Source organism: Ranitomeya imitator, chromosome 9 (genome assembly GCF_032444005.1).
Source record: "Ranitomeya imitator isolate aRanImi1 chromosome 9, aRanImi1.pri, whole genome shotgun sequence".
NCBI classification, from domain to species: domain Eukaryota; kingdom Metazoa; phylum Chordata; class Amphibia; order Anura; family Dendrobatidae; genus Ranitomeya; species Ranitomeya imitator.
Genome location: NC_091290.1, coordinates 41,739,181 through 41,866,758, shown reverse-complemented (window position 1 = coordinate 41,866,758; position 127,578 = coordinate 41,739,181). Strand labels below are relative to the sequence as shown.

The following is a 127,578-nucleotide window of genomic DNA, read 5'->3' as shown; positions in this document are numbered from 1 at the left end:
TATCAGTATTTGGTCAGTATTTTACATCAGGATTTGTAGCCAAAACCAGGAGTGGGTGATAAATACAGAAGTGATGCATATGTTTCTATTATACTTTTCCTCTATTTGTTCCTCTCCTGGTTTTGGCTTACAGATACTGATGAAAAATCCTGACCAAATACTGCTAGTGTGACGGCAGCCTTATTGATGGTTGCCATGGTAAATCAGAGCCAAGTATTGACTTAACCAAAGGGTCTGTCTACTCGGGTGGCCTCGGTGCAGGTCTTAGCAACAGTTTAGTGATAAAATGTTTTCTTTCCGGTCATTCTACGTTGCGTTAATTCCTGAAAAGCACCTAAAGGGTCAATAAACTACCCACCAGCAGTTTTGAATATGTTGAGTGGCGCCCACTTTGTGTTTTTTTTTTTTCCAATAAACAGGTCCCCTAAAGTCACTTCCAAACTGAATAGGTCCCTAAACAAGGCTGGAGTTGGTTTCTTATTCGTCAGTTTCTTATTCGGCAATTTTTTCTTTTCTGATTTTTATAGGTTTAACAACAAGCAGAGCCCACGTAATATATAGCACAGCGAGGTAGTATATAACACAGCCCATGTAGTATATAACACAGGCCACGTAGTATATAGCACAGCAATGTAGAATATTGCATTGCCACGCAGTATACAGTGCCTACAAGTAGTATTCAACCCCTTGCAGATTTAGCAGGTTTAATAAGATGCAAATAAGTTAGAGCCTTCAAACTTCAAACAAGAGCAGGATTTATTAACAGATGCATAAATCTTACAAACCAAAAAGTTTTGTTGCTCAGTTAAATTTTTATAAATTTTAAACATACAAGTGTGGGTCAATTATTATTCAACCCCTAGGTTTAATATTTTGTGGAATAACCTTTGTTTGCAATTACAGCTAATAATCGTCTTTTATAAGACCTGATCAGGCCGGCACAGGTCTCTGGAGTTATCTTGGCCCACTCCTCCATGCAGATCTTCTCCAAGTTATCTAGGTTCTTTGGGTGTCTCATGTGGACTTTAATCTTGAGCTCCTTCCACAAGTTTTCAAAAAAAAAAATAAACAAAGAAATAACATTCTTTTTTGCTGCAGTGCATTTCACACTTCCAGGCTGATCTACAGTCCAAATGTCACAATGCCAAGTTAATTCCAAATGTGTAAACCTGCTAAATCTGCAGGGGGTTGAATACTACTTGTAGGCACTGTATAACACAGCCACGTAGTATATAGCACAGCCCACGTAGTATATAGCACAGTGAGATAGTATATAACACAGGCCATGTAGTATCTAACACAGCCACATAGTATATTGCAGCCACATAGTATATAGCACAGCCCACCAGTGGCGTAGGAAGGGGGGGGCGGTCCGCCCCGGGCGGCACAATGCTGGGGGCGGCCGGCGCTGCAGGAGAAGAAGATGGAAAAAAAAAAAAAAAAAGACGCCCCTTTAAATCTTCGGGCGGCGCCGTCCGCCGCCACGACCAGGGCCAGCTCCCCCCACCCCCGGGTCCCGCCCCCGCCCCCGCCCCCCGCTCTATACTCACCTCTCCTGGTTCCTGCGGCGCCGGCAGCTGCAGCGTCCTCTGACTCTGCGACGTCTCAGAGCAGAGGGCGCGATGACGTCACTACTGTGCGCGCCGCTCTGCCTCTCTGTCCTGAGCGTCGCAGAGCCGGAGAGACGCTGACTGCACCGGACCTACGCTGGGAACGGGAGAGGTGAGGATTTTACTTTTTTTTTTTTTTTCTTTATGTCTGACTGTCTGGGGCTGGGGCAATGCTGGACACACTGGGGCAATACTGGAGACCATGGGGCAGATTGCTGGACACACTGGGGCAGTACTGGAGACCATGGGGCAGAATGCTGGACACACTGGGGCAATACAGGAGACCTTGGGGCAGATTGCTGGACACACTGGGGCAATACAGGAGACCATGGGGCAGATTGCTGGACACACTGGGGCAATACAGGAGACTATGGGGCAGATTGCTGGTCACACTGGGGCAATACTGGAGACCATGGGGCAGAATGCTGGACACACTGGGGCAATACTGGAGACCATGGGGCAGAATGCTGGACACACTGGGGCAATACTGGAGACCATGGGGCAGAATGCTGGACACACTGGGGCAATACTGGAGACCATGGGGCAGAATGCTGGACATACTGGGGCAATACTGGAGACCATGGGGCAGATTGCTGGACACACCGGGGCAATACTGGAGACCATGGGGCAGAATGCTGGACACACTGGGGCAATACAGGAGACCATGGGGCAGATTGCTGGACACACTGGGGCAATACTGGAGACCATGGGGCAGAATGCTGGACACACTGGGGCAGTACAGGAGACTATGGGGCAGAATGCTGGACACACTGAATACTGGAGACCATGGGGCAGATTTCAGGACACATTGAGGCAATGCTGGAGACCCTGGGGCAGACTTCTGGACATACTGGGGCAATACTGGAGACCATGGGGCAGATTGCTGGACACACCGGGGCAATACTGGAGACCATGGGGCAGAATGCTGGACACACTGGGGCAATACAGGAGACCATGGGGCAGATTGCTGGACACACTGGGGCAATACTGGAGACCCTGGGGCAGATTGCTGGACACACTGGGGCAATACTGGAGACCCTGGGGCAGATTTCTGGACATACTGGGGCAATACTGGAGACCATGGGGCAGATTGCTGGACACACCGGGGCAATACTGGAGACCATGGGGCAGAATGCTGGACACACTGGGGCAATACAGGAGACCATGGGGCAGATTGCTGGACACACTGGGGCAATACTGGAGACCCTGGGGCAGATTGCTGGACACACTGGGGCAATACTGGAGACCCTGGGGCAGATTTCTGGACACATTGAGGCAATGCTGGAGACCCTGGGGCAGACTTCTGGACACACTGGGGCAATGCTGGACACTGGGGCAGATTGCTGGACACACTGGGGGTAATATACTGGACACACTGGGGCAATGCTGGACACTGGGGGTAATATGCTGGACACACTGGGGCAGACTGCTGGACACACTGGGGAAAGGCTGGACACTGGGGCAGATTGCTGGACACACTGAGGGCAGATTGCTGGACACACTGGGGGTAATATGCTGACATACTGGGGCAGATTGCTGGACACACTGGGGGTAATATGCTGGACACACTGGGGCAGACTGCTGGACAACATGGGGGTAATATGCTGGACACACTGGGGGCAGGACTTGAGGCATGGGCAGAATGTAGATACGGGGCATGATTGGAGACACGGGGCAGGATTGGATCATGGGGCAGGACGGATACGATGGAGGCTGGTGGGGCAGGATGGGGAGATCATATGGGGTAGAATGGATACTCATGAGGGCAGGATACGACAACATATGGCTGGAGCCAGGAATGAGATAAACGGGGCCAGGGTGGGGAATATTATTACCATAGGGGATAATTAAGGGATATTATTACTGCAGTGATGTATTTATTTTATTTTTTGAGTATACTGTTTTAAATGGGGGGGCGGTCCTGTTACTGTGCAGAGTGACACTATATCACCTTTTTTTCTTCATGTGGTGTAATGTAGAAGTTGTGAAAAATTAAGTAATGTGTTCTGCAAGCGGAGCTCGAGATAACTGTGTTATTTCCTGCAGAAACGAGTCCTGGCTGGAAGGAATGATGGCGGTCTGTGCTGGATGAAAGATGAAGGACTTCACCTAGAGACGTCACTGGTGAGTCAGTGTTACCTATACACTGACACTATACACTGTATACTATATAGAGGTCCTGTGTATAATGTCACCAGTGATCTCTGTATTACCTCTACACAGACACTGCATACTAAGTACAGATCTCCTGTGAATACTGGTGCGGTGGTATTTGTCCCTTGTATGTAGTATTATTCGGTCACTATGTGGCCTGGTCATGGTGTGGTGGTATTAAGTCACAGGTGTGGCATGTGGGGGTGACACCATTAGGCCCAGTTTAAGTTCTACAAAACAGGAAAACCATTTTTGGTAACCTTTGTGTGTATTGAGCCGGGGGGGGGGGGGGGGGGCGCCAAACTTGGGATCAGCCCCGGGCGGCAAAAGCTCTAGCTACGCCTCTGCAGCCCACATAGTATATAGCACAGTGACATAGTATATAACACAGCCCACGCAGTAGATAACAGCCCACGCAGTATATAACACAGCCGACGTAGTTTATAGCACAGCCCACGTAGTATATCACACAGCCCACGTAGTATATAGCAACGTGGGCACCGTATCCCTGTTAAAAAAAACAATGAAAATAAAAAATAGTTATATAGTCACCTTCCGTCAGCCCCCGGATCCAGCCGAGGTCTTTAGCGATGCTCGTCGTGACACTCCGTTCCCAGTAATGCCTTGCGGCAATAACACATGATCATGTAGCGGTCTCACGAGACCGCCACGTGATCTCGGGTCGTTGCCTCAATGCATTCTTGGGACCGGAGCATCGCGAGGAGCGGGAAAGGCTGGCACGGACGGCGGAAGGTGAGAATATAAAGTTTTGTTTTTTTATTATTTTTAACATATGTTTTTACTATTGATGCTGCATAGGCAGCATCAATAGTAAAAAGTGAAGTGGTAAATCCCACCCAAATATCGCTGATTGGTCGCGGCCAGCCGGGCGCAACCAATCTGCGACCCGGGATTTCCATTACGGAAGTTACAGACAAAGAGACGGAAGTACCCCTTAGACTAATATATATATATATATATATATATATATATATATATATATATATATATATATATATATATATATAGATGTATCACAGATGAAGACCAGAGTAAAACCACTGCAGTTTGCGGTAAATCAACTGCACAGTTCTCAGCAACACGGCTCACTACTGCCCCCCATTCACTACATGTAATGGCACCCTTACATCAATTTCAGTCACAAGTTCTAATAAATTAGTCCAGCTGCAGACTGTAAAGAGTAGTGAGAGGTACACGCTACTCTAGTATTAGGACACCCCTCTTAAAGGGAATCTGTCACCTCAAATTGTCGGGATATGTAAATGCCTTTTTTCCGGTTCGATGGAGGGTGTTTCGTCTTCATATCTCCACCCCATCCGTCCCTGTTGTCTGCACTATGTTCGAGAATTAGAGCACTTGTCCTCCATAGTTCGTGTGTGCGCAGTGCAATCTTCCCTCGCACACGCGCAGTATGCTTTGCCCAACTGCGGGCAAAGTCGAAAAGCATTACTGCGCATGCACCCGCGCTGCCCAGGAAGTATTTTGCTGTGTTCTGGGACATTCAGACCCTCTCAGACCATGGAAAGTTACAGAGCGGATGTGCAATACCCAGCTGCGGATAGCCGGGTATTGCAACCACTTGATCCTTATGGCCCCCAACATAATTTGTCAGGGGAAATTCGGGAAGAGTAAATAAAAAAAAAGTCTTTTTCAGCTCACATGTCCACTCTGTGCATGGCTGCCATCCAGGGCCGGACTGGGACTAAAATTCAGCCCCGGCATTTGAAGGTACACAGGCCCACTTGTCACATGGTGACTGTAGAATATCTTTGTACACTTGTAGGTTACAAGAAGTGAGGGGAGTGTAACACAACTACAGTCATGGCCAAAAGTATTGACACCCCTGCAATTCTGTCAGATAATACTCAGTTTCTTCCTGAAAATGATTGCAATCACAAATTCTTTGGTATTATCTTAATTTAATTTGTCTTAAATGAAAAAAACAAAATAAAATGAAGCAAAAAGCAAAACATTGATCATTTCACACAAAACTCCCAAAATGGGCCAGACAAAAGTATTAGCACCCTCAGCCTAATACTTGGTTGCACAACCTTTAGCCAAAATAACTGTGACCAACCGCTTCCGGTAACCATCAATGAGTTTCTTACAATGCTCTGCTGGAATTTTAGACCATTCTTCTTTGGCAAACTGCTCCAGGTCCCAGATATTTGAAGGGTGCCTTCTCCAAACTGCCATTTTTAGATCTCTCCACAGGTGTTCGATGGGATTCAGGTCTGGACTCATTGCTGGCCACCTTAGAAGTCTCCAGTGCTTTCTCTCAAACCATTTTCTAGTGCTTTTTGAAGTGTGTTTTGGGTCATTGTCCTGCTGGAAGACCTATGACCTTTGAGGGAGACCCAGCTTTCTCACACTGGGCCCTACATTATGCTGCAAAATTTGTTGGTAGTCTTCAGACTTCATAATGCCATGCACACGGTCAAGCAGTCCAGTGCCAGAGGCAGCAAAGCAACCCCAAAACATCAGGGAACCTCCGCCATGTTTTACTGTAGGGACCGTGTTCTTTTCTTTGAATGCCTCTTTTTTTCTGTAAACTCTATGTTGATGCCTTTGCCCAAAAAGCTCCACTTTTGTCTCATCTGACCAGAGAACATTCTTCCAAAATGTTTTAGGCTTTTTCAGGTAAGTTTTGGCAAACTTCAGCCTGGCTTTTTTATGTCTCGGGGTAAGAAGTGGGGTCTTCCTGTGTCTCCTACCATACAGTCCCTTTTCATTCAGACGCCGACGGATAGTACGGGTTGACACTGTTGTACCCTCGGACTGCAGGGCAGCTTGAACTTGTTTGGATGTTAGTCGAGGTTCTTTATCCAACATCCGCACAATCTTGCGTTGAAATCTCTTGTCAATTTTTCTTTTCCGTCCACATCTAGGGAGGTTAGCCACAGTGACATGGGCTTTAAACTTCTTGATGACACTGCGCACGGTAGACACAGAAACATTCAGGTCTTTGGAGATGGACTAGTAGCCTTGAGATTGCTCATGCTTCCTCACAATTTGGTTTCTCCAGTCCTCAGACAGTTCTTCGGTCTTCTTTCTTTTCTCCATGCTCAATGTGGTACACACAAGGACACAGGACAGAGGTTGAGTCAACTTTAATCCATGTCAACTTGCTGCAAGTGTGATTTAGTTATTGCCAACACCTGTTAGGTGCCACAGGTAAGTTACAGGTGCTGTTAATTACACAAACTAGAGAAGCATCACATGATTTTTCGAACAGTGCCAATACTTTTGTCCACCCCCTTTTTTATGTTTGGTGTGGAATTATATCCAATTTGGCTTTAAGACAATTCTTTTTGTGTTTTTTCATTTAAGACAAATTAAATGAAGATAATAATACCAAATAATTTGTGTTTGCAATCATTTTCAGGAAGAAAATGAGTATTATCTGACAGAATTGCAGGCGTGTCAATACTTTTGGCCATGACTGTATATAACATATAATCACAGCTGTATCCAGCATTACAGCTCGGTCCTATTTATTGAGTTGCAGTAGCAAGAAAAGCCGCTACTTTACCTACATAACTGGATCTCGTAGATAATGAAGGGATTGTGGAACCTCATTCTGATGCTCCATACACTTTGCCTACAGCCACTTTTGGTTCCGCTGGGCAGCACGAGACCCGGTGACTCTGACGAACGGTGACATCAGTAACAGCAATGTAATGCAGCCAGGCCCCATAGAATGTAATGCAGCCAGCCCCCATAGAATGTAATGCAGCCAGCCCCCATAGAATGTAATGCAGCCAGCCCCCATAGACTGTAATAAAGCCCCCCAATAGAATGTAATACAGCAATGTAATGCAGCCAGCCCCCATAGAATGTAACGTAGCCAGCCCCCATAAAATGTTATGCAGCCAGCCCCCATAGAATGTAATGCAGCCAGCCCCCATAGAATGTAATGCAGCCAGCCCCCATAGACTGTAATAAAGCCTCCCAATAGAATGTAATACAGCAATGTAATGCAGCCAGCCCCCATAGAATGTAATGTAGCCAGCCCCATAGAATGTAATGCAGCCAGCCCCATAGAATGTAATGCAGCCAGCCTCCATAGAATGTAATAAAGCCCCCCCATAGAATGTAATACAGCAATGTAATGCAGCCAGCCCCCATAAAATGTAATGCAGCCAGCCCCATAGAATGTAATGCAGCCAGCCCCATAGAATGTAATGCAGCCAGCCCCCATAGAATATAATGCAGCCAGCCCCCATAGAATGTAATGCAGCCAGCCCCCATAAACTGTAATAAACCCCTCCCAATAGAATGTAATACAGCAATGTAATGCAGCCAACCCACATAGAATGTAATGCAGCCAGCCCCATAGAATGTAATGCAGCCAGCCCCCATAGAATGTAATAAAGCCCCCCATAGAATGTAATAGTGCAATGTAATGCAGCCAGCCTCCATAGAATGTAATGCAGCCAGCCCCCAAAGAACGTAATGCAGCCAGCCCCCATAGAATGTAATGCAGCCAGTCCCATAGAATGTAATGCAGCCAGCCCCATAGAATGTAATGCAGCCAGCCCCCATATAATGTAATAAATCCCCCCCATAGAATGTAATACAGCATAGCCCCCATAGAATGTAATACAGCCCCCATCCCCCAATTGCCCCACAATCCAGTTATCACTCACTGATATATTAAAAAAAAACAACACTCTCCTCACCTTTCCTCGTGCCCCGCGCTGCTCCCGGCTCCGGTCTCAGCAGCTGCTGTCTGCCCGACCACACAGCAGGTGCGTGATGATATGACTTCATCATGCATCCGCAGTGTCAGCGCGAGGCAGAGCAGGGAATGATGGGAGAGGGAGCGACAGCGGACGCTCTCTCCTCCATCATTGCATTCAACTGTGCTGGCGTCATAGACGCCGTTATAGTTGAATGCGGGGCGGGATGGGGCAGGCGATCGGGGGGGTGAGTCGGTGCTGGCGGGAGGAGTCAGCCTTGGTGCCGCTGATAGCGGCAGCAGCCCACTCCTGGCACCGGCCCCTCTGGCATTTGCCAGAAGTGCCCTATGGCCAGTCCGGCCCTGCTGCCATCCCAGGAAAATCCAAGTAGTAAAAAATCCAGTACCAAGAGGTTGCACTCCAATAAGCTTTTTTCCAAAATCTTCATATAAAAGCATAGATAACCGACAATAGAAAAAAATGGCAGAAATAGCAGGAGTCCCAGACGCCGCTTTACGCGTTTCAGGGCCAAATATGCCTCTTAGTCATAATTAACTGCTGGATTTTTTAGTATTGTTGAAAGTTGGGAAGACGAAGTACGCAATAGATGGTTGGCAGATCCTGTTAAAATTGCCAGGTTAGGACAACTTTTATCTAATGTGTATGGGGCCTTTATCTGAAATCAATAATTACGGGTGGTGTCCATATATTTTCTGTCATACAGTGTAAAGGCATTGAGACAAACAAATAAGATGATGGTAAATGTATATATTGCCTTTAAAGGGAACCTGTCAACTGATCCATGTTGTCCAATTCATGGCCAGCATGTAATGCAGCCTGGCTGCACAATATTAGCCAGGTGCTGTATATTATTCTCTGAAACGCTCCGGCGTTAAACAGAAAATATGCTTTAAAAGTTCAAGCCGAGGACTATAGGGAGACCAAACACCACTCTGGGTGATTGACAGGTCTCTCCTAATGTACACACATAGTAAAGAGCTGCCAATAACCCCTAACAGCGCTGGGAATAGCCGGCCAAAGTTCTCATCTTCAAGAATGGTCCCCACTGGAGAGTTCCAGAGGAAAACATAGCGGCTGCAGACGTGTTCAGATTCATGCTGCCAAAACTGCGGGCAGCATGAATCAGCTGACAGGTTCCCTTTTATATGTATGTACATTCCTTCACCGGCACTTTTATTCTATAGCAACACAACATACTTCTAGATTTGCTACAATAATAGAATTATTCTTACCGTTAATTCGGTTTCTAGGAACCTTCCACGACGGCATACGGAGGTTGCCTCTTTGCCCTAATGGGGAACAGGAAATGGAGAGGTTAAAAGGCCCTCCCACCTCCCTCTCACCAGTGACTTATAACTGAAAACCATAGCACCGGTTTACCTTAAATCCCAGATTTTAATCCAGGAGTATATAGGGAGGGAACTAGCGCCGTCGTGGAAGGTTCCTAGAAACCGAATTAACGGTAAGAATAATTCTTTTTTCTCTAGTCACCTTCCACGACGGCATACGGAGGAATACCAACTAATATTGGCGCTAGGGAGGGACAACAGCCTGGAGAACTTTCCGGCCGAAGACTAAATCCTTGTTGGACATTACGTCTAGTCTGTAATGTCTGGAGAAAGTATGCAACGAAGACCACGTGGCTGCCCTGCAGATTTGCTCTGTTGATGCACCTGCTCTTTCTGCCCAAGAGACTGAGGTTGATCTAGTCGAATGAGCCTTGATTCCTACTGGAGGAGTTTTATCTTGAGCGAGATATGCTTCTGCTATTGCTTTCTTTATCCAGTTGGCAATAGTGCTTTTTGCTACTTTCTTTCCTTTATTTTGTCCTGATGGATGGACAAACAGATTCTGATCAATTCTGTACGAGCTGGTCTGCTCTAGGTAAAATAATACAATGCGTCTGACATCCAGAGTATGAAATTTTTCTTCTTTTGGATTTGTTGGATTCTGGCAAAAAGAAGGTAAAATGATTTCCTGAGAGCGGTGGAAATCTGATACGACCTTTGGAAGAAAGGAGGGGTCAAGGCGCAGTATTATAGAGTCATCACGGATAGACAAGTATGGTTCTCTCATTGAGAGAGCCTGTAATTCTCCTACCCTCCTTGCTGAGGTAATGGCCACTAGAAAAATTGTTTTATAAATCAGATTTTTCTGCGAGCAGGAGGATAATGGTTCAAAGGGTGCACCTGTAAGTCCTTGTAATACCAGGTTCAGGTCCCATAAAGGTACTGTTATTTGTTTTTTAGGATTCATCCTAGAGGCTGATATCATGAACCTCTTAATCCAGCGATGATTTGCCAGATCTTGGTCAAATATTGAACTGAGTGCGGAAACTTGGACTTTTAGGGTACTCGGCCTGAGGCCTATTTCTAGGCCTTTTTGCAAAAAATCTAGAATTTGCGACAGATTTGGATTAAGAGGATCTGGTACTTCGGGAAGACAAAAGGATGAGAATTTCTTCCAGATTTTATTATATATAGCAATGGTCACCGGTTTCCTTGATTTTTGAAGTGTGGAAACCACTGCTTCTGATAGTCCTTTGGCTCTCAACACCTGGGCTTCAGTAGCCATGCCGCCAGATTCCATTTGTGGACATCTAGGAGATGTATTGGTCCTTGAGAGAGAAGGTTTTCTTCCATCGGAAACTGGAATGGCCCATCCACCTGTAATTCCACAATCAGGTTGTACCAACTCCTCTTTGGCCACAAAGGAGCTACCAATATAGTTGGTGTACGTTCTTCCCGAACCTTCTGCAAGACCTTTGCCAATATCGGAATTGGTGGAAACGCATATGCCAGTCGAAAATTCCATTCCTGGGCCAATGCATCCACTCCTCTGGAGCCGTCTCTGGGGTTTAGGGAGAAGAATGCTTCGACTTTCGCATTTTGCCGAGATGCAAAAAGGTCGATTTCTGGAAGACCCCATTTGTCCACCAGCATTTCGAAACTTTGGTTGCTCAAACCCCATTCCCCAGGGTGTATGTCCTGATGGCTTAGATAATCCGCCTGAGTGTTGGATGAGCCTTTCAGGTGAATTGCTGTCAGGGATAACAGATGTCTTTCTGCCCAGGAACATATTCTGGCAGATATGTTCTTCAGGTTGTTGTTTTTTGAACTGCCCTGATGTCTGATGTGAGCCACCGTGGTCACATTGTCTGAATATATTCGGACATGATGTCCCTTGATAAGATGACCCCCCATCAGGAGGGCTTCCTCTACAGCTTTTAGCTCTCTGTAGTTGGATGATTTTCTGCTCGTCGATTGATCCCAGAGCCCTTGGAGAGGTGTGTGATTTATCATGGCCCCCCAGCCTCTTTTGCTGGCATCTGTTGTGACCGTAGTCAGAGGAATCTGAGACCAACTGACTCCTTTTTGTAAATTTTTCGGAGTCATCCACCATGCCAGAGAGGCCTTGACATAGCCCGGTGTGTACAGTCTCCTGTTCAAAGAACTGGGCTGACCATTCCAATTCTGTAAGATATGTGCCTGAAGAATCCTGGAATGGACTTGGGCCCAGGGTACCGATTGGATGCAAGCTGTCATCGATCCTAGTAGAGACATGCCTTCTCTGATTGTAGGAGATCTGGTGTCTCTGAACATCTTGACTTTTGATAGTAGAGTCAGACGATGTTCCAATGGGAGGAAGGACATTTGTCTTGCAGAGTCCAGAAGAACTCCCAGGAATTTTCTGCATTTGGAGGGTCGTAGGTGAGATTTCTCTACATTCGGCACCCATCCCAGAGATGTCAGAATATCGAGGGTCTTTGATACATGAGACTCCAGAGATTGTTTGGTGGGAGCCACTAATAAAAGGTCGTCTAGGTATGGCACTATACAGACGCCTTGCCTCCGGATGAAGGAGACTACTTCCCCCATTATTTTGGAAAAAACTCTTGGAGCAGAGGAGATCCCAAACGGAAGGACGTTGAACTGATAGTGTTCTATCAGACGTCCCTTCTGCACTGCAAACTTGAGATATTGGCGATGCCTCTGATGAATGGGGATGTGAAAGTAAGCATCTTTCAAATCGATAGTGGCCATGTAGGAGTGCGGGCTTATCAAGGGAATCGCATTTTTCACTGATTCCATCTTGAATTTTCGGTATTTGACATGCCGGTTGAGGCCCTTCAGATTTATAATAATACGGGACTCGCCCGATGGTTTGGGAACCAGAAATAGACGAGAGTAGTGTCCCCGATCCCTCTCTGATTTCGGAACCTGGGATATCACATTTGACATCTTCAGGGTCCTGAGACCCGACTCTAGAGTGGACTGGTCTTTCATGGAGGGAAGGGAGGTGATTTTTAGACCCCGTGGGGGAGAGGAGATGAGTTCTATTAGAAGACCCTCTTCGATGACTTTGAGGACCCAGGAGCAATTGGTAATTTTTTGCCACTGGGGAATAAAATCTGAGAGTCTCCCCCCCACCGGGTCGAAGTCACCGCTTCTCTTGTTGAGACTGCTGCTGCTGTTGCTGAGGGATAAGGATGTTTCTCCCGCCTCCCTTCGGGTAACTCCATCTCCCAGACTTGCCTTTCCCTCTCTGAGAGGTTTGGCCCTGAAAGGGACGAAAAAACTTCTTTTTGGGAGTTTTTTGCTCTGGGAGGGCTTTCTTTTTATCGGTTGCCTTCTCCAAGATGTCATCCAGGGAAGGTCCGAAGACATAATTACCTTTAAATGGTATGGCGCATAATTTGGCCTTGGAGGTGATATCACCAGACCACATTTTTAACCAAAGCGCCCTTCTAGCCGAATTGGTCTGTACTAATGACCTGGCAGCAATTCTGATGGTTTCCATAGAAGAGTCTGCTAGGAAACCCGTGGCTCTAAGGAGACTGGGTAGTGATTCCAGTAATTCAGCCCTAGATGTACCTTGGGATATATGTGATTCTAGTTCACCTAACCAACGAAAAAGTGCTCTAGCCACGCAGGTTGAAGCAATGTTGGCTTTGAGGGCTACCGAGGAGGTTTCCCACGATTTTTTTAACAGACTTTCAATTTTTCTGTCCATCGGGTCTTTCAATTGAGACGAGTCTTCAAATGGAAGAGCCGTTCTTTTAGCTACTCTTGCCACCTATGAATCAACTTTCGGAACATCCTATTTAGTCAGATCTCCTTCTAAGGGGAATCTATGCTTCATCTCAGATGGAGTACTGAGACGTTTTTCAGGAAGTTCCCACTCCTGATCGATCATATCAGATATATTTGAGTGGATCGGGAACCCCACCCGTTTACCCTTGGATATACCGCCAAACATCTGGTCCTGTATGGACTGTGGTTCTGGCTCTTCCTCCAGCCCCATAGTACTGCGTACAGCAGCTACTAAATCCTCAACCCATTCTGAAGAGAAAAGGTATTTCCGAACTTCAGAGGTTATAGGGGACGTAGGTTCCTCCCGTCTACCCGAGGATGAGGCATAGGAGAGGTCTGATTCGGATTCAGAATCCTCCTCCTGGATTTTTCTTTTTTTAGCTGGGGAGGGTGGCTGTGGGGGTGGGGGGGTAAAGGCCGCTAGGGAGGATTGCACCTCTTGTTTGACCAAGGAGCGTATTTCTTCTAATAAAGAAGGTTGCTCTGCCCTGACAATCTTGTCAGTACAGGTCTTGCAGAGTTTTTTCTCCCAAGTTGGTGGCAGCTTAACGTTACAGATGGCACACTTCTTTTTTGTAGTAGTTTTGGGGGTAGACTTTTCTCCCTGCAATGAGAGGGGAGAGAGAGTCATGCTAATAGTAATATCCCCAAAATACCATCTAAGGACCCCTTGTCCCTGCGACACTTACTGTGGCAGGGGCAGCGCTGGGCTCTGCAAGTGCAGGGCAGGTACTGCTCTCCATGATAGGATAGTCTTACCTGCGACGTCTTCTGGCAGGTTTTATGCTCTAAGGCATGTCCCAGACCCCAGCGATTGGAATTCCTCCTCCCCTCCATGGCCCAGGGTGGAGGACGCCGTCCTGCACGAGATGCCGCCGGCGGAAGTGCCTCTAGGCGCCCAGAGAAGACCGGAAGTGACGCGCGCGATCACTTCCGGGTCGCCAGCAGCATGTGGAGGAGAGGACACCGGAGAGCTCCAGGAGGACTCCGGATAGGAACACTAGCCTGCTTTGCCCTCACGGGGGCGCGGGAAGGCTAGGACCAGGTCCCGAGGACACCGCAGCGCGGCGCGACGGGAGCAGCATAAGCAGGAAGGGGAGGTAAGAAACGACCCCATGCTGCCCGGTTATAATTTTTAGGCAGAGCCTGCATAGCAGTAGTTACCGGCCACCACTGCATACGAAGTAAACCTCTCCTGTCCCATGGGGAACAGGAAAGACACTGGTGAGAGGGAGGTGGGAGGGCCTTTTAACCTCTCCATTTCCTGTTCCCCATTAGGGCAAAGAGGCAACCTCCGTATGCCATCGTGGAAGGTGACTAGAGAAAAATTGATTACTTTTATGGATACGTTTAAGCACATAATATAGTAATCAGTGATAAGAACTGGCTTTTCTGTGATTCATGTCCAGATTCGCCATTATCACACTATTGACATTGAATTTGAATCGATTCAATAACAGACACTAGGAAAGTTGAACAGGAAGCATCACCGGTTATCACGATCTCAAGTCTAACCTAAGTAATGACCGCTAATAACAGATGGACTGGTTTACCTTGCTAGACATTGGATTGTGTAAGTAATAAAAGATAAGAGAGTGATTAAAAAATACATCAACATGTAATTCACCATGAAGTGGTCATTCATTCAAAGTTATAGACCATAAACCTGACTCTACATTGTCAGAATAGAATAAAGTGCGTAATTATTAACAGAGACCTATCTGTAACTATGCAATAAATATCGAACAGCAGTCATTTCACTGCACACATTCAGCAATCCATACCTTCCTGAGTGGTTCTGACCGGTGTGCTGAAATGTCAAGAAGGACACCATTGGCAAAAACAAGAGTTATATTAATCAATACTGTATAATTCTTAGACATTGCAAACACAGACTAGACATTCGTAAAGGGTTTGTCCACTATTGAACATCCCTTGCTCAATCACTTCAGTGCATGATAGAAAATAAAAACAGATACTCACTTCCTGCAGTGGCGCCATTGCATTGTTCTGGCCACCGTTTTACCCAGCATGTGAGATGTCATTTTTGAGTCGTGTGACCACTGCAGCCTTTACTATTTCATCAGAGTAGACATCCACTATTCTGGAATATTGATAGGTGCACTGGATCAGCGACCACTGATTAGTTACATCTCCTGGCTGCTTGCACATTGTGTTTTATAGTGTTAGATCATACTGCAGTCATGGGTTTACCACCACAGAGAGGGGCTAGAAAACCGCAGTGTCTGATTTCATGCACTCCTTCACTGATTAGAAGCATGTCGCCATCATATTAAACAGTGCAGGTTTCTGATAGTAGTGCAGGAGTTACTCTGTTCAGTTGAGTGCTCCTGAAGCTGTCCTGCTTTCATGGTGTCAGCTGTTAAGTATTGGCCGCTCCCCTCTGCTATATATTGTCACGTCTGGCAATCAGTCATTGACAGTGTTAGTTTCATGCTGCCTGGTTCTGGAGTTGAAGGTGTTTGTTCTTTGAGGAGGCATTTGGAGTTTTGTTCAGAAGACTGTTGCTTGGTGATTTGTCTATATGTATATCCTCATCCTCTCCTATTTGGTTTTTCATTCCTTTACTTCCCGGTGTTCCACCGCGTTGTTTGTGATTGCATATTTGTATGATTGGTATTTTCATTTATCCCTGTTCGTCTTCCCTTGTTAGTCTGGTTTGTGTATTCTTATGCACTACAACTCCCCACTTCCCTGGGTGGCAGAGGGGACAGATAAGGGCTGACTTAGAAGCTTTGCAAGGCACTTGGCCACTGTGTCTTCACCATCAGAGTTAAGCTGGGCAGCATGAATAGCTAGGGCGCTCCTAGCATAAGGGATAAGGAAGGCGCTCCTAACCCCGGAATATCCTGCAGCAGTGCCCTGACATTAATACTGCCCCAAACCATTTTTTAGATCCATCATGGATACAGTGACTGCTCTGTCAGGGCAACTGCAGCAACTCAGTCTGGAGGTGGCAGACCTAATCACTGTTGTTTTGCAGCACCCAAACACATTTGGCTTAGAGACCGCGACTCCCAGGCAACCTCTGGTGGAGCCTGAGATCGCTATACCTGACATGTTCTCTGTGGGGCAAGACAAATTTGTTGTTTTCATGGATGCCTGTAAGCTTTACTTTAAATTATGTCCTCACTCCTCAGAAACTGAGGAGTAACGGCTGGGGATCGTAATTTCTTTCAGGGTGATCTCCAAGCCTCGGCATTTTTTTCCCCTGGCAGACTCTCAGTCGCTTTGGAGGGTTGAATAATTTTTTTCAGGTGCTGGATCATATATACATCTGCCTGGCTGAATCTATGTCAGTTTCAGCAAGGAGACCGATCAGAAAAGAGTATTGCTCTGAGTTTTGGAGGTGGTCCATAGATACTAAGTGGAATGACCCAATGCTCTGCAGCTAGTTCAGTCAAGGGGTATTTGTAAGGGCAAAGGATGCCTTTTCTCTCTATAAGACTCCACTTTCCCTTGAGGCGGCCATGTCTCTGGCTATCCTCCAATTGTGGGGTGTCCGGGGTCAAGGGAACCTAGGTGGGAGTCAACTGAGGAACCCATGCAGTTGGGTGGAGTGACATTCTTTTGGTCCAACTGTAGTTTGGCGTAAAGGGGGAATGTGTGTTTTTCTGTGGTGGAAAGTATCATTTTGCGGGTAAACTAAGGAGCCTGGGTGTGCATATTTCCTCTGTGGGTAGGTTCCAATTTTTTTTTTTACCAGCTGAGATCCATCTATGCAAAAATAAGGTGGTTATTTAAGCCTTTTTGGACAGTGGGGAAGGGGTTTAATTTGATCATCGCTAGGTTCGTCCAGGTCCAGGGCTTCAAACTATATAAACTGTCTAGACTAATACCCATAGTTGCCATTGACTCTGGACCCTTAAGCCAGGGATATTTTATTCAGATTGTTTGAGTGTTACATCTAAAGGTAGAATCCATGCATTCAGAATTTATTGACTGTTATGTGCTAGAGGGCTTGCCCTTTCCTGTTGTTCTTGGACTACCTTGGTTTAGGCTGCAAAATCCTGTGGTAGACTGGCAGACTCAAGAGGTGGTAAAGTGGAGTGAGTATTGCCAAAGACACTGTTTGGACACCTGAGGCCACGCTGCCAAAGAGCAGGCTAAATAATATCTCTGGTTCAGAGAGGCAGGCCATGAAGGACTATATCGCTGGAAGTCTGGCAGCAGGGTTTTTCTTTGTAAAGAAAAAAGATGGGGGTTACGCCCCTGCCTAGATTTTCGTGAACTTAATCGGATCACGGTCCGGGATTCATATCCTCTCGCTCTCATCCCGGACCTCTTCAACAAGATCATAGGAGCAAAATGGTTTTTTGAAACTGGATCTCAAGGGGGCATATAATATCATTCGAACTAAGGAGGGGGATGAGTGGAAGACAGCCTTCAATACACCTGAGGGACACTATGAAAACCTTGTGATGCCATTTGGGTTGACTAATTCTCCTGCCATCATTCAACACTTTGTAAATGACATTTTAGTCACCTGGCAGATAGATTTGTGATCTATCTTGATGACATACTGATTTATTCGCCTGACCTCGAGTCACATCAGGTACATGTCAGGCAGGTCTTACAGATACTTAGAGATAATTAATTATTTGTCAAACTAGAGAAATGTATATTCACGGTTCACGAGATGCCTTACTCTGTGTTATTTCTTACCGTTCATTGATCCCTATAAGATTGTGGCCATCATCAATCCTGTAGCATTTTGCCTTGCTTTGCCACCTACTTTTAGGATTCATCATGTGTTTCACTGATCTTTACTCAAAAAATATGTTGCGTCCTCTGAACCATCACCACCACCTCCATCCCTGCTCATTGTTGATTGGAATTTCAGATAGTGTAACAAATGGAAATGGAGGCACAGAAGTTGAAGTTCACATTCGTTTTTATTAGGATTTAACGTGGAACCTCAGGACCACGGTCCGGGGGCTCCGAAAGGGGCGTGACTACGTGAGCCCCAGACACCCGTGGTAAGTCCCCTTGAACAGGGTCAGAATGGAATGCCTGGGGGACACAGGTGCTACCTCCAGTTAGACCCAGAACTCGTAGCAGCGGTCCCAGCAGGACAAATGGACAAACAGGGTTAGCGGGAGACGTGGAGCTAACCAGGTGATACAGGGTAGACGAGTAGAAGCAGGTTTCAGTGGTACTGGCGTTGTCCGGAGATGAGGATGGCAGATTGGCAGTACAAGATGGATCTGGCGTAGACAGAGTGAACGTCGTCCAAAATAGCCGGGTAACCGGTAGTTGATGATCTGTGGAGACAGAGAGTATAAGCAGAGCACTGGTAGAGAACTTCAGAAACAGAAGCACATGCTGACAGGAACCGGAAGAAGCAACAGTGGATACTTGTTGCTCCGGCGCCCTCCCTGTGGTGGAGGAGCTAGAAATAGCAATGAACAACACGCCATTGGCCAGAAGCATCTTTTTAAAAAATGCACCCTGTCTCTTTAAGAGATCGGGAGTGAGCGCACGTGTGACCTAAGCATTCTGCCTGAGAACCTGCTGGCAGCATGCCAGGAAGCAGGAGAGGAGGGAGAGGCAGAGGCTGCATCCTGACAGCGTAGAGCCAGCACAGAGCGGGAATCCCGACGGGGACCCCGCAAAGGTACAGAAACCGAACCGGGTGTAACAGATAGCTAAGATCGTTGATTCTCGCTTGGTTTGTTGGTCTCTTCAGTATCTGGTACAATGGAACGGCTATGGTCCTGAAGAGAGAATGTGACGTTCATGTGGTCAGGTTGATTCGGTCTTTTCACGCAGCACACCCTCATAGACCCGTCTCTCAGGGATTGCCAGTGTTAATTTCATACTGCGTGGTTCTGGAGTTGGAGGTGTTGGTTGTTTTTTTGCCCACTCAAGTTTTATCTTTCTATTTCCACTAGACAACAATGGTTTCTAAGCCCACTTGTCTCTAAGTGCCCACTAAGGAATGAGTTGTTGTTTGGTGCTTAGGCCAAAAATTCAGCTGCAATTTGCTTATTCACTGCTCATTCATTAAAGAAAAAAACAACAAAAAAAGGGTTTTGTACCTCACCCCCTAGGCTGTCCCAACTTCTCCTTCATCTTCTATTTCAGCTCCTTTTTACAACATCCTAGGTTGTGGCACCTTAACTTAGTGTGACAAACAATACCCATACAGTGACATTATCACTTGATGTCTGATTTTGAGATTTTAGGGTACACCCTCTATAATGTCGCCACTTTTTGGCTTTGTTATTACATATAGCAACTTGATGCTAATTGTTATCCCTCTATACTTATGTTCTGGAGTTGTATATTTATATCTTTCATTATTGAGTTGGCCTCTGGGTGAGTGGGGTTCCTTGCGCCCTCCCATAATTTTATTGTGATTTTATTGCTTTTGATATACTTAAAGGTTAGCATTATTATGATTTTGTGTTTTTCTACTTCTATTGTTTTTGGATTGATGAACCAATTAAAAGTCCGCCCCTGAGTACCTACCGAGTTCCTACAGACTGATAGAGGATGCCATGTGCTGATGTACGGGCACCATTCACAAGGCTTTCTTCAGTAAGCGGGGTCTTATCTAACACTGCTTGTCTTGATCTTTAGGGCACTGTCATCAATCTTTCTTTTAAGAGATCCACTCAGTCTGGTTAAATAATAATCTTTTATATCAAAGGTAGATAATCTTGTATCAGCTTGTGAAGTAAACTCTGATTTGCAGAAAATGTACGGCCAGCTTAATAAGTAGTTATAAAACTCAGTGCTATGAAACAGAATAAGACACATCATTAGCACGTGTTGCACTTTATGACCTCCTTCACACATTACCTGATTCGGAATGGCAATATATTATAAAAATGAATATTACCCTACAATAAATGCTGCGATAAATGCATTTAGTTCGTTTTACCAAAGGACAAAGGACACATTTTGGTGATTATGACTTTAAAAAAAAAAAGTTGTAGAGCTATAAACTGATAATATGTTACTTGCACTGTTATATATGGTGGAAGAACATCTTATGCTGTTATCTGAAGCCAAATCTCAACCAAGGTCATAATAAGATAATAGTTTTATAAAAAGTTCAGCGCAAGAACAGTTTTTCTTCTTTTGGTTGTCTCGGATTAGCGAGGAACGATGAATTTATGGAAAATAGTTGGGGGCATTTTTGGGGGAGTTTTGATATTGGCTATTGGATTACTTATTGGACACTTTGGCATCTCAAAGACCTCCACACCATCATGGGTTAAAGATCTTTCGAAAGATGTCGATGAAGATTTCATTCGAGAGTTCATGAAAGAAGTAGACAGCCAAAACATCAGGGAAAATCTGAGGTGAGAATTTTTTTTGTTTTGTAACGAAATGAACAGTAATCAATCAATACATGTATCAATAATATCTCTAATGTCTGATGGGGACAGGCACACTATTTATTACATTAATCTGAATAATAACTGGTCATTGTTCAGTAGCAGAGTTAGCTTCTGATTGATCAAAAAATTATCAGAATTGCTCAAAAATTATCCATTGTGGTTCGTAATGATCCATCTAATTATGACAAATAAGAATTTCTAAATAATTTGAAAATTAATGAGTAAAGTATATAAACAATGTAAAACTTGTATCATCATTTTCTTAAAAGATGCTTTTAATTGCAGTTTATCATCAAGGCTCTTGGTTTGTCTCGTTATTTGCCCACATAATGTGGATGAAACAGATTAACACTAATACATGAGGGCAATTTTCTGTCAATATCAGAAATTAGATTTTAAGGAACTTACACCGACTAGCCTCTATTCTATCAGCCTTTCATCATTGCTTTCCTCTTCTAGAGGCATATATAATGACCAGCAAATGCCACAATTAGATTTAGATACATCCGATAAAAACGAAGGCTAAGGGGTGATCTTATTACAATGTAAAGTGCAAAGACCTTTCTAATGATCTTTTTACTCATAGACCTGAGACAGCGACAAGGGGGCATCCTCTACGTCTGGAGGAAAGAAGGTTTAACCCCTTAATGACCGCCGATACGCCTTTTAACGGCGGCAGTTAATGAAGGGCGCTGTGGAAAAAGTGAATAGCGCCCCCCCAGAGTCGGATTTTCTCTGGGTTCTCGGTTGCCGAGGGTAGCCAAGACCCCAGAGAACACGATTCGGGGGGTTTTTACTGAACCTCGGGTTGCGACCGCCGGTAATTAACCGTTTACCGGCAGCCACAAAAAAACCATGCGATTTCCCATTTAATTTCTCTGTCCTCCGATGTGATCGCACATCAGAGGACAGAGAAATGGGGTCCCCGATACTCACCCGTCTCCCCCGATGCTCCTCTTGGCTCCCGATGTTCGCCGCCATCTTTTTGCACCCGGCAGATCTTGGCACCCGGCAGATCTTTGGGTCCTCGGCTGCTGGGGGTAGCAGAGACCCAAAAGAACATGATCGGGGTCGATTTTTATTGACCCCTGTTTTGCGATTGCCGGTAATTAACCGTTTACGGCGAACGCAAAAAAAAAAAAAGCTGCGTGTCATTCTCTGTCCTCTGATGTGATCGCACATCAGAGGACAGAGAAATAGGGGGATTCGGGGACCCTATCATACTTACCGGTGTCCCTGGTTCCTCCTCCGTCCCCTCCTGGCCACCGGCTTCTTCCTCCGGGAAGAAAATGGCGAGAGCATGCGCAGTGTGCCCGCCGTGATGTGCCGGCTGGCAGAGGAAGATTCTTCCTCTTGTTTTATTTTGGTCACTGTGAGATCCTATCACAGTGATTAAAATAAAAAAAATAGTAAATTACCCCCCACCCCTTTATCACCCCCTTAAGTAGGAAAAGATGATAAAATAAAAACAAGTATGTATTTCTGTTTTCCAATTAGGGTTAGGGCTAGGGTTGGTGTTAAAGTTAGGGTTGGGGCTAAAGTTAGGGTTAGGGTTGGGGCTAAAGTTAGGGTTAGAGTTGGGATTAGGGTTAGGGTTGGTATTAGGGTTAAGGTTGGCATTAGGGTTATGTTTGGGATTAGTGTTATGATGCGGTGGTCTAGGAGCAACATGGAACGAGCTCTGAAGGAAGTGGTAACTGTACTGACCGCAGTCCCTAAGCTCAACACAACACTAGAAGTAGCCGTGGAATGCTCCTAACTCTCCCTAGGCATCTTGTCACAGCCTAAGAGCTAACTACCCCTAAAGAAAGAAGCAGGAACGCTATCTTGCCTCAGAGAAAATCCCCAAAGGATAGATTAGCCCCTCACAAATAATGACTGTGAGTGGAGAGGGAAAAGACATACACAGAATGAAACCAGGATGAGCACAGGAGGCCAGTCTAGCTAAATAGATAGGACAGGATGGAATACTGTGCGGTCAGTATAAAACACTACAAAAATTCACGCAGAGTTTACAAAAAAAATCTCCACACCTGACTAAAGGTGTGGAGGGTAAATCTGCTTCCCAGAGCTTCCAGCAAGACAGAAATAATAATAACTGATAAGCTGGACAAACATAGAAAGCACAGAATGGATAAGTCCACAATCTATGGACAGAAAAGAGCAAGCAAAAACTTAGCTTTGCTGAACTGGTCAGGATAACAGGGAAATCCAAAGAGATGTGAATCCAACCAGGAACCATTTACAAGTGGCACTGGCTGAAGGAACAGCCAGGCCTAAATAGCCGAGCAGAAGAGATAAGTGGAGGCAGCTGATGACAGTTAACTCCAAGGAGAAGCCATACCACTTGAAACCACAAGAGGGAGCCCAAGAGCAGAACTCACAAAAGTGCCACTTACAACCACCGGAGGGAGCCCAAGAGCGGAATTCACAACAGATTAGGGTTAGGTTTGGGATTAGGGTCAAGGTTGGGGTTAGGGTTGAGATTATGATTAGGGGTGTGTTGGGCTTAGGAATTTGATTAGGGTTAGGGTTGGGATTAGGGTTAGGGGTGTTTTGGCGTTAGGGTTGTGATTAGGGTTATGCCATAGGGTTATGCCATAGGGTTAGGGGTGTTTTGGTGCTAGGGTTGTGATTAGGGTTATGCCATAGGGTTAGGGGTGTTTTGGGGTTAGGGTTTTGATTAGGGTTATGGATTGGGTTGGGATTAGCGTTAGGGGTGTGTTGGGGTTATGGTTGGAGTTAGAATTGGGGGGTTTCCACTGTTTAGGTACATCAGGGGGTCTCCAAACGCGACAGCCAATTTTGCGTTCAAGAAGTCAGTTGGTGCTCCCTCCCTTCTGAGCTCTGCCGTGTGCCCAAACAGTGGTTTACCCCCACATATGGGGTATCAGCGTACTCAGGACTGATTGGACAACAACTTTCCTGTTACCCATGCGAAAATAAAAAAAATTGTGGGCTAAAAAATTATTTTTGTGGGGAAAAAATGATTTTTTATTTTCATGGCTCTGCGTCAAACTTCTGTGAAGCACTTGGGCGTTCGAAATGCTCACCACATATCTAGATAAGTTCCTTGTGGGGTCTAGTTTCCAAAATAGGTCACTTGTGGGGGGTTTCTACTGTTTAGGTACATCAGGGGCTCTGAAAATGCAACATGACACCTGCAGACCATTCCATCAAAGTCTGCATTTTAAAACGTCACTACTTCCCGTCCGAGCCCTGATGTGTGCCCAAACAGTGGTCCCCCCCACATATGGGGGAAATCAGTGTACTCAGGACAAATTGGACAACAAATTTTGGGGTCCAATTTCTCCTGTTACCCTTGGGAAAATAAAAAATTGAGGGATAAAAAAATCATTTTTATGGAAAATTTTTTTATATATATATATACTGTATGTGTGTATATATATATATATATATATATATACATATATATATATATATAATTTTTTTTTTTTTTCAAGACTGCATTATAAACTTCTGTGAAGCACTTTGGGAGTTCAAAGTGCTCACCACACATCTAGATAAGTTCCTAAGGGGGTTTAGTTTCCAAAATGGGGTCACTTGTGGGGGTTTCTACTGTTTAGGTACATCAGGGGCTCGGCAAACACAATGTGACACCCACAGACCATTCCATCAAAGTCTGCATTCCAAAACGGCGCGCCTTCCCTTACGAGCTCTGCCATGCGCCCAAACAGTGGTCCCCCCACATATGAGGTATCAGCGTACTCAGGATAAATTGCACAGTAAATTTTGGGGTCCAATTCTCCTGTTACCAGAGGCGTATCTAGGGCTTCTGGCACCCAGGGCATATGCGATTTTCACACTTAGTCATGTACCTTCAAGCTCCTCTCCCTAATGCTCTCAATGTTCAGTGAAAAACGGAGAAGCAGAAGAGAAGCTCGTTGTCACAGGACCGTAAGTATGAAAGTCGCATATGAGAGAAGTGTCCATGTGATGACTACTGGAACCTGCAGAGCTGAATCCTGACATCGCAGGCTTCTGAATTCTCACAACTAATGTGCTGCACATTTTTAGGATTCTCCCTTGCCTGTGGACAGTCATGTCAGCACAAGTATGTGATTTGTATACTTCTGGCCACATTCCGACTAGACGTGTCTGACCTCGCTCAGTTAATTTTCATTGAGTGAGGCCACACACGTCTAGTCAGCATGTGACCGCATGTATGTAAATCGCCAGCATGAGAGAATTCTGACAGTGTGCAGTGCGCACTGTGAGAACTCAGAAGTCTGCCCTCGTTCCCCAATACTGTTTCCTCATACATGCCAACCCATTCCCCTGTACTGTTTCCTCATATATGCCCCCCATCTCCCCCTTTGCTCTTCATTTTGTGTCCTTAAAATACTGTTTCCTCATACATGCCAACCCATTCCCCTGTACTGTTTCCTCATATATGTCCCCCATTCCCCACACAGCTCCACATCATTCCCCCCATTCCCCACACAGCATCTCATCATCTCCCCATTCCCCACATAGCGTCTCATCATCTCCCCATTCCCCACATAGCGTCTCATCATCTCCCAATTCCCCACACAGCGTCTCATCAGCCCCCATTCCCCACACAGCGTCTCATCAGCCCCTATTCCCCAGACAGCTCCTCATCATTCCCCTATTCCCCAGACAACTCCTCATCATCCCCCTATTCCCCACACAGGGTCTCATCATCCCCCTATTCCCCACACAGCATCTCATCATCTCCCCATTCCCCACATAGCGTCTCATCATCCCCCTATTCCCCACACAGGGTCTCATCATCCCCCTATTCCCCACACAGCATCTCATCATCTCCCCTATTCCCCACATAGCGTCTCATCATCTCCTCATTCCCCACACAGCATCTCATCATCTCCCCTATTCCCCACATAGCGTCTCATCATCTCCTCATTCCCCACACAGCATCTCATCATCTCCCAATTCCCCACACACAGCGTCTCATCAGCCCCCATTCCCCACACAGCATCTCATCATCTCCCCTATTCCCCACATAGCGTCTCATCATCTCCTCATTCCCCACACAGCATCTCATCATCTCCCCTATTCCCCACATAGCGTCTCATCATCTCCTCATTCCCCACACAGCATCTCATCATCTCCCAATTCCCCACACACAGCGTCTCATCAGCCCCCATTCCCCACACAGCGTCTCATCATCCCCCTATTCCCCACACAGGGTCTCATCATCCCCCTATTCCCCACATAGCGTCTCATCATCTCCCCATTCCCCACACAGCGTCTCATCAGCCCCCATTCCCCACACAGCGTCTCATCATCCCCCTATTCCCCACACAGGGTCTCATCATCCCCCTATTCCCCACATAGCGTCTCATCATCTCCCCATTCCCCACACAGCGTCTCATCATCCCCCATTTCCCACACAGCGTCTCATCAGCCCCCATTCCCCAGACAGCTCCTCATCATTCCCCCATTCCCCACACAGCATCTCATCAGCCCCTATTCCCCACACAGCGTCTCATCAGCCCCTATTCCCCACACAGCGTCTCATCAGCCCCTATTCCCCACACAGCGTCTCATCAGCCCCTATTCCCCACACAGCTCCTCATCATCCCCCATTCCCCACACAGCGTCTCATCAGCCCCTATTCCCCACATAGCGTCTCATCAGCCCCCATTCCCCACACAGTGTCTCATCAGCCCCCATTCCCCACACAACGTCTCATCAGCCCCCATTCCCCACACAGCGTCTCATCAGCCCCTATTCCCCACACAGCGTCTCATCAGCCCCCATTCCCCACACAGCGTCTCATCAGCCCCCATTCCCCACACAGCTCCTCATCATTCCCCCATTCCCCACACAGCTCCTCATCATCCCCCTATTCCCCACACAGGGTCTCATCATCCCCCTATTCCCCACACAGCATCTCATCATCTCCCCATTCCCCACATAGCGTCTCATCATCTCCTCATTCCCCACACAGCATCTCATCATCTCCCAATTCCCCACACACAGCGTCTCATCAGCCCCCATTCCCCACACAGCGTCTCATCATCCCCCTATTCCCCACACAGGGTCTCATCATCTCCCCATTCCCCACACAGCGTCTCATCAGCCCCCATTCCCCAGACAGCTCCTCATCATTCCCCCATTCCCCACACAGCATCTCATCAGCCCCTATTCCCCACACAGCGTCTCATCAGCCCCTATTCCCCACACAGGGTCTCATCAGCCCCTATTCCCCATACAGCGTCTCATCAGCCCCTATTCCCCACACAGCTCCTCATCATCCCCCATTCTCCACACAGCGTCTCATCAGCCCCCATTCCCCACACAGCTCCTCATCATCCCCCATTTCCCACACAGCGTCTCATCAGCCCCCATTCCCCAGACAGCTCCTCATCATTCCCCACACAGCATCTCATCAGCCCCTATTCCCCACACAGCGTCTCATCAGCCCCTATTCCCCACACAGCGTCTCATCAGCCCCTATTCCCCACACAGCTCCTCATCATCCCCCATTCCCCACACAGCGTCTCATCAGCCCCTATTCCCCACACAGCGTCTCATCAGCCCCTATTCCCCACACAGCTCCTCATCATCCCCCATTCCCCACACAGCGTCTCATCAGCCCCTATTCCCCACACAGCGTCTCATCAGCCCCCATTCCCCACACAGTGTCTCATCAGCCCCCATTCCCCACACAGCGTCTCATCAGCCCCCATTCCCCACACAGCGTCTCATCAGCCCCTATTCCCCACACAGCTCCTCATCATCCCCCATTCCCCACACAGCGTCTCATCAGCCCCTATTCCCCACACAGCATCTCATCATCTCCCCATTCCCCACACAGCGTCTCATCAGCCCCTATTCCCCACACAGCGTCTCATCAGCCCCCATTCCCCACACAGCGTCTCATCAGCCCCCTATTCCCCACACAGCTCCTCATCATCCCCCATTCCCCACACAGCGTCTCATCAGCCCCTATTCCCCACACAGCGTCTCATCATCTCCCCATTCCCCACACAGTGTCTCATCAGCCCCTATTCCCCACACAGCGTCTCATCAGCCCCTATTCCCCACACAGCTCCTCATCAGCCCCCATTCCCCACACAGCGTCTCATCAGCCCCTATTCCCCACACAGCGTCTCATCAGCCCCCATTCCCCACACAGCGTCTCATCAGCCCCCATTCCCCACACAGTGTCTCATCAGCCCCCATTCCCCACACAGCGTCTCATCATCTCCCCATTCCCCACACAGTGTCTCATCAGCCCCTATTCCCCACACAGTGTCTCATCAGCCCCTATTCCCCACACAGTGTCTCATCATCTCCCCATTCCCCACACAGAGTCTCATCAGCCCCCATTCCCCACACAGCGTCTCATCAGCCCCCATTCCCCACACAGTGTCTCATCATCTCCCCATTCCCCACACAGCGTCTCATCAGCCCCTATTCCCCACACAGCGTCTCATCAGCCCCTATTCCCCACACAGTGTCTCATCATCTCCCCATTCCCCACACAGCGTCTCATCAGCCCCTATTCCCCACACAGCGTCTCATCAGCCCCCATTCCCCACACAGCGTCTCATCAGCCCCCTATTCCCCACACAGCTCCTCATCATCCCCCATTCCCCACACAGCGTCTCATCAGCCCCTATTCCCCACACAGCGTCTCATCATCTCCCCATTCCCCACACAGTGTCTCATCAGCCCCTATTCCCCACACAGCGTCTCATCAGCCCCTATTCCCCACACAGCTCCTCATCAGCCCCCATTCCCCACACAGCGTCTCATCAGCCCCTATTCCCCACACAGCGTCTCATCAGCCCCCATTCCCCACACAGCGTCTCATCAGCCCCCATTCCCCACACAGCGTCTCATCAGCCCCCATTCCCCACACAGCGTCTCATCAGCCCCTATTCCCCACACAGTGTCTCATCAGCCCCTATTCCCCACACAGTGTCTCATCAGTTCCCATTCCCCACACAGCGTCTCATCAGCCCCCATTCCCCACACAGCGTCTCATCAGCCCCTATTCCAAATGCGTCCTCATTCCCTTGTACCCTGGGTCCACCATGATGCAGCTCCTCTCCTCACATGGCTCCATGCTGCAGCCCCTTGGTCCTCTCTTCGCACGGCTCCATGCTGCAGCTCCTCATTTCCGGATTCTCTTCTCCACCAGCAGCTTCCTGCAATCGACTCCTCCCCCTCAAGAAATCAACTCCAGTTTAGACGCTGCCCTGCAGTCAGATCTTCAATTGTACTCGTGTCTAAGATACGAGTACAATTGAATACTGGGAGCCGGCACGCTGCAGCTTCTCTGTGCCGGCTGTCAGCTTGACAGTCGGCACAGAGAACAGCTGACTCCCAGTCCGGGGGACGGCAGAATGCAGCTGCTGGGGGAGACACTACGGACCGCCACGTTAGGTGGCCCGACTGCGCCCCCCTGCCAGCTGCGCCCGGGGCAAATGCCCCGGCTGCCCCCCCCTAGATACGCCACTGCCTGTTACCCTTGTGAAAGTAACAAATCTGGGGGTGAAAAGATCATTTTTGTGGAAAATATGTTTTTTTTATTTTTTTATTTTCATGGCTCTACATTATAAACTTCTGTGAAGCAGTTGGGAGTTCATAGTGCTCACCACACATCTAGATAAGCTCTTTGGAGGGTCTAGTTTCCAAAATGGGGTCACTTGTGGGGGGTTTCTACTGTTTAGGTACATCAGGAGCTCTGCAAATGCAACGTGACGCCTACAGACCATTCCATTAAAGTCTGCATTTTAAAACGTCACTACTTCCCTTCCGAGCCCCGATGTGTGCCCAAACAGTGGTCCCCCCACATATGGTGTATCAGCGTACTCAGGACAAACGGGACAACAAATTTTGGGGTCCAATTTCTCCTGTTACCCTTGAGAAAATAACAAATTGTGAGCTAAAAATAATTTTTGAGGAAAAAAAAGGATTTTTTATTTTCACGGCTCTACATTATAAATTTCTGTGAAGCACTTGGGGGTTCAAAGTGCTCACCACACATCTAGATAATTTCCTTAAGGGGTCTAATTTCCAAAATGGTGTCACTTGTTGGGGGTTTCCACTGTTTAGTCACATCAGGGGCTCTCTAAACGTGACATGGCGTCTGATGTTGTGAATTCTGTGGCAGAGCTCCCTCCTGTGGTCACAAGTGGTACTTCGGCTGATTCTCTCTATGAGCTTCCGTTGGTGGAGGAGAGTGGTACCGCGGCTTCTGAGTTTCCTTCCTCAGGTGATGTGGTGAAGTCGTTAGGTGCTGCTCTATTTAACTCCACCTAGTGCTTTCATCCTGGCCTCCAGTCAATGTTCTAGTATTGGACCTGTTTCCTCCTGGATCGTTCCTGTGGCCTGCTGCTCTGCATAGCTAAGTTCATCTTGCTATTTGTTTGCTGTTTTTTTCTGTCCAGCTTGTCTATTTGTTTTTTTCTGCTTGCTGGAAGCTCTGGGACGCAGAGGGTGTACCTCCGTGCCGTTAGTTCGGTACGGAGGGTCTTTTTGCCCCCTTTGCGTGGTTTTTGTAGGGTTTTGTGTTGACCGCAAAGTTACCTTTCCTATCCTCGCTCTGTTCAGAAAGTTGGGCCTCACTTTGCTAAATCTATTTAATCTCTACATTTGTCTTTTCATCTTAACTCACAGTCATTATATGTGGGGGCTGCCTTTTCCTTTGGGGAATTTCTCTGAGGCAAGGTAGGCTTATTTTCTATCTTCAGGCTAGCTAGTTTCTCAGGCTGTGCCGAGTTGCATAGGGAGCGTTAGGCGCAATCCACGGCTGCCTTTAGTGTGGTTGGAGAGGATTAAGGATTGCGGTCAGCAGAGTTCCCACGTCTCAGAGCTCGTTCTTGTTTTTTGGATTATTGCCAGGTCACTGTATGTGCGCTGACCTCTATGTCCATTGTGGTACTGAATTACCTTTCATAACAGTACTGGAGGCCCCAAAAGTACTAATGATTCTCAGTAGAGGGAAAAAAGAAGTTCTGAGACCATTTTTTTTTCTTTGCACTGTGTTTTGCCTTTTTTTTCCCCTAGACATTTGGGTGGTTCAGGACACAGGTGTAGCAATGGACATTAAAGGTCTGTCTTCATGTGTGGATCAGCTCACGGCAAGAGTACAAAGTATTCAAGACTTTGTGGTTCAGAATTCTATGTTAGGACCGAGAATTCTTATTCCTGATTTGTTTTTTGGAGATAGAACTAAATTTCTGAGTTTCAAAAATAATTGTAAACTATTTCTGGCTTTGAAACCTCGCTCCTCTGGTGACCCAGTTCAACAAGTTAGGATCGTTATTTATTTTTTGCGTGGCGACCCTCAGGACTGGGCATTTTCTCTTGCGTCAGGAGATCCTGCATTAAGTAATATCGATGCATTTTTCCTGGCGCTCGGATTGCTGTACGATGAGCCTAATTCTGTGGATCAGGCAGAGAAGAATTTGCTGGCTCTGTGTCAGGGTCAGGATGAAATAGAGGTATATTGTCAGAAATTTAGAAAGTGGTCCGTACTCACTCAGTGGAATGAAGGTGCGCTCGCAGCTATTTTCAGAAAAGGTCTCTCTGAAGCCCTTAAGGATGTCATGGTGGGATTTCCTATGCCTGCTGGTCTGAATGAGTCTATGTCTTTGGCCATTCAGATCGGTCGACGCTTGCGCGAGCATAAATCTGTGCACCATTTGGCGGTATTACCTGAGCTTAAACCTGAGCCTATGCAGTGCGATAGGACTTTGACCAGAGTTGAACGGCAAGAACACAGACGTCTGAATGGGCTGTGTTTCTACTGTTGTGATTCCACTCATGCTATCTCTGATTGTCCTAAGCGCACTAAGCGGTTCGCTAGGTCTGCCACCATTGGTACGGTACAGTCAAAATTTCTTCTGTCTGTTACCTTGATCTGCTCTTTGTCATCATATTCTGTCATGGCATTTGTGGACTCAGGCACTGCTCTGAATTTGATGGACTTGGAGTATGCTAGGCGTTGTGGGTTTTTCTTGGAGCCCTTGCAGTGTCCTATTCCATTGAGAGGAATTGATGCTACGCCTTTGGCCAAGAATAAGCCTCAGTACTGGACCCAGCTGACCATGTGCATGGCTCCTGCACATCAGGAGGTTATTCGCTTTCTGGTGTTGCATAATCTGCATGATGTGGTCGTGTTGGGGTTGCCATGGCTACAAGTCCATAATCCAGTATTAGATTGGAAATCCATGTCTGTGTCCAGCTGTGGTGATGTCCCATTTCTGACTATTTCGTCATCCACCCCTTCTGAGGTTCCTGAGTTCTTGTCTGATTACCGGGATTTATTTGATGAGCCCAAGTCCGATACCCTACCTCCGTATAGGGATTGTGATTGTGCTATCGATTTGATTCCTGGTAGTAAATTCCCAAAAGGTCGACTGTTTAATTTATCTGTGCCTGAGCACGCCGCTATGCGGAGTTATGTGAAGGAGTCTTTAGAGAAGGGGCATATTCGCCCGTCATCGTCGCCATTAGGAGCAGGGTTCTTTTTTGTAGCCAAGAAGGATGGTTCACTGAGACCTTGTATAGATTACCGCCTTCTAAATAAGATCACGGTTAAATTTCAGTACCCCTTGCCATTGTTATCTGATTTGTTTGCTCGGATTAAGGGGGCTAGTTGGTTCACCAAGATAGATCTTCGTGGTGCGTATAATCTTGTGCGTATTAAGCGAGGCGATGAGTGGAAAACTGCATTTAATACGCCCGAGGGCCATTTTGAGTATCTAGTAATGCCGTTCGGACTTGCCAATGCTCCATCAGTGTTTCAGTCCTTTATGCATGACATCTTCCGAGAGTACCTGGATAAATTCCTGATTGTGTACTTAGATGACATTTTGATCTTCTCGGATGATTGGGAGTCTCATGTGAAGCAGGTCAGAACGGTGTTTCAGGTCCTGCGTGCTAATTCTTTGTTTGTGAAGGGATCAAAGTGTCTCTTTGGTGTTCAGAAGGTTTCATTTTTGGGGTTCATCTTTTCCCCTTCTACTATCGAGATGGACCCTGTTAAGGTCCAAGCCATCCATAATTGGACTCAGCCGACATCTCTGAAAAGTCTGCAAAAGTTCCTGGGCTTTGCTAATTTTTATCGTCGCTTCATCTGCAATTTTTCTAGTATTGCTAAACCATTGACCGATTTGACCAAGAAAGGTGCTGATGTGGTCAATTGGTCTTCTGCTGCTGTGGAAGCTTTTCAAGAGTTGAAGTATCGTTTTTCTTCTGCCCCTGTGTTGTGTCAACCAGATGTTTCGCTTCCGTTCCAGGTCGAGGTTGATGCTTCTGAGATTGGAGCAGGGGCTGTTTTGTCGCAGAGAAGTTCTGATTGCTCGGTGATGAAACCATGCGCCTTCTTTTCCAGGAAGTTTTCGCCTGCTGAGCGAAATTATGATGTGGGCAATCGAGAGTTGCTGGCCATGAAGTGGGCATTCGAGGAGTGGCGTCATTGGCTTGAAGGAGCTAAGCATCGCGTGGTGGTCTTGACTGATCATAAGAACTTGACTTATCTCGAGTCTGCCAAGCGGTTGAATCCTAGACAGGCTCGCTGGTCGCTGTTTTTCTCCCGTTTTGACTTTGTGGTTTCGTACCTTCCGGGCTCTAAAAATGTGAAGGCGGATGCCCTGTCTAGAAGTTTTGTGCCCGACTCTCCGGGTGTATCTGAGCCGGTGGGTATCCTCAAAGAGGGAGTAATTGTGTCTGCCATCTCCCCTGATTTGCGGCGGGTGCTGCAAAAATTTCAGGCTAATAAACCTGATCGTTGCCCAGCGGAGAAACAGTTTGTCCCTGATAGGTGGACGAATAAAGTTATCTCTGAGGTTCATTGTTCGGTGTTGGCTGGTCATCCTGGAATCTTTGGTACCAGAGAGTTAGTGGCTAGATCCTTTTGGTGGCCATCTCTGTCGCGGGATGTGCGTACTTTTGTGCAGTCCTGTGGGATTTGTGCTCGGGCTATGCCCTGCTGTTCTCGTGCCAGTGGGTTGCTTTTGCCCTTGCCGGTCCCGAGGAGGCCTTGGACGCATGTCTCTATGGATTTTATTTCAAATCTTCCCGTCTCTCAAAAGATGTCAGTCATTTGGGTGGTCTGTGATCGCTTCTCTAAGATGGTCCATTTGGCACCCTTGTCTAAATTGCCTTCCTCCTCTGATTTGGTGCCATTGTTTTTCCAGCATGTGGTTCGTTTACATGGCATTCCAGAGAATATCGTTTCTGTCAGAGGTTTCCAGTTTGTTTCGAGGTTTTGGCGAGCCTTTTGTGGTAGGATGGGCATTGACTTGTCTTTTTCCTCGGCTTTCCATCCTCAGACTAATGGCCAGACCGAACGAACCAATCAGACCTTGGAAACATATCTGAGATGCTTTGTTTCTGCTGATCAGGATGACTGGGTGTCCTTTTTGCCTTTGGCTGAGTTCGCCCTTAATAATCGGGCCAGCTCGGCTACCTTGGTTTCACTGTTTTTCTGCAACTCTGGGTTCCATCCTCGTTTCTCTTCAGGGCAGGTTGAGTCTTCGGACTGTCCTGGTGTGGATACTGGGGTGGACAGGTTGCAGCAGATTTGGACTCATGTAGTGGACAATTTGACTTTGTCCCAGGAGAAGGCTCAACGTTTCGCTAATCGCAGACGCTGTGTGGGTCCCCGACTTCGGGTTGGGGACTTGGTTTGGTTATCTTCTCGTCATATTCCTATGAAGGTTTCCTCTCCTAAAGTTAAACCTCGTTTTATTGGTCCGTATAGGATTTCTGAGGTTCTTAATCCTGTGTCTTTTCGTCTGACCCTTCCAGATTCTTTTTCCATACATAACGTATTCCATAGGTCATTGTTGCGGAGATACGTGGCACCTATGGTTCCATCTGTTGATCCTCCTGCCCCGGTTTTGGTGGAGGGGGAGTTGGAGTATATTGTGGAGAAGATTTTGGATTCTCGTGTTTCAAGGCGGAAACTCCAGTATCTGGTTAAGTGGAAGGGTTATGCTCAGGAAGATAATTCCTGGGTCTTTGCCTCTGATGTCCATGCTCCCGATCTTGTTCGTGCCTTTCATATGGCTCATCCTGGTCGTCCTGGGAGCTCTGGTGAGGGTTCGGTGACCCCTCCTCAAGGGGGGGTACTGTTGTGAATTCTGTGGCAGAGCTCCCTCCTGTGGTCACAAGTGGTACTTCGGCTGGTTCTCTCTGTGAGCTTCCGTTGGTGGAGGAAAGTGGTACTGCGGCTTCTGAGTTTCCTTCCTCAGGTGATGTGGTGAAGTCGTTAGGTGCTGCTCTATTTAACTCCACCTAGTGCTTTGATCCTGGCCTCCAGTCAATGTTCTAGTATTGGACCTGTTTCCTCCTGGATCGTTCCTGTGGCCTGCTGCTCTGCATAGCTAAGTTCCTCTTGCTATTTGTTTGCTGTTTTTTTCTGTCCAGCTTGTCTATTTGTTTTTTCTGCTTGCTGGAAGCTCTGGGACGCAGAGGGTGTACCTCCGTGCCGTTAGTTCGGTACGGAGGGTCTTTTTGCCCCCTTTGCGTGGTTTTTGTAGGGTTTTGTGTTGACCGCAAAGTTAACTTTCCTATTCTCGCTCTGTTCAGAAAGTTGGGCCTCACTTTGCTAAATCTATTTCATCTCTACGTTTGTCTTTTCATCTTAACTCACAGTCATTATATGTGGGGGCTGCCTTTTCCTTTGGGGTATTTCTCTGAGGCAAGGTAGGCTTATTTTCTATCTTCATGCTAGCTAGTTTCTCAGGCTTTGCCGAGTTGCATAGGGAGCGTTAGGCGCAATCCACGGCTGCCTTTAGTGTGGTTGGAGAGGATTAGGGATTGCGGTCAACAGAGTTCCCAAGTCTCAGAGCTCGTTCTTGTTTTTTGGGTTATTGCCAGGTCACTGTATGTGCGCTGACCTCTATGTCCATTGTGGTACTGAATTACCTTTCATAACAGTCTGATCTCAATTCCAGCCAATTCTGCATTGAAAAAGTCAAACCGAACTCCTTCTTTTCCAAGCTCTGCCGTGCGCCCAAACAGCAGTTTACCCCCACATATGGGGTATCCACGTACTCAGGAGAAATTGCACAACAACTTTCATGGTCTAATTTCTCCTGTTACCCTTGTGAAAATAAAAATTTGGGGGCAAATATATCATTTTTGTAGAAAAAATGTGATTTTTTATTTTCACGGCTCTATGTTATAAACTTCTGTGAAGCACCTGGGGGTTTAAAGTGCTCACCACACATATAGACAAGTTCCTTAAAGGGTCTAGTTTCCAAAATGGTGTCACTTGTGGGGGTTTTCCACTGTTTAGGCACATCAGGGGCTCTCCAAACGCGACATGGCGTCCGATCTCAATTCCAGCCAATTCTGCATTGAAAAAGTCAAACAGTGCTCCTTCTCTTCCAAGCCCTGCGGTGCGCCCAAACAGTGGTTTACCCCCACATATGGGGTATTGGCGTATTCAGGAGAAATTGCACAACAAATTTTGTGGTTCATTTTCTCTTTTTACCCTTGTGAAAATAAAAAAATTGTTTCTGAAGTAAAATGTTTGCAAACAAAAGAAATGTTTATTTTTTCCTTCCACATTGTTTCAGTGGCTGTGAAGCACGTCAAGGGTTAATAAACTTCTTGAATGTGGTTTTGAGCACCTTGAGGGGTGTAGTTTTTAGAATGGTGTCAAGTTTGGGTATTTTCTGTCATGTACTCCCCTCAAAGTGACTTTAAATGTGAGATGGTCCCTAAAAAAAATGGTTTTGTAAATTTTGTTGTAAAAATGAGAAATCGCTGGTCAATTTTTAACCCTTATAACGTCCTAACAAAAAAAAAAATTTGTTTCCAAAATTGTGCTGATGTAAAGTAGACATGTGGGAAATGTTATTTATTAACTATTTTGTGTGACATATCTCTGATTTAAGGGCATAAAAATTCAAAGTTTGAAAATTGCAAAATTTTAAACTGTTCGCCATATTTCCCTTTTTTCATAAATAATCGCAAGTAATATCGAAGAAATGTTACCACTATCATGAAGTACAATATGTCACGAAAAAACAAACTCAGAATCAGCGGGATCCGTTAAAGCGTTCCAGAGTTATAACGTCATAAAGGGACAGTGGTCAGAATTGTAAAAATTGGCCCGGTCAAGTACCAAATTGGCTCTGTCACTAAGGGGTTAAGCATAATAACAGATGCGGATTCTTTACTGTAAGAGCAGTGAGACTATGGAACTCTCTGCCGTATGATGTTGTAATGAGTGATTCCCTACTAAAATTTAAGAGGGGACTGGATGCCTTTCTGGAAAAGTATAATGTTACAGGGTATATACACTAGATTCCTTGATAGGGCGTTGATCCAGGGAACTAGTCTGATTGCCGTATGTGGAGTCGGGAAGGAATTTTTTTCCCCAAAGTGGAGCTTACTCTTTGCCACATAGGATTTTTTTGCCTTTTTCTGGATCAGTGCTCCCCAAGTTCGGTCCTCAAGAGCCACCAACAGGTCATGTTTTCAGGATTTCCTTAGTACTGCCCACGTGATGGAATTATTCCATCATCTAGACAGGCAATAATTCCATCACCTGGGCCATACTAAGGAAATCCTGAAAACACGACCTGTTGGTGCCTCTTGAGGACTGAACTTGGGGAACACTGCTCTGGATCAACATGTTAGGGCATGTTAGGTTAGGCTATGGGTTGAACTAGATGGACTTAAAGTCTTCCTTCAACCTTTAAAACCATGTTACTATGTAATATTTTAAACATTATAATAAAACCACCAAAATGAGAAAAAAAACTTATAATACTTAAGTGTCATAAACAGCAGAGGTTTATTAATTCATTGTTTAAAAAATTAACATAAAAAGGTTAAAAGAGACTACGCACATACAAAGGGCATTGTTTGTCTAGTCTTTGGTGGTTTTGCCTGTTTTTTTCTTTGCCCCTTGTTCTTTTACTTTGCCCCCTTTTTTAAGCAATTTGATATATGTTTGCCTGCTTTTATTTTATATAGCAGAGTTTGGGATTTCAAGATGTTTTCAGCTGATTCATTAATTGCAACTTTAGAAGTTGAAAAAGTTTTGCACCAACGTGTTCCAGTTCCCCTTAGAATGGTTTTATGTACATCTGTCATTTTTGTTACCGTATTTGTTTGCTAAATTTTTAACAGAATATGATACCTTAGGGTAAATATTAGGTTAAAGACAAAACATTTTTATTTTGCACAAAATTCATGAACAATGTGCGCCATTTTGAAGAATTTGGTTTAAAAAAAAAATTCAACAAATGCAAAAAAAACCAAAAAAAACCTGCAAATGATGAATTGGGTAAAAAGAGTCTACCCATATGAAGCAGAATGGAGTGAATAGTACATAAACAGTTTACACAAAAGAAACTCCTGGCCATCGACAAAGTGCAAAAGTAGTTAATAATCATTAGGGCGTAAGTCAGAAGGATCATGGAATAATGAGATGGCGTAGAAGTGATGCAAACAGTGCTCAGTGTCAAAGAGCACCAAATGCCACGTGACCCAACACCCCAGGTGAATTATTACACGTGACATGCTAGTTGAGTTTGGATGGTCTCTCGGTGTTTGTGGCTCTTACTCTCTAAGCATTACTGGTATTACTCATGTAGTATTTTTCCAATTGTTGGTCTATCGAGAGCATTTTTCGCATGTAATTCTGTACTGTTCTCATCAGATTTCTCACCGTCTCCCATAATTTTGTGTCTTTTTCATTTGTCAATTTTTTAACGATGAATTAATAAACCTTTGAATTCTGACAAGATTTCTCATAGATAGCACTTGCACCTACAATAGTCTGTAGAGGTAGTTCACATGTCCGATTTATTTTTCCTCTGATCGAGTGGTATGCACGTAAGTATGGAGACAAGTCCAATATTGATCCAAGTGTTGGATCAAATTCACCAATGTAAGACTAAGTGTCCGTGAAAAAATTGGACAGCAGTCAGATTCCATCATCTTTGTGCGGCCCGTTTTTTTACGGACTGTTTGATATGAGACTGTTTGAAAACTTCCATCAGTTTTTTTTTTCCTTCTGAGCATAACTAATGTAAAAGATAGACAACCGATGAAGCATAAATGGCCTCTGAACAACATTTATAACACATTTATACTTTGTTAAACTTCAGACACTGTAAAATTTTGGTTGAATATTAAGCCAGACGTACTAGATGATATCTACTGTGGGTAATAATTACTTTTCATGGTCAATTTTATTATAATTTTTGACAGTTCAGTGTAGGATTTCATGCTAAAATTCTACGTCCTTTTGCTTCAAGCTGATAATAGATAGATGGTATTTATCAACAGAAATATGTTTGGCTAGCAGGTAAAAGGGTATTAGAGATTTGTGGCAAATACACAGGCTGTGCCATAAATGTCTGATAGATGGAGGTATCACTTCTAGGACCTCACCTGTCTCTAGAACAGGGGATTCACCACCAGGAGAGGTGGCCGATGATTGCTGCACCTAGGTAGAGCATGAATGGTGTGGGAGTCACAAAAACAGCCAAGCATACATTGTGTGCAGAATTATTAGGCAAGTTGTATTTTAGAGGATTATTTTTATTATTGATCAACAACTATGTTCTCAATCAACCCAAAAGACTCCTAAATATCAAAGCTTAATATTTTTGGAAGTTGGAGTGTTTTTTTTTTTTTAGATTTGGCTATCTTAGGAGGATATCCGTTTGTGCAGGAAACTATTACTGTGCAGAATTATTAGGCAACTTATTAAAAACCAAATATATTCCCATCTCACTTGTTTATTTTCACCAGGTAAACCAATATAACTGCACAAAATTTAGAAATAAACATTTCTGTCATGCAAAAACAAAACCCTAAAAAATTAGTGACCTATATAGCCACCTTTCTTTATGATGACACTCAGCAGCCTTCCATCCATAGATTCTGTCAGTTGCTTGATCTGTTTACGATCAACATTGCGTGCAGCAGCCACCACAGCCTCCAGACACTGTTCCGAGAGGTGGACTATTTTCCCTCCCTGTAGATCTCACATTTTATGAGGGACCACAGGTTCTCTATGGGATTCAGATCAGGTGAACAAGGGGGCCATGTCATAATTTTTTCTTCTTTGAGACCTTTACTGGCCAGCCACGCTGTGGAGTAGTTGGAGGCATGTGATGGAGCATTGTCCGGCATGAAAATCATGTTTTTATTGAACGATACCGACTTCTTCCTGTACCACTGCTTGAAGAAGTTGTCTTCCAGAAACTGGCAGTAGGTCTGGGAGTTGAGCTTCACTCCATCCTCAACCCGAAAAGGTGCCACAAGTTCATCTTGTCACGGTGCCTGGATATCTATGCTGCAGGGGAAGCTGCACACAGCAGTTGAGCAAAATGCCAAGTTACTAACCTGAACCCACAGGACCTTTGACATGAAACAGAGTGTACAGGTAACGAACAGGACCTAGACCATGTGACAGAGTGGGAGGAGGAAAAGGGGGCGGAGCCAGATGCCAGGGAAACAGAGAAGGGACAAGCACTAAAGAATTATCAAACAAGCAGAAGTCATAGCCAGGAGATAACGAGGTACCAAAAAACAGAGAGACAGAGGATTGTCAGAAGCAAAGCCAGAGTTCAGTAGCCAGGAACACAAACAGGGTAAAGCACAGAAAGCAAGACAACGCTATGCAAACCAGGCACACAATCCAGGAGTCACGCATACAGACAGAAACAGAATCTATAGCTGACAGAGAAACCAGGCTAGGAGCGAGTATAAATACCCCTCCCAATATAGAAAAGAGGCTAGCAAAAATTAACCCTGACAGGACATTAACCATGTCCTGACCATGACAGTACCCCCCCTTAACGGGGGGCCACTGGACCCCCAGGCTTCTCAGGGTATCTTACATGAAAAGCCCGCACCAGTCGATCAGCATGCACAGAACTGGCCAGAACCCATGACCTATCCTCAATAGAAAACCCCTTCCAATGTACAAGGTACTGAAGCCTACGACGCACCCACCGTGAATCAATTATGCGCCCTACCTCGTACTCCAGCTGACCCTCTACCAATACTGGCGGAACAAATGAAGAATCTTCTCTAACCGTCCCCACAGGTTTTAATAGGGACCTGTGGAAGACATTAGAAATTTTGAAAGAGGTGGGCAACTGTAACCTATAGGCCACCGGGTTGATCACCTCAATAATCTTGTATGGACCTATAAACCTGGGGCCCAACTTCATGGAGGGAATCTTAAGTTTGATGTTACGAGTAGACAACCATACCTTCTCCCCCACCGTCAGTGTAGAAGCTGACCCCCTCCTCCTGTCTGCAAAATGTTTGTACCTCTTTTGGGCTTTGGAGATGTTCGCCTGAACCTCCCTCCAAAGGGTTCTTAACTGTTGCACCAGACCCTCAGCACCAGGGCAACCAGAATCCATGCTGGAAAATTCTCCAAACTGTGGAACAAATCCACAATTGACTTCAAAGGGAGATTTGCCAGTAGACTGATTAATACGACAATTGAACGCAAACTCAGCCATGGGTAAAACCTCACACCAGTCCTCCTGTCTGGAAGAGGCCAGGCATCTCAAAATCTGTTCCAACGACTGGTTGGTGCGTTCAGTCTGTCCGTTGGATTCCGGGTGATAAGCAGAGGAAAATGACAACGTAACCCCCAACTTCTTACAAAAAGCTCTCCAAAACCTGGCCACAAACTGCACACCCCTGTCAGACACCACATTCACAGGGACCCCATGCAACCGAACTATATGCTGAACAAACAAGCGAGCCAAGGTTTCAGCAGAAGGCAACGCAGGTAGCGGCACAAAATGGGCTTGCTTTGAAAACCTATCAACCACAACCCAAACTACAGAGTTGCCCTTGGAAGACGGAAGATTAGTGATAAAATCCATGGAGAGGTGTGTCCAGGGTTTATCCGGAATTGGCAAAGGTACCAATTCCCCGGCCGGCCGGACCAGAGAGCTCTTAGAACGAGCACACACCCCACAAGAATTCACAAACTTTTTGATATCCGAACCCATAGAAGGCCACCAAAAGTTCCTAGCTACTGCCCCCCGAGTAGCTGCAGTCCCAGGGTGTGCACTCAACACAGAATCATGAAATTCTTGCAGAAGTGTGAAACGGAAGTGATCGGGTACAAACAGTTTACCTTGGGGTTTATTCCTGGGAGCTTGTGCTTGCGCATTCAAAATCTCCCTCTGTAACTCAGATGAGACTTCAGCCACAACCACTCCAGGTTGAAGAATGGAGGAAGGAGGTTCTGGAGAGGACACAGAATCAAAACTACGGGATAAGGCATCCGCCTTCACATTTTTAGACCCTGGTCGAAATGTAATGGTAAAATGAAACCGAGAAAAAAAAAGTGCCCACCGAGCCTGTCTGGGGGTTAATCTCTTAGCGGACTCGATATAGGCCAAATTTTTATGATCAGTGATGACCGTAACGGGAAAAACAGCCCCCTCCAGAAAATGCCTCCATTCTTCGAAGGCCAATTTAATTGCCAACAATTCTCTGTTGCCGACATCATAATTTCTCTCGGCCGAAGAGAATTTTTTAGAGAAAAAGGCACAGGGTTTAAGGTTAGTAAGGGTGGACGGACCCTGAGACAACACTGCCCCCACCCCCACCTCCGAGGCGTCAACCTCCACGATAAAAGGTTTCGATGGATCGGGTTGTATCAACACGGGTGCTGAAGTGAAACATTTCTTCAGTGTCAGAAAGGAATTTTTTGCGGCCATGGACCAATTTTTTACATCCGCCCCTTTGAGTGCGAGGTCCGTCAAGGGTTTCACTACCTGCGAAAACCCTTTAATGAACTTCCTATAATAATTAGCGAAGCCCAGAAATCGTTGCAACCCCTTCAGGTCCTGAGGTTGCACCCAATCAGAAATGGCCTGAACCTTCCCAGGATCCATGCGGAATCCCTCCCCAGATACAATTAACCCCAGAAAAGACAGTTCTTGCAAAAAGAACGAGCACTTCTCCAGCTTAGCATATAAATGGTTCTCCCTGAGTCTTACAAGAACCGAGTGAAGATGGTGTAAGTGTGACTGACTGTCCTCTGAGTATATCAAGATGTCATCCAGGTAAATGACAACATAACGCCCAATCAGGTCAGAAAACACAACATTAATAAAACTCTGGAAAACAGCAGGAGCGTTGGTGAGACCGAAGGGCATGACCAAATTTTCAAACAAGCCCTCGGTCGTCAGAAATGCTGTTTTCCATTCATCCCCCTCTCGGATCCTTATCAGATTATAAGCCCCTCGTAAGTCAAGCTTGGAAAACCACTTGGCCCCAGTGAGTTGATTACATAAATCAGGAATCAGAGGAAGAGGATACGTGTTTTTAACAGTAATCTTATTTAGTTCTCGAAAGTCGAGGCACGGTCGCAAACCACCATCTTTTTTCTTGACAAAGAAAAACCCCGCAGCAACGGGTGAGACAGAGGGCCGAATATGCCCCTTGCGGAGACTCTCTGTGATGTACTCTTTCATAGATTGGCGCTCAGGCCCAGACAAATTGTACAGACGAGCCTTGGGTAATTTGGCTCCCGGGATCAAATCAATTGCACAATCACCGGGTCGATGTGGTGGAAGCGCCTCAGCCTCACTTTCGGAAAACACGTCTTCGAAGTCCTTCAGGTACTCCGGAATACCCTCCAGACCGACAGACGACACAGATACAGACTTAATAGGGTTAACAAGAGGTCCCAGGTTACAACACGGACCATTACCCTTACATCTCCATTGAGTGATTTCCCCTGACACCCAATCAATGACAGGATTGTGGCGTTGCAGCCAAGGCATACCCAGTACCAGTCCTGCAGGTAGATTATTCATTACAAAGCAACTTAATTTTTCCACATGAGTGGAACCCACCTTCAGAGAAAAAACATCAGTCCCGAAACAAATTCCATCCCGGGTAAGAGGGGATGAATCAACAGCCACAACTTTAACAGGGTTTTTCAGCCTGACTGTCCCTATCTTATGACGAGTCACAACTTGGGCATCAATCAAATTAATAGAAGAGCCACAGTCAAAAAAGGCGGTGGTCACCACGGGACCGCCAGCAAGTTCCAATTCCACTTGAAGCAATATTTTGGCAAGTGAAAAAACATGTACCTGGGAGTCTGGACAACCTCCTCGATTGTTGCCCAGACTCAGTCGTTTCTCAGACGGTTTCACAGAAGAAGGGCAGAGTGGACAGTTGCTTTTCCAATGTCCAGAGGCTCCACAGTAAAAGCACAATTGATTGTCTCTCCGGCGCCTCCTTTCTTTCTCCATAACCGAAACTGACCCAATCTCCATGGGTTCAGATACAGGAGCAGCGTCACGCAATTTGGAAAACAAGGAAGTCTCTTGCTGCATCACTCCTCGAGCACGGAGTCTCCGGTCCATTCGAACTGCCTGTGTCATGGCATCCTCCAGGGTATTAGGAGGAGGATGAAGTGCCAGAGCGTCCTTCAGATGGTCTGACAGACCCATGCGGAACAACCCCCTCAGGGCTGCATCATTCCAAGAAATTTCAGCTGCCCAGCGCCTAAACTCTGAGCAGAACCATTCAGCAGAGTGCTTCCCTTGTGTCAAACTCATCACCATTTCCTCCGCCAGATGTACTCTATCTGGTTCATCATAAATGAGCCCTAGGGACTCAAAAAACAGGTTCACAGACATGCGTTCAGGAGCAGAGGGAGAGAGGGAGAAGGCCCATGCTTGAGGGGACCCCCTTAATAAAGACATAACTACCCCCACCCTCTGTCTTTCATTTCCCGAGGCCCGGGGACGCAACTCAAAAAACAACCTGCATCCCTCCCTAAAGACCCTGAATAACTTTTTATCCCCAGAAAAAGAATCGGGTAACTTTACAGGTGGTTCGGGGTCCACCAGGGATACATCAGTGGTGCCCCCCTCCCGGGACCGCAAGGAAGCAGACATCTGTAAAGCACCTGCCACATCTCTCTGCACCTGCTGGTGCGAGTGGACCAGGGCTTGCTGTTCCACAGACAGCTTCTGCAACAACTGGGAGAGCTCATTAATCTGCCCCGTGAGAACCTGTACAGGATCCATGGCATACCAAGAACCCCCCACCAGGGAAAAAGACTGTAAGGTCAGCTATAATGTCATGGTGCCTGGATATCTATGCTGCAAGGGAAGCTGCACACAGCAGTTGAGCAAAATGCCAAGTTACTAACCTGAACCCATAGGACCTTTGACATGAAACAGAGTGTACAGGTAACGAACAGGACCTAGACCATGTGACAGAGTGGGAGGAGGAAAAGGGGGTGGAGCCAGATGCCAGGGAAACAGAGAAGGGACAAGCACTAAAGAATTATCAAACAAGCAGAAGTCATAGCCAGGAGATAACGAGGTACCAAAACAGAGAGACAGAGGATTGTCAGAAGCAAAGCCAGAGTTCAGTAGCCAGGAACACAAACAGGGTAAAGCACAGAAAGCAAGACAACGCTATGCAAACCAGGCACACAATCCAGGAGTCACGCATACAGACAGAAACAGAATCTATAGCTGACAGAGAAACCAGGCTAGGAGCGAGTATAAATACCCCTCCCAATATAGAAAAGAGGCTAGCAAAAATTAACCCTGACAGGACATTAACCATGTCCTGACCATGACACATCTTTGATGATCCCAGCCCATACCAGTACCCCACCTCCACCTTGCTGGCATCTGAGTCGGAGTGGAGCTCTCTGCCCTTTACTGGTCCAGCCTCTGGCCCATCCATCTGGCCCATCAAGAGTCACTCTCATTTCATCAGTCCATAAAACCTTTGAAAAGTCAGTCTTAAGATATTTCTTGTCCCAGTCTTGACGTTTTATCTTATGTTTTTTGTTCAAAGGTGGCCGTTTTTCAGCCTTCCTTACCTTGGCCATGTCCCTGAGTATCGCACACCTTGTGCTTTTTGTTACTCCAGTAAAGTTGCAGCTCTGAAATTTGGCAAAACTGGTGGCAAATGGCATCTTGGCAGCTTCACGCTTGATTTTCCTCAATTCATGGGCAGTTATTTTGCGCCTTTTTTGCCCAACATGCTACTTGCGACCCTGTTGGCTATTTGCCATAAAACGCTTGATTGTTTGGTGATCACGCTTCAAAAGTTTGGCAATTTCAAGACTGCTGCATCCCTCTGCAAGACATCTCACAATTTTGGAATTTTCAGAGCCCGTCAAATCTCTCTTCTGACCCATTTTGCCAAAGGAAAGGAAGTTGCCTAATAGTTAAGTACACCTTATATAGGGTTTTGATGTCATTAGACAACACCCCTCCTCATTAGAGAGATGCATATCACCTGATTTACTTAATTGGTAGTTGGCTCTCAAGCCTGAACAGCTTGGAGTAGAACAACATGTATAAAAAGCATCATGTGATCAAAATACAACTTGCCTAATAATTCTGCACACAGTGTATTTGTATCTCTAATTCCACCTCTCTGCTCTCTCCACCTAGTTGCGATGGCCAGAGACCGCTGCACCATGTAGGACAGGGGGGTCAAGAGAACCTCATTCTGGAGGAAGGGTTGGTTCCCGGAGATTATGTAATTCCCACATCTATTATACAATTTTGGCATATCCTGTATATATTGTATGCCACAAATGTCTAAAATGGGAATGCCACTTTGAGCATGACGGTGACGTCACCGCTGTGCTCTGCTTTACGGCCGACGCTGACAGTCAGTGCAGGGAAGCTGACGCCGGGGGACGTGACAGACATCGGAATGTGAGTATGTACTGGTTTTTTTTTTAACTTTTACAATGGTAACCAGGGTAAATATCGGGTTACTAAGCGCGGCCCTGCGCTTAGTAACCCGATATTTACCCTGGTTACCAGTGAACACATCGCTGGATCGGCGTCACACACACCGATTCAGCAATGACAGCGGGTGATCAGCGACCAAAAAAAGGTCCTGATCATTCCCAGCGACCAACGATCTCCCAGCAGGGGCCTGATCGTTGGTCGCTGTCACGCATAACAATTTTGTTAACGATATCGTTGCTACGACACAAAAAGCAACGATATCGTTAACGAAATCGTTATGTGTGAAGGTACCTTAAGACTTTGGGGCATCTTGATGAAATTTTTTAGTAATTTCTTTGTGCAACATAAACTCTCTCTCCTTTTTGTACAGGAAACTTAGTAAGTATCCTCACATGGCCACAACTAAAGGAGATGAGGATTTAGTGAAGATGATCCTTGATCAATGGAAAGACTCAAAAATTGGGCTTGACGAAGCTAAGGAGGAAAGATACGACGTCTACCTATCATTCCCCAAAGCAGACAATCCTAACAATGTTGAAGTGGGTACGTAAGAATTGAATAGTGACAAAGCCACATCAATAATCTAATGCCTTGGAGATTTCTTCCTATAGTCTACTGATTGATGATAGTATATTCCAAAGATAATTAATTGAGCAAAATCTAAATTTGCAATAAAAATTATATAGAAGTTATTCATTGTCTTCACAACTTAATTCAGGTTATCAAATGATTGGTGTCGGTGGGGTTCTAAAAGATTAGAAAGGAGGTGTACTTTTCTAGAAACAGTGCCATTATTGCTAGTAGTAGGCCTTGTCTGGCAATGCAGCTCTGATAGGTCAAAGTTGTATTTCATATATTATTTGCAGTACAGTTATAATTGCAATCAAAATTATTCAACCCCCAGTGCAAGTTAGGTTTGTTACCAGAATTTACTAACTTTTGGCTATTTGCAATAAACCAATGAAACAAAAACAATGTGAATATGTAACCGCCCTTTAAGCCACCTCCATAGTCAGGGTATCTCGGAAATTCTCACCCCAATATGGCTCAGTGCTTCCACCCGAATTTTGCTGGGCGCTCTAGAAGAATGCAGAAGGGTCTTCCTCTTCTGCCAGGGGTCGATTCAGGAGAACCACGATCCTTACACACTCACAAGAAATGAGGTTTAAACACGTAATAGGTTTAGTTATAGAGGATAAGTGGTGACGATTACAGGGGGAATAACGAGGAACAACAAACAGATAATATAACCCAATCTACTATACAGGCACAAGATATGCTTTGTAATAAACCTGAATGTTAGGGATGGCGCTTCTCCTTTAAATTACAGCAGGCACGCTCTTAACTAATCACTCTTAACCTACAAATGGCTGTAGCCATGCACGTATTACAGGCCCATGTTGGGGCCCCAGTTGCTGCAGATGTTGGCGTGCTTTCAGGAACCGTTGGTGCACTTAATGAAAACAAAATCCTCTCCACGGCTAGTCCTATCATAAACTCCTCATACGTGGAACCACAAGAACCAATAGAGCCCCTTTATAGATAGCTATAGTATACTTCTCAACAGTGGAACCATGAATCCTAGCCGTAGCTACTCTTTGTTGGAGCAAGTCTGTAGTCACCCAGGATTCCAGCCTGGAGCTTCAAGGTCTACAGGCTTGGTGACACAAGGAATGGAAGGCAGGATTTTTCTATATAGGAAGCCAGGTGGGGATGGGCAAATCCTGGCAATCTAGTGCTTAGCTGTGGTGCAGCTCTAGGGCTCACAGTCCTCTCACACAGGTGTGAAGAACTGTCAACATGTACCCTGTGCTCCTGTCCTGGGTCATCACTGTCTCTCTCCAACAATGGCCGAGGTTCCAGACTGCCTGTTTGTTCCCCCTGAGATAAGCTGCAACCAGAAGTGTCTGGCAGCGGCTTATAGAGGACACAGGAGAGCTTGGTGGAGCGAGTGCTCCTGTACATGGGAGAGTTGGGCAAGATAGCTGCCTACCGATGAATTGGCTAAACCATCAAAGGTTTGTCCGACTGCCATCTTTATGGACAATGGGCTCCAGTTTACTAATATTCTTGGGTTATCAAGAAAGTGGGTACAAACAAACAAAAGGATACAAAACATATAGCAAAGGCATTAAATGTTCCTAAAAGTACAGTTGAAAGCGTAGTTGTAAAATCAAAGTTATAGTAAAGGTGGCTACACTACCTGGATGTGGCAGAAAGAGGAATCTGTTACCATCTGCCACCCGATTACTGAGAAAGGTCCAAACCCCTGAAGTAACAGCAAAAGACCTAGAGTAATATTTGGTGGCAGCATCGCTGAGGTTTCAGATTACATGGTAAGAGGTTTACTAATCCCTTGCTCGATTTCCAAGAAGCACACCTCTGCTGACCCAAAAAGAAAAGTCGGCTTCAATCTACTCAAAACCAGATAAATTAGCCACAAAAGTTTGGGGATTCTATTCTGGAGAAAATAAAAATTAAACATTTTTGGGGTCTATGGATCAGTGGTATGTCTCAAGACGGAACAATGAAATAAACTTTGAGAATACCCTGGGTATTCGTCAGGAACACAGTCTGAAACTGGTGTCTGGCCAGCAGGTTATAACAGCTAGAGGAGCTTTATTAAAGGGAATCGATCAGGTAATTTTCAAGTATTCCTGAAATACTTATTGTTTCCAACCCTCTCTGCCACTGACATCACCATGTGTACCGATGGCAAAGCGCGCCATATTGTGCGGCGCATGCGCTGTGTGATCTTCTCATGGAAACACCCACACTTTGTCACTGTGCATGCACTGCCCCTGGAACCATAATGTAAGTGTTCGGGTGTACCACGTTAAATTTGCTGACAGATTCTCTTTAAGTATAAGGCTATGTGCACACGATGCGGATTTAGTGCAGGTCCGCAGCAGATTTTTCCGCGCAGAAATGCTGCAAATCCGCACTGTGATTTACAGTACAATGTAAATCAAAGGGAAAAAAAAGCTGTGCAGATGGTCCGGAAAATTCCGCGCGGAAACGCTGCGGATTTAAAAGAAGTGCATGTCACTTCTTTTGTGCGGATCTGCAGCATTTCTGCACCCTTCCATTATAGAAATCCGCAGTGGTAAAAACCGCAGAAAATCTGCACAAAATCCACGTCAATTCCACATAAAAACCGCACAAAATCCGCGGACAATCTGCACCTGCGGTTTCTGCCAGGAGATGCGGATTTTATGCAGAAAATTCTGCACCCCATTCCGCAACGTGTGCACATAGCCTTAAGATGCTTGTCATAAATGAGTTGAAGAATCCTGAGTCTGGAGGCAAAGGCCCACCAGTAACAGTGATTTTTGGTGTCCACTGTTCAGCTACATGCAAAAATAACCTGACTCTAGTACAAAAATTTATGTTTGCTTCTATGTAATATTTATTTGTCTAGCTTGTTTAATAAATGATTATGTTATACATTTTATGGAAATTATGAATCAAGTGTAGTAGCACTACTCATTAGTAATCCTTCACAGGGGCGGCCTACCAGAGGATTCTCCCGTTCCCCTATCGGCCAGTCCGAGCCCCGGACTGGATTAGTCAGCAACTTGTTCTATTAATTGTGTTGAGCTATTTATATTGTTTTTGTGCAATTGATTTAGAACAAACAGCAGGCAGTTTGTATTTTTTGCTAATAAAGATAATTTGCGCTGGGGGTTGAATAAGTTTGGTTTTAACTATATTTTTCAATTATCAACATTTTTTTTAATGAATTCTTATGTCTTTTTTTTTCCCACACATCAGTTTTAGCAAATGGTAACAAGCCATTCCAGTCAGAACTCTCTGAAAAATATGTAACTGAAGATCAAGCAGATCCGAATGTGGTGAAGCCATATGCTGCGTATGGTCCCAGTGGTAATGTACAGGTATGCCGAGTATTAGTACGTGACTTCAATTTCACGTAGGGACTGGACATGGGACCACCCAACGCTTCACACACTCACTGGTGCACACAACGATAAACAAGGAGCTAAGCGCACCCCACCGGCAGTCACACATCCACACCACACTTCTTACTGCCACTAATCACTGTTTTGTTAGGCAAGCAAGGTGCCTGACCTTGGTACACAAGCTCACCCAGCTTTCCCAAGCACCAGACAGGTATATTGATTGCACTCCGGCTTACACACGGTAACATAAGCAGGCTATACTTTCCCTCTTCGAGGTTGTGGGTACGTTTAGAGCAGCAAGGAACAAACCTATTACATTTTAAATTGAATATATGAAAAAAGTGTACAGCGCTTATAAAATAAAAAAAAGATTTAATAAGAAAGACGCACACACGAAAACAGTTAAAAAATAAAATGTATACATAAAAACATCTTACAGATTGGATTTGTGAAATCTTCTAGCAGAGGAGACACTGCAAAAATTTGGACATGTCTACGATACTCATTGTTTCTCCTAGGTCCGACAATGAAGTAAATTGAGCCATTTTAATGGGTCTCATCCTCACCCTTCACCCCTTCTTTTGGTCAGGTGAGAGGAGGATAGCTAATGGTATGCAACGATAAATGGGAGCAGGACCTAATTTTAATATATGCCATATTTCCCCTCCCGAGGACCTCCTAGTAGAGAAATACCGTAGATCGGCCATATTTCCGAGCATACTTCCACCATCCTAGACACATCAAACATGAGTATGATCCATCCATAATTTAAGTGGATATTACGTTTGTTTTCCCAAGGCTGAAAATTCTGGTGCTTGAAACCAGAGAAGTGATTATGTCCCTTTAATATAGATATATCAGTGGATTTTATTGACCAAGGTTGTTATAGATATGGCATTTCCGTTGATTCAATGTGATGTCCCTGGTATGGACTGGAGACGTCCAGTCTACTTATGCTACTTTCACACATCAGGTTTTCGCTGTCAGGCTCAATCCGCCTTAATTTAAAAAAAAGAACGGATCTGACGACTGTTGCCGCCGGATACGTTTTTTTTTTCCCCATAGACTTGTATTAGTGCCGGATTGCGCCGGGTGACACTGCGTTTCGTCCATTTTTCGCCGGATCAGGCAAATCTGTAGTTTCCGGAAAAAACGTCCATAGCAATGTTTTTTGTCACCGGCGAAAAAGCCGGAAGCGTCGAATCTGGTGCTTCCTGCTGTTTGCTAGAATGGAAGCCTATGGGAGCCGGAAGGTGCTGGATCCGGAAAATGACGGATTCCGGTGCCGGATTCCTTTTTTTTTTTTTTAAACTGAGCATGCTCCACATTTATTTTTATCCAATAATCTAGATATGTTAGCCGGATCCATCGAAAAAAATGGATCCGTCACATCAGTTTTTCACAATCTGCGCCAGATCCGGTTTTTCCAACATTCGCCGGACTTGTGCCTGATGCGTGAAAGTAGCCTTAGAGGCAATTATCTCTGCTTTTATTAGCACCTCGCTGAGAGCCAGGGAACACAACGAGAGCATTTGTTATTCCTGTAGATTCCCGGAGACGAGACCTCAGCGCCAAGATCCCCATCTGCGCATGTGCCGCCTCTGGTGGAGGCAGAAATAAAGGGGTTAATAGTACTGTGAGTAACAATCGGCTTAACATGTTTGATCCTTTTCTTGCCTTACAGGGAAAGCTGGTATACGCCAACCAAGGTAAACTGAGCGACTTTGAAGCTCTTAGTAAAATCGTGAATCTGACTGGGACCATTGCCATTGTGCGCTACGGAGGAGCTGGCAGGTCAACTAAGGTGCCATGTTTCTCTTTATCAGTAAATTCTCCATATAGAAACAATTTGTAGAGAGATGTGAGTCAATGTTTTGTTTGCACCCATGAATGATTTTCTAATGACCCCCAGGGCTGCTGAGAATCTCAATTTGCTCAGTTTCTGGTGGGATTTGCTCTATACGTTGACTGTAGGCAAAGGCTGCATATGCTGATGGGTTTTGCAACAGTCCAGGTCTATAGCCCATGGTGATTTACACATATTTTGGTGACGGCCTGCTGCATTCTGCTGATAGATCACCTGGATAAGCATTTCCATTAATATATAGCAGTTATTTATACAATTTTCTAAGGCACGAAAAAGTAATTTCAGAGGTGGTACTTCATTTTAGATATTAGCTCCCAAAAAATGAATCCTAGAGATGGCAGATAAACATGAAAGCTCTTTGGTTGTGCTTTAAAAGGAACCTCTCAGCAGGTTTTTGCTATGTAATCTGAGAGCAGCATAATATAGGGCAAGAGACTCTGATTCCAGTGATGTGTCACTTACTGGATTCCTTGGTGTAGTTTCGATAGAATCCCTGTTTTCTCTGCTGCAGATCGCAGAGCTCGAATGCTGAGCTGTGTATAACCCCGCCCACACCTCTGATTGGCAGCTTTCTGTGTACATTGTCAGTAAACTGCCTATCACATGTGGGGGGTGTGGTTACACAGATTAGCTGGACTGCTGTATATGTGAGACCTAGTCCAGCAGCGATAATCTCCAGCTGATAAAACAGTGTGGTTCTATTAAAACTTCAACACCCAGCCTAATAAGACACATCCTTGGAATCAGGTTTTCTCGCCCTACATTTTGCTGCTCTCAGATTAAAGTGTAAAAACCATATGACAGATTTACTTTAGTAACTGCCGATATGAATCTACAACTCTATGTTCACTCCAATTTAGTGAAAATCAATTATTTTTTTTTTATAAGATATTTTTGACTTTTAGAAAAGTATGGCAAAAGTAAGGCCACTTTTTTTGAACAACATTTGCAATATGATTTTTTAACGGAAATGCAAACTTTAAGCTAGAATAAATGATCAATTATGTACCTGCTTTATGAGCTTGAAAATGTTAGCATTTACTGAAAAAACCTGTAGCCGCTGGCCTGACTATCAATTAGGATCGCCCGCCCCCAGGAAGTTGTTTTCTCCTGAAGAAGGAAAAGGAGGACAAACCTTTGGGGCTCGCTCACACTAGAGTGTAAATCGGACAAGTGCAATACTACAAAAAAAGGAATAGCACTTGGACCAATATTATTCAAGGAGATCAGTGCAGATCTGCATTTTTTTTTTCTTTTTTCTGAGCTGTATTCAGCGCGGTGCGATTTCACTCCAAAATCTGAGTGAACCTCCGAACATTTAGAAATCTTCCGAAAAACTACTCCATGATACTTCATAAATCTAACCAGTAAGACATGTTTTAAAGGTCACATTCTAACGATTTCCTTATTACTTAGGCAATAAATGCTGAAAAATTTGGCGTAATTGGCCTCATTGTGTATACAGACCCCAAAGATATTAATGATGGGGCTTCTGCCGAGTCTCAGACATATCCTCATTCCTGGTACATGCCCCCCAGTGGGGTGGAGCGAGGATCCTTTGTTGAAACCTTTGGAGATCTGCGTACTCCATATTATCCAGCTAAAAGTAAGTCTAAGACCCCATTCACTCAGCCGTTTTTCACCTACCTGATTTGTCAGTGTCTTTTCATGTATTAGAACTTATACCGGTTCTAGTCTATGGGGCTGTTCACATGTTTGACTGAGGGCTGAGTCTCCTGAAAAACAAAAACATAGATATGTCAGGTTTTGATCCGAGTCACAGATCTTAGCTCTTCCTTTGGTTCTGTGTAAAGAATGTCCAGAACCCTAATGCCGTAGAAGCGCAAGCACAGCACGAAACGGCCATCGTCCTTGTTTTCCCCTGCTCACCAGAGCTTCGGCTCCGTCGTTCCCGGCCATGAATTTTATCTGGATGTGTTGCCAATAAAAGTTTTTGTATTTCAAGAAGACCGGTGAGTGCCCTCATTTTCTTTCTTATAATTTTGGATTACACAGCTGTTTTTTTCTTCTGTTTTGAGGAGCACCGGAGGTCGGAAATATTATGGCTGCTTTCACCGCTGCCGAGCACCTATTATGAGGGCAGTCTGGTCATAACCTCCGTACTAGAGACTGTGCCGCCCGACTTGTATTATTTTGTCAAATATTTATTACTTTCTATCATTGACTATGACATTTTTTTCCCCCAGATTTTACCTACAGAATAGATGAGAATGATATTAAAGGACGCCCGCCGATCCCAACCCAACCGATTGGATTTGGAGATGCAGAGAAACTTATATGGTAAGAGGTGGCAACTAAACAAAAAAATGGAAGTTTGCTTGAAACGAGAATTCTCTTTCAGAGACACTTTAACCCCTTCATGACATCCGCCATACATATACCGAGCAAGACGGAAGTGGGTGTATGGAGCAGGGTCACACGGTGAGTCTGCCCCATACCTGGCAGATCATGGCTGTGTATTACAGCCCGGACGTGCCTCTAGTAATCGCGGGCGGGCGGTCCTGCAAATGTATTCACTCTTCTCTGCTCGGGACTAATCAGGCAACTGGTAAAGCACATTTGGCAATGACATCTAAATCCATTTATTGGTGGAAGAACATAGTCTTGGTCCTAATGCAAGATCTGTAATATGGCCCCATATCGGCCATGTGCCATGTATTATGAAGATGCGCTGACCTCCATTAGGTAGGATTGTTACCTCTGCACCCCCGGTTTCGCTGCACCTCTGTAGTAGAAGACCTAATGTCCACATAGAATTTTCTATAGATTTATGTGATCTCATATACAGTATATGCATCATTTATTATATGTAATGTGTGTGTCACCCCTGTTCGCAGTCAGCTGACTGGTGCCGCCGCCGACCCTTCATGGCAAGGCGGGTTGTCCTGTACCTACAACGTTGGGCCAGGTTTTCGCACAGATGGAGAATATAATGGAGGGTAAGATCTTATTTTACCTAATGCTAAGTGATAAGTTATAATGATAAGATGAGGCTACTACAATAGGTGGTTGACAATGTTCTGTTGGGAACATAAGGAAGGTTATGGGTTCAGGAACGCTACTTTTTACTATTCAATAACTAGAGCGATTGTTGAAAATGTAAAAAAATACAAGAATTCAAATAATGCGTGATACAGTACAATCCTCTATATTCTCTTATATGTTGTGCCTATTATGGGGGCAGCACCCCAACTCCATACAGTTCCCGTTGACAGACTGCAGTTTACTGTAGGTTTCTACACTGGTGGTCACTGCATGAAATGGGTCTGGGTATGCAACGTCCCTGGACCTTGAGTTCTGGAAGGTGAAAATACTGTACTCCCCATAGCTTATGATTTTAGCATGTGTCCTTACGGGGCATTAAACAAATAGATGTCTAAACTAAACATCCCTTTAAAGGGAATCCATTAGTAAAATTTCACCTCCCCAAACTGTTTATATGTGCATGTAGCTCTTTCAAAGACAAGTCCACATGGCCAGTCTGTTCCTCCTTTACTGAGAAATCAGGGTTTGATATGCAAATTAGGCTATAGATCTGAAGCCTCTGTCACTCCAGCTCTATTCTGCACCCAGTGGGGAGTGACAGAGCTGAAGTGGCTACATTTACAAATCGCACTTCAGCCTCATTTGCATATCAATTTAAATGCTGATTTCTCAGTAACGGGAAAGGGATTGGCCATGTAAAGGTATTGCCGGACGTGTCTTTGAAAGACCTACATGCCCATATAAATAGTTTGGGGGGTGAGAACCTGCTGACAAACTCCCTTTAAGAAATGTAATTTATATTTGAGAACATCACAGCATGTTAGTGCCAGTGTAAGGCTATGCGCACACGTTCAGGATTTTTCGCGTTTTTTTCTCGTTTTTTTCGGCCGTTTTCTGCGATAAAAATGCATCAAAAATGCATACATATGCATCCTATTATTTAGAATGCATTCTGCAATTTTTGTGCACATGATGCGTTTTTTTTCCGTGAAAAAAACGCACCGCGGTAAAAAATAAAGCAGCATGTTCATTAATTTTGCGGATTTTTTGTGTTTTTCCCACTATTTAATGCATTGGGCAAGCTCCAGAAAAAAACGAGCAAAAACCATGAAAAAAACGCATGCGGATTTCTGGCAGAAATGTCCGTTTTTTTGTCAGGAAATTTCTGCAAGAAATCCTGAACGTGTGCACATACCCTAAGAGTTCTTATTATGGATCCACTCGCTAAAGAAGACCATTGACAACCTCCAATTAGTGCTGCACCACAAATTCTGGATTAGGTTTTCTTTTTCCTCTGTTCCCCATTGTACCAAAGTTATCCCCCCCCCAATAATAACAATGCTAATTGAGCAAATACCACAGAACTTCTCTCTGGGTGCTGCTGTGTATTTGTTTATTTATTTTAATGTTATGCTTGTTTACTGGTCATCGCCTAGGTTATAGACCACCTCTGCATTCTATCAGCGATGGTCGATCTTCCTGCCATTCTTTATACGACCATGCCTCCATTGCGTTATCTTTGCTTGCAGCATCGGAGCATGCACAGCTTGGGCTAGTTGCACAACAATGTCGCCAGTCTGAGCGGTTAATCCATCAGGAGTATACAGCCCCCAGCAAGTAGGAAGGATAATGAGACCCTTCTGGGTTTCATGGTCCATGCCTTTACATGGTCAGTCGGGTCCTCAATCAGGGTTTGAATTGATATGCAAATGAGGCTGTCGATCTGAAGCCTCCGTCACTCCAGCTCTATTATATATATATATTTATTATTTATAATTATTTATCTATTGGTTCTAATTTATAGTTTTATTTTTTAATTAAACTTTGTTGTTAAAAGCTTAATTTAGAGTATTTATTTTTTAGGCGGCAGATTGGGTAGCCAAGTTTTTTTTTTTTTTTTTTAAATCGCGCTGTCTGAGCTTCTTTTTTTATATGGTATGATTGTGCACATGATGTCATCCATTACCTGGACAGTAAATACTAGTATGTAGATTTAATCATGGTGGTAACATTTGAATCCCCCTTTTTTTCCCCTATCAGTGATGTCCACGTCAATGTATATAATTATGCAGAAATTAGGTCATCGGCGAACGTGATGGGCATCATTAGAGGAAGCGTGGAGCCTGGTAAGAGAACTGGCACCGTTATTTTAATTTATATATTTATATTTAAAGGGCTATTGCAGATTGATGTGGGACCGACTGCTGGAACTCATGTACAGACTAATGGAAAAAGCAGCACCTCCTGAGACTATGATGAGATTGAGCAGCCCCTTTAAAAGGTTCCACTGACATCTGTCACCCATGAAATGACAAAAAGTTGGAACATCTGTCCCTACAACTCTATATTGTGTTGTTCCTATGTAATTACTCCAGAAATATGAGAAGATGGCCTCATTCACACTGCAATTTTGCAGAGTATCCTCATTTTTATTGGAATCCCCCCTCCCCCCCCCCCCCAAAAAAAAAAAAAAAAGGGATTCATGCTGAACCCCTACATGCACAAATAAATATAGTTTAGGGGGGTGAAGTTTTGCTGATACATTTCTTTTAACTCAGACTACTTTTTCTGCCCATCTGAAAAGACAAATATTGTTAGGAAAAATCTACAGAGTCCATTCGTGTTATTGCAGCCTATGGCTCACCATATTTTGGGGATTTAGATGGATCCCTCCCCAATAAAATGCAGTGTAACCAGGGCCAGAAATGACAAAACAGTGCACCTTTCCCATTGCCAATATTGAAATTCCCAATGCTATCTGATACTATAAGCATGGATGGGATATAGGGAAAATGTTTTAGGACACGTCCCAATTACCTGGGCAACAGTACTAATTAGTTGACAAATTATACATTCATTTCCAATGGGAACATCAGAGAAAATAGCCAAACAAAATGTGCTCTAGTATTTTTTATTCTATGGAGAGTGAATGCATTTACTGAAACAGATGAGAGCTGATCATTTGAGCTGATGTCTATTAAAGGGGATGTGCCAGCAGTGCTCAAACGACAAACAGAAAAAAAAAAATGAATGGACATGTTCGAATCCAACATGCCCAATCCTTCTTTCCACCTGTGATCAGACTGGCCCCATTGAGGAGAGATAATCAGTATATGGTTAGCTTCAGATGTAGAGCATTAAGGTTTCATTGCTTATTACTGGTCCGGTCCTCACTCTGAAATCGATTTTAACATTATTATTTGTATTATCTTCTACTTATTACCTGTGGAGTATTTAGAGTGATTTTCTTTACTGTCCTTTTATGTTCTTATTTATTTTAGATTTATTCCACAAATCACAAACTGTTCCAATGTAGCCGACGTCCTGAAATCTTGTTTGTGCTTCCAGATAGGTATATATTATACGGCAATCACAGAGACAGCTGGGTCCATGGGGCAATAGACCCCAGCAGCGGTACGGCCGTCATGCTGGAAGTTACAAAGATCCTGGGAACCAAGGTCAAACAAGGTATTCATTTACCGAGTTCTCAAACTCCAATGTATTCCTTGCGTACGCGCTTATCAATGACTCGGATTTGCTAAGCTGAAGCAGGTCTTGTATAATTCTCAGGAGGGCCAGTAATCAAAGAAATAAATCAATAATAATTCTAAGGGCCCCATAAAAATTACATTAAAGGGATTGTCCACCTGTATAATTGAGTGTAGTTTGGATTAAAACTTAATTTTTGCTATTGGGTTTCATTCAATATTTTGCACTGTTTGGCTTTTTTAGGCTGTTCTTTTCCCTGCACATTCATCCTTAATGTGGTCTGTGGTCATAAATCAGCTCAGAAAAAGACAGATAAAACAGTTACAAATAGTGATGAGTGAAGGTGCTCGGATAAGGTGTTATCTCAGCATGCTCGGGTGCAAACCGAGTGTCTTCGGTGTGCTTGAAAAATATGTTCGAGTCCCCGCAGCTGCATGTCTCGTGGCTGTTCGACAGCTGCAACGCATAGAGATTTCCTGTTTGTTAGGTAATCCCTGCATGTGTTGTGGCTGTCGAACAGCTGTGAGATGCAGCCGTGGGGAATCCAACATATTTTTCGAGCACGCCGAAGACACTCAGCACCCGAGCATGCTCCGATAACACCTTATCCCAGCACGTTCACTCATCAGTAGTTACAAAATCTCCTATCAGACCATTAGAATGAGCTCACTGATGGATTCACCATTAAACGGAAAAGTGAAAGGAGACTGAAGAGCTGTTGTTGCTGACCGCTATATCAGGGGTATGGGCACCTTGAAGGGATTGTCCAGGATTAGAAAAACATGGCTGCGTCTTCAAAAAATAGCTCCACGTCTGTCAGTCGGCTGTGTTTGGTATTACAGCTCGACCCCATTCATTTTGATGGAGCTGAGCTGCAATACCGGACACAAGGTGTCGACGGGGTGGCGCTGTTTTTGACCAATGGCAGCAATGTTTTTGAAGTACACATTTTTCAGCATTGTCGCCTGGCCGTCTTAGACTAAGGACAGCAGCTTAGAGATACAAAACACACACCGAATAACGAAAAGAAAAAGTGGAAAATCCAGCAACCGCAAAATTCATTAAAATATCACATTTATTTGTAGATTAAAACATGAAGAAGTAAAGTTTAAAAAACATGTGAGCGCAACGGTCGACGCGCTTCGCGCTACACTAGCTCTTAATCATGACCGCCGACTATTGCGCTAGCATGTTTTAACATGTGGTTGCTGGATTTTCCATGGTTCACTTGCTCAAGAAATCAGCCTGAAACCTTCATGAACCGCACCCCCCATCCAGGCATTTCTCAACCCGGTGAGCTGCTGATTGCCTCATTGTGTTTTTCTTCACTCCTAATTATACTTTATTGTTAATAGGAAAATGGCGTCCACGTCGAACTATCATTTTTGGAAGCTGGGGAGCAGAAGAATTTGGTTTAATTGGATCTACAGAATTTGCAGAGGTAAATGTTATCACTTTTCTAGTACTGATGTCTAATACTAGCAGTCATTGAGACGACATTATGGAAAACAGAAGAGTTCACAATGTATAATATCAAGTTGCCGAAACTCTATCTGAAATGCCGTTCTGGGGGGACAGCAGGTAAAGCAAAAGATCTTCCCCCAAAGCCAGTTTCGCACATCAGATCTCGATGTCACAACCTGTCGAGAGTCTCCTGACCTGAACGCAACAACCTCCTAACCATGTATCAGGCTGTTGAGTTTGGGTCAGGAGAGCAGCACCTGGTCCAGACATCGCTGTCCATACTCTGACTGTGAAAGTTGGGTTTATGAAGGTGGCCACAATCACTTACTGGGCTGTGTGTTGCTATTTCAATAAAATCAGTGTTTTATCAGCAGGAGATTATCACTACAGGACTAGGTGTCTTGTGCCTCCTAGTCCAAACACGCCCCCAGCACTGATTGGCAGCTTTGTGCCTATGTATACACTGAAAGCAGCCAGTCAGTGGTGTGGGCGGGGTTATACAGGGCTCCGCATTCTGAGGTCTGCAGCAAACAGTGATTGTATCAAAAATGACAGCAAGCATCCCAGCAAGTGTCACATCAATGCAATCAGGGTCTCAACCCCTACATCATGCTGCTTCTTGATTACATAGCAAAACCTGGTGACAGATTCCCATGCTGGAAGTCATACCTGGGTCCTGCCTCTGAGCAGATCTCTTCCATGGAGGATGAGGTCTTATGCTTGTTTGTTTCTCTGACTCCACTAACAGTGAATAGACAGCATCATGCACATATTTTCCGCCTGGATGTTTCATGGCCTAAAGTTGGGAACCACCATTTTTCATGTAAGTGTGGATCCTAAAACCGAGTCATGTCCATATGGCAAAAATAGGCAACTTGGGAATTCCAACATAGTTTTCTTTTTGCAGGGGAATGGAACATAGATAATTATGATAAAGAGTCAATTAAATCCATGGGCATTTGTCTGCAACCAGATATCAAGGCTCTGGTTCTCCAAAAATCTTGTAGATCCACAGATGAATGGAAATGTTTTGCTCAATGTGAGGTCATCCATATTGTGCGATGAGGGGCAAACAAGTCCCTTTTTCCTTGGCCAACGTAATTTGATAATAGGTTTGAGTGGAGAACCACCTCTTTGCTCTGATGGAAGGGAAGCCTGGCCAGGTACAATAGGGGTCATTTATCATAAGACCGGGGTAAATGAACTTTAATTCTGAAACTATTTTTTAGTTTTTTTTGGCTAACCGATCATTTCCCATCCATCTCTGTCTAGGATTACTATAGTAAACTGAGGGACAGAACTGCAGTATATATCAATGTGGACATTTCTGTGTTTGGTAAGGACCCGATTAAGTCTTGGTTATAAATTGTTGATAAATTATTATGGTTTAGTTTTGAGCAAATGTAAATATGAAATAATTTATAGACATTTAAAAAAAACAACTTTTTTTGTGTTGCATTCAAAGTATTGATCAAAGGCTGCCAAGTGATATGGCACCAAAAGTCGTCCTTTATTTTCCCTGTGTATATGAGGGGGTCTGCTGCTAACAGTATGGTATAGGGCCATTCACATTTCTGTGAGTTTTCCCAGATTGAGATGTCCAGAAAATCACAGAGACTTATCCAATTTTGAACCAAGGGTTGGATCAAAATCCGCAATGCAGCCAATTGGCCAGTGAAAAAAAAAAAAAAAAAAAGAACTGCACTCAGATGCCATCTGAGCGCAGTCTGATTTTCACAAACTGTCAGAATGGAGAAGGTGGAGGATTTTTTTTATCATTAGTTTTTCTGCATGTAATGGTTGACACTCAGATCACACTCTGATCAGAATAATCAGGCCGTTTTTCTCGTACGTGGAAAAATCGGACGTGTGAATGAGCTCTAATGGAAACTGTGGATATTGGACGATTGTATGAGTGCACGATAATTGTAGCCGGAAGATATTAGTAAACGGGAGACTATTGACGATCGTTTCATGTTTTGAGCAGCTTAATTGCTTGTGTAAATGGGCCATAACGGACTGCAGGAAGGGATTTACAATGTAGAAATGACAAGAACGGCCTATTTTTAAATTGTAAGGATATTGGGCTTTCTTAAGAAACTTTAGCATAACAGAATAATCATTACACAGATCTCAGATAAGTATACTGATAACATTCTTACATTTCTGTCTCCAACCAGCAAATGCAACACTGAGAGCGCAAGGGACCCCAGCTGTCCAGAATGTTATATTCACTGCTACAAAACAGGTACGGGAAGCGGCACAGGCGGAATGGCCAATGGGCTGATATTATTGTCTCCATTGTCTGTTTTTTTAACAATTTATTTGCATATTATGGTGGAAAATAAGTATTTGGTCAGAAACAAAATTTCATCTCAATACTTTGTAATATATCCTTTGTTGGCAATGACAGAGGTCAAACGTTTTCTGTAAGTCTTCACAAGGTTGCCACACACTGTTGTTGGTATGTTGGCCCATTTCTCCATGCAGATCTCCTCTAGAGCAGTGATGTTTTTGGCTTTTCGCTTGGCAACACGGACTTTCAACTCCCTCCAAAGGTTTTCTATAGGGTTGAGATCTGGAGACTGGCTAGGCCACTCCAGGACCTTGAAATGCTTCTTACGAAGCCACTCCTTCGTTGCCCTGGCGGTGTGCTTTGGATCATTGTCATGTTGAAAGACCCAGCCACGTTTCATCTTCAATGCCCTTGCTGATGGAAGGATGTTTGCACTCAAAATCTCACGATACATGGCCCCATTCATTCTTTCATGTACCCGGATCAGTCGTCCTGGCCCCTTTGCAGAGAAACAGCCCCAAAGCATGATGTTTCCACCACCATGCTTTACAGTAGGTATGGTGTTTGATGAATGCAACTCAGTATTCTTTTTCCTCCAAACACGACAAGTTGTGTTTCTACCAAACAGTTCCAGTTTGGTTTCAGCAGACCATAGGACATTCTCCCAAAACTCCTCTGGATCATCCAAATGCTCTCTAGCAAACTTCAAACGGGCCCGGACATGTACTGGCTTAAGCAGTGGGACACGTCTGGCACTGCAGGATCTGAGTCCATGGTGGCGTAGTGTGTTACTTATGGTAGGCCTTGTTACATTGGTCCCAGCTCTCTGCAGTTCATTCACTAGGTCCCCCCGCGTGGTTCTGGGATTTTTGCTCACCGTTCTTGTGATCATTCTGACCCCACGGGGTGGGATTTCGCGTGGAGCCCCAGATCGATGGAGATTATCAGTGGTCTTGTATGTCTTCCATTTTCTAATTATTGCTCCCACTGTTGATTTCTTCACTCCAAGCTGGTTGGCTATTGCAGATTCAGTCTTCCCAGCCTGGTGCAGGGCTACAATTTTGTTTCTGGTGTCCTTTGACAGCTCTTTGGTCTTCACCATAGTGGAGTTTGGAGTCAGACTGTTTGAGGGTGTGCACAGGTGTCTTTTTATACTGATAACAAGTTTAAACAGGTGCCATTACTACAGGTAATGAGTGGAGGAAAGAGGAGACTCTTAAAGAAGAAGTTACAGGTCTGTGAGAGCCAGAAATCTTGATTGTTTGTTTCTGACCAAATACTTATTTTCCACCATAATATGCAAATAAATTGTTAAAAAAACAGACAATGTGATTTTCTGGATTTTTTTTTCTCAGTTTGTCTCCCATAGTTGAGGTCTACCTATGATGTAAATTACAGACGTCTCTCATCTTTTAAAGTGGTGGAACTTGCACTATTGCTGACTGGCTAAATACTTTTTTTGCCCCACTGTAGATGTTGCAGAAGAAGTAACTAGCTTAGTTTTAAAGATGACTTGTGGGCTCCAGACATCCGTTTTTAATAAATGCTGTATTTCCAACCAAGTTCCAATGCTGGATCACCTTTCCCTTTAATTCTGCATTGTGCTGTTATTCTACCATTCCTTCAAGAATGTTATGAATAGATTGACACATACGTGTTGTCATTCCCCTTGTCAAGGCGCTGATACTGTTGATACAGTCCTGTCAACACTGATCAGACCGTTTCAGGACAAGACAAACTGCCAAGAAGAAAAACACCCAGTTGTCGATTTATTTCTACATTTTTAGGAGAAATAGCAGAAGGCAAAATAAACATTATAGACTTCTAAGAAAAGATGCTTTAAAATTAATATAGTATGGGATTACAAATCTTGCCAAAAGCTGATAGGTCAAGAGGAACGTCGTCTCTATATAGGAATTCCAGGAGTAAAACACTGATTGCCTGTGATTGATTGCTGGACTTTACTGATGAGCGAACGTGCTCGGATAAGGTGTTATAATGGCATGCTCGTGTGCTAACCAAGTGTCCCACTTGGATAGCACCAGAGCATGCTCAGATATGATCTTACCCGAGCACGTGTAAGAGGAAGCAGATAGATCCCTGAAGAGCTCTTGCAAAAGGTCACATTAGTGGACAAAGACTGCCATCTGCAGGCCAGGCCAGGTGAAATGAGATGGAACCAATTTGCTCTGGAAGATTTGCAGGGGGAACTACTACTGGTTCTGGACCTGATCAGGTGACTGGCAGCCCAGAGTTCCTGAACATAAAATGCCTGGGCGCCAAACAGCAGGCAGATTTGGCACCAGAGACGAGAGCGGAGCAGACGCGCTCCAGGGATGTCCCAAAAGCGGGCGTGACAGGCCCCAGCGGGAAGTCTACGCCACCAAGGTGTTGGTCACCGCCTGGCAAGGCCCGGATTCTGTTTAGGACTCCGAGTTCCACCAGCGCTACCAGGATCCACCCCACACATCAGTCAAGCCTCAGAGACCAGTCATCGCCTTTCAAGAGCCTAGGCCTAATCCTTTCTGTACCAAGCCCGAGACCTCCGTCGACTGTCAAGCCGAGAAGGTCCGCAATGAGACTGTGACATGAGAGTCATGCCTGAGATTGCAGAGGCAAGTGAGTAGGGTTGTCACAACCTGCTATAACTCACGGTAAAGGGGTTGGCCGGTACTAGGGTAACAGGTTGGGAGGGGGCCAGTTGGTGTGTGGGAGGCTTAAGGTTCTTTAATAGACTACATCAGACAGAGACTTGTGGCCTAGCGGGAAACCCCGGAAACCCCAACTAAGGCCAGAGTGTCACCCTGTGACAGTCTTCAGTAAAGATGGTCTGCTTCAAACTGTCCCCGGAATGGGACCGGGGTACTCTTGAAGATAGAGCCACCCGTGTCTCTGACCTTCCTATGCTCCTGTTAATGTCCTAAGCTGTCCCCTCCCCAGGAGGCCTGGGGCAGATATGTTAGTGTATAAACACGCAAGACAAACAGCGATAACTAAAAGAAACTTATATACAAAAACACCCACCAAAGGTATGGAGGAATATAGGGAAGGATAGGAAGGTACAAATCAAATGGGAAAAGGATAATGGAAAAAGCATACACCCAAAAACAGCAGACAGCAACCTCCTGCAGCAACTGCGAACTCCAACTTCAGCACACCAACTCCAGGAAGTTAACTTTCACAGGCAAGGATGAGAAGGTCTGGCCAGGTTTTATAGAGAGAAAAAATGAACAGGTCAGGAGCCGCTGTGAGATGGAGCTGCATGTCTCTAACCAGCATTCAAAGAGTCGGTAACCTCTTCAGCGCAAAAGTAAATTAAGTCCATTTATTAGGAGGAACAAAACACACAGCCTAAATGTAAGACCTGTGATTCACAGAACAGAAAGATCGCCTAACCCCAGATCTCCCAGGAGGACGCGACACCGAGCTGCAGAGAGAACTTACGTGGTGACTCTCCCGAATGGGTGCACCACCTTCGTTAAGGGAACATTAACACTATATAGTGACAGACTTTATTTGACATCCCAAGCTTATTCTTATTTGTTTCGTTGTTGACTTGCTTTGTTATTATCACTAATTGTTCACAGTTACTTTAAATTACCGTAAAATTACTATTGCAATCAAATAGTAATATATCGATCACTGACTGCTCCTGCCTTGCATTACACACGTTCGCTCATCACTATTGGACTTCCAGGAATCAAGACGAGAGATGAGTGAATGAATTCACAGGCCGCTAGTCCAGTGGCCAGGTCAGTTTTTTGTGGCCACTGGATGGGAGCCCTGTAAAACTTACTCCTAATTGCCGGCATCCGAGACTCCCTTTTTGATTAGCCGGCCTGGCATAACGACACTCCAGGCCAGCTAATCAAAAGAGGAGGTGTGAATATAGTCTGGTAGGAGGCAACTCGCAGGACTCTCAGCAGTCACAAAATACTGACTTGGGCATCTTTACTAGGGTCCTGTGAATAGATTCACTCCTCTTTATTCGGGACCCTTGCTGATCAGCAAAATAAAAGGGGCTTCACTGTATGTCAGATTGCACTGCTGATCCTTCATAGTTTGCACATATACATCATTCCTTATACCAGCAGCTATGCCTGATATGGCATCTAAGCCCTATTCAAGATGGATTGTTGCATCCACTTCCTGCCAATTAGCAAACCAACCTAGGAATTGGACACCAGTGATTAAGCATTGACGGCTCTTTCCAAAGACAGACCTTCGATTTTTACTCCCTGAAATTTATCTAATAGGGATTCTCTGAAATCACATCTAGACTGTTTAGGACTTGACTCTAAAAGAACCATACGACCGGTAACATAAGATTATAAAATTAGACGGTCATATATGTGCAGTCCAAATCCTTGACCAGAAGAAATGGTAACTGCGGCTGGTCCATTTTTAGATCTGTGTATTAACCATTGCCTCCTATAATCCTCATAGGTGGCAACACCAGTCAGTGCTTCCCTGAGTGTCTATGACAACTGGATCCGTCACTTTAATCGAACCAGCTCACTGCATGGGAAACTAATACCTCGGTAAGTCACACTTCTATAGTTTCAGTCTCACTTCGTTTTTTTCTATCAGGTTTTCCGTGGCTATTTGATGCAATTCCTATACAATAAGGCTGGTTTCACATTTGCGTTTTTTTTTTTTTTTGCGTTTTTGTGGTAAAAAACGCATGCGTTTTTTTCCTATATTTAACATTAAAAACGAATTCGTTTTTTGCATGCGCTTTGACGCGTTTTTGCAACGCATGCGTTTTTCTCTGCATGCGTTGTGTTGCAGAAATGCAACATGTAGTAATTTTTACGGCTTTTTTTTGCCGCCAAAAAAAAAACGCATGCGTATTTTCGCGGCAAAAAAACGTATTGATGTCTATGTAAACGCATGCGTTTTTAAGCACATGCGTTTGCATGCATTTTTATAGAAAAACAAAAGAAAACACACAAACCCTAACACAAACCCTAACGGTTAGGGATAGGATCCCTAGGGTTAGGGTTAGTGTTTGGGTTAGGGTTAGATTTTGTGTTTTAGGGTTAGGCTTAGAGTTTGTGTTTTAGGGTTAGGGTTAGGATCCCTAAGGTTACTAGGGATCATAACCCTAGGTATTTCTGTTTATAGTGGGTTTTCTAGTTGATTTTGATGATTGGCAGCTGCCACACACTTCTCATCATGTGTTTCAAGAACGCAAACGCAGGAAAAAACGCTTGTAAACGCGTCAAAACACCGCGTTTGCGTTAAAACATGCAAAAACGCATGCGCCTAAAAAACGCAGCGTTTAACCGCCTTTAAACGCGTTTTTGCACCAAATGCGTTTAAATGCGTTTGCGTTTAAAACGCTGCAGATCAAAACGCAAGTGTGAAACCAGCCTAAAAGGATGCACCACTCCATAAAATATAATATATACATACACACACACACACACACACACACACACGTTTTCTTAATGTATAAATGCAGTACAAACAATAATAAAATAGAATGTACACACATTGCTATGAGCAAGATTCACCAGGGGTGTCACCACCAGAGGAAGCAGTGGCGAAACACGTGTTGGTGTGGGTAAGCAGCATTCTGAAATCAGGTGCCTTTCTTATTTATCTCCCGTAGGGTTACTTTTAAGCTCGCCAAGTTACTTATCTGGTGAGGTCTCCCATGTTGGGTGCTTTTATACAAGTGTATAGTATTTCACACTCTGTGTACAGACCACAATGCACGGACCGGCCACGTTTCTCCTGAAGCAATCTAACAGTCCATATATGCCTATGATGCTGATAGTTTGGATCAGGAGACCCTTGGCACTGTATAAATGTACCAATAAAAATGCTAGCCACCCGGGTGTAGAACGGGTACAATAGCTAGTACGGTATATCTTACCTGGACCACAGTACAGTGCTTCCTCAGGGGGGCAACACCCCTGGTGAATCTCTCATATCAGCGTGTGCACATTCCTTTTTACCCGTTTTGTGTCTATTTTATCATCATCTGTATTGCATTTCTACCTTAGTAAAGCAAACTATTTTTTTTTTTTTATAATATACGGAGTGATGGACGCTCTCATTATAAAGGAATCATTTGTAATTTTCTGAGCGTTATAATCAATAATTAGGAACTAGGCTGTAATGTAGGTTTGTGGCTATTTCATGATCAAAAGACTGTAGCTTGCTGTAATATTCTATCCAGTAAAAAAATAAAACTAGCTTCTCGGCTATAGTAGAATACACTATACTGAATTTCAATAAAAAATATTGGACACCCTGAAGGACTTAATGGAATCCATCAGGATTGTCAAAATCCGTTTAATAATTGATTTATCATGACTGCACTACATAGAAATATCGGTGCGATAATAATATTCCACTGCTATATGTTTCAATTTTTCATAAAATACCTCCATTTTTCCCACACAGGTTGGGCACACTTGGTGCCGGCAGTGACTATGCTCCATTCCTTCATTATTTGGGCATCACAAGCATGGACCTCGCATACACCTATGACACGGTAACTGAGATTAACCAATGAAAAAGATCTATCAAGCTGGTTAAATAAACAAAAGTTATGGCAAAAAAAAATGCAAATTTGCTTCTCCTGCCCACTACAGTGTTAAAAGGGTTGCCGGTTCTTAAGCTACAAGTCTGCAGTCACTCTTTGCGCACTGTCAGGATTCTCTGGTATCGAGAGCGGCAAGTTTGTGATTTGTATACATACAGTCACATGCCGACTAGTCGTACGCGACCTCCCTCAATGCAAGTGTATTGAGCGCGACCAGACAAGTCTAGTCGGAATGTGGCTGGAAGTATGCGTATCGAATACTTACGATTACATGACCGCCCGCTCCCGGCGAAGCCTCACAGTGCAAAGTGCGATGTGAGGACTTTCAAGTCTGCAGTCAGTCAGCAGCTTAAGACCGGACAACCCCTTTAAATCACAGACATTATACTGACTGCAGACTGTGCTACCCATGTGCTGTCTGCGATTTTTCAATCTTCTTATGTGATGTAGCTATATCTCTTTTCGTCACTCAACAGAGCAAGACGTCCGCCCGTATCTATCCTGCGTATCACACTGCGTTTGACACATTTGACTATACAGATAAACATATTGATCCAGGTAACCTATCGTCTCCATGCCACAGAGCGCGATCGCTACGATATAAGAACTCGTTCACATGGGCATGCTGATAAATTGATTCCAAACCAATGTGACTACAACTCATGTCTGCTAGACGTTACATATTTTTCTACACTGGAATTAGAATAAAAGTCCCATAGTTCTATTCTGTTAGATCAGTCTCACCAGATTTCAGAAGATAAGCCGCATACATTATCAAATCTTTATTGACTTGATGGGGCTGGTGAATTTATTATGAAAATCCATGTAAAAAAGGCTGTATATATATTTTTTTTTATTCTTTTAGTTCTTGGTGTTAAAGTTAGCATTTTATGAGTCCATTGAGCCACATACAAAAATTCTGGCATGGTTTTTCAAAGTAAGTACGCCAGCCTGATCAGGTTTAAGAGATTTATGTAATAATCTATTTTTTTTAACATTGTAAAACGTAGTGACAGATCCAAATGTAATAAGTTATTAATTTGATGTATTTAAAAAGGGAAAAGCTTGCGAGTAGCTATTGCGGTCACACAGTATAAGGCTATATTCACATGTTGCGTTTTTGCAGCAGGATTTTTTTTTTTCCCCGCAAATTAAAAAGGTGATTTTAAAAGTAGCAGCAAAAGCTATGAGATTTCAGAAATTTCATGCACACCTAACCCCGAATTGGAAAACTGCAGTACGCCAATGCTTTCAGAGTTTTTTTCACCATAGAAAGCAACAAGAAAGTACAAAAACACTGCAGAAAAAAATGCAACCATGTGGTTATGATTAATAAAACTAACTTTATTAAGCATGCACTGTAGACAAACGACACATACCATATAATCCGGATTTAAAAAAAATTGCAGCAAATACTCATGAAAAAAGCAGCAAAACCTGCTGCTTTGTTTTAGCGGCTTCTTTTGCCTGCAGAAAAAAAAAATGCAGCAAAAAAGCAACATGTGAACACAACCTAATAGGCTCAGGCTGGTGTCAATTTCTTAAACCAAATAAAAAGCGTACCGTGCTGGAGTTTACAGCGAATAGGAATTTTCTGCTTCAGTTTGCATTTTTTGTGTAAGGGATCGGTTTGCCACATTGATCTCATGTTTCTGTTCCTAGAATGAAACAAAGATATGGAACTCAGAATGCAGTGTGAACTGGGCCTTCTGGCGCCACCTGCTGTTCTATTCGGAATGCAGTGTGAACTGGGCCTTCTGGCGCCACCTGCTGTTCTATTCGGAATGCAGTGTGAACTGGGCCTTCTGGTGCCACCTGCTGTTCTATTCGGAATGCAGTGTGAACTGGGCCTTCTGGCGCCACCTGCTGTTCTATTCGGAATGCAGTGTGAACTGGGCCTTCTGGCGCCACCTGCTGTTCTATTCGGAATGCAGTGTGAACTGGGCCTTCTGGCGCCACCTGCTGTTCTATTTGGAATGCAGTGTGAACTGGGCCTTCTGGTGCCATGTGCTGTTCTATTCGGAATGCAGTGTGAACTGGGCCTTCTGGTGCCACCTGCTGTTCTATTCGGAATGCAGTGTGAACTGGGCCTTCTGGCGCCACCTGCTGTTCTATTCGGAATGCAGTGTGAACTGGGCCTTCTGGTGCCATGTGCTGTTCTATTTGGAATGCAGTGTGAACTGGGCCTTCTGGCGCCACCTGCTGTTCTATTCGGAATGCAGTGTGAACTGGGCCTTCTGGCGCCACCTGCTGTTCTATTCGGAATGCAGTGTGAACTGGGCCTTCTGGTGCCACCTGCTGTTCTATTCGGAATGCAGTGTGAACTGGGCCTTCTGGTGCCACCTGCTGTTCTATTCGGAATGCAGTGTGAACTGGGCCTTCTGGTGCCACCTGCTGTTCTATTCGGAATGCAGTGTGAACTGGGCCTTCCGGCACCACCTGCTGTTCTTTTGAGTCCCTTTTAGAACATCAGCCCAATGTGTTGGAGAGAAGCAGCTTCTGATACTTATTAACTGGCTTACACAATCTTTGAGAATCTAGGAGTTGGCTACGGAGTATGTGTAAATGGCAGAACTGGGCAAATAAGGTCGCCCTTGTCAGATCTAACCAAAAGAACAGTAGGGGCGCCATAATGTATATAACAGCAATATCCTAGAGTCTAGGACCTAGACACAGGGGCATTATTCCAAAGTAATGTAACAGAGAAATGCGATATTTAATTATGGAAAAGTTGTTTTATAAACAAAGAGGAGGAGAACTGATGAATAAAAGGATTTATAAAAAAAAAATGAAATCGATGTGTTCTCTTCTGGATGAAATTCTAATCAGATAGATGGGAATCTGTTTTTTTCCTTTCCATCCTTGCACTATGTAGATCATTATCTCCACCGTATCTTTGTGCTTAAAGTCAGACTCCTATCTTCTATATTTGATTGTAGGATTTACCAGCCATCAGACTGTGGCCCGCACAGCGGGTAATGTGCTCCTACGACTTGCAGACAGCCTCATCCTTCCACTCGGACCAGTGGATTATGCAGAAACGCTGGAAAACTACTACAACACTGCTGAAACTCAGTTTTCCGCCCAGCTTTTAGCCAACGGAATCCAATTGGGTAATGGGCCTTAAAGGGGTTGTCAGGGGTTGGGTCTGAAATCTGCATTCACTCTGTTACTGCAGACTTGTGAATCCTCACAGCACGCACTGTGCACGCTGTCAGACTTCACTGATGCCGTGAGCGGGCAGTAATGTGACCACAAATATGCGATTTGCATACTTCCAGTCACATTCAGACTAGATGTATCATGTCTAGTTGGCATGTGACCGAACAGCATGTGACCCACAAAGATGCGATTTGCGTACGTCCAGCCACATTCAGACTAGACGTGTCACGTCTAGTTGGTATGTGACCGTACCGTATGTGGCCCACAAAGATGTGATTTGCATACTTCCGGTCACATTCAGACTAGCCGTGTCATGTCTCGTTGGCATGTAACCGCACGTATGCAAATTGCATATTTGCAGTCAATGTACCTGCCAGCTTCCAACAAATCCTGACAGTGTGCACACTGTGCGCTATGAGGACGCCACAAGTCTGCGCTTACATTAGGTGACTGCAGGTTTGATCCCTTTTCTGTCCAATTTGGAAAAGTTAACAGATTCTTATAATCATGGAGAAGTGCTATGGCCACCATTACTTCTCCTGGGCTCGTCGGCCATTTTGCTTGGCCTAAAAGTAATTCTGCCTTGTGATCCAGATATATGGGTGTACGGGTGCAGGAATAGGCAGACCAGTCATGCAGGCAAGGCCGGGGGCACAAATTCGGAGACAATAATAACGCAGTCCATCTGTGTTTCAGTACCATTAAAGAACGCAGTTGAAAGATACAAGAAATTTTCGGAAGCGCTCGACAAGACAATTTCAGAGCTGAAAAACACGGAAGAGACGTAAGTTACATGTACAATGTATCCTCACATCCAGGTTACGGTTCATTTTCACAGATTTTAAATAATGAATCCCTATCAGTATAAAATGCATGGATCACACAGTTTTATATTCGGAGGACTGGAGCGATGCCGAGATCTAAGCAAAGCTGCTCCAGAATTGTTTTATGTATGAAGGTCAGGAATGACCGCTCTTCCGCCATGTTTTCTTCTCTCCTTCTAGGCCACTAAGAGTTCGCATGATCAATGACCAACTAATGCTGCTGGAACGAGCCTTCATCAATCATTTTGCCTTCCCAGATAAAGTTTATTACAGGTACTAGATATTATTAATCTATGCTAAACTAAAGAAACACTAAACCTAGAAATGGATATTAAAACTAATGAAGAAATACATTTGTGCTTGTTCACACCTTGTGTTTTTCCAAGGAAAAAAATTCAGCTTTTTACGGTACCACCAAAAAGAATGAGATTTCTGATATGTCATGCACATGCTGCTTTTTTCCCCTTGCAGATTTGACCAATTAGATTTTTTTTTTTCAAATTTGTCAATTTTCACTCATTGAAATGAAGGGGGGGGAAAAAAACAAGTAAAAACATTGCAAAATCCTGTGCACTCCACCCAGCATTTTACCAGGGTGATGAAGCTACTAAATAAAATCACCTATGTAGTTTTTAACTCTCACAAAAAGTTGTTTTTTTTTACTGTACCCACTGATGGCGCACCCTGTAATGGTCACATTGGGTTGCACAGGTGATGTTTAACTCCTTCACAACCTTGGGGTTTTCCGTTTTTTTTTGCGTTTCAATTTTTTGCTCCCCTCCTTCCCAGAGCCATAACTTTTTTTTTTTTTTTTTTGGTCAATATGGCCATGTGAGGGCTTGTTTTTTTGCGGGACAAGTTGCACTTTTGAACGACACCATTGGTTTAACCATGTCGTGTACTGGAAAACGGGAAAAAAAATTTTAAAGTGCGGTGAAATTGCATGAAAAGTGCAATTCCACAATTGATTTTTAAACATTTTTTTAGTATGCTCACTAAATGCTAAAACTGACCTGCCATTATGATTATCCAGGTCATTACGAGTTCACAAATACCGGACACGTGTAGGTTCTGTTTTATTTAAGTGATGAAAGAAATGCCAACGTTTACTAAAACAAAAACAAAAAAACCCCACACCATTTTTTGAGACCTGTAGCGTCTCTATTTTCTGAGGCTGGGTGAGGGCTCATTTTTTGCACCCCAAGTTTTTAGTTGCTGTTATTGCATTTTATTCCAATGTAATTCTGGCTTTTTTATTTTAATTTGTTGGTACGCCAATTTATTTACTGATCGGATTATTTTTATATTTTGATCGATCGGGCATTCCTGAATATGGCAATACCAAATGTGTGTTTTTTTGTATAAATCATGTTTATTAAGTGAAGCGAAGAATAAAAGTGAACGGTACAATCACGTAGATCAACAGAATACCAGGTAGAATTACACGTTAATCAAGAAATGCATTACAGCAACACCATGCATCTTGCATTTTAACATTCTGATGAATAATACTACTGATTGGTATTATAAAATATTAACCATAAAGAATAATTGGAGTGATTAATAACCAATATAAATCTCAATATGATTCTTCAATAATCACAATGTTTATTCAAACTAAAGGAGGGGAGAAAGACAAACAAAAAGATTAAGATAAAGAAGAGAAAGGGGGGTAGAAAGAAAAGGAGAGGATTGGGTAGAGAAAAGGGGTATGTTGGGGAGAAGTGTGGCTATCGTCCCATCCCAGCGGTCAGGGCGCGGACCGAGAAGCAATCTAGTAACAAACGAGAGCGAACCATGCATTGCATCAGGCTCCAGAAATCCATAGATCCAGGTCAGGGGTTTCCCTGAAAGCTATCCATGGGGCCCATGTGGTATAGGTTTTATCTACATTGCCTGGGGATTGATTTATTAATTGCTCCATTCTATAGATGTCATTGAGTTCTGCCACGAACTCCGCACGTGAGGGAAATTTTTCTTGTTTCCAAAAGCGTGGGATCAAATTCCTAACCGCGGTAAGAAAGTGTCTAAGGATGCCCTTCTTGTATCGAGAAATCGACAAATCACATAAGGATAATAATGCTAGGCTTGAAGAGGGTTGGATCTGTGTGATAGACATCTTGTTATGGAGCTCAAAGACGGCCAACCATAAGGCTTTTATGGGGGGGCAGTCCCACCAAATGTGGATATAAGAGCCTATCTCCTTTAAGCATCTCCAACAAGTGTCAGGGGTCGTGGGGAACACCGCATGTACCATAGAGGGACATCTGTACCATCTTGTCAAGATCTTGTAGCTCCTCTCCTGCGACACCGCACATAGTGACGATCTAAACGTGAAGAGAAGAATTTTCTCCCTATCCTCAGGCAGTAATTGCCTTCCCAGATCGCCTTCCCATTTCAAAAAGAATGCTGGTGATCCCTGCAGTGGAGCCCTTCCCCCCTGGAATATTTTGTATAACAGTGAGACAGTATGATCCGGAGGGTTCGTTAATGTGCAGAGCGTCTCAAAAGGAGTTAGCGGTCTGCCAATATTGGTTTGTTTAGAGATCGCGTAAATAAAGCTTTTAAGTTGTTCGTAGAAAAACCAATCGGCAGAGGGTGCTTCCTCCTCCGGAAATAGTTCCTGAAGGGATTTCATCCCGGTCTCTTTTAAATAATCATGTAGAATGGGCTTGGAGTCTTTTCTCTTGTTTAAGTACATCTCTCTATTTATCCCCGCAGGGAAGGCAGGGTTATCATAGATTGGGATCAAAGGGCCCGGGAGAGTTGAGATCATAAGATCTGAGTTTCTATTTTTAATGAGGAGCAATATATTTCGTGTAAGGAAGGGCAAATCGGCACCAGACCCCATCCTCCTACCCCCGGACTAGAGAACAACCTGAGAGTCACAACTAGTGTTGAGCATTCCGATACCGCAAGTATCGGGTATCAGCCGATACTTGCGGTATCGGAATTCCGATACCGAGATCCGATACTTTTGTGGTATCGGGTATCGGTATCGGATACATAGAGATGTGTAAAATAAAGAATTAAAATAAAAAATATTGATATATTTACCTCTCCGGCGGCCCCTGGACTCAGCGCGGGTAACCGGCAGGCTTCGTTGTTCAAAATCAGCGCTTTTAGGACCTGAGAATCACGTCCCGGCTTCTGATTGGTCGCGGGCCGCCCATGTGACCGCCACGCGACCAATCACAAGCCGCGACGTCACCGCAAGCTATTAACGCGCTCATTTTTAAAAATGAGCGCGTTAATGGCTTTCAAAGACGTAGCGGCTTGTGATTGGTCGCGGCCGCGACCAATCACAAGCCGGACGTCACCGCAAGCTATTAACGCGCGCATTTTTAAAAATGAGCGCGTTAATGGCTTTCAAAGACGTAGCGGCTTGTGATTGGTCGCGGCCGCGACCAATCACAAGCCGGACGTCACCGCAAGCTATTAACGCGCTCATTTTTAAAAATGAGCGCGTTAATGGCTTTCAAAGACGTAGCGGCTTGTGATTGGTCGCGGCCGCGACCAATCACAAGCCGGACGTCACCGCAAGCTATTAACGCGCTCATTTTTAAAAATGAGCGCGTTAATGGCTTTCAAAGACGTAGCGGCTTGTGATTGGTCGCGGCCACGCGACCAATCACAAGCCGCTACGTCTTTGAAAGTCATTAACGCGCTCATTTTTCAAAAATGAGCGCGCTAATAGCTTGCGGTGACGTCGCGGCTTGTGATTGGTCGCGTGGCGGTCACATGGGCGGCTACCCGCGCTGAGTTCAGGGGCCGCCAGAGAGGTAAATACATCAATATTTTTTATTTTAATTCTTTATTTTACACATCCCTATGGATCCCAGGGCCTGAAGGAGAGTTTCCTCTCCTTCAGACCCTGGGAACCATGAGAATACCTTCCCAAACTTGATGTCCCATTGACTTGTATTGGTATCGGATATCGGTATCGGCGATATCCGATATTTTTCGGGTATCGGCCGATACTATCCGATACCGATACTTTCAAGTATCGGACGGTATCGCTCAACACTAGTCACAACCATTCAAATCATTCTCTAGCTTTACCCATTTCTTACTATTTTTGTTATGGTAGAGGTCCAGTATGCATGTTCCAATTGATGCGTAACTATAGATCGCGAGGTCTGGGAGGCCCAGACCACCCGTCAGCTTTGATCTGCTTAATGACGCGTAGGAAATGCGTGCCCGATTGTGAGACCATATAAATCGGGTGATCATTTGTTTAAGGCGGGAGAAAAAGGATGCTGGCAGGTATAGAGGTATGGTTTGGAAGAAGTATAAGAGGCGTGGTAGGAGGTCCATTTTAATTGCGTTTATCCTACCTAACCAAGATAACTGAAGCCTGTGCCATTTTTCCAAATCTAAGTTGACCTTTTGTAGGGCTGTTGTAAAATTGGTCTCGAACAATTTGGATGTCTGGCTGGTAATTTTAACGCCTAAGTAGGTGAGGAAGTCAAAACGCCATCTAAATGGGAAGGTCGTCTTTAGTTGTTCGATCAAGGGGAGTTGTAATGAAATGTTTAAGATTTCGGATTTGTGGGCGTTCATTTTAAAGTTACTTAGGAGGCCGAATTTGTGTAGTTCCGAGGTAATATTTGGTAAGCTTGTAGATGGAGACGTGATGTAAAGCAGAATATCGTCTGCAAAGAGTGCTAACTTGTGTTCTTCGGAACGCAATTTTATCCCTTTAATTGAGGGGTTGTTTCTTAATGCCACTGCCAGATGTTCCATTGTTAGTATATATAAGAGGGGAGAGAGTGGGCACCCCTGCCTTGTACCATTTCTGACCGGGAACACATTTGAAAGTGCGCCGTTGACCTTGACCTGGGCACTAGGAGAGGTATATAGAGCAGAAATCCTGCGCATCATATTTTCCTTTAGGCCAATTTCCTCTAGGGTTTGAAAAATAAATTTCCAATGAACCCGGTCAAAAGCTTTTTCAGCGTCAATTGACATGATACATAGGGGGTCCCCCTCCCTACCCGCCCTGTCAAGCAGAGAGATAGTTCTGATTGTGTTGTCCCTTGCCTCTCGTCCTGGGACAAATCCCACCTGGTCCTGATTTATTAGTTTAGGCAAAAGGGGGCATAATCTATTTGCTAACATTTTAGCGTAAATTTTGATATCTACGTTTATCAAGGAAATCGGCCGATAATTGTTACACGTAGAAAGGTCTTTACCAGGTTTGGGAAGCACCGTGATGTGGGCGGCGAGTGACTGAGTAGGGAAGGAACCCCCAAGAGAGACAAAATTACAGGCCTCCAAGAACAATGGGCAGAGCGACACGTTAAATGATTTGTAGAAGCCTGCTGAGAACCCATCAGGGCCCGGACTTTTCCCTTGTTTTAGGGCGCTAATGGTTTCGGAGACCTCTTCCGTAGAAAATTCCTTTTCGAGATCAGTTAAGTCCTCCTCAGGCAATATGGGCAATTTGTGTTCCTGTAGGTATGATTTAATTTTGTTATGGAGAGATTGTGGGGGTGCATCTTTATAGTGTCCTGCTATATTGTACAGAGATTCGTAATATCTACTAAAGTTGGAAAGGATGTCTCTAGTGTTGAACACTTTTTTCCCTTCTTTGTTTTTGATAAAGGGGATGTAGGTATTAGGGTTGCGTTTGTTGAGAGCTCTGGCTAAAAGTTTACCACTTTTATTGCCGAGTTGGTAAAAGCGGCTTTTAAGTCTCTCCCTAAGGCACTTGGATTTTTGATCTATGATAGTCAATAATTTCTGCCTGACTGAAGTAAGCCGGGCAAATGTACTGGCTTCAAGATCTCGTTTATGTTGATTTTCTAATTGATGGATTTGATCTGTTAGATTAATTATCTCTGCCGCTCTCTCTTTTTTCAGCCGAGCACCATGGGAAATGAGAACACCCCTTACCACGCATTTCAAAGCCTCCCATCTCACAGTGGGAGACGTGGTGTCCCCCTCATGGTTGGCCACGAAACCCGCGATTGTCTGTTCAATCTCGGACTTACACATTGGGTCCAGGAGCAGATTTTCATTCAAACGCCAGGAAAATCCCGATCTCAAGGCGGTATGAAATGAAAGTGATAAGTAAATAGGTGCATGGTCCGACCACAGTATCGACCCCACGTCTGCCTCTATCTGTAAGTCAAGTAATTTGTGTGAGACAAAAAAGTAGTCTATTCTACTATATGTGTTGTGGATTTTCGAGAAAAAGCTATAGTCCCTGACTGTAGGGTTCAGGACCCTCCAGACATCTACCAATCTCAAGCTGCGTAATTGGGTTCTGATTTTGTTAATAGAAGATGAGGAATAGGAGGACTTACCCGAAGAGACATCCACTGCAGGGTTCATTGGGATGTTAAAGTCGCCTCCAAGTATCACAGGAGAGGAACCAGCAAACTCCTCAAGACGCCTTTTGCAGTCAGCTCCAAAAGTCTGTTGCCCTTGGTTTGGAAAATAAACATTAGCTATTACAAGTTGATATGTGGCCCATGAGATGCGTAGGAAGATATATCTGCCATTTTTGTCGATTAAAGAGTCTAGGATTTCAGGCATGAAGGATTTGTGGAAAGCTATTGAGACACCTTTTGATTTGGAATACGGGTTAGGACTGTGATACCATTTGGGGTAATTTTTGGTGACGCAGTGTGGTACTACTCCAGTTTTGAAGTGGGTTTCCTGGAGCAGAAGCACTGAGACTCGATGTTTATGACTATCAAACAAGACCCGCCTCCTTTTCTCTGGAATATTAGCCCCTTTACGTTAAAGGAGCAGAATTTTATTTTATCCATAATCTAAAGTTTTGATAGCCTCTTGCGGTATCGCGCATCCCGCCCGCTGGGACATAGGACAGCCAAGTGTGGTAGGGGGAAAACAATAGGGAAGAAAGACAGGGTGAAGAAAAGGTAAAAATACATGAAGAACATAGAAAAAGGTGCGTTAAGATTGACGCACCGAGTGTGGATTTGCACCAGTATGGCTGGGGCAATTAGAAGGGGAAAAGAAAAGAAAATTCCCCTCTCACCCCCAACCCGTGCACCTCAAGTGGAAAAAGGAAGCCGACGAGAGCACCGACCCCCCCACCTCCCCGCGAACCTGATGTGTCCTGTGAACAAGGGTCTACCAACACATAGTATCCAAACAAACCAGAGTAGTAATGGTATTAACAGTAACCCTAATAGAGTCGAGGTGTCTCGCATGTTGACAGGGAACTATAACAGTAATAACATTCGTGACACTATGTGCTCAGAAATTCAGAACTTAAACCAAATCCCCATGGCAGGCCGACAGTAAGTCCGTCCGTCCAACCAGGAGAACCGGCCCGTAACAATACACTAACATAGGACTTTTTTAGCCGCAGCAGGGCTTCTAGACGTATTGCAATGATAAACAGGAACTAGTTAAAACAAGAAAAAGAAAAATAGAGAAAACAAAAAGGAAAAAAGGACTTCATGGAGGATCAGAAGGGACCTCATTGGAGAGCCTTTTCTTGGATTGAGGAACCTTGAGCCACCTTGGAGGAGCATCCGGAAGTGTTGGGATTGAAGGCCATTCTGGAAGATCTATTAACGGCAGTTCAAATGTTCCTAGGAAGTTGGCCAGGTCCCCAATTCGGCAGAAGTATGCGCTTTTGCCACCTTTGAATGCCGTTAGTTGAAATGGGAACCCCCATCTATAGGGGATGTCTCGCTCCTTAAGGACCTGTGACAAAACACTCTGGGATCGCCTTTGCTGGGGTCAAAGGACACGTGGTTTGTGCATTGAATCTGAGGCGTACAGCAGGTTTCTGAGCAGGCTGACCTCAGGTCAGATTTATTAACGTGAAAGCAACACAAAAAACAAAACATAAAAATAAACCCTAGCCTGTCCGGCACTAACTAAACAAATACGTTGCTATCTCAACAACTGGGGGGGCTTCTCCCACCCAGCTAACATCATACAGATCTTGAGCAGAGCTCTTCACTCACGTTTGTCTCACACAGGCAGGCAATCTGTGTGCCCCAGGCAGACACTGGAAACACCCAGCTGGTCATCTTTTATTCCTGCAATCATTAACCCATTAGCACCCTGAAGATACTGAGTGGCCTAATTCACATAGGACAAACACCTGGGCGAGATATACCTGCCTCCATCTACCACACCAGCATGAGTCTTACATATCCCCCCCCCTTGCTCAGACCACTCCGGTCGAGCAAGAACACTTTTGAAACAGTGCACTCGGGATAGGGCATCGGCGTTCCCCATCTGCACCCCAGGTCGGTGCTCCACCGTAAAAGAGTAAGCCTGCAGGGCAAGGAACCACCTGGTTACCCGACTATTACGGTCCTTGTGGAGGTGCATCCACTTGAGAGGGGCATGGTCTGTGACCAGCCTAAACTTCCTACCAGCCAGGTAATACTTGAGGGAGTCGAGAGCCCATTTAATGGCTAGGCACTCTTTTTCAACCACGGCATACCTCTGCTCATGTACATTCAGTTTCCGACTGAGATAGAGGACCGGGTGTTCGACTCCGTCCCTCACCTGGGAAAGTACAGCTCCGACACCAGTATCAGAGGCATCAGTTTGTACCACAAACTCGCTGCTGAAATCAGGAGTCACTAGTACGGGCTGAGAGCACAAAGCCCGTTTCAGGCTGTGGAAGGCCTCTTCAGCAGCTGAGGTCCATTTTACCATGATGGAACCCTTCCCCTTGGTAAGATCCGTCAAGGGAGTAGCCATGGCTGCAAAATTGGGTATGAACCGGCGATAATAGCCGGCAATCCCCAGGAAAGCCTGCACTTGTTTCTTGTTCACTGGTTGTGGCCAGCCCTGAATTGCCTGTATTTTGTCGATCTGGGGTTTAACCACTCCTCGGCCAATCACGTAGCCCAAGTATCGGGCTTCTTCAAGCCCGATGTGGCATTTCTTGGGGTTTGCCGTTAAACCTGCATCTCGCAGGTCATCAATCACGGCTTGTACCTTCTGGAGATGAGTTTCCCAGTCCATGCTGTAAATTACGATGTCATCCAGGTAGGCAGAAGCGTACTGTCTGTGAGGCCTCAAGACTCGATCCATCAATCTCTGGAACGTTGCGGGAGCTCCGTGAAGTCCAAACGGCATATAGACATACTGGAACAGACCTTCCGGTGTAGCAAATGCCGTCTTCTCTCTGGCCGCCTCGGCCAGAGGAATCTGCCAGTACCCCTTTGTTAAATCCAGGGTCGTAATGTATCGGGCTTTACCAAGCCGGTCGATCAACTCATCGACCTGGGGCATAGGGTACGCATCAAATTTAGAAACTGCATTCAGTTTCCTAAAGTCATTACAAAACCGGATGGAGCCATCCGGTTTAGGTATCAACACAATTGGACTGGACCAGGCGCTGTGTGACTCCTCAATGACTCCTAAGTCCAACATTGCCATCACTTCCCGGGAGACGGCTTCACGGCGGGCTTCCGGAATCCGGTAGGGTTTCACATGAACAGTGACGCCAGGCTCTGTGACAATCTCATGTTTCACCAACTTCGTCCGGCCAGGTTTTTCGGAGAAAAACTGTCGGTTCTGTAACAAAAATTGCTTAACCTCAGATTTTTGTCGTTCTGAGAGAGTCTCAGCAACCTGCACCTCTGGTACAGTAGGTGAACAAACCGGACGGGGCAGATCCGCCGTTAGGGCAGAGCGGTCTTTCCAGGATTTTATCAGATTCACATGATAAATCTGTTCCGGTTTTCTCTTACCCGGCTGGTACACTTTATAGTTCACTTCACCAACTCTTTCTCGGACCTCAAATGGGCCCTGCCATTTCGCCAGGAATTTACTATCCACCGTAGGGATTAGGACCAACACCCTATCGCCGGGTGCAAATGTACGGACCTTAGCGCCTCTATCATAACTTTGCCTCTGGGCTCCCTGGGCCTGTAACATATGGTCCCTAACAATGGGCATGACAGCGGCAATACGATCCTGCATTTGTGTTACATGGTCGATCACCGTTTTAAAGGGAGTGACTTGACCTTCCCAGGTTTCTTTTGCGACGTCCAGCAGTCCCCGGGGACGACGGGCGTACAACAGTTCGAAAGGCGAAAATCCTGTGGAAGACTGGGGAACTTCCCTAATGGCAAACAGCAAATAGGGTAACAAGTAATCCCAGTTCTTCCCATCTTTGTCTATCGCCTTCCGGAGCATCTGTTTTAAGGTTTTGTTGAAGCGCTCAACCAGGCCATCTGTTTGAGGGTGATAGACAGACGTACGCAACGGGTCTATTTGTAAGAGCCTGCAGAGCTCCTTCATTACCCTCGACATAAAGGGAGTCCCCTGGTCGGTGAGTATCTGTTTTGGAATTCCCACCCGACTAAACACTTGTACCAATTCCTTGGCGATCGTCTTGGTAGCTGTGTTACGCAAAGGGACGGCTTCCGGGTAACGAGTGGCATAGTCCACGATGACGAGGATATGTTGGTGCCCACGTGCGGATCGGGGAAGGGGCCCAACCAAATCCATCCCAATTCTCTCAAAAGGGACCCCGATGATAGGAAGGGGTACCAAAGGGCTACGGAACTGAGATTTAGGGGCCGCGATTTGGCACTCTGGACAGGACTCACAATAGTTACGCACATCACAATGTATTCCAGGCCACACAAAACAATGCAATATCCTTTCTGTGGTTTTCTGTACCCCCAGATGTCCCCCCATTATATGTCCGTGGGCCAAATCCAGTACCTTCCGCCGATAAGGTTTGGGTACCACTAACCGTTGCACTGTGTCTTCCCCTTTTTTTTCTACCTGGTAGAGCAAATCATTTTCAAGAACCATATACGGGTACGCTAGCCTAGTGTCAGGTTCTACGGGTACCCCATCTATCATTTTTACATTTTTCCTATCCGGAGTCAGGGTAGGATCTTTCATTTGCTCGCTGTGAAAGTCATCCACCTGGACTCCCAAATCTGGCAGGCAGGGTGCCGGATGGCTGTCTGCCTCCGCCTCTCGCTGAGGTTCCTCAGTTTCCTCTGTTTCCCCCGCCATGACGGAGAAGGGGTACTGAAGGTTAGATTCACTAACCTCCCCAGCAACATCTTCCTGTGGGGTCTCCTCTAGGGACTCGGGACCTCCAGATGGCATGGGAGAAGATTCACGGGTACAGCTACCGTGAAGGAGTAACTGATTCTCCCACAACTGCCAGAAATAGGGAAAATCCCTGCCCAGGATTACATCATGTAACAATGCGGGAACGAGTCCCACTTTGTGCTGCACTGACCCATAGGGAGTAGAAATCCATATGACCGCTGTTAAGTACGAGCGGGTGTCACCATGCACACACGTCACAGAAAACTTGTCAGACGGACCAGACGGAAGTGCCACCAGACTAGCTTTCACCAGAGTCACCACACTTCCAGAGTCTAGTAATGCCACAACATTTTTCCCATCAACAGATAATTCACACAGGTGTTTCACTGTATCATTTTGACCCGCATTCACACTCACTAGCTGTGTAACCAAAGACATGCGTTTTCTAGAGTCTATAACGTCGCACTGCATGGGTTCAGCGGTAACAGGACAGTTCGCAGAAACATGACCCTTCTCATGGCAGCGGAAACACCTAACAGGTCCCCTACTGAGACCACCGTCCAATACTCTTGGTCTCGGAGTGCGAGCAGTCCCGGACTCCTCCCCCACAGTTTTAAGCGATTTTCCTTCACCCGTGGACCCTGGAACAGTCTTACCGGTTCCACGAGGAGGAGGCACAGTCCGGGGTTTGGCGGTGTCGTCGGGAAGTCCTTCTGCCACGGAATAACGCTCGACCAACTCCACAAGTTGATCCGCTGTCGTGGGATTTCCTTGGCTTACCCACCTTTTCAGCGCTGGGGGTAGTACTCTCAGGTACTTGTCCAGGACAACCCGCTGGATTATTTCGGGTATTGTCAGTACTTCGGGTTGCAGCCATTTCTTTGTCAAGTAGATCAGGTCGAACATCTGAGACCGCGCTGGTTTATCTTGCTGGTATGTCCACTGATGTACCCTCTGTGCACGGACAGCCGTCGTCACACCCAGCCGGGCCAGGATCTCAGCTTTCAGCTTCTCAAAGTCCTGAGCGACCTCCGGGTCCAAATCATGGTAAGCTTTTTGGGCCTCGCCGGAGAGAAACGGGGCAATCAAATCGGCCCATCGTGCCTACGGCCACTTCTCTCTCAATGCCGTCCGCTCAAAAGTTGTCAGATATGCCTCGACGTCATCTTCTGCAGTCAGCTTTTGCCAGTATCGACTCACATGGATCCTTCTGGACTCTGCTTCCGGGTCAGCGTCAGGCATGCTCACCAGGCGCTGCGCCACCTGTTGGAGAAGTTGGCGGTCTGCAACCGTCATGTCCAGTAACTCCTTCAGCTGTGCGGCCATCAAGCGATTAGCTTCGTGCTGTGCGGCAGTGGCCTGCTGCTGTACGGCAGTGGACTGTACTAAGGCTTTCACCACGTCTTCCATGCTGTCGCCTGTGCCACGGTATGCCCGCGTTCTCCACCACAATGTGACAAAACACTCTGGGATCGCCTTTGCTGGGGTCAAAGGACACGTGGTTTGTGCATTGAATCTGAGGCGTACAGCAGGTTTCTGAGCAGGCTGACCTCAGGTCAGATTTATTAACGTGAAAGCAACACAAAAAACAAAACATAAAAATAAACCCTAGCCTGTCCGGCACTAACTAAACAAATACGTTGCTATCTCAACAACTGGGGGGGCTTCTCCCACCCAGCTAACATCATACAGATCTTGAGCAGAGCTCTTCACTCACGTTTGTCTCACACAGGCAGGCAATCTGTGTGCCCCAGGCAGACACTGGAAACACCCAGCTGGTCATCTTTTATTCCTGCAATCATTAACCCATTAGCACCCTGAAGATACTGAGTGGCCTAATTCACATAGGACAAACACCTGGGCGAGATATACCTGCCTCCATCTACCACACCAGCATGAGTCTTACAGACCACTAACAGGGGTTTCAAGGCTTTGCGCAAAAATAAGGTACGCCTGGATAAGTCTGACAAGAGTAGAATTGGTTTGCCTTCAAACTGGAGAGATCCCTTTTTCCTAGAGGCCGTCATGATGGCCTCCTTGGTTCTGAAGTAGTGCACCCTACAAATGACATCTCTAGGGCGTAAATCAGAGGTGGGTTTGGGACCAAGAGATCTATGGATCCTGTCAAATTCGATGGTACTATCCTCGCAATCTCCCAGAATGTCCAGAAATATTCTCTGAACTGTGCGATCTAAGTCCTGAGGACTGACGGATTCTGGTAGGCCTCGTATGCGAATATTATTACGCCTATTGCGGTTTTCCAGGTCCTCGAGACCATAAGACATTTCCTCTAGTTTTATAGTATGATCCATTAAGATTTCTCTGTGCGCTTGGAGTTCCTGTGAGATATCTTCCTGCGTCTTTTCTACGTCCTCTATGCGTGATGTAAACTCCATCTGTAGATTATGTATCTCTTTTTTGTACGAGTTCTCAAGCCTACATGCAAAGCCTTCTAGATCTGTTTTTGTTGGGAGAGCTTTAATATATTTGCTTAGCTCAGCTATATTCATGTCTTCAGGCGAGTCTTTGTCTCCTTTACTGCTATCTGCTGATTTTATTGGAGAAACATATGGAGCCTGTGACTCTTTTGGAGAAGAGTTGTTTTTATGCGAGGCTTGCGACATTGTTGATCTCGTGTTCCTTGTTTGGAGCGGCTGGTTTAGAAACCGTTTCATATCCTCCGAGAGAGGTTCCTTATGTAAGCTTGTGGGGTTTCCAGAGTTCCTTTTATTTTTGCCCATAAATGTCTGCTGCTACTATTGATAGCCCAAATAAATATTTAGGGGAACATGGGGGTGCAGCGATCACCACATTAGCCGCGGCCCCCCATCAGCAAGCCCCCTCCGAGGTGCGTGGGTTTATATTTTAAGTGTTGAGATGAGCATGTATAGTGCCTCTGGCAAGGAGGGGAAGGACTTTTTGCTGTTAATATCGGACCCAGCACTAGATGTCGCCAGAGATCTAAGTTTGTATGACCTGGTTCTATTAGGTGATATGCTGGTAAATTTTATTTCCAGTTTTAATATGATAAAGACACAATAATAGTCTGATGTGGCACGATGACAGGCAAACTGTACCACTTCTTCAGCAAAAAGAAGGGGAAGAACACACCAACATGTAGATGCACCGGAGGCTTCAGATGTGTAATAAGTCACGTGGGTGCTTCCTCATGAGGGGAACTGTCCCCAAGATGGCGACCACCTCCCAGTGGCGGGAAAACAGTCAGGGCAGTGAGCACAATAGTGGGTGCTTCGGGGGTCTCTTATCCCACCTATGTGGTCACAACCCGATCCAGCCCCCCCTCAACAGGGAATAGCGCTAATACAGCGACTGTGTGGGCAGCGTTGGTGCCTGAGAGGGGTTCCCGTTGCCGGGCTTACCTTGCCCCTTCCTGTGTAGGAAGAGCGCCGGGGCTATCTGAGTCTAGTCTTTAGCGCCGGCGGTAAGGAGCAGTGTCCCCGGCTGGGATTACACTTCGCTGCGGGGTCAGAAGCGGTGTTCCTGCTTTAGAGGTCCGGAGCGGTCGCTGCAGGTCTGTGTCTTGGTGCAGTGGCCGAGCGCCGGCAAGCCGCGTCAGGCTCTGCAGTAGAGCAGCTCACCTCCAGGTCCCCTGCCTCCCTCAGCGGTCTCCTGGCGTCAGCTGCTCCGCATGCCTGGATGCAGCGCCCTCCTCCACAAGGCTCCGGAGCGGGCGCCCGCCGTCTCTCCGTGTCGGCCGCAGCGCAGGAGGGGACTCCGTTCCATGCGACCGCAGGACCAGCGCGGCGGTAAGGGCTCTCGCTGCGAATTCCTCCTGTGGTTGCAGCGTCCTCCTCGACTCCTTGTCGCCTCCGGCGGTAACCTCGGAGGTGTAGGCGCCCTCTCTTGCCCAGGCGCCGCGGCCCAGCGTCCAGCCAGCCAGGTATCACCAGGCGGTGAGGGGGATCAGGCTCTCACCAAATGTGTGTTTTTTTTTAATTGTTTTATTTTGAATGGCGCGAATGGGCGGTGACTTGAACATTTATATTTTTAAAAACTTTTTTTTTTCCACTGGCTTCAATAGTCTCTGTGTGAGACTAGAAGCTGCGATCATCCGATTGCCTGTCTACACGTAGCAGGGCTAAAGCCTTGCTATGCGTAGTTAAAATGCTCATAGCAATCCAGCAGACAACCACAGGGATTGTCATACCAACCTATCTGCGACCCGCGGTCATGTGGCACGGGCGCTGATGGGTGAGGTTTGTGACGCGTTTCCAGCGTGAGCATGTTAAGTGCTGCTGTCAGAGATTGACAGCGGCATTTAACATGTTAACCAATGTGGGTGGATCGCGATTCCACTCGTGGCTGTTGGGGGGCAAATGTCACTGCACACGTTCAAGAGGAAGATATGCTTCAAGTGGAAATTTATTTATAGTGGATTCAAGACAAAGCGACTGGTAAGTTTTGACGTTTCGGCCAATACATAGCCTTGGTCACAACGTCGCCAATGTGCAGAGTCTGTCTTAGTTCAGGATAATATAGGTGAAGTATTGACGAAGGTTATGTCCCTGGTGGTTTCGTAAGTTGCTGTATGTTCCGGGCTGAGCAATGCCTCTCTGGACAAAATAGGTAAATATCGAGGTCATGTGCCAGGAGCCTGTGGGTATGTTTAACGGCAAAAAACCATTTCAATGTCATAGGTTATGGAGTCCAAAAGTAAGAAGGCATGTTTAATTAATGCTCCATAAGGTAAGGTACCCGTGTAATCAGCATGTGTGCAGCAATGAGTCCATGAATGGTATGGTGGTATAAAGCTGACACTTCCGTATCTGAGCTGGAGCTGGTGCTCCTAGGGCCAACCGGTGTAGATACTCCAGTGTCCAGGCTGTGACCGGCGTTGTGAGGTAGTGAGCGTAACTAATGACACATCCGTGTCTGGGCTAGGAGCTGGCGCTGGGACTCCTGGGGTTAGCCGGTGCTGACACTCCCGTGTCTACGCTTTGACCGGCGCTGTGAGGTACCTATAATAATCTAATAATAATCTTTATTTTTATATAGCGCTAACATATTCCGCAGCGCTTTACAGTTTGCACACATTATCATGTATATCACCTATGACATTGAAATGGTTTTTTGCCGTTAAACATACAAGGCTATGTATTGGCCGAAACGTCAAAACTTACCAGTCGCTTTGTCTTGAATCCACTATAAATAAATTTCCACTTGAAGCATATCTTCCTCTTGAACGTGTGCAGTGATCTTTATATTCAGTAACTTCGGAACTTTTAGTTCCTTTCACTAGCACCGTCACCTCCACTTCAGTCTAGTGCTAGCCACCACAACCTTTGGGGGGCAAATGTCAGCAGGCTGAGCACCAGAGCCACCATGGAGTGCGGGGACACGACCTATAATGTACCTATACATCACGGGTTGTGAAGGGGTTAAAGAAGCACTCCTCCCATCAGAGTTTTTATCTTCTTAGTATATTGCAGTCATCATATTACAGCACTGTGTACTTACAATTGCTCACTTTGCCTTTCAACCCAGTAATTCTTTTTTTCCTGCTCTGTACAGAAACAGGAAATCTCTTGTCCCTGCATTTATCATTCCCCTTTTCTACTCCTGACTCAGTTGCTTCCTCCCCCCCCTGCCAGGGACTTTTGAAGTGATGACTCATGCAGAGAAAATTGGCCTCCTATTTCTACCGAGCTTAGAAGGATTCAGCTAGTCTGTTTTTAATCACGTGATGTCATAGACCTAATGAAAAAGAGAACAATTAACTGGGTAGAAAGACAATGGGAGCAATTGTAAGTACACAGTGCTATATAATATGATGATTGCAATATATTAAGAGGATAAAAACTTTGATGGGAGGACTTTTTTAACATTGTTCGTATGACCAGCGAAAAGATGGAGAAGTGCAATAAAGACAAAGGGGAGCAAATACGGCTAATTTTGATATCTATCAAGAAGCGTGTCCCCTTTGGATCCTCTGTGAGGAAATAGGCTTTATTCCTGCTGTAGAGTGTTTGTAATAATTGTGTTGCTTACATCTGTCTCCTTCATCCCCACAGTCATGTGATCTGGGCGTCCCGGAGTTCCAGCGTGGTCACCTTCCCAGGCATTGCAGATGCTTACGCCAATGCAGTTTCTACGGGGCTAAAAGTGGACTGGGACCTTGTCCACCACCACATCACCGTGGCCGCCACAGCCGTGGATAATGCCGCATCAACTCTGGAAACCGCAGCATCCATATAATAATAGAACTGAAATTAAAACCACAAGGAGTTAATTTATATATTTACATCCTTACTGCTCTCCTGTGGTTTCCTACCCAAGAATCACTGAAAGTCTACAATGTAGTCCTACATGAAAGCTGTGCTGAGAGGTTCTTCGTCTGCAACACCTATGTCGCCCTCGTGATCATGGCTCATGTGGATTTTCGATTCTGTGGGAATGATTTAAATGTTCAGCCCCCCCCCCCCAAAAAAAGGCAAACTATTCCCATATTCTGGAATTCACCCTTATTTAGTATTCATTGGAGCAGATTTACTGTTGTCAGATTGTCTCAAATTTACTTTTACGGTTGCACTAAAATTCTGGTTAAAATAAATGTTGACTTTTTATTAATAACTTGGGCCAAACAAAATAAAAATATAGGGATTTTTGAGTACTCACCGTAAAATTCTTTTCTCCGAGCCACTCATTGGGGACACAGGATCATGAGTGTTATGCTGCTGTCACTAGGAGTCTGACACTAAGTTGAGACAAAAAGAGTTAGCTCCTCCCCTGCAGTATACACCCTCATGCTGGCTTCCAGAGACCCAGTTCAGTGCAAAAGCAGTAGGAGATTAATAACAATATATAACATAACATTAGAGTATAACATGTCAGAGGAAGTCAAGCCGTAAGTAAGTAACGAGCCGTAAGGCTAACATGGTAGGTGCTGTGTCCCCCAATGAGTGGCTCGGAGAAAAGGATTTTACGGTGAGTACACAAAAATCCCTATTTCTCCTTCGCCACATTGGGGGAGACAGGACCATGGGACGTCCCAAAGCAGTCCTTGGGTGGGGAACAATACAACCAAATAACTCTATAAATAACATAGATCCCAAATATGTTAAATACCTAAGAAACATTTGTTCTACAACCAAATAACTCTGTGTACCATCTGACTACAAATGCACGACGTCCGCCTGCAGAATACGTCTGCCAAGGGCCGCATCCACGGAAGATGGAGTGTGGACATTGTAGTGCTTTGTGAAAGTATGCAGGCTAGAGCGCTAGACCATGTTGCGGCCTTGCAAACCTGCTCCGCCGTTGCCTGGTGCCGAATGGCCCAGGAAGCACCCATCGACCAAGTAGAGTGTGCCTTAACCCCCGCCAGGATAGGTCTGCCCCTGACCCGATAAGATTCTTAGATAGCTGATCGGATCCATCTGGCTATCGTGGCCTTAGACGCGGCTGAACCCTTTCTGTGACCCTTCAGGAGCACAAAGAGGGAGTCTGATTTGCGGAAGGGAGCAGTCCTAGAAATGTACCTCCTGAGGGCCCGTACCACGTCCAAGGTGTGAAGGGGCCTTTTCAATCCCCTGTCTCTGCTGTGGGCAGAAGGAGGGAAGAATGAGATCTTCATTAAGGTGGAAGGATGAAACCACCTTAGGGAGAAAAGCCGGAGATGGGCGTAGGACTACTTTGTCCTGGTGGAAGGAAAGGAAGGGCGCCCGGCAGGATAGTGCAGCCAACTCCGAGACGCGCCTGATAGATGTTACTGCCACAAGGAAGGCAACCTTCCAGGAGAGGATGGTCAGCGAGACATCCCGCAGAGGTTCAAACGGAGATTTCTGAAGGACGCTTAGGACCAAATGGAGATCCCAGGTCTCTAACGGCATTCTGTAGGGGTATACCACGTGGGAAACCCCTTGAATAAAGGTCCTGACTTGCAAGTTAGCAGCAATCTTACGCTGAAACAACACCAATAACGCTGAGATCTGACCCTAGAGGGAACTGAGCGCCAGGCCGGAATCCAAGTCGGACTGGAGAAATTCCAGAATGGAGAAAACGAGAGGAGGGCGAACGCGGAGCCTGCACCATGAGAAGGAGGCTTTCCAGGTGCGGTGATAGATGCGAGCGGAAGACGTCTTGTGAGCGCTGATCATGGTGGCGATGACCTGCTGGGAGAAACCTGCTTGAGTTAGGATCCAGGTTTCAACAGCCACGCCGTTAAACGTAGGGACCCTGAGCTCTGGTGGTAGATCGGTCCTTGGCGAAGCAGATCTAAGCGATCTGGTAACCACCAGGGGACGTCGGATACGAGATGAACGAGCTCTGCATACCATGCGCGACGTGGCCAATCCGGGGCGATAAGAATCACCGGAACCCCCTCCATCTTGATTTTTCGGATCACTTTCAGCAACTAAGGAAGTGGAGGGAACAGGTACGGGAATTGAACCCGGTGCCATGGGGATATCAGTGCATCCACCCCGACGGCCCGGGGATCCCGAGAACGTGCTATGAAGTTGGGGACCTTGGCGTTCAGTCTGGACGCCATCAGGTCCACGTCCGGAGTTCCCCAGCGAAGGCAGATTTGTTGAAAAACCTCTGGATGGAGTTCCCACTCCCCTGAGGCGAGACCCTGACGTCTGAGAAAGTCCGCCGCCCAGTTCTCGACGCCTGGAATGTGCACTGCAGAAATGGTGGAGTGGTTGGTCTCGGCCCAACGGAGAATGTGGGAGACTTCCTGCATCGCCGCCCTGCTGCGGGTACCCCTGATGGTTTATGTACGCCACGGCTGTGATGTTATCCGATTGAATTCAGATTGGGTGACCCGCGAGCAAGAAATGAAAGCGTCTCAGGGCAAATCTGATAGCTCGGATCTCCAAGATGTTTATGGGAAGTTTTGACTCCCGAATCGTCCAATGCCCCTGGGCAGTGTGGTGGCGAAACACCGCTCCACTACTGAGGAGACTGGCATCGGTAGTCACCACCAGCCAATGGATCGGGAGAAAAGACCTCCCCTGGTTGAGAGATGATTCCAAAGTCCACCATTTGAGCGCTTGCCTGATCCGCGAGGGTAGAGGACATGGCCGGTCGAGAGTTAAGGGACTCCTGTCCCAATTGTCTAGCAGGGCCTGTTGGAGGGGACGAAGATGCAGTTGAGCGAAGGGGACCGCTTCCATTGCAGCCACCATCTTCCCCAGGATCTTCATGGCAAACCGAAAGGACTGCGGACAAGGGTGACAGAGCGTCCGGGCTCCCTCCTGAAGCGCTTGGGCCTTGGACCGAGGAAGTAAAACCAGCCCTTTGGACGTGTCCAGGATCATGCCTAGGAAAGAGATCCCTCGAGCTGGAACAGGGGAGGACTTATCCAAGTTGATTAACCAGCCACGGCGCGAAAGGGAATCCAACGTAATGAGGATGCTTGCTTCGCAGGCATAAGACGGACCTTTAATCAGAAGGTCGTCTAAGTATGGCAACACGACCACTCCCCGGGAGTGTAGAATGGCCATGACAGCCGCCATGACCTTTGTGAATACCCTGGGCGCAGTGGCAAGACCGAAGGGTAAGGCCGTGAATTGAAAATGGTCCTCTAGGATGGCGAAATGGAGGAATTTTTGATGTGGCGGGAAGATTAGGATATGAAGATAAGCATCTTTGATGTCTTGATGCTAGGAACTCGCCTCTCTCCATCGAGATGACCGACCGGAGGGATTCCATCCTGAAGTGCCGTACTTTTACATACTTGTTTGGGAGCTTCAGGTCCAACATGGGGCGCACCGTCCCATCCTTTTTTGGCACGACAAAGAGGTTTGAGTAAAAACCTCTGAATCTCTCGTGTTCCGGAACAGGAACGATGACCCCGTTTTGGTGGAGGGATTCGATGGCGCAGTGAAGAGCGCGAGACTGAGCTCCCGAACCAGGGAGATGAGAGGGAAAAAACCGTGCTGGAGGGGAGGCGGAGAATTCTATTTTGTAATCAGAAGACACCAGGTCTCTGACCCATTCGTCGTGAATGACTGAAAGCCAGACGTGTTGATAAAGAAGCAAGCGTCCGCCTACTTTGGAGGTGTCGACTGGAATACTCCCCGAGTCATTGTGAAGGAAATCTGGAAGCCTGGAACCTCTGATTCTGTGTTGTCTAGGTTTTCCTCGCCAGGACTGATTCTCTGTCTGTGCGTGTAGATCGATCAGATCTGGACGATGCTGTGGAGCTGGACCAGAAAGGGCTACTGCGAAAGGGGCGAAAACGAAAATGTTGTTGGCGCTGAAAGGCAGCTTTAGGCCTGTGTTGAGGGAGGAACTTGCTTTTCCCTCCAGTAGCATCGGAAATAAGCTGGTCCAATTTTTCTCCAAACAGACGTCCGCTCTGAAAGGGAAGGGAAATCAGAGACTTTTTTTGAGGAGGAATCCACACGCCACTCTCTAAGCCAAATAGCTCTCCTGATGGCGTTTGAAGCCGCGGTTGCCGCACAGTCCGCTGCATCTAATGACGCGTACATCACAATCTGCAGCCATAGCAATTTGTTTGGCGAGGTCCGCCGCCTCAGATGGAAGAGCCTGGTCCTGAATGGATTTTGCAAGGACATCTGCCCAGAAAACCATTGCTATGGCGACCCATGCTGCAGCGAAGGAGAGAGATAGGGAGGAACCTGAGGCTTCATACACTGAGCGCGCCCGAGAATCTAACTGGCGTTCTGTAGGATTTTTGATTGAAGCCCAGTCAGGTACTGATAAAAGCGTTTTGGTAGCCAAACGCGATACCGGAGGATCTACCAGCGTTGGTTCAGTCCAATCTTTGACCAGATCGGCGGAAAAGGGATACTTTGATTCCAGGGCCTTTTTACCCGTAAAGCGTTTATCCGGTCGTTCCCTGTGCTGCCGAACTATCTCTAGGAAGTCTGGATGGGAGGCGAACACCTTATGGGATCGCTTGGTTCTCGTAAAGGAAACTGCGTGATCTGGAGCTGAATTAGGGTCATCATTAACCTTTAGCGCATGATTGACAGCCTCAATGAGGGAGTCAACAGTTGATCGGAACTCCGGAGAATCCGGGTCCAGGGACGCCTCAGATTCATACTCAGAGTCATGATCGCTTCGAGCCCCTGGAGAGGGTGAGCGAGAAGTGGAGCTACCAGAGGCTGAATGGCGTGGTGAATGCTCAGGAGAGGTAGTGCGGATCCGTTTTTTGGATGGTCATACCTCTTTCGGGTGAGAGCGGCCCCTGCTGGCCGACGATTCCCGTTATAGATGGGTCTCTTAACCCAGGAAAATGAACGCCCCGCTCCCCAGATGGGTCATGAAGGGATTCAATCGCTTTGGCTAGCGAAGCCATGGATTGTGACAATGACACGGCCCACTCAGGGGGGCTAGATACACTGGGGTCAGTAGCGGCGGAGGGCTCTTGGGCACATTGGGCATCACAGGCAGGGCAGAGGGGAGCTTTGAGGCCGAGGGAGAAGAGCCTGGCAGGTGGTACACGCAGTAAAAAAGGTGGTATGTACCTTAGTTGTCTTTTTAACCCTTGACTGTGACATGTTGTACCCCAATATGAGGAAAAAAAGAGGCTGCTAGTGGAAGCTGAGGGGTAATGCTGCAGGGAAGCACTTAGTGCAATCTCCTTACCCAGGTCCTGTGCCCCGCAAGTTGGATAGGTGGCGTGGAAAAGAACCTCCGGAGCTGCTGGCGTGTGGAAGAAGCCGGTCAGCGCTGCTGTGCAGAGGGAAGATGGCTGCCGAGAGTTTGTGGGGTAGTCTCGCAGGGAGCGAGAAGCGCCAGGACCGGAGGCGGAGCCGCAAGAATTATGCAAGCGTGGGCGGGGCTTACCGGGATGCGGCCTGTACTAGGCCGAAGCCAGGGATTAAATTTTCGACTTCGGCCAGCGTGCACCCGCGGACCACCGGAAAGACGCCACGGAGCCCTTACCACCATGGAGCCCTCCCAAAACGCCGGAAAACACGACCCCTTATTTGCACTTACCCCTATGGAGGTGGGGGGGCCTGAAAACCTAAGATCTCCTGTACCAGCCTGATGTAGGATTCAAGGTAGATAGGACGGTGCAGGGTTAGGGGAGCCTCCATCCACCATTCCCCTTAAAAGGGGGGTGGAGAGGAACCGTCCACCTCCTTCCATCATCCGCTTTTTCAGTGGTGATGCAGTGGGAGGCTGCACGGACGCCACGGTGGAATAGTGCCTCTGAACAGCCGAGGTTGAGACCTGGTGGGCAGGGCAGCTGTCCGGCAATAAGGCGTGGCTGCAGAAGAGGATACTGGAGGTGACACTCCAGTGCTCGTCTGTAAAACAGGGGGGAGATCGGTGCCATTGAAGGGGCCCGTCGCCCCAAAAGTCAGCTCAGACGGTGGCATCCCATGTCGCAGGAGAGGATACGGAGAGGTAAAACTTCCGTGCTCGCCTGTTGTTGGTTCGAGGAGATCGGAACATGAAAGAATCTGTCGCCCCTTCGTCCAGAAAAGAAGGTTTAATGTTATGAAAGGCAATTCAGTACCACAATGGACATAGCGGTCAGAGCACATACAGTGATCTGACAATAACCCAAAATCATAGAACGAGCTCTGAGGCGTGGGAACTCTGCAGACCGCAATCCCTAATCCTCTCCAAACAACACTAGAGGCAGCCGTGGATTGCGCCTAACTCTGCCTAGGCAACTCGGCACAGCCTGAGAAACTAACTAGCCTGAAGATAGAAAATAAGCCTACCTTGCCTCAGAGAAATACCCCAAAGGAAAAGGCAGCCCCCCCACATATAATGACTGTGAGTTAAGATGAAAAGACAAACGTAGAGATGAAATAGATTCAGCAAAGTGAGGCCCGACTTTCTTAACAGAACGAGGATAGAAAAGGTAACTTTGCGGTCTACACAAAACCCTAAAGAAAACCACGCAAAGGGGGCAAAAAGACCCTCCGTACCGAACTAACGGCACGGAGGTACACCCTTTGCGTCCCAGAGCTTCCAGCAACAAATTAGACAAGCTGGACAGAAAAAATAGCAAACAAATAGCAAAGAAGAACTTAGCTATGCAGAGCAGCAGGCCACAGGAATGATCCAGGGAAAAGCAAGTCCAACACTGGAACATTGACAGGAAGCCAGGATCAAAGCATTAGGTGGAGTTAAGTAGAGAAGCACCTAACGACCTCACCAGATCACCTGAGGGAGGAAACTCAGAAGCCGCAGTACCACTTCCCTCCACCAACAGAAGCTCACAGAGAGAATCAGCCGAAGTACCACTTGTGACCACAGGAGGGAGCTCTGCCACAGAACTCAACAGTTTAAATCCAGTGTGCCTCCTACGGACACAAAGCTTGAACTGGGTCTCTGGAAGCCAGCATGAGGGTGTATACTGCAGGGGAGGAGCAAACTCTTTTTGTCTCAACTTAGTGTCAGCCTCCTAGTGACAGCAGCATAACACAAATGGTTCTGTGTCCCCCAATGAGGCGAAGGAGAAAACAGATGTTCTCATTCTTGAAAATAAGATTCAATTTTGGTAAGATTTATTTCTGGCTTGCACCAATTTTTAAGTGCCAGTTTTATGTCTAAAGTATAAGACCCAAGATCTGGTTTAACATAGGAAGCGGAGTAAAACCTGCGCCGAAGATGTTACACAGTGAGAGCCACAATGAAAATCTTCTTATGCTTCATCTACGTTTATACGGCCTGAATGCTACACAGGGATAGTAACTCTGCCCCATTACGTGACCCTAACTTAAGGGGCTGTTGAGTGAAGACAAGTATAGGTGATAACTTGCTGATTGGTGGCGGTCCGATCTCAGATTTGGGGAATTTTGGATCTACGACGGGGAATTCGTCTCGCTGTTACAAAATGGAGCGGCAGCCTGGATGCCACTACATTCGTTGCCAGAAAAAGCCAATCAAGGCGCTCGGCAGCCCCACGGAGAGTTAATAAACGCCCTTGTGCTACTGGTGCGCCATTGAAACAGGGATACAAGTTCCCTTTTCTCCTGTTTGATGAAGGTCCCAGGAGTGAGACACCCAACGGTTAAAAAGTTATCACCTATCCTATAGGTAGACAATAATTTGATTTTAAATGGACAACCCCTCTAAGATGAGCCAAATTGGACAAGATGCAAGCCAAGCAAAAGGTGGTGCATAGTTAGATCAAAGTGTATAAAGATGAGACAAAAAAAAAAGATGGTCTTTGACAAACTTTTACTGACCAAGGACACATAAGATGGCAGATCGGAAGAACTTTCTAACAAAATGCACTGCACGCCCTGAAAACAGCATAAAAGCAATGTGAATGGGGCCTGATGGGACAGTCTATAGTGACAAAAAGATCAGTTCTAGTCAATGGGAAGCTGTTACGTTGATCAATTACTCAATTGTAGGGGCCAATATATAGGCTGGAATCACACGTGCAGTTCTTGATGCTGTTAGATCAAGCAGGAAGTATGAGCCTTATCAAGAAACCGCTTCACGATAGTCTTTCAGGGTAAATAGAGCTTTACTGATGCAGAATACTGACGAGACTACAAAAGTGTAAATGAGGCCATACACATAGATCTTTTCTCTGTAGCATTTTTTTTGTTGACTGACTAACAGCCGGCCGGCTCTAATGCTGAGCTGCTGTCAGTCAGGGTCGGGAGTGCAGTTACAGACTGCTCTCTATACTCAGCCGGCGCCTCTCCCATGACGTTCGGCTAAGAGTGGAAGCCGGGCAGGTTAATAACGCTATTAACCTGCAGATTAACCCCATATCTGCAGGTTAATAGTGTATTTTTCTGGTGAAAAATTCCCTTTAATAACTGCAATTAAATCGTTAAAAATGGATGCCATACACATAGTGTCTGTATTGTTTCAGGATTTTTTGTGTGTGCACCCATTGAAATGTATAGGCGACTCATCCATAAAACGGATAAGACTAGAGCATGCTGAGATTTTTTCAAAACAGACTGTTGATCTGTGTGTAAAAGTAATCATGTGAACTAACTTGTTGATTAAAATTGATCCATGTTCGGTCAACGTGTGGTCTGTTTTCCACCCAGACAGGCCTCGGACTGATAATACGTTCCTGTGAACGCACCCTAAGGGGGATTTAATGTGGTTTTCCAAGGACAGGCCATCAATGTGTGGGGACGCCATCTGATTTTTGGGTCTCCACATTGAGAATAAAGGGAAAAAAAAAATGCATTCTAATAAGTGTGGTGAAGGTAGATATCATAATGAAGAATTAGCAGTGCGCCAGGAACTGGATTTCACTCCCATCCATGCAGCTGCACCTTCACTCATGGAGTGCTGCAGACTGTTTGTGCAGCTGATTGCTGGGGTATCGGAGGTTGGACCCCTATAGAAAACACACTGGTGACATCCCAAGGATTTATTATAAAGGGATAGGCAATGGTGATAAGTGAACATGCTCAGGTAAGGTGTTATCTGAGCATGCTCGGGTGCTAATAGAGTATCTTCGGCGTGCTCGAGAAATATGTTCCAGTCCCCGTGGCTGCATGTCTCGTTTGAGAGCTGCAACACACACAGGGATAGCCTAACAGGAAATTCCTACATGTATTGCGGCTTAACATCTACGAGACACGCAGCCGCGGGGACTGGAACATATTTCTCGAGCACGCCGAAGTCACTCTGTTAGCACCCCAGCACGTTCGCTCATCATTAATAGGCAAACAATGGTGTCCCCCTGTATAACCGAAGACTTGAAAACCTGACAACCCCCATGATAAAGATTAAGGCTCCGAGAGGGCAAGCAAAAACCAAACACATGTACTCTGTACGCCCTGACATTTACTTGGGCTATTCATTCGGGAGTCAGAAATAAATGTACCACGTCCCCCTGGAAGACAAAGATATCACAAGACACACAGGATTAATGGGAATGAAGACGTTTTCCATCTGCAATGAAGCAGTGATACGTTGTTACAACAGCTCGTACCAAGAAAGGAGTATACAATAAATTCCTCTACGTGACATAAACATTAGATTAGAAGACGACTCCGGGGGTAATGTAAGAACTGGATATTGTACTTTTAGCAATCCGTATCGGACACTTTGAACAGGGTCTTCCAGTTATGATGCAAAACAAATGTTAATAGCTAAAAAAAATATAAAATAAAGTCTCAGCAACCTTCCATTATCTGCAGCAATGTCCAAGAGATTTTCTGACTGTACAGTGAGGACAATGGGGAAAAACAAATAAAAAGTAATGAAAGCGTTTGGTTCTAGACTCCTCTGCGGAGCAAGAGATCCTTTGTTCTAGGTCAGAAAGAAAGTGCACAAAATTGTCATCTTGGCGGTCGTAAACTTTGAAATAAAAGGTCACTTTTTGTACCAGATCCAAGGACCCGCTTTATAAATATGGGGGTCACTCAATGCTCCCACCCATGTGATCCTGAAAAATTTGTTCGGCGTGATGAAGATATTCTGCCGTTCTGCGCCTCACAGCATCACGTCGGTCCGGACAGTGGTCATCTGGTAGAAGAAAATAAAAGGGAAGTCATACACTGATGTAAATGAAGTCATGGAAGGGATCTACTCGGTCGAAAAATATCAATTAGTCAGTACTTACCCCTGTCTGGGTACAGCACGGCGCCCTGCCGCTGCTCAGGATTCAGCGTTTTAGGTTCAGCGGTGATGTCACGTCGGCAGCTCCCATCACCGCTGCAGCCAATCCCTGAGTTCAGTAGTAGACAGCATGAGCCACTGAGCTCAGTGATTGGCTGCAGCAGAGATGTGAGCGGCCAATGTAACATCACCGCTGCAACCAAAACACAAACTAGAGCAGCGGCAGGGCGCCAGCGCTGAACCCGGGGAGGGTGAGTGTTATCTGATTTTGTCACTTTACATGACAGGCAATGGTTAAAGACCACTTTTCTAAAGAGTGGAAAACCCCTTTAAATAGTTGAAAGAAAAGACCTAGAATCCAACAAAATCCTTTGATAAAAAAATATCACTTACATCCCAACAGCAAATGGCGTTTATCATCGGTAGACACTGAGCTGTCTCACAACTGTGTCATAAGCGTGGATTTAAAGGGGAACTTTTTTTTTTTTGGTGGTTTTGTCACAGCTTTGGTCAATTTTACATGATCGGGTGTAAATCCTACCCTGATCACCAAACCAACAGCCGCATGGCTTCTACTGATGCTGTTCATTCAAAGGATCAGACACAGGATTGAAATGTACTAACCTCACATAAAATTGGCCTTAAAAAAGGTATCCCCATCTCCAAGATCCTATCCCAATATGTAGTGGGTGTAATAATAGTATTATTAGCAAATATATCAAATTAGAAATGCTGTATAGTTCTCCTGATACACTATGTCACTTACCCCATGTGCAGGCATTGCAGTAGCTTATGTATCCATGGTTACGACCACTAGCAACTAGCTGTCACTATATAACTAAGCTACTGCAATGTCTGCACATGAGGTAAGCGACAGAGCGTATCAGGAAAACTATACTACGTTTCTAATTTGATGTATTTGCTAATATTAATACTACACCTAATACATACTGGGATAGGATCTTGGAGATGGGAATACCCCTTTACGGTACCCATTCACATTAGATAAAAATCAACTAAACCAAATATTTTTTTGCAGTATTATCTGAATTAAACTATCTAATGTCAAATGAATGGAAACAAAGAAAGATTGGGGATCTTAAGTACAGTGGCATGCAAAAGTTTGGGCACCCCTGGTCAAAATTACTGTCATTGTGAACATTTAAGAAAGTAAATGATCTCTAAAAGGTCTAAAGTGAAAGAGGACACATTTCCTTTGTATTTTTGGCAAAAATATATATATATTTTAATCTTTTACATTTGAAAAATTACAAAAAGGAAAAGGGGCTAATGCAAAAGGTTTGGCACCCTTGGAGATTTGTATGGTCAGAACTTTTTGACCGAGGTTTCCGACCTTAATTAGCCGGTTAGGGTTATGGTTTGTTCACCATCACCGTTAGGAAAGGCCACGTGATGCAAATTTCCAGCTTTATAAATGCCCAGCCTCCTCTAACCTTGTGCCAAAAAAACAGCAGCCATTCTTTTCAGCAGCTGCCTAGCACTCTAAAAATTAAAATAATGAAGGTCCACAAAGCAGGAGAAGGCTATAAAAAGATAGCAAAACGTTTTCAAGTTGCCCTTTCCTCAGTTAACAGGAATAGTGGAGGTCAATAAAAGGTCTGGAAGACCCAGCAAAGTTTCAGTGAGAGCTGCTTGTAGAATGGCTATAGAGGCAAATCATAACCCCCGCTTCATGGTAAAACATCTTCAGAAAGATTTAGCAGACTCTGGAATTGTGTTACATTGTTCTATTGTTCAGAGACACCTGCACAAATATGACCTTCATGGAAGAGTCATCAGAAGAAAAACTCTCCTGTGTCCTCACCATAAAATTCAGCATCAGCGGTATGTAAAAGAACATCTCGGCAAGCCTGATGCATTTTGGAAACAAGTCCTGTGGACAGATGAGGTTACAATAGAACTCTTTGGTCACAATGATCAAAAGTAAATGTGGAGAAATAAGGGCACAGAATTTCAGTAAAAAAACATCTCGCCAACCATTAAGCATGGGGGTGGATCAATCATGCTTTGAGGTCGTGTTGCAGCCAATGGCACAGGGAACATTTCATGGGTAGAGGGAAGAATGGATTCAATGAAATTTCAACAAGTTCTTGACGCAAACATATCACAATCTAAAAAAGCTCAAAGTGAAAAGAGGATGGCTTCTACACATGGATAATGATCCTAAACACACGTCAAAATCCACAATAGACAACCTCAAAAGATGCAAGCAGAAGGTTTTACAATGGCCCTCATAGTCCCCAGATCTGAACATCATTGAAAATCTGTGGCTAGACCTCAAAATAGCAGATGATGCAAGACGACCCAGGAATCTCACAGAACAGGAAGAATTTTCCAAGGAAGTACGGATGAAAATCCCTCAAACAAGAATTGAAAGACTCTTGTCTGGCTACAAAAAGCAATTACAAGATGCGATACTTGCAAAAGGGGGTGCTACTAGGTACTAACCATGCAGGGTGCCCAAACATTTGCATCGGCCCATTTACCCTTTTGTAATTTTTAAAATGTAAAAAAAAAAAAAAAATCACAATATTTTTTTTTTTTGCCTAAAATACAAAGGAAATGTGTCATCTTTAACTTTAGCCCTTTTAGAGATTATTTCATCTTCAGCTTTCTTACATGCCATGTATCTACAAGACGGACTCGTCGATCTCTAGGGACATAAGCAGGGACCATGCGTGCACCCATGTATGTGGAGATTGGGAGCAATAACGAGCAGTGTTTTATCCTACAGATATCTGAAGCCTCTTTCAGAAGTCTGTTTTTTCTCATACGTGAAAAAAACGGATGTATTTCAATCAGTGTGTGAATCAGATTTTCAGCTATTTTTGGTCCATGTGTCAGTTGTTAAGATTAGTGTTTAGTCAATTTTTCTTGAATGCAAAAAAAAAAAAACTTCTTAGAGTGTTTTTCAAGCTTTTCCTCACAGTCAAGTGAAAAACGGGGACTATGATACACCTAGGATGCCATTCAGGTGCAGTCCAAATTTTTCACAGACCTGTAGACTTACATTGGCGGGACTGATCAGTGACTCAAATCAAAAAATGGATGTGTCTCAGTGCTTTTTTTTTAAATCTTTTGTGAAAAAAAATAACGAAATAAATCACCCTACAGACATTTGAACAGCCCAATAGACTACATAGGGTACAGAGTAGATCTGCGAAAAACATGGATACAAGACGTACATGAAAAAATAGGGATTTTTGTGTACTCACCGTAAAATCCTTTTCTCCGAGCCATTCATTGGGGGACACAGACCATGGGTGTATGCTGCTGCCACCAGGAGGCTGACACTAAGTAATACAAAGAAAAAGTTAGCTCCTCCCCTGCAGTATACACCCTCCTGCTGGCTCCCAGCTAACCAGTTCGGTGCAAAAGCAGTAGGAGATCAATAACGACATATAAGCGTAAAGCATGTCACATTATATATAAGAGTATAACATAGCAAAATATAAAAACAAAGCATAAGCTAATAACAGGGTGGGAGCTGTGTCCCCCAATGAATGGCTCGGAGAAAAGGATTTTACGGTGAGTAAACAAAAATCCCTATTTCTCCTTCGCCTCATTGGGGGACACAGACCATGGGACGTCCCAAAGCAGTCCCTGGGTGGGGACAACATCACCTCAGGCCGTGTAGCCGCTACTTACAAGTGCGCCACCGGCGGCCTGCAAAGTCCACCTGCCCAGACTCACATCTGTGGAAGTGAGTGAATTATAGTGCTTCAAGAATGCATGCGGCCTGGAGGAATTCGCAAGCTTGCGGACGTGCTTGCCGACGTCTGGCGCCTAGAGCCTTCAGACAGGAAGATAGGCTGACATCTAGCGCGAAAGGACTCCTGGATGGAGAAAAGAATCCACCAGGCTAACATGGCCGAAGAAAAACGGCTAAACCCTTCCTGCGACCGTCAGGAAGCCTACTTACCATCGAAAAACCCGAGTAAAGTGTCCAACCTCTGGAAGGACGTCGTCCTCGATACGTACCCACTCGGAGCACTCGCTTCTTCCAGATTATGGAGAACCTATTCCGCTTTGTGGGCTAGAGCCGAAGGAGATGAGAGGACGATGCCCCTGCAACAGTGGAGATATAATACCCCTTGGCAACGAGGGAAGGGGATGCTAGAGGGCAACCTTGCCTTGATGGTAATAAGGAAAAAACATAAAGAACAGAGCGTCGAGATCTGAAGACTCATCAGGAGGACAAGAATGCAGAGAAAGAAGGGGAGAGACCCTCCCTGATAGAAAAGTCTATCCGGATCAAAAAAGGAGTCCACTGTAAGATGCCCAGGACCATTAAGGTCCCACGGATTTAACGGTACGCGGTAGGGAAGAACTACAGGTTGAGGCCTGCGAGAAAGACCATATTTCCAGCTTGACGCAATAAGCCGGAAAAATACTAGTACCGCAAGCGAGAAAAAAACAAACAAAAAACCTGACATGGTCAGTGCGGGTATCCCGGGATCACTGGGGCCCTACCCGCTTCCGAAAAGATTTCAGATGTAGTGGAAGAGGGGTTATGGAAATTGGTACCATGGAAGAATAGAGCATGCACTGCGATGGACTTGGATCGCGAGGCCAAACCATGAACTGGAGTACATTGGCGTTCAGCTTGGACGCCATCCGAACTACCTGTGAAGGCAGGTCCGATGGAAGACTTCCGAGTGAAGTTCCCACTCACTTGAGGAGAAACCCGGACGGCTGAATATGTCTGCCGCCCAGTGTTCTACTCCAGGGTATGTACTGTTGAGATCACCGAAGATAGATCTCGGCCCATCAGAGAGTGCGAGGTACCTTAGCCATGGTGCTAGACTGTGGGTACTTGCTAGATGGCTAACTTGTGGCACAGCCGAGGCATTATCCAACTGAAGACCCGCCAGAAGGCAGAGGACCTGCTGAAGGAATAGCCGTACCGTTCGGATCTACAGAGAGATGATCGGGAGAAGAAAACTGGCAATGGTATTTCCCAATAGCCAATGGGCCAGGAGAAGGCTCTGGATGAGGAAGGAGCTCAGAGACTACCCTTTGAGAGCCTGATTGACTTGCAGAAAACGAGCGCAGCGAAGGAAACTGCTTCCGTTGACGTCCTTTCCCTCAGAACCCTCCTAGCAAATTGAATGAACCGAGGGAATGAGAGATCAAGTGCGCAAGCTCCCTGTAGAAGGGCCACGACCTAGACTCGAGAGAGAATAACCATCCTTCTTGGCCAGGATCATCCTCAAGAGGATCTGCTGGGCTGAGAATGAGGGAAAAAAACTTGTCTAAGTTTAGCTGCTAGCCCAATAGAGAGGTAATTGCAAGTGATATAGACGACTCAGCGTAGTCCTAGGAGAGCGGCTACAAGGTCGACCAAATAGGGCAGGACGACCATGCTTCTAAGGTGCAAGAAGCACATGACAACAGTCATGACCCTTGCGACCACTCTGGTGTGGTAGCCAGGCCGAAGGGCCAGGTCGTGAAAGTGCTGTTCGCGAATGGAAAGGCGAAGAGATTATAGTAGGGAGGAGAGATAGGTATGTGAGGGTAAGAATCCCGAATGTCGATGGATGCCAGAAAAAAAACACGTTTTTCTGTTGAAGTAATGGCTGAGCGGAGGAACTCCATCCGAAAAAAGAAAGGGCCCTGTCAAAGGTTGTTAGAAGTTTGGGGTCCAGGAATGGAGATACTTTTCATTCCCTCCATTTTGGAACCAAGATCCCTTAGATCTAGACTGTCCTGGCCAATGCTTCCACTGCTGGTTGAGTCTGAAGAAGAGATACGATCCCTTGCTAGTCTCCCGCTCAGAAGATTTGATAGGCCAGCTATACTGTGGAACGAAGTAGTTAAGGTCTGGGACCCGGAGACTTTCATTCCCTCCCTTTGGACAAGCAACCCATGTGGCGGCTAAGGAAGGGTAGAGCGCTGAACCCGAAACCACAAGAAGGAATGAACTAGATTTGCTATCCGACCGTCTGTGGAATCTTAATTGATGATACACCGGCTAGGATACTGGTAGGAATATCACAAGAAATTCTGCTCGGAGAGTCTGCCAAGTGGCAGAATGCGGGACTGTAACCAGCAGGTCTCTGCCATCGTCGTGCAGAGAAGAAAATAAGGAAAAAACCTCGATCCACCATCTTCTTAACAGGGACGTGGAGAGGAATCGTCCGCTTTCTTGCATCTGATACAAAGGGGCGAAACCCTCCTTGTTGGGACGCCACAAATGTGTGCCTCAGTACATCCCCAGAATTGAGGTTTCCGAGTGGACAGGGCAGGTTGTGGCGATAGACCTGGATGCAGAAGATACATGGAGGCGACACTCCGTGTGCTCGTTTGTTGAAGGTGTGGGGGGAAATCGGAGCCCTTTAAGGGACCCGTCGTCCATAAAATTCCGACCAGGTATGGTATCCTACCTAGAGGTCTCTGTCCAGTGCATCACCCGTCAAATTGTTGATGGAGATTTTCTAGAACCTGTACGTTTTTCTAGAATACTTGCGGCCCCTGCTAGCCGACGGCTCCCATTGTAGGAGAGGGAGCATGTTGAGTGCTCCAGACCTCAGTTAGGGTGACCAGCTTAGGATAGATGATGTGCCCTTAAGACCAGTAAATACTGGTCATGCGCCTTTAAGACTAGGGGTTACTGGTCATGAGCCTTTAAGACCAGGGAATACTGGTCTTGTGCCTTTAGTAAGAAGACATACTGTTCATGTGCCTTTAAAAGCAGGGCATGCTGGACAAGTGCCTTCAAGAACCAGGGCCTACTGGTCATAAGCCCTTAAGAACCAGGACATACTAGTCATGTACCTTTAAGTCCAGGAGATAATGGTCATGTGCCCTTAAAACCAGGGTATGCTGGTCATCTGCGTTTAAGACCAGGGCGTACTGGTCCTGAGCCTTTAAGTCCAGGGCATAATGGTCACGTGCCTTAAAGACCAGGGCATACTGGTCGTGTACCTTTAAGACCAGGGCATACTGGTCATGTGCCTTTAAAAGCCAGGGCATACTGGACATGTGCCTTTAAGACCAGGGCATACTGGTCATGTGCCTTGAAAACCAGGACGTACTAGTCATGTGCCTTTAAGACCAGGGCATACTGGTTATTGCGTTTAAAACCAGGGGATACTGGACATGTGCCTTTAAGACCAGGGCATACTGGTCATGTGCCTTTAAGACCAGGGTATACTGGACACGTGCCTTTAAGACCAGGGTATACTGGTCACGTGTCTTTAAGACCAGGGGATGCTGGTCACGTGCCTTTAAGACCAGGAATACTGGTCATGTACCTTTAAGACCAGGGCAGAGGAATGTTGGACAAGTGCCTTTAAGACCAGCAAAGCTGGTAATGTGCCTTTAAGAACAAGAATGCTGGTCATGCGTCTTTAAGACCAGGGATGCTGGTCATGTGTCTTTAAGACGAGGGCATACTTGTCATGCATACTGGCCTGATTAAGTACTAAGGAAAGGGAGACCGGCTTCTGGCAGAGCAGAGAATGCTGGGGAAGTGACCCTTTTAAAAATAGGGGACCCTTAGGGTATGTTCACACGTTCCTGATTTCCATCCTTTTTTTTTCAGGACTGTTTTTTAAAAAACTGCAGCTCTTGGCAGAAAACGCAGGTCCTTTTTTTGGTCCTTTTTTTATGCGTTTTTTGATCCTTTTTTTGATCCTTTTTTTATGCAGTTTTCTATGCAGTTAAAATGGCTGAAAATACCCTAACCCTACCCCTACCCCTACCCCTACTCTAACCTTAGTGGAAAAAAAAAAAAAAATTCTTAATTTTTTTTTATTGTCCCTACCTATGGGGGTGACAAAGGGGGGGGGGGGGGGTCATTTACTATTTTTTTTTTTTTTTATCACTGAGATAGGTTATATCTCAGTGATCAAAATGCACTTTGGAACGAATCTGCCGGCCGATTCGGCGGGCGCACTGCGCATGCGCCCGCCATTTTGCAAGATGGCTGCGCCCAGGGAGAAGACGGCCGGACGGACACCGGGACGCCGGGTAAGTATAAGGGGGGGAGATTAGGGCACGGGGGGGGGGCATCGGAGCACTGGGTGGGGGCATCGGAGCACGGGGCGGTGGGATTGGAGCACGGGGGGGCGGGATCGGAGCACGGGGGGCAGCCACACTCCGCCCACGCACTTCCGCCCGCTTCCCCGCACTTCCTGCTGCAGCGGTTCGGCACCACAAACCGCAGTAAAACCCGCAGATATTTTTTTCATCTGCGGGTTTTACTGCGGGTTTGACCTCACAATGGAGGTCAATGGGTGCAGAACCGCTGCGGCTCCGAAAAAAGAAGTGACATGGTACTTCTTTTTTCCCGCAGCTATTCAGCGCGGTTTTTTTTTTTATTTTCCGCATTGTGGGCACAGCAGTTCCTGTTTTCCATAGGGTACAATGTAATGTACCCTGCATGGAAAACAGCTGCGGAGCCGCAGCGGGAAAATCGCGGCAATTCCGCATGAAAAAAAGGATCGTGTGAACATGGCCTTAAGACCAGGGAATGCTGGTCCTGGGTTTAATAAAAAGGCATGGAAAGCTGAGGATGCACCTGTGGGCCCAGCGACTACTGGGCAGAGTATCAAATACCAGGGAATGAGTCATGAGACCAGAGGTTAAAAAGTAACTTTCGTTGCTGGGAACTCACAGCTCTCTGTTTGCAAGCCTGCACACTGTACTATATACTCTGTAGTTGCAGGAGCACCAGAGATTGCAGCCTTAAGTATATAAAAAACAGGAAAGCTCTTAAAGCTGCCGGGATGCGTGCCGGGGGGGGGGGGGGGGGGGAGGTATTGGGCGATTCCCTTACTCAGATTCTGAGTCCCCCGTCTGGAATAGCGCTGAAAAACCGCTGGCCGCAGCCCCCTCCAGAGAAATAGTGACCGCAATGGAGGAGGAGGAAGATGGCCGCCGAGATCTCGTCTGGAACGAGAAGCGCCTGAATAGGGGGGCGGAGCCGCTAGAAGGATGTCGGCGGTGGGCGGGGCTTCCCGGGATGCGGCCTAAACAGGGCCGAAGCCGGGACTAAATTTATGGCTTCGGCCGGCGCGCACCCGCAGGGAGAGGGAAAAGGGCCGCGAAGTTCTGTGGAGACCCTGCCGCTATGGAGCCCTCCTCTGACCGCCGGAAAGAATGAAATCTCAGCACTTACCCCAATATTGGCAGATGCTGTAGGTCAGAGCTGCCCGGGTAGATGGGACTGCAGGGTTGGGGAGCCTCCATCCACCATCCCTGCAGAAGAGGGGTGGAGAGGAACCGTCTGCCTCCTTCCATCATCCGCTTTTTTAGTGGTGATGCAGTGGGGGCTGCTCGGACGCCACGCTGGAAGGTGCCTCTGTACAGCCGAGGGTAAAACCTGGTGGGCAGGGCTGAATGTCCGGCAATAGGCCTGGCTGCAGAAGAGGATACTGAAGGTGACACTCCAGTGCTCGTCTGATAAGGGAGGGGGGAGATTGGTGCCCTTGAAGGGGCCCGTCGCCCCTAAAATCAGCTCAGGCAGTGGCTTCCCACGTCGCAGGAGAGGATACGGAGAGGTAAAACTCCCGTGCTCGCCTGTTGATGGTTCGAGGAGATCGGAACATGAAAGAATCCGTCGCCCCATTCGACCGTAGTAAAAAGTAAAAAACGGTAAAAAAGAGTTCTTTGGGTCTGAATAGCAGACCCGTCCGTGTGCCTCCTACGGACACTAAGCAAGAACTGGTTATCTGGGAGCCAGCAGGAGGGTGTATACTGCAGGGGAGGAGCTAACTTTTTCTTTGTATTACTTAGTGTCAGCCTCCTGGTGGCAGCAGCATAACACCCATGGTCTGTGTCCCCCAATGAGGCGAAGGAGAAATGACCTCTGAATGAGGCCTAAGGTGTACGCCATCTTTAGGCTCGTGGGTTCCTACATCTCTAGGTTTCATTTGTACAAGCTTCCATTACAGGCTGACCATTATAGATTACTTTGCTCCTTATACCAATAAGGCCTCATTCAGACGTCGCTTTTTCACGTACGAGTTGTAACGGTGTTTTTCATGGATAGAACTGGTGCCCATTATAGTCTATGGCTGTTTTTTTAGTCTGGGAGAGGTCGGACATGAGAACATGGTCGATTTTGATCAAAGTCATGGATCAAAATTACCCATACAAGTCTAATGGTGCGTGAAAAAAAACCAACATACAAATTTAGATAGCGCTCAGATGCCATGTGCGTGCTTGTCCATTTTTTAATGACTGGAAGGGAACACTGAAGAAACCTCCAGGCAAAAAAAAAAAAAAAGTGATGAAACCCAGTCAGTTTTTACCATCACTGACCAAACTTTGAAGAAAATCTGATGCAAAACACTGATGAAAATCAAAGAAACTTTTTTTTTTTTATACGAGAAAAATCATGGCTGTCTGAATGGCGTCTTATCCACAGTCACCTTTCACTCCTTTTAACAAGATGTCCACAGCGTTTCTGAAGAGCCGGAATGCTTCTGCGTAGTCTCCAGATGACTCTCTGCCCATCGCCTCCTGGACTTCAGCGGTAGCTTGTGAGAGGTACGATGCCCCATCTTCTTCCCCGAAAAGCATGGCGGGTGCGAGCTCCTCTTCATTGCACCGCACCGACAGCAGGTTCAGAGAGGACTCTGTCTCCGACAGCGCACCGTCTACAGATACAATCACAAGGAACGGTATATAAGGATGCAGCGCTTCAAAGAATTAACCCTAGTGTACAGTCATATAGTTTTAAAGGGGGTGTCCACTACTTCCAAAACTTAAAATAAAAAAAATGGAGGGGTGGTTCTGAAAAAATAAAAGAAGGCGTACAATCCGACGGTCTCCACCAGGACAGGAAGAGATGACGTCCCGGTATTTAGTCACCTCTCCATTGAGGCCTGTGATTGGCTGCAGTGGTCTGGAGAATGGAATAGGACATCTGAGGAACAAACTTAAATGTAATTTCGGGAGAGGTGCCAGCAAAACAAACCAAAAAATTGCCTATTTTTACACAACTCGGGCCAGATTTATCAAAACAGTCTAATAAAGAAATGCTTTGTTGCCAATAGCAACCAGTCACGGCGTAGCTTTCATTTTACAAAAGAGGTTTCAGAAATGAAAGCAGAGCTTTGATTGGTTACTAGGAGCAACAGAGTGTTTCTTTTTGACGGTTCTCATAAATGAGACCCATTGGCCCCGATACATCAAGACCGGCCTCTTAGGGTATGTTCACACGTTCAGGATTTCCATCCTTTTTTTTTCAGGACAGTTTTTTTAAAAAACTGCAGCTCTTGGCAGAAAACGCAGGTCCTTTTTTTGGTCCTTTTTTTGTCCTTTTTTGATGCGTTTTTTTATCCTTTTTTTATGCAGTTTTCTATGCAGAGACTGTGTGTTTCCTAGGAAGCTTTTTAGGGCTAAAATGGCTGAAAATACCCTAACCCTACCCCTAACCCTATTCTAACCTTAGTGAAAAAAAAAAAAAAAAAATTCTTAATTTTTTTTATTGTCCCTACCAATGGGGGTGACAAAGTGGGGGGGTGTCATTTACTATTTTTTTATTTTGATCACTGAGATAGGTTATATCTCAGTGATCAAAATGCACTTTGGAGCGAATCTGCCGGCCGGCAGATTCGGCGGGCGCACTGCGCATGCGCCCGCCATTTTGCAAGATGGCGGCGCCCAGGGAGAAGACGGCCGGACGGACACCGGGACGCCGGGTAAGTATAAGGGGGGGAGATTAGGGCACGGGGGGGGCATCGGAGCACTGGGGGGAGGGCATCGGAGCACGGGGGGTGGGCATCGGAGCACGGGGGGGCGGGATCGGAGCACGGGGGGGCAGCCACACTCCGCCCACGCACTTCCGCCCGCTCCCCCGCACTTCCTGCTGCAGCGGTTCTGCACATCAAATCGCAGTAAAACCCGCAGACATATTTTTGATCTGCGGGTTTTACTGCGATTTTGACCTCACAATGGAGGTCTATGGGTGCAGAACCGCTGCGGTTCAGGAAAAAGAAGTGACATGCTCCTTCTTTTTTGCCGCAGCTATTCTGCGCGGCTTTTTAAACGAAATTACGGACCATGTGCACAGCAGTGACTGTTTTCCATAGGGTTACATTGTTATGTACCCTGCATGGAAAACTGCTGCGGAACCACAGCGGCAATACCGCTGCGGTTCCGCAGTAAAAAACGCACTGTGTGAACATGGCCTTAATGAAGAAGGCAAGGTGAAAAATGGATTGTGCCTCACCACAACTTTGACAAACAGGGGTCGCCATGCCCCCCATCCAACTCCAGCTTCACGCACTTTGTCAGACCGGAGCAAAAATCTAGTGAAAACACCAAAAGTCACAAAATTTTGTCACAGCCTCAGTTTTTTTAAAGTTTTTGTTTATGCTGGCTTTCTGGAGTAAAATCTTTGTGAATTTAGGCCATGAACTGTATTACATAGCTAGCATCAGGACTGTGGAGTCGGTAAGCCAAACCCCTGACTCCTCAATTTCCATGACACCAAATCTAAATCCACCAAAATGGGCTCCGACTCCACAGCCCTGGCTAGCATCCGCTTTTACCAGCAGCTATCGGCACTACCACCATGTGCCCCATCAACCTACCGCGATGCGATTATGGGGCGACGATGGGCTAATGTAAACAGCTGGGGGGGGGAAGGGCGAGCTAAATTGTTAAACTGGAAAATATGGAGAAGCTTTTTTTTCTATCCGAGAAAATTAATATTTGATCGAGCCCCAAGTCTGAAATCTTCATTCCTTCACTCATTCTCATACCCCGGGTTACGCAGTTTTGCCTTGTGTATTCCGGGACGCCATCTGTCCGGCCCCTTCCTGTTACGTAATAGACTAATACTGGCTAGAAACTCCCAATAATAAAAGACTGTGCTAAAAAAATGGCTTACCATTCAGAACAGATAACAACAATAGCAGTAATAAGAGGAAGACATGTACCTTCGGCATAGCAAGGGTCAAAAAGCGCCAAGTCGTTGGGAGCCAAGGTTTTTGGAGCTGGAGTAGGATTTGCGGTCTCTTCCTCCAATATTTGGCATAGGTCTTCACCGAGATCAAACAGTAAATCGAACTGACTTGGTTCTGCTAAAAATAAGTAAAATACAAAAACCCGCTCTACATTATCAGGATGCTTCAGTTTCAAACAAATCCATTTTGATACACCCTAGTATGACATTCGGAGTTATTAGAGTCCCTAATTCAGGACCCACATCTGTTACCAAAAGTAGAGAAAGGATCAATATCTTAAAAGGGTATTAAAGTTTCAGCAAATAAAAGTTTAATGAAAAGTTATACAAAGTTTCTAATATTTAAATAAATTTAGTTTTTCATACTGCTCGTTACTAAATACAACTCTAAAGACTGTAGAGTAACCAGGCAGGCACCAGTGACTGCATTATACGTCCAGGACGGGCTTTATGCAGTCATAAGAACCAATTAAAGGGATCCTCCAGACATACAGTATTGTATACAGGATCTGATTAAGATGAGCGGACCTGAACTTAAAAATTCGGGGTTCATACCAGACACTTAGTGTCCGAGCTGAACTCCAGTCACGGACTCCTCCCGGACGTCAGTTTTAATGTTTGGAGTTCCAGGGCAAAAGAGACAGACAGAGACCGACAGAGAGAGAGAAAGACAGAGGGAGAGAGAGACAGAGGAAGAGAGACATACACACACATACAGGCAGACAGAGAGAGACACAGAGAGAGACTGACAGAGGGAGAGAGAGACACAGACAGAAGACCGACAGAGGGAGAGAGAGACAGAGGGAGAGAAAGACAGAGAGAGAGAGACATATACACACATACAGGCAGACAGAGAGAGACTGACAGAGGGAGAGACACACACAGAAGACCGACAGAGGGAGAGAGAGACACAAAGACAGAGAGAGAGAAACACAGAGACACAAAGAAAGATAGACACATAGACAGGTAGACAGAGAGGCATACAGAAAGAGACTGAGAAAGAAAAAGAGAGACAGGCATACAGACAGAGAGGCATACAGAGAGACAGGCATACAGACAGAGAGGCATACAGAGAGACAGGCATACAGACAGAGAGGCATACAGAGAGACAGGCATACAGACAGAGAGACAGTGAGGTAGAGACCGAGAAAGAAAGACAGAGAAAGAGAGACACACACAGAGACAGGCAGACAAACAGACATAGAGAGAGGCAGACAGAGAGAGAGTCACATAGAGACAAGCAGATAGACAGAGAGAGACAGAGAAAGAAAGGAATACACAGAGAGAGAGAGAGAGAGAGAGACAGGCAGACAGAGAGAGAGAGCGAGAGACACAGAAACAGACACAGGAGTGAAAGAGACAGAGAAACAGAGAGAGAGACAAATGAAGAGACAGGCACACAGAGAGACAGGCAGACAGCGAGACAGGCAGAGAGAAAGACAGAGAGAAAATTTTCCAGCTCCGAAGTTCGGGTCCCCATACATTCCAGTGGTGTCAGATTTAAGTTCGGATGAAGTTCTGGTACCAGAACCTGACTGTCCGCGGGTCCGCTCATCCCTAGAGCTGTCCTGACGTACCTGATAGTGGCCGAATTAACAATGAATGAATCTGCGCAGTGCTGCTCCCGTAACATCTGGCTGAAGCCACAGCTGAGAGCGATTCATCAGTGTGGGTGCCAGGTGTCGGACCCTCACTGATCTGATATGGAGGACACCTACACCCGCCAATAGTGCACACTTGCCGCTGCTATTGATGGCATCCTGGACTTCAGGCAGCACTAGTGTCTCCATCTCATCAGAGCCATCCACCTCTTCTTTTAATTCTGTAGAAGAGCTCCTGACTGGTTCTGGGATTAACGGCGGAGGCAGCACCACTGTATCTGCAGAGTCCGGGCCATCCGATCGCAGGGTAACGTCTCCCGTCTGGTGACAGGACAACACAACACCACACAAACAGTTAGCAAAAACGGCCACTCCTGATTTAAAGGGCTGCGCTGACTTTTGCATGGGAAGTGAGAGGTGTCAATAACATTATGACCCCATTTACCTGCCAAGACACGAGCATGATCAGCATGTATCAGGCACGGCTGATGTGTGGGGTTGTAATGTTGGCACTGCTCACCTCCGATGCACAGCTGAGAGGTGCTGGATGACCCCTTTAAGCTATACTTATACATCTTACCCTGAAGAACTCCTTTAGTTGAGGACTATTGTTTAGGGCTACGATGTTCACCGTGAACCTCAGCATGTCTTCTGCAGCTTGCCTGCGTTCCTCTATAACAGGAGCCTCGAAACGTCCTGGAATATGTGAACGCCAAAGTAGATCATGTCACACACAAAAGTATAAATGTATTAGTTTATCACAGAGTTTATGAAACTTTGCAAATCAACTTTACTGGGGGCTTGGTCTTCATTGCAGTAAAAATAAAGTTGCATTTAAGTGGCACCAAACCCCCAATTTTCCCCAGTCCACATTCCCAGAATTTGGAGTACAGATGATGGCAGTGACAGGGTCAGCACCTGGGTCTTCCTAACACTTGGGATAAACGGCTGCAGGAGATAGTTCTGATAAGCAGGACAGTAAGGGAAGGACACAGGCGCTGACCCATCACTGCCATCAGCTGTACTCCAAAGGAGTACGGTCCGACATAAGAGAGGGAAATTCTGGACAATCAGGGGTGTGGAAGCCACATGCATGCTATTTTATTAACATATATTTAAAAAAATTCCTAGTAAAGCGATTTCCAAATTTTTCAGAATTTTCCATGTGGGACAAAATGATGATAAAAAAATGAAATCATTACTCTTTAAAATGATTTCATGGGATTTTTATGTGACAAGTGACCTGTAAGTCCTGTGAAAATTGTGAAACTGACGGGAGAAGGAGCGCGGCAGCTGAAAACGGAGCTCTCGTACTACGCACGCAATGTGCATATAATTGAATGCTCAGAAGAATAAAGGCATAATTTGACATATTTACGAGAAAATTGGTTGAAAATTGTAGGTTTTCAAAACACAGTCTATTAGGTAGGTGGATCAATGTAAAGGAAAGATCCACCTTCAGAACTAAACATAGGGCTGCACACAACCCTATACACCCAACAAAGACACATACAGAGGTCCTGGAGAAAGACCCCCAGTTGGCCAAAACGTTGACTGACATTTGTCTTTTGCTTGATGCCGAATCCCAATAAACCACACTTGTAGCAAGAACTTCTACGCTTGTCTCCACTAGCCTCTACTGTCGACATCACTGCAGCCAATCAATGACCATAGTGATGGGTGCAGTGTGCATGCGCAGAGCTACTGAACTCAGCGATTGGCTGCAGCTTCGTCAACGCAACAAACATCAACAGAATACTCAACGATGGATCTGGGGAGGCAGAGTAAAGAAGTTTTGCTGTTTTTTTTGTACTACAAACTGTAACCGTGGAATTGGGGTTTTCATAAACTGGAAACCCCTTTAATGAATGGAGATTTCTCACTATGGCCATATACACACAGGGGCTAATTCAGGAGGATTACAGACAGAATCCATCTGAAAAGAAACCCCAAAAACCACTGAAATGGTTAAAAGAAGTGGCATGCTCATGCTTCAGGTAGCTTCCGCTAGGATGTCTCCAGCTCTCTATAGTTAAAGGAGTATTCCCGTCTCCCAAGATCCTATCCCAATATGTAGAAGAGATGATAATAATATTTGCAAATACAGTACCTTCAATAAGAAATGTAATATAGTTCTTCTGATTCGCTATGTCCATCTTCTCATGTGCTGGCATTGCAGGACCTTAGGTATCCATGGTTATGACAATTAGCAACTAGAGAACTGTCACTATATCAGTGGTCATAACCATGGATACCTAAGGTCTTGCAATGCTGCACATCATGAGGAAAGAGACATAGCAAATCAGGAGAACTATACTACATTTCTAATTGGAGGCATTTACTAATATTATTATTATTATTATTACACCTACTACATATTGGGATAGAATCTTGGAATATCCTTTTAACAGTATAGAGCGAAGGCCGCGCAGTGGTAGACCGCTGCAAGAACAGCGACAAAACAACGATCGCTGACAAATTCCTGAAGCAGAAACTCGCCGACATCTAAAAGACGACTTGTGCACATAGCATAGGACTTACCAAACACCTGAGCCCGGGGAAATGGAGGGAATTCCTGCGTGCGCTGGAAGAGATTTCTGTGAGTGTACGAGAGTTCTCCATGAAGTTTCTTGAAGTCACTGTAGCGTTTCCAAACTACAATCTAAAAGACAGTGAGGGCAGAATGAATAAGGCTCCGTTCAAATGTGCCGTAATCATCCGTTAGAACGGATCCAGCAGCAAATCTGTTAACTATAAAGTTGGACTTATTGTCCAGCTTAAAAAAAAAAAGATTTACAACTGAATCCTTTTTATTTTTTTTACATTGAAGTCGATGGGAGCCGGATCTGCTAACTATACATTAGTTTTTCTTCCATTTGAATCTGATCCAGGAGGCAAAAAACGGATCTTTTCAAATAAAAGAAAAACAGACGGCCCATTATCAGATCCGGTTTCCCATAGATTTAGTTGAAATCATTTTTTTTTTTAGCTGGACAAAAAAAGTTGTGTCTGGAAAACTACACTGTTGATTGCAGCTGGATCGGTTGTAACGGATGATCACTGGACGTGTGAACGTGCTCTAGTTCTGATTAATCAGCATAAACTAGACCGGACGTGCAAAAACCGGAACCAAAGTGATGACACTACATGGTAAACCTCTTCCATACGCCACCTCTTGGCAGACTTACCTTATACTGAGATCACGTCTCATGCATCTTACATCTCCACTTTGCCAAACACACTTTTCGACACATTTTTCAAAAATGTCCCTATGAAGCACAACTAGTACCTAGCACCCTGCTGCTTTCCAGATTGTGAGCACTGTGCCAAAGCTGGTCGGAATTAAAACGACAAAGCGCTCTCCGAAGCTTGAAAAACAGTGCTTGCAAGCTGAATAGCAAAGAACTTGTAAGCACTGAGCATGTTCTGCAGTGGTGGTCGGTCTCCGAGGCAACAAGCTGTTAACAAAAAGAAAAATGTTAAAGGGGTTGCTCACTACTAGAACAACTTCTTCTCGCTCTAAATGTTTGGCCACAATAAAATGAAAAAGCCTATACTCACCTTCCAAGCCGGTGCCGTTCCAGCGGTGCCGGCACTTCTGGTCCTGGGGATCTTGTGCGCTTGCATAACACGTGGTCCCCACCTTCATATGAATTGATATGAAGAAGAAGTCAGAGATCAGTTGCAGCCCGGACTTCCTCTTCATGTTCAATTGGACAGAAGGAGGCGGAGACAGTGACGCCAGCTCTGATTGGGCGCCAGGCATCACGTGTTACACAACCGCACGAGAGTCCCGGGACCACGAGTGCCGACACTGCTGGAACCGTGCCGGCACAGGAGGCAAGTATCAGCTTTATTATTGTAACAGGGCAGGACATTTAGATCCACTACTAGGACAACCCCTTTAATATCTCAAGAACGGCGGAATGTTTTACTAAACGGTAAATTGTAAAAATGTGCTGTATTTACAAGCACTATCCGAGAATATCAATTTATGAAGATGCCAATACCACTTTAAGTCAACAGTCATGTATATAACTGAAAAATAAGTACCTCTTTAACATCCTGAGGGTTCTTCTTTGATATAAACTGTGGAAAATAAAACAAAAGAAATATATATAATATGGACAAATAGAGGAAAAAAAAACGAATAAGGATCATGATAATTAGCCAGAAAAGCTCAGTTTATTTCACCAATTATTTTTTTTTAATCATTCTGCAGTGAGGCCAGCAATCACAAACTGTGGCTTGGTGGGCCACTTAGTTGGTAAACCGAGGAGGTCTAATGATAAGACATTGTTTACTTTGATGGGTATCCCTTGTACAAATATATATACGGTGGTTATCAATTTTAAAGTCTCAGGAAAGATAACAAATGGTAAAGGTACCTTACACATAACGATATCATTAAGGATATCGTTGCAACGTCACGCTTTTGGTGAAGTAGCAACGATCCCGCTAACGATCTCGTTATGTGTGACAGCGACCAACGATCAGGATCCTGCTGGGAGATTGTTGGTCGTTGGGGAATGATCAGGACCTTTTCTTGGTCGCTGATCACCCGCTGTCATCGCTGGATCGGCGTGTGTGACGCCGATCCAGCGATGTGTTCACTTGTAACCAGGGTAAATATCGGGTTACTAAGCGCAGGGTTTTTTAATGGAAAACTTTCCAGCAGTCTCGTTATCATCACTGACAGGATTCTAGTTACAGGAAACACCATAATAATACAGAACATAGCACAAAATCCACTATTCACAATAGGCAATGTCACAGCTCACCTGCTCCCCCTCCCTTCACAATGACGGTAATTAATGAGAGCATGCTGATCACATACTTCAACACCACTAGTATGGTCAGAGTCAGTCTACTGCTGCTAAAGGTCCATGTGTGTTTTACGGAAAAAAAAAAATACGAGCCTAGATTTAGGTCTGGTGGGCAGCATGAAAACTGCAAGATTTCAGTTTTTTTTTTTTTTTTTATACAGATTGTGATATGAAAAAGAAAAACTACATTTGACATAAATAACAGATTTTAACAATAGGTTACATTCTGATGACACATTCCCTTTAGGGAATTGGGATGAGTGAAGACCCCCCCACAGGCCCTCCCTGGGGCACAAGTATATCATTAACTCAAAACTGATAATAAAAATACAAGACGGATTTAATCGGCCAAGGTATCATTTTCATCAGTATAACGGTGCGGCCCTGTCACTGTTTGTAGGTTACTCAGCACAACCCGACTGATAGGTTCCCTTTAATATCAGCCCACAGCTGTCTGCTTAGTCTTTGCTGGTTATTAAAAATAATGGGGGAAAGCCAGGTCATTTTTATTTTTTTAGGGGGTGGGAAGGGTCCCCCCTTTTTTAATATCCAGTAAAGGCCAAGCAGACAGCTGTGAGCTTTTATTAATAGCCTGGAAGCTTCATGGATACTGGCCTCTTCCCAGAATAATAATACCAGCTCACAGCTGTCTGCTTTCCCTCAGCTGGATATTAAAAAAATAGAGGAACCTTACGCCATTTATTTCTTTTATTTATTAGCTAAATATATGTACAGTAAGCTACACATGCACGGCAATTATATATGTCACTCACATTTGTTACCATCATCTATCTACTGTATATATGTATAAGATTGCTTTATTACTTAGAAAAGTAGCTTGAAATGACAGAATTCCTGTATGTAAAAGTGGATGTTAAAAACGCATTGTATACGGATGCTAGGTAAGGGGAAAAAAAGCACGACACTCACCTGACGCTCTCCAACTTATGCTGAGCATCTCAGCTACTTTATATATGCAGATGTGAGCGTACCCCAAGGCTATGTGCACACAGCGCGTTTTTTCCACAAGGAAATAGACCAAAAATGCTATGAAATCCTTATGCAAGCTAATCCAATGACAATCCTGAAGTTTTGTGCACATGATCAGTAATTTTCCTTAAGTATTTGCAGTACGCTTTTTTCTGCAGCATGTCAATTCTTTGTGAGTTTCTGCAGCGTTTTTCACCCATTGACTTCAATTGAGTCAGTCAAATTTGCAGCAAAAACGCAGGAATAAAAATATTTGCGTAGTTTTTGTTTTGCGTTTTACCGGCTTCCAATGATGTTTCCCACACTGTCATCTGTGTGACAGCTTGGAAAACACCGGCATGAAGGTTCTCATTGGCGGTAACGCTACTGCCGGTAAGACAATCGGTCAGAGTGCTGGCAGATGTCAACGTGACCCCGCAGCTGTGACTGCGACCCTCGGTAACGCTACCGCCGGTATATGTTACCATCAGTCAGAGTGATGCAGGGTCACACTGTCAGATGTCAGCGTGACCCTGTAGCTATGACTGTGACCCGCAGCGGTGACCTGCAAAAAAAAGCTTACCGCAGGTGAGCAGGCGTGGGCTGATGAGACTACTGCTCTCATCGGGCTACGTCTGCTGTCAATTATAACAGTGACAGCAGGTGCCACTGAAAGGAGACATAGTATCATCTGACGGTGACCGTGATCACAGTTTAAAAAAAAAAGTTAAATAATTACTTAGACATTTACATAAAAATAAAAAATCATTACACTCACCTAACACCAAATCCCTGACACCTAGTCAGCCTTGTCTCCTAGAGAAAATAATAAACCAACATATGCTCACCTGTCTGCCATAATCCACGTAATCCCGAGTGTCCCAAGGCAATCTCACATGTTTTACAGTCACATCGGGAGATGTGACCGCTCTACCCAGCTGCTGGCGATAAACTGACAGGAGGTAATCGCTCCCGCAGTGTATCACTGAGCTGCTGTGAGAGAGTTCACAGGCGTTTATCAGCTGATCAGCTCCGATGCTCTCACTTACGGCACCGCTGCGTGAGAACTTTCTCACAGCAGCTCAGTGCTATACACTGCAGGAGCGATCACCTCCTGTCACTGTATCGACGGCTGTCCTGTCAAAGTGATCAGGATCATCGTTGGGACCTTATGGATTATCTTCTCTGCGGACAGGTGAGGTGTATTGTGGTTTATTATTTTATTTTTGCTGCAGGAGACATTGGCGTCAGTGGATTAGGCGTTCGGTGAGTGTGGTTTAATTAAGATTCATTAAAGGAGTCTGTGTCATTATTTCAAATAAATGACTTAATTCTGGGTCTGTTTTTTTTATACAGTATCACTATGGTGCTACTAATGGATAGGTGTCTTATAGACGCCTCTCCATTACTAACCTGTGGGCTTGATGTCACCCGACAATACAAAGGTGACATAAACCCCACAAATATGGGAGAAAACCAGAGAACCCGGAGGAAATCTACGCAAACACAGGGAGAACATACAAACTCCTTGCACATGTTGTCCTTGGTGGGATTTCAGTCCAGGACCCCAATGCTGCAGTGCTAACCACTGAGTCACCATGAAGCTCTATAGTAGGATCTAATTCTCATTTTCTGATAGAAAAAGTACATTGACAAATTCCTGTATTTATTATTTGATAATTGGTGCAGTGCAGATGAAGACTCACACGATCACACCTGTACAGTGAAGGAACGGACACTCAACTGTATATAAATATAGTAATGGCCGCTGTTCTCAGAAACTCTGTTTGTTCCGTTGTGGGAAAAGAAGTGGAATAAGCCCTGTCTCACATCACGTTTTTGTGGTTGACTTCCGTTTGTAAGCAAAAATAAAGTAAACATATAGTTAAGCTTGCACTTCTACAAATTATGATGGTAAAAACATGTCAAATGGGTCTCCGTCTGACACACAACCGTTTTGATCTGATTTTTATATAAAACACAAAACAAGCCTTCTGCTACGCTTTTTCATCAATTAAAAAAAAAGGAAGAAAGTTTAATCTTTTTTTTGTAAACATTGCAGTCTACGGAAAACAGAGCCAGAGGTGTCGTCATACGTTGGGCCGTCCTGTGTTATCACGTCGTACGTGGTGCCCTCATACATTGTGCCATCGTGCAGTCCTCCGCTGTGCCCTCATACATTGTACCATCCTGCGTTGTGCCCTCATACATTGTGCTGCTCTGCGTTGTGCCGTCCTGCGTTCTGCTGTCCTGCGTTGTGTCACTCTGCATTATGCCCTCATACATTGTACTGCTCTGCGCTGTGTCCTCATACGTTGTGCCATCATGCGTTGTCACATCGTACATTGTGCCGCTCTGCGTTGCGCCCTCATACATTGTGCCGCTCTGCGTTGCGCCCTCATACATTGTGCTGTCTTGCGTTGCGCCCTCATACATTGTGCTGTCTTGCGTTGCGCCCTCATACATTGTGCCGCTCTGCGTTGCGCCCTCATACATTGTGCCGCTCTACGTTGCGCCCTTATATTGTGCCGTCCTGCATTGCGCCCTTATACATTGTGCCGTCCTGCGTTGCGCCCTCATACATTGTGCCGTCCTGCGTTGTGCCGCTCTGCATTGTGCCCTCATAAATTGTGCTGCTCTGAGCTGTGCCCTCATACGTTGTGCCCTCATACATTGTGCTGCTCGTTGCGCCCTCATACATTGTGCTTCTCTGCGTTGCACCCTCATACATTGTGCCGCTCTGCGTTGTGCCCTCATACATTGTGCCGCTCTGCACTGTGCCCTCATAAATTGTGCTGCTCTGCACTGTGCCCTCATACGTTGTGCCATCATGCATTGTCACATCGTACGTTGTGCCCTCATACATTGTGCCGTCCTGCGTTGCGCCCTCATAAACTGTGCTGCTCTGCGTTGCACCCTCATACATTCTGCTGCTCTGCTTTGCGCCGCACTGCGTTGTGAGTCCCGCGTTTTGCCGCTCTGCGCTGTGCCCTCATACATTGTGCAGCTCTGTGTTGCGCCCTCATACATTGTGCTTCTCTGCGTTGCGAACTCATACATTGTGCCGCTCTGCGTTGCGCCATCATACATTGTGCTTCTCTGCGTTGCGAACTCATACATTGTGACGTCCTTCGATGTGCCGCTCTGCATTGTGCCCTCATAAATTGTGCTGCTCTGCGCTGTGCCCACATACGTTGTGCCATCATGCGTTGTCACATCGTACGTTGGGCCCTCATACATTGTGCCGTCCTGCAATGCGCCCTCAAATTGTGCTGCTCTGCGTTGCGCCCTCATACATTCTGCTGCTCTGCGTTGAGCCCTCATACATTGTACTGCTCTGCGTTGCGCCCTCATACATTCTGCTGCTCTGCGTTGCGCCCTCATACATTCTGCTGCTCTGCGTTGAGCCCTCATACATTGCACTGCTCTGCGTTGAGCCCTCATACATTGTACTGCTCTCTGCATTGCGCCCTCATGTATTGTGCCCCTCTGCATTGCCCCCTCATACATTATGCCGTCCTGTGTTGCGCCCTCATACATTGTGCCGCTCTGCATTGCCCCCTCATACATTATGCCGTCCTGTATGCGCCCTCATACATTGTGCTGTTCTGCGTTGCGCCCTCATACATTGTGCCGTCCTGCGTTGTGCCCTTATACATTGTGATGCTCTGCGTTGCGCCCTCGTATATTGTGCCCTCATAAATTGTGCGGCTCTGCATTGCGCCCTCATACATTGTGCTTCTCTGTGTTGTGCCCTCATACATTGTACAGCTCTGCGTTGCCCCCTCATACATTGTACCTCTCTGCGTTGTGCCCTCATACATTGTACCGCTCTGCGTTGTGCCCTCATACATTGTGCTTCTCTGCGTTGTGCCCTCATACATTGTACCTCTCTGTGTTGTGCCCTCATACATTGTACCTCTCTGCGTTGTGCCCTCATACATTGTGCCGCTCTGCATTGTGCCCTCATACTTTGTACCTCTCTGCGTTGTGCCCTCATACATTGTGCCGCTCTGCGTTGTGCCCACATACATTGTGCCGCTCTGCGTTGTGCCCTCATACATTGTACCGCTCTGCGTTGCCCCCTCATACATTGTGCCTCTCTGCGTTGCGCCCTCATACATTGTGCCGCTCTGTGTTGCACCCTCATACATTGTGCCGCTCTGCGTTGTGCCCTCATACATTGTGCCCTCATACATTGTGCTGCTCTGCGTTGTGCCCTCATACATTGTGCCGCTCTGCGTTGCGCCCTCATACATTGTACCTCTCTGCGTTGTGCCCTCATACATTGTACCGCTCTGCGTTGTGCCCTCATACATTGTGCCGCTCTGTGTTGCACCCTCATACATTGTGCCGCTCTGCGTTGTGCCCTCATACATTGTGCCCTCATACATTGTGCTGCTCTGCGTTGTGCCCTCATACATTGTGCCGCTCTGCGTTGCGCCCTCATACATTGTACCTCTCTGCGTTGTGCCCTCATACATTGTACCGCTCTGCGTTGTGCCCTCATACATTGTGCCGCTCTGTGTTGCACCCTCATACATTGTGCCGCTCTGCGTTGTGCCCTCATACATTGTGCCCTCATACATTGTGCTGCTCTGCGTTGTGCCCTCATACATTGTGCCGCTCTGCGTTGCGCCCTCATACATTGTGCCTCTCTGCGTTGTGCCCTCATACATTGTGCCGCTCTGCGTTGTGCCCTCATACATTGTACCGCTCTGCGTTGCCCCCTCATACATTGTGCCTCTCTGCGTTGCGCCCTCATACATTGTACCGCTCTGCGTTGCCCCCTCATACATTGTGCCGCTCTGCGTTGTGCCCTCATACATTGTACCGCTCTGCGTTGCCCCCTCATACATTGTGCCTCTCTGCGTTGCGCCCTCATACATTGTGCCGCTCTGTGTTGCACCCTCATACATTGTGCCGCTCTGCGTTGTGCCCTCATACATTGTGCCGCTCTGCGTTGCGCCCTCATACATTGTGCCCTCATACATTGTGCATCTCTGCGTTGCGCCCTCATACATTGTGCTGCTCTGCGTTGCGCCCTCATACATTGTGCCGCTCTGTGTTGCACCCTCATACATTGTGCCGCTCTGCGTTGTGCCCTCATACATTGTGCTGCTCTGCGTTGTGCCCTCATACATTGTGCTGCTCTGCGTTGTGCCCTCATACATTGTGCCGCTCTGCGTTGCGCCCTCATACATTGTGCCGCTCTGCGTTGCGCCCTCATACATTGTGCTGCTCTGCGTTGTGCCCTCATACATTGTGCTGCTCTGCGTTGTGCCCTCATACATTGTGCCCTCATACATTGTGCCGCTCTGCGTTGTGCCCTCATACATTGTGCCTCTCTGCGTTGTGCCCTCATACATTGTGCCTCTCTGCGTTGTGCCCTCATACATTGTGCCTCTCTGCGTTGTGCCCTCATACATTGTGCCTCTCTGCGTTGTGCCCTCATACATTGTGCCTCTCTGCGTTGTGCCCTCATACATTGTGCCCTCATACATTGTGCCTCTCTGCGTTGTGCCCTCATACATTGTGCCTCTCTGCGTTGTGCCCTCATACATTGTGCCTCTCTGCGTTGTGCCCTCATACATTGTGCCGCTCTGCGTTGCGCCCTCATACATTGTGCCGTTCTGCGTTGTTCCTCGATTTTTCCCCTTGCAATTTTCTTTTTTTTATCCAAAAAACATGGTCCCGTGACATACCTACGAGTGGAGACTTTACATGGAAACTTTTCTCTGCACAGGAGACCTGCCAGAAGTGACAGCAGGCAGCGGTCACAGGATGTCAGCAGTCAGTCACCACTTCTCCAGGATCAGTGCCATAGCGCATGAGCACAGGATCTCCCCAGAGCAGACATACAGCGCCCCCCCGCGGTGCTCTCCATCTCCGCACACCCCCATTATGCCGCTTTGTCACTTACTTCAGCAATGACCTTGTACTCTGTAAATCCCTTCGGATTAGTGCGGGTGTCGGTCACGTGATACCTCCGGTCATACTGATCCCGGACAGCCCGGGACATTATGGCAGTGACACTAGAAGGAGTGGATTTTTTTTAGATAATGACGTCACCGGAAGGGGCGGGGTCTCATTCAGTCCGAGACTAGTCCAGTGAAGACCCAATAGCAGGAAGCTGCGGTGTGCACTGCTGAGGCGGCTGGAGAAGAGAGGCGGGAAGTGAGGAGAGGACCGAGGGGCTGCACCGTGGAGCAGTATGAGGAGAGGACCGAGGGGCTGCACCGTGGAGCGTGTGAGGAGAGGACCGAGGGGCCGCACCGTGGAGCGTGTGAGGAGAGGACCGAGGGGCCGCACCGTGGAGCGTGTGAGGAGAGGACCGAGGGGCCGCACCGCGGAGCGTGTGAGGAGAGGACCGAGGGGCTGCACCGTGGAGCGTGTGAGGAGAGGACCGAGGGGCCGCACCGCGGAGCCGT

The 127,578-nt window shown here is 45.9% G+C and overlaps 2 protein-coding genes across 2 annotated transcripts; one reads left to right on the top strand and one right to left on the bottom strand.

The window, feature by feature from the left end:
• The first annotated feature begins 20,615 nt into the window (after positions 1-20,615).
• Positions 20,616-90,876, top strand: NAALADL1 (N-acetylated alpha-linked acidic dipeptidase like 1). The gene is made up of 19 exons (XM_069739095.1): positions 20,616-20,915; positions 47,058-47,230; positions 50,462-50,583; positions 52,292-52,411; positions 53,891-54,080; positions 54,682-54,775; positions 55,333-55,434; positions 57,521-57,606; positions 58,829-58,948; positions 60,325-60,410; positions 61,706-61,769; positions 62,614-62,681; positions 67,176-67,270; positions 69,147-69,237; positions 69,765-69,846; positions 72,228-72,401; positions 73,147-73,234; positions 73,455-73,547; positions 90,338-90,876. Exons 1-19 carry the CDS (start codon positions 20,719-20,721, stop codon positions 90,519-90,521), a joined length of 2,229 nt encoding a protein of 742 aa, XP_069595196.1. The 5' UTR covers positions 20,616-20,718; the 3' UTR covers positions 90,522-90,876.
• Positions 90,877-100,011: 9,135 nt separating this feature from the next.
• On the bottom strand, positions 100,012-127,219 carry SNX15 (sorting nexin 15). The gene is made up of 8 exons (XM_069739096.1): positions 127,071-127,219; positions 119,406-119,441; positions 117,894-118,014; positions 115,933-116,048; positions 115,493-115,673; positions 113,726-113,869; positions 111,209-111,436; positions 100,012-100,715 (listed from the first exon to the last, which is right to left on the bottom strand). The coding sequence occupies exons 1-8, from the start codon at positions 127,167-127,169 to the stop codon at positions 100,609-100,611; spliced, it is 1,032 nt and encodes a 343-aa protein (XP_069595197.1). The 5' UTR covers positions 127,170-127,219; the 3' UTR covers positions 100,012-100,608.
• Between the last annotated feature and the right edge of the window lie 359 nt (positions 127,220-127,578).

Coding starts and splice junctions, on each gene's coding strand:
- NAALADL1 (XM_069739095.1), top strand. CDS start 20,719: ATGAATTTATGGAAAATAGTTGGGGGCATTTTTGGGGGAGTTTTGATA. Junction 62,682..67,175: donor TATTCACTGCTACAAAACAG/GTACGGGAAGCG, acceptor TAATCCTCATAG/GTGGCAACACCAGTCAGTGC. Junction 67,271..69,146: donor CATGGGAAACTAATACCTCG/GTAAGTCACACT, acceptor TTTCCCACACAG/GTTGGGCACACTTGGTGCCG.
- SNX15 (XM_069739096.1), bottom strand. CDS start 127,169: ATGTCCCGGGCTGTCCGGGATCAGTATGACCGGAGGTATCACGTGACC. Junction 116,049..117,893: donor TCCCCGGGCTCAGGTGTTTG/GTAAGTCCTATG, acceptor CACATATTCCAG/GACGTTTCGAGGCTCCTGTT. Junction 113,870..115,492: donor GGATGCCATCAATAGCAGCG/GCAAGTGTGCAC, acceptor ACTTATTTTTAG/CAGAACCAAGTCAGTTCGAT.